The following is a 144,179-nucleotide window of genomic DNA, read 5'->3' on the forward strand; positions in this document are numbered from 1 at the left end:
CACAGCACAATACCACAGATGTCACAAGTTTTGAGGGAATATGCAATTGGCATGTTGACTTCAGGAATGTCCACCAGAGCTTTTGCCTGTGAATTGAATGTTCATTTCTCTGCCATAAGCTATCTCCAAAGCTGTTTCAGAGAATTCATGAAGAAGACTGTGCGAGGAAAATGGTGGTCACACCAAATACTGACTGGTTTTCTGACCCCCCTGGACCACCCAGTACAGTAAAACTGCACATTTTAGAGTGGCCTTTTATTGTGGCCAGCCTAAGTCACACCTGTGCAATAATCCTGCTGTCTAATCAGCATCTTGATATGCCACACCTGTGAGGTGGATGGATTATCTCAGCAAAGGACAAAGAAGTGCTCACTAACACAGATTTAGACAAATTTATGAACAATATTTGAGAGAAATAGGCCTTTTGTGTACATAGAAAAAGTTTTAGATCTTTGAGTTCAGCTCATGAAAAATGGGAGCAAAAACAAAAGTGGTGCGTTTATATTTTTGTTGAGTGTAGATTAACTGATTGCCGTATCAGTGCATGTCTTCAGATGGTGGGAGGAAGTGGGGGTACCCTGAGAGAACTCACGCAGACTCGGGGACAACATGCAAACTCCACACAGAAAGGTCCCTGGTTGGAATCGAACCCAGGACCTTCTTGCTGTGAGGCGACAGTGCTATCCACTGCACCACCATGATGCCCAAGACCAAACTTTCTAACACAGATGTTTGATCAAATGCACTGTTTTACTGCCATTAGCTCATCTATCGTCCTCCTTTTCTCTCCGAGTTTTTCCTCATATATTAGTACAAATATCGCTTTCATCTCCAAAGCCTAATGAGTGGTGTCACGTTACATCTGTCCACTTTCAGTCTGTGATTTAACTCCTCAAAGTTTGTTGTTCCACCATATTCATCTCTAACCCTAACCCTAACCTCTAAGGAGTGCACTTATTTAACAACATAATCTGCTGTACATCACTTTTTCTCATCCGCAGAAGGTTAGATACATATATTTTTTGAGTAGTTCATGAATGATTCACATGTATGCTTGTGTGCTTGAATTAAGTTTGTACTGGAGTCTGTTTTTGAGCTGGGAGTCTTCTGGGAGTCATTTATTGACAAAGGCCAACTCATTGCTAAGCTAACAAACATGTCTGCTGCCTAAATCCATGACAACAGCCACAATACACAGATTTCTACTTGGGTTGTTTTTTCCACAGAAATCCTTATGATCACTCCTGAGTTCATTGCCTCTGTTCTGCTCCTCTGCAGCAGCACCAGAGTACAGAACTAGAAGTCTACTGCTAGCACAGAAATGCAGACAAAACCAACCTAATCCCAGAAACACACAGACTTCAACCCAAAATTCACTCATGCACAAATGCATGTGCAAACCTTGTTAAAGTGACTAAAAAAGGAAGTTAGTTCGGAAGGAAGGAAGTTAGCAAAAATTAGTTTCAAACACTTTAAAATACTGACCATTATTGTTGAGATAAAAAAATACATGCTAAAATTTAAGCAAATCATACAATGAAACTGCAGTTATTTACTATGTACTCAGTATTTTTTAAGTTGAGAAGTTAAACAACCTTACCCCTTTCCTGAGATATATAAACTACTACTACTTTAAGCCTTTTTTCCAGCTTGCCTTAGTCATTACACCACCACAGCCTAAATGCAACAGCTGGATAGGGATTAAATGGTGTGAAATTTTACCACTTGGTATGTAATCAACTACAATACGAGGGTACTCAGCACTGTAGCTCACGTTATTTCACAATATATTTCATATGTTTTTTCTTTTAAACATTTGTAACCCTTTCACCACCAACTTTTGTGTGGAAGACACTTACAATGTTACGAAACAACCTACTATACAACGTTATATGCATGTCTATATGTATAGACTCAGAGCAGCTACTAGTGTTACCTTGTTTAGTAAAAATCTGATCCCGCAGTGCAATGATGGTTTTACAGGCACAGCAGCAATGAATATCCAGGAATTAGACGGGTCCCATTTTGTCGGGCTAAAGTCCATATGCCAAAAACGAGGAGCTGGGGAAAAAAAAAAAAGCACATTAAGCTTCAGTTAGCTTAACTTAACACTTTTCACTGTAAGATAAACTTCATTAGCAAAAAACAAAACTCACACATGTCAGAGAGCACTGACTGAACATTACAAGCTCAACTGAGATTAAACTTTGAAGAAAAGTATATGAAATGTTAAGGATTTTAGCTAGTATAAACTACTGTAGATCACCTCTTATCAATCTTATTTGTTAAATAAATACATGTGAGTGATGGAAAACACACGACGTCTCTTCATAATGTACATTAAACCATAAGCGTGACACTGAGGGGAAATACTTATGGTTTAATGCAGAGTATCTTACTTATGGTTCACCTTTAGATCCCTACAGCGGGCTAGTCTTTTTAAAATACTATTAACGTTATGCATGAGTACATTTTGTGCATATACAGCATGGCCCTTTGGGAAATGAATTGATTACAGGGGTGTCAAACATACAGCCCACGGGATGAATTTGTGAAGTGCAAAAATTACAGTGAAGATATTAACAGTCAAAGGTGGCAAAATCATTTTAGTTCCAAATTTTCACAATATTCTACCTTTTACTACATGTTTTGTGCCTTTGTAGATCCACTGCGATCTGTAATGCACATGCATGAATGATGAGTTGAGGCATAAAATTCTTAAAATTGCACATATTTTTTCTAAAGAAATTTCAGGTTTTTCAGGTTATTCACATTTTTTGTGAAAGGATAGTTTATAAATGTAAACATTTTCATAATTTAATGTTGCTTTTCTTGCACTAAATAAGACAGAAAAATTTGGAGTTCTCATTCTTCATAAGTTATTATGTTTTTATTTTACTGGTCCAACCCATTTGAGATCAAATTGGCTTGTATGTGGCTCCTGAACTAAAATGACTTTGACACTCCTGACCTATTACATCAGTGGTTCCCAACCTTTTTTGGCTCATGACCCCATTTTAACATCATAAATTTCTGGCAACCCCAGACATTCAAAATGGAGACTTTTTTTTTTTTTGGCTAAAATTAATTTGTTTTTGACCATGTAATAGTTTGCTATACTATGTTTCAAATAAACATTAATTTTAGACGACATTTAGTCTATATAATGTATATTATTATGGACGGAGGCAGAAAAGCCAGGTGTAGATTACAGCACAAAGTGAGTATTTTATTTTCCTTGGTCAGGATATGTACAGACAGTCCAGCTTGGATTTACAAGGCTGACAATTAATACTGAACAAACACGAACTCAAACTATGAATTATGAAAGAGCTGCAGCATCTGAAACTGACCACAATGAAAGATAAACAGTACCACAGTGTTTCAGTTTCAGCTTCACAGTTTGTCTTTTATTGGTTGGGATTGTCTCTGTCAACTCACCATATATTTTTTATTAGTACGTTTTTTATTTTTTATCAGTTACTAGAAATTTCAGGTGACCCCATTTGAATTCCAGGCGACCCCATATGGGGTCCAGACCCCAAGGTTGAAAAACACTGTATCACATAGTTTAAGTACTAGCATGTGATGCTGTTTGTACTTTTTTTGAAATTCCTTTTTTTGCAATGTAAGAGGCATTTCTCCACCCTCAGGTTACCAAGGCAACATGCATTCTCAGCCCTCCAGATTATTGCTTATTTGGTATTAAAAAAAAAAAAAAAAAAAAGGAGCCATGCGCATGTTTTTGTTTTTTTCTTTATTAGTCCAGTTTGCAAAGCACAAGGCCAGGATTAATGCCCCCTCTGCAGCATCTGATGATGTGAAGAGGATTCATTTGAACATGATGAGAACATGCCAGGAAAGGCATAGCAATGTTTTAACAAAGCCTGTGCGCCTATGTAGACAAGAGCAGCTAATTAGAGAGATACACAGTGTAAGTGGGCATATGTGCACTGGGGAACCAGTCAGCCAACACGCGACAGGAAAGCGCTGCAGGGGGACGTGGGCAGGCAGGCGACTGACCAGCTTCGGCGCCAACACCGAGCCGCCATGGAGGCATGTTATGGTCTCAGCGCCCCAAGCCCCTGGCACGGCTTCCCGAAGCCCTGTTTGTAGTGGCAGGGAAGGGGTGGAAACTGCAGGCTTTACAGACCCCACCACAACCTGTCCTCTCTCCAAGACTGGATCCACTCAGAGACGTTTGTGTGTGTGCGCTTCGTCTTTAAGCTGCTCTTAAGTGCTTTAATTGGATTATCCTTAATGAGTAAACAAGTACAGCAGCAAAATAATAAGCAAATGAATAAACGTGTCAGGAAGCTCTTTGCTGTCTTCCCTCCTCTTCTGTTTTTTCCACTATCAGCTCGCTGCCTCGCTACCATGTCCTGCCCCCTTCTTCCTCAACCCTTAGCTCATTTAGCTCCTCTCATGAGTAATTATCCTGATTAAGAATGAATCAAAAACAGTGCTGCTGGAGAGGCGTGTATGTGTGTCACTGCCGTTCTTAAGTGGCTGCTTTGAAGTCGGCGATGAGCTTGTGATCAGTCCCGTGATTCATTGACAGTGAAAGAAAAAAGGAGGCGAAAATGACAGAGAGCGCACACCAGCTCCAGGGAGACGCAGAGCAAAAAATAAACAAATGGAGAATTTTGAAATGACATCTGTGAATATTATTAGAACACTAATCTGCGCTGATGACACAGATGCTTAAGCCATTTCCTTCTGTTATTGCAGGAGAGGAGAGGAAAAGGAAGGAAAGTGAGCGTAATGAAGGAGGAAGGAACGAGAGGAGTCATGCTGAAAGTAAAGGAGAAACGGGGGGAAAATGAGGAAAGAGCAAAGGATGACAGAAGAGGGAGGATGAAGGAGAAAGGGAAACAAAAAAATGGAATGAAGAGAGCTGAAAGGGGAGAGAAGGGAAAGTAACAAATGAATGAAAGAAATAAAGGATGGGTGAGCAAAAACCAGAGGGATGAGGAGGGAATGAAGACAGGAACAGAAGCATGAAACCAAAGAAAAAATAGGAATGGATAACAGAGGAAAAGACAGCTGAGATAGAATGTAACGGCCTCCTTAACCATCTAGTGAAGCACGTTCTCGGTCACTTTCTGTTGAACTTAACTGGACGGAGCCATTTCCACTACTGGTTTAAGTTTATTAGGAGTCAAAAAGAGAAGTGTCTCAAATAATTCATCTTTTCATTAGCAACAAAGTAAGTCATGACCTGAGGACACTGGTGGGATTTGAAAGTGAGGACTTCAGTATTACAATTTGCATGTGTCCTTATGTGAAGGTCTGTGGAGCCACTAGCAATTATGGGCCCCATGAAAGCTAAACGTTGTGGGCCCTTCATAAAATTCAGTATCTTGTCAATGTGTCGGTCTATGGACAGGTCTGTCCAGGTGTTATATGGGGATTCGTTCTGTGCTGTACGTTAGTGATGCGCACATCAGTGGGTTACTCTCCAGTCGGGTTGGGGTGGGTCAAAAGAATGTCAGTTTATTTGAGGGGCGGGTCAAATAATTCCACAAAAGCCCTGTGAGTTAAAAAAAAAAAAAAACCCTGACTCGCGCACTACGTTAAAGTGAAACCTATAGACATTTTATAAATTCCTCTAAGCCTCCCACTGTTGTGCAGCAAATGTTCCTTTCCCCTACCTTCGGAAACTTTAATTTGAGGGAGTAGGACATGTGTTTACCCCCGCCCCAGAACCAGGTCCAGATCGGCCCAATTTCGTGACTAAATCCGATCTGCTCTTCTAAAAAATGCCAGATTGGCAGCCGATACCGATTTGTAAATCAGATCGGGACATTCCTATATCTGACTGGTTGCATTTGAAGAGGGCGCGTAATAAATAATAATACCATTCTGTGATGATGCAGTTTTTGTACAAATCTCATCAAGACCGCTATGTCTGAGACCAAGACAAGACCGAGACCAAAATGAGTTGAGTCTGTGACAATACCGAGACTGCAACAAACTGGTCTCGAGACTGGTCTAAAGAACTACATCACTAGTGGGCGGTGCTTGGGCACAATTTTTGGCGCCCCGAGGCTCTCCACTGTGCACGCGCCATTTATAAGAAGAGTCCATGGAGTTCTCAGGTGGCGACCCAAACAGGAAACACATTACTCGGCAGGTCATTAAACGACCAAAAACATTTTTAAACTCCACTTAAATGCAGATTCCACACAGTACTCAATGGCTGGGTCATGTATAGCTTGTTTATTTAAATATTAATGTTTTTGTAAAATTATTTTAGATGATTCCTATCGTCTTCTTCTTCATGTGAGACAGATAGGGCGGTGCCCTAGCGCTCTCTATTGACAAGCCACCACTGCTGAGATGGTAGTTAGATTAAGAATAAAGTTAAATACTTGAAGTATTATATTGATTCATAGTACTGCTACTGAAATAAAAGCATAGATAACTAGATGGTGGTTTCCACTGTGCTGATATGTTTATATTCCTCATAGACATAGAGTGTATCATCAGATCTTTGACAGACAGTAAACGGTCCTGGAAAAGCCCTGAATCTGTTCAGTTTACATAAATCTAAAGTTCAAATGCAGTACATTTTGTGTCAGATCATTTTATTATTCATCCCTGGTGTGTCCCTTTTTAGGATAGAAATGGGTATAAATCTAGAAAAACTAGATTTAGGTCTAATGGCATTTTGCATAATTGTTAATTATTTTATATCTTCAAAATTCTTAACTTCAGACTGTGGGCAAATACAGAAAATCCCCCCCCCCAAAAAAAATTTAATGAAGGTCTGTTCTTTTCCCTGCGATATATTAAATTTTCTGGAAATGATCTGTCGAACAAGAGTTTACTGAATTTAACTAAAGCTAATACTAATACACTCAGGGCAACAGATATATGTTTAGCGTTTATCACCTCAGCCATTTGGTAGAAGACTGTTGAATAAAACTAACATCTGCATAAATGAAACATTATTATAACCTCTGAGGAAGTAAAAGATGCCTTGAAGACATGTCTTAGTGAGGATGAAAGGTCATTATAGGTCAGGTAAGCAATGGAAGAAGGAGTCAAAGAGAAGAGGAAAGACACCAAAGGAGCAAAAACCACAAAAAAAAAAAAAAAAGATAAGAAGCAAAATCATAGCGTGAAGGAGAAAATATGAAGAAATGAGGAAGAAGCAGAGGATGACAGGAAAGGCTGAGACTCGGTCCTCTTTTAATTCCAATTTATGGTGCCATAAAAAGGGTCATTTCCTAAGAAATCTATACAGGAAAATCTAAGCCAAATCATTTTATCACTTTTCTGCCCTAATTGCAGCCATATGCAATTTTAAAGGCTATTCCACCTTCTAATGGTTCCCCAGAGGAACAAGGGGTTAATTGCTGCAGCTGGTGATGGAGCTCCTCTCTACTAAAGAGGAGAGCTTTGTCTCTCTGTCCATCACTGTCTCTTTCTTTCTCCTTAGGGAATACTGTCTAATAAGTGTTAAGGAGACAGGCTCAGACAACTCAAGTCTTCATTTTGTAGTTTTGGGAATATGACTGCAAAAACAAAAAAAAAAGGCCAGATGAGGCAAAAAGAGGCCCACGACCTTAAACCACGATCACCCATGACTTGGTTTTGGAAGACAAATTGAAAAACTATTTTTAAAAAAAATTACATTTTTTAAAAATTTTTTAAAATTATTATTATTTCTCACTTAATGAGTGTCTCTGCAGCATAATGACTCATTTTCACACCGTTACTATTCAGCTACAAGAAGGCGGCTTACATTGAAGCTGTTGCCAAAACATGAGCAACCTGCCCCGGTCTCAGCATTCAGACAGTATTTATGTTTTCCATTCAGGCTTAACTTTAATATATTATAGTATATTATATTATAGTAATGACAGATACTACAATAAAAAATCCACAATTGATTTAGACTAGTGGTTCTTAACCTGGGGTGCGGGTCCCCCTTAGGGGGGCACCAGAGATCCCGGGGGGGGGGGGGGGAGGGGCAAGACTTTGTCATCTTTGAAGATACAAGTTGTGAAAATTCTACTCAGCAAATTCTGGTCTTTGGAATAAACTCCATGGGAGTTAAAATCAACTTGATTTAAGTGTACATGTGACACCATGGAATACACTCTAGAGCAGGGTTAAAGTAACTCTTTTCAGAGAGTTGATATTTTAACTCTTCAGGAGTTCAAATTTAACTCTTCTGGGAGATACAAAAACTAATCTCATGTAGAGTAAAACACAACTCTCACCTGGAATTCATTTAATGTGAACTCTGGCATGGAGTTAATATGTTAACACTTAATGGGGGTTAATACTCAACACTTAATGGAGTTAATATTTCGATTAAATGTTTTTTTTTTGGGGGGGGGGGGTGATTGCAAAAACAAAAAACACCATCTAATGACTAGTTGTTTTGTTTTTGGTTTTTTTGAAAAGTGTGCTCAAACACATGCTGTATAGATGCTTATAAAGTGCTCTTGCATGAAGTGCTTTCTTTTAACAATAAAATAGCCCAGGAGACAATCCATGAATTTGTTTGAGGTGCATGAACAAAAGTAAAACAAAGGAAACAGCTCAACATTGTTGCTGTTTTAGCCAGTTACTGTCACGACTGAGTGAAAGACTGAACTCATACGCACAGTGCTGAAGGGAGAAAATGAGTTTAATAACATAAAACAATACATGAGAACCAGACAAAATCTGGGTTTGAAAACATCAGGGTCCACGGGAAGACAGGATCAGGACGGTGAGAGTCCGGGTTATGGCTCTGAAGTGAAATGGGATGAACGTCTATGGAAGTCTGAAGCAGTGACAGCAGCGGCAATGATCTGGCACCGTACCAGAGCAGAGGAGGTGCTTCTATGGGCTCCTCATGCAGATCTGCTCCAGGTGTGACAGGTGCCAGCAGGTGAAGCTGATAATGAGTCTGAGGGAGGGGTCTGTGGCAACGCAGGACTGCACCATGACATGCACTATTTGTTCAATAGCTTTGCTCTCAACTCTTGTATGAATTGTATGAATTACCTCAGACTACAATGCAAGAAGCCGTCGAGCTAAAATTAGCATGTTCGACGTTCTAATTTTGCAGCAGGAGCTAATTTTAGCAGCTGGTTAGCAAGTTGGTCTGAACAGAAATACACACATTATGATACTGACAGCTGACAGAAAAGTTCCTTCCAGTCTAATAAATAGTCTTGTTTCAGAAGTAAAATGGTACTTATACGACGCCTCATATGACATCCATGAGCACACTGGTCTTCTCTGTTGCTCTGTCCAGAAATCAACACCAATTATGGTGTTCAATCATGCTCTTTCTCACCTGGTAAATGTACCCCGAAAAATGACACCATCAAAGACACAAGCTGGAGTTAAACTTACAGAATGAACTCCAGAAACTCTTTCACTCTTTTTTACCTAACTCCAGATTATTCTACTCCACAAATTTGCTGTGTATTTGTGGATGTTAAAGAAAAAATACTTATCCACCCAATAAGAAAATCAGAAGTCTGTATGAACCCACTCAAAAGAGATTTTGTCTGTATTTAAAAATAACAAGCTATTCAGTAGCCATGCCCTCTTGACCTTTGAAACTTTGTGACCCCCACAGCCAGAGTCTTGTCAGACAGCTAATTCATTTGAGTTTTTTTTTTCCTGTTGTCAGTGTATCATCATCTATAAAACACTGTGTCTGAAAAGTGCAGATGACTCATCAGTATCAAAAAAAAAGAAAGTCGAAAGTTGCCTTAACTTTGGTTTTAGTGACGGACAGGACAGCTTCGATTCGGGGGGGCTGGCTTGGCAGAGGGGGCTCCAAGGAAAAAAGGTTAGGAACCACTGATTTAGACCATGGATGTCAAACTCATTTTAGTTCAGGGGCCACATTCAGCCCAAATTGACCTCAAAGGGGCAAGACCAGTTAAATAATAGCATAATAATGTATCATGACAACTCAAATGTTCCTCTTTGTTTTAGTTTAAAAAAAAAAAAAAAAAAAAAAAAGTACAATTGCAGTAGTAAAATATTTACATTTACAAACTATCCTTTCACAAAAAGTGTGAATAATATGACCAGATATGAACAACTTGAAATGTCTTAAGAGAAGTAAGTGTAATTTTTACACATGTGCATTACAGCTTACAGATCACAATGGCTCTGCAAAGGCACAAAACATTTAGTAACAGGCATCTGGAATGGAAAATATCACATTTAAATATATGACCATGTAAACGTGTAAAGTAAATTTGCATCTTACATAAAATCAAACAATTCAGAACTACTTTTCTCAAACTTAGGGTCAGATGCAATTAGTTAAATTTGATGTAAGAAATATCTGGTTTTTACAAAGCATAAATGTTGTAGTGCCGTTCAATGAAATCTAATCTATTTATCAGATTTATCAGATGTTTTTATCTAATAAGGATTGTTTCACTAAGGCGTTACTCAAATTTCAGCGAACTTAACACAAGAATCTTTCGAATAAATGTGATGAAGTAGTGTTTGTGGTTAACGCTGTCACCTAAGTTTGGCTGGATTGATCCAAACAGGTGGGTAGTGCAGAGGGGGTGGTGGTGAAAACAGAAGAAGCAGAGATACAGGGAGCAGGAGGGGGGGTGGGGAAGGATTGTAGGGTTGGTGAAGGTCAGTGAAAGTCACACAGCGGAGGAGATGAGCGGAGGATGGAAAAGCGTTTTAAGGTGGAGGTCCCGCATGCTACAAGGCCGCGACTGATTACAAGACAAACAGTGACAGATGAAGCCGAGGGGCAGCTGTGGCAAACGGAGACAGCGGTGAAAATAGAGAGAGATTACACATATAGACGCAGCGAGAACAAAGAGCATGAAGGAGCAGGAAGTACAATGTCAGAGAAAAGGAGACAGACCAAGGGTTGAACCCGACTCAGCTGTGAGGGGCACCTGTTCACGGTTGGACCACCTTCTCCCGCCAGCCTTAATCAAATTTACCACAGAGACAGACTGTGCAAAGCCTTGATGACGCCCCCCTCTAACAAGAAACCCACTGTGTGTTACATCCAAATAATCCCTACCTCTAGCCAGGTTCACACTGTGTGCCACTTCCAAAGGTGTCCCACCTCTAACTACACACCCACGCCAGGTTGCACCGAAATAATCCCCTTTATAAACTCTAACTGGCCCCATCACCTTAGGTTTTCTCCGGATACTGGTTAAATAATAATGTGCATTTTCAAATCAGTTCTTGCACCAACTTAGTCAACATGAGAATGGAAAGGTCAGTAAAATGTGTAAATCACTGTTTTATTTTCCAGTAGTTTGTTTTTTTGACCAGTTACAACCTTAAAGACACGTTTGAAGGATCAGTGTGTAAGATTTTAGGAGGGTTTAAGGGGATCTAATTGTAGAATAGAATAGAATAGAATAGAATAGAATAGAATAGAATAGAATAGTTTGTTGTCATTGCTTACATACATACACCAATATTGCTTGTCTCTTGTATAAAAACTTTTTCATACACATCCCTTTACCTTCATATATCATTTCTTATCCTATTGTACTAGTGTTGATAAACATTCTCCCAAATGTTCCTAATGGGAACCCAGAACTCAGTAAAACTCCTTTTCCTGCATGTGCATGGAAAAAGTTGCAAAACTACATGTTTAAAGGTATTTTACAGACCGTTATGTAAGGATCTTGTTGCTGCTTCACATAATCTCTGTAGATGGAGTGAGTTATGTTATAATGTATGGTTTATTTACATCTCTTTTATTCTTATTTTATTGTCTTTTCTAAGTTGCTTGTATGTTCTCTTATGTGTTTTACATATGGACTTATGTTTAATGTTGCTGTCATTTTCGCTAGAACTCTGGAGGAAGACATCTGCTGAGCCAGATCACAATAAATGTGGTGCTGCACAGCTGTAGCAGCGTGTGTTTTATAACATCAGCAAGAAAAAAAGCATCATTCAATTGCTCCGAGTGTGACATTTAAGTCAGACCATCTGACAAAGGGCTCCTGTATGGACCAGTAATGCTGGCTGGTTAGAAATGAGTGTGGGAATTAGTAAAATTAGAGGCAAAAGCAAAAATTTTGAACGTGCAAGCAAAGAGGAATGATTTATAAGCAAAATGATCATATGTCTTTACTTACAAACATCACTTTTGATTAAAGTTGAAGAAAAATGCTCTCAAAACCTTTTTTTGCAATTGCAACCCATTCTGTTTTGCTGTTTTTTGATTGCAAATCTATTCTATTTGATTGGATATTAAAGTGTCAAACCTGTCCCCAGACAATAGTCTGGTTTTGTCTGTCTTATGTTGTCTGTCATTTCCTGTTTTATTTTGTTAAGTTTCCCTCGTGTGTCATGTCTGGTGTCTTTGCTTCCCTTCCCTGATTGTGTCCACCTGCTCTTGATTACCGGACTCCGCCCTAATTTGTTCCACCTGTGTCTCATTGTCTTCCCTCCCTTTTGTGTATTTAAGCCCTGTCTTTCCCCCTTGTCAGTTGCCAGTTCGTATTTTCCTAGTGAAGTACTTACCAGCGTTTTTGAGCCTGCCTGCCCGCCCGCCTGCCTGCCTGCCTGCCTGCCCGCCCGCCCGCCCGCCCGCCCGCCTTCTGACCCGGTTTGCCATCTCGTTTTTGCCTGTCTGCCTTATCCCTGTTGGTTTTGTCTGCCTCATTCTGACCTCCTGGTTTTTGATCTCCTCGCCTGATTTTTTACGGTACGTGAGCTAGCCTGATCCCTATGTCCTGTTGCCTGTCTGACTGCTTTCCTGTGTATGACCTGTTTCCGCCACTGACCTCCCTCTGCTTCTCCCTAGTCGGGGTACCGATGCATACTACCGAACCGGACAGAGGGTTCTCGTCCCCAGTCCGGAGTTCTAACCCGGAGAAGAACTTAGCGTCCATTGTCCTCAAGATTTTGTTCTTTATCATATTAATTGATCTGTCAGTGAGCTGGGTGTTTAATAAACACTGAACTTTTACCTCTGTCTCTGGGTCTTGCATCTGGGTTCAGTTTTCGTACACTGATCATTACATAAAGAAACCGATGTCTCTCCATAGTGTTGTATAAAGTACTAGAAGTCACACGAGTAGAAGTACAGGTACTCTACCAAAAAATTACCAACTGAAATACTAATAAAATTAAAGTTTTTAAGTATCTAGTATTTACTGTACTTATGTATGTCAAGTAATCTACAATTAAATTAAAAAAAATCCTTTAATTTATTTTTTGTAACAAGTAACAATACTGTGCATTAAAAATGTATGCGAGTAGAAGAATGCAATTGCGTTAGGACATGCAGTGAAGTAAAAGTGAAAGTAAACAGAATAAAAAATACCCAGTAAAGTAAAAATTCTCCCAAAACATACTTGACAGTACAGTAGTGAAGTATTATTACTTTGTTACTATACAAAACTGATGTTACGCCCCGGCCTAGGGGTTCACCAGGACGAACATAATATGCTCAATTTTGTCCCCTCCCAGCTCCCAAATACACACGTCAGTCGAAACTGAAATTCACAATATTTATTTTTATATCAACTAAAGAAGGGTTAGGGGAGGGAGCGGCTAAAACAACAAACAAAAATATCTTCTGTAGAGTTTAAACTAAATTACCTACTCAAAATAAACGCAAGAAATAAAATACAACAAACTAACCTAAACTCCCTAACTCAAAACAGGAGAAAAGGTGAAACAAAAAAAGGCCGACCTTCCCTACCAGAAAAGGATCAATTTACAAAAGATACTATTTACAACAATAAACGATCGAATTGTCACAGGAACACACGAAGACTGACGGTCACACACACAGAACACAGGGTTGAGAGCTGGCAGGAAGCAAGAGGCAGAACGAACTGAAGCTCCAGGGCCATTTTTAAAGGGGCCGGGCAATCGTGCTCCACAAATCAGCCTCCTGCAACACAAACAGACACAAAAAGGGCACAGCACACCTACAGGACAGGGGGAGAACATACACACTATACAGAAAACATATACATACACAGATAAATGGACAAATTATGACCCAGGGTCATAACACTGAAAGAAACACACAGAAAAGCAACACGTAGAAATCCAATCTCAGGTCCATATGCTTCAAATCTGACGTGTGGATTTCTTTGCTGTTAAAGGATCCATGTTTTCATCAAATGATACTTGCCTTCAAACCTCATGACTTGATTTGAATAGAGACCATTCTCTCAATACCTTGTGTATCTCAGGTTGGTTTTGATCAGCTTCAAAATCTTAGAAAAGCTCTTCCCTGCAGTAGCATCTGTTAATGGAAGAATGACAGCAATACTTAGGACCACCACACATTTCAGCACATTTCCTACATTTTTTTCTTTTATGTAAAAAAGTCTGGAGTCATGGAGACCACAGGTAACTGCACATACATGCCTCAGAGAGATCATCAAATGTTTTCTGTCCAAAACCTGGGGCATATCTGGACAGTAACTAAGAAAATACTAACCTCCCACTTAAAGCACTTAAGTAAACAAAGGCTATATGACTGATATGCTTTTACATTTTTTACTGTTTCTGTATTTTTATGCATTTAACCATTTTTGTTTCTGTTATTTCACTATGTATTCAACAGCTCTAGTTTTATTGTGACACACCTTTTCCTGTGAGAGGTTCCATATAAGTAAATCTTATTTACTTACGTATGTACCATAGCTTCCATAAACATTTGTCGAAGCCTTACCATTACTGTTAAAGATGACGTCCATTCATGAAATGGCTTTATGAAGTAAACATACATAAAACGACATTTCTCTATATTTGTCTTCCTTTTCCTCTTGGTTCTTTTCGTTATGTCTAAGTTCTGACTCATTTACCACCTTTATGTTCAGTGTCTGTCACATCAACCTACAGGGCAGGAAACTGTGAGGAGACTGATTATAAAAATCCTTGTCTTGCTTATTTTTACACGTTTCTTCTTTAAGCCTGGTTTCCCCCAGAACTGGTAGCAGCCATAGTTCTTTCTGTGTTGTCATAGTAACGCTACACGACGCTTGTAGCATTAAACACATTCTACACCTCCATGTAACCAGAAGAACAACTAAACGCTCAATAAAACCAATTGTCAAACAGAACACAATCCAAACAACAAGCACTTAAACGGACAAATATGCAAACCAGTTGAACAGTCTGAGACCAACGTATGTCATGAATAATTTAATAAAACAACAGACTAAACAGACAAACTTTGCAGCGTTAAGCTAATACTAAGCAGATCCAACAGTACAAGTATTATATCGCTACCAATAAAACTCACTAAATGAGACAAAGACAAGCAAAAATAAAGGTGACATTATGAAGAGATGACGATGAACCTTTGCTTGTTTTCTGATCAGAACTTGGTTTTATTGGAGTGAAACTTCTGCTGTTAGTTACTCCATTGTTTATGTAACAAAAACCCCTGGGTTTTAAAGGTTCCCACCAGCATTTTTTTTAAATTTTTTTTTATTGAGTAACAAATGTGTGGCGCCAACCAGAAGGTGACACTATAGGCAGCTCAAGTTAGAACATGTTAAACATTAAAGGGGTCATATTTTGCTAAACCCACTTTTATTAGTCTTTGGTTCATTTATTTGTGTATTTGGACCCTAATAGTTCAAATACATTGAATTTGAACCCTCCAGATCACAGGTGGCAAACATGCGGCCCAGGGGCCAAAACCGACCCGCCAAAAGTTCCAATCCGGCCCACGGGATGAATTTGCAAAGTGCAGAAGATATTAACAGTCAAGGGTGTCGAACTCGAAAATAATGGCATAATAACCTAGAAATAATGACTCCAAATTCTGTTCTTGGTTTAATGTGAAAAAAATAATACGACATCATGCCTCTAAATAATGTCAACTCCAATTTCTTCTCTTCTCGAACATTAAACTCTGATATCCTTTAATAATTAAACGTCAATAACATGAACAAATATGAACAACCTGAAATGTCTAAAGAAAAATACGTGTAATTTTAACAATGTTCTGCCTGTTTTGTGCCTTGGTAGATCTGATCTGTAATGCACATGTATAAATCATAAGTTGAGGCATAATATTGATCAAATTTTTCTTATTATTTCTTCTTATTTTTCTTCAGAAATTTTAGTTTTTTTCAGGTTATTCACATCTTTTTTGTTTGGATAGTTTGTTAAATGTAAATGATTTCATAATTTGATCTTATTTTTTGCATATTAAAAATTTGGAGTTGTCATTATTTATAGGCTATTATGTTATTATTTGACTGGTCCGGCCCACTGGAGATCAAATTGAGCTGAATGTGGCCCCTGAAAGAAAATGAGTTTGACACCCCTGCTCCAGATACTGCAAAGCTATCTTTATATTCATTTTGGCAAAAACAGAGTGGGTTTCTACAACCTGTTTTAATTCCTGCTTAATTTGTTATGTCTATAACTAGTTATATCATGACATTTGCACATATAAGGTCAAGACTTCCGATGAACATTTCTCTGAGTACAACATAATTGTTTATCCGCAGCAGCGGTTGTAGTCCATACTGAAAATATGTCCAAACTTTGAATTGATTACCTAAAATGTTCAGTTGTTGGTTGAACGGGACAGAGCAGCACAGCCAACAACCTGGAGGGGGTGGGGCCTGAAGTGGCTCATGTGCATTTAAAGGGCCAGCGCTCAAAACGACCTTTCTGATGTCATTACACAGAAATAGGGTTGAAGATGGACCTGTGGAGTTGAATTAATGAAGAATTCAGACCCAAGCATAGCATTTACAGTTTATGTAGACCACAGGGAAACGTTTGAAAATGCATAATTCCTATGCGGTAAAAAGGTCACTATCATTGTTTTTATCCCTCGGCAAACTTTGGGCCAAAGGAATATTGTAATTGTTTTGTCGTCTGTCCATCCATCTGTCTGTCCATTCAACAACGTAATCGCATTATCTGAAGAATGCATTGACATATCTGCAACACATTCATACTGTGGATGCATCTTGGCATGGAGCAGAAGCCTATTGAAAACAGGTGACCTTGACCTACTTTTTCAAGGTCAAATGGCAACATGTCCTTTCAACAATGTAATCGCATTATCTGAAGAATGCACTGAGATTTCCGAACCAAATTTACACAAAGATAATCTACTGTAAATTATAGAGCAGTAACTTTCACAGAATCTTACACTATATTTGGTCAAGAGGTATTAAAAGTGTTCAGCATGTTTTGTTACTAATATATGTGATGGGTTGGATTCATTCATCCATAGCATGTGAATGACTCAAGCTCCATTTAAAATGATGAAGAAGACGCTTTGATTCTGATAATGTTGGTTCAGATCGAGGTTACATTAAAAAGATCAGATATATGGACTACAAAAAATCTGATTCCAGTTGACTGTGCTGTTCACGTTGACAGTAAAATTATACATCTGAGGTGTATATAAGTAAAAACAGATTCATTCACCTGCAATGTTAACAGTGTAAACATATAAGTCATGATCAAAATGAGACACACAGTGAAAGTTTTATCACTTCATTGTTTCATCCTCTCAATGTGTGACAACTAAATGAGGGAGGTTGGACACTGAACTATGTGGCAAATAACTGTCAAGCAAATGAAACATATAGAACATTAGTGGTTGATATGTGTCATTAATATTTCTAAAATGTCCTTGGGTGAGAAGTGAAGAGGCGTCTGAGGACTGTGTTTCTGGTTTCAGTTATTCTAATTTTATTAATGATTCCTAAGTGTTGATAAAAAGTTCATTGCATTTGAAAATGTACAGACTTGTTTTTTCATTTGGCGCTGTTGTTAAAAATTACTTTGACAAGTTTTATTACGCCCTGCGATGAACTGGCGACTTGTCCAAGGTGTACCCCACCTTCGCCCCTATGTAGCTGGGATAGGCTCCAAGCGACCCCCGTGACCCTAGTGAGGACAAAGCAGGTTCAGAAAATGAATGAATGAATGAAGTTTTATTATAGAATATTTGGATGATTCTCCAAAAACATTTAGAAATGACTCGAGTATTACAGTTACAGTTGAAGCTTTACAAGTTTTACATCAAATCACTGAAATGATAGTAACAGACCACTCAGATGTTGCACTGGCTGTTGTTATTACATATCTATGCAGTTATGGTCTTGACAAAATCCCCAAGTCCTTTGAGACAATAATGGATGAACTGTCAAAACAACAGTAACCTTCAACAAGTCTCAAATTTTCAATACCATCAAAAAAATATATATTTTTTGATAAGCAAATTTCATGACTGTTCAGAAATGGACAGTGTGGAGAACTTGCTGCTCTTTCCTGTGAAGGCACATCTTTGATATCTTTATTCTGTCTTGAGTAATCTACATTTATCATCACAAAGTGGCTGTTGACATGAAGAAGGCAGCACTTCATGACAGGCTGCATCACATTATCAAAGCATGTCTTATCTTGTTTCTCTTTTCTTAAAAAAAAAAAAAAAAAAAACATCACCGGCACCTCTGCATTTCCCATTAGCCTTCATTCTCTTTTCTTGTTTCCTACATTCTACAAAACATATTGACACTATTCACTGTAGCCGACAAAATTTATTAATAGCATTTTTCTTGTAGATATGATTCAATCCATCATCTCTCTCCCCCTACACATCTCCTCTGTTATCTCCGTTTCTCATTCAATCTGTCACTGCCTCTCCTCCCACTCTCTCTTAAAAGAGAGAGAGGTGTCAGTTTCAGTGAAACAACTTAATTCTGATGTCAATGAATTAATTAGATGTGTTAATGAGCTAGCGACAGCTAACCCAAATTAAATTAATACCGTAATGGCCTCAGACAGCGAGAATTAGCTCCCATTTCAGTAAACGCTTTCTGGAGTGTACACAGGCGCCAAGGATAGACACACTCACACAGACACACACACACACACACACACACACACACACACACAGCTCAAACAACATCCATCCCCCCGAGCAGATCACCATCCAGATGTAATTAACTGACTAATTACAGGAGCTCTCAGTCACTTCCCCTCCCCTCGTTGAATTTCTCTCCTCTTTCGAACACTTTGACTGCCTCTGTGTCTCTGTGATTTGACCCTTCTGACAGTCAAGTTAGTGCCGCTTCCTCACAGTTTTGTGACTCCTCCATGTTTGTTTTGTTTTTTCATATTCACTTACAGATTTTCAAGAAACAGGCGAGCTGCTTAACGTCTGGTTGTCAGTGGAGCTGTGTTCTTCCTTCCCTTTCTCTCCTCTTGTTATCACACTTAAAGTCTCATTACACAAAGCAGGCCTGACTTAAAGGCTGTTTAGGCTGCCATTAGCTCTAATAGTGACTCCTCCACAGTTGCCACGCTCCAGTGGACCTGCTGATGGGAAGCACTGCCACCAGACTACTAATCTGATCTCTGAGGAACAAAATGGCTGCTGCTATATGCGATTGACTGACCGGATACTAAAATGGTGTCACAAGTCAGAGAAATTCAGCTTTTGGTGCTGATTTAACTTTTTTATTCATTGCCGATTTTGTTTTATGTAAGACTGTAAAATTTACTCACATTTGTATGGAAACTGTTCTTATTTCTTCCAAATTAATCGTGATACATCAGTATGGACGATATGTGCAAAAATATCAACCTGTAAAGTTTGTGTTGAAGTCTGTGTTTGCGCTGGGAGCAAATCATCTGGTGATGTTAGCTAACTATTAATCTATACATTTATGACTGCCTTAGTTTATATTACACCATTAGACATTATTTCAGCATTTACAGTTCGCAACAACAAAAAATCAGATTTTTTTATTTCATACCAAACAGTAAAGAATAATTCCATTAGCTTAGCTTCATTAGCCTAGCTGTTTTTTGGAACATGTATTTAGAAAATAATTTGACCCTTATCAAACTACATATAATTTTTTCACAAATTTAGCTTATCTGAACTAATTTTGCCATAGAAGGTTTTATGCAGAGCTTGCTTATAGGAAATGATTTTAGATTTATCACAATATTCTTGCTGTTTCCGGTTATAGACCATGAGACCTCAAACTGTACCGTGTTCAAAATAAAAATATAAAACAAATGTGTGCTTATGTGAAATTAGTTGGATCTGTTCTGTGCTGACAGCCATATGTTAACTCAATCAGTTTTTATGCTACCTGCCTCCTGTCCCTACATCCATAATAACAACCTATGCACTTTTTCTACAAAGGGAATCTGGTCATGTTTTTTATTTTTTTAACCCACAATTCTTCCACAGCAGCAAATGTGTGCAACACTAAGTTGTGTTGGTTTGAAAATGAATTCCATTATTCAACTCCACAAGCACGCACACAGTTATTTGCATAGTTGTTTACATAGTTAATGCAAACAAAAACTATCACTCGTGACACAGAGGAAAACCAAGTATGGCACCTTTTGAGGGAAATGTGTAACCTGATTTCTCTGCTGAGTTTGTTTGTAAGTAAGGCTCATTATATAATATAGTCTTTATTAAACACCAACATGTTAGGAGAGTGGTCTCTACTCTATAACTCAGAGACTCTGAAACATTCACATCTGACAAATAGGAACCAGAGTTAATTTCAAACAAAGGGGTTGAATTAAAGATTTGGTTTGTGATGTTTTCCTGCCATGATTAGACAAAAAAGTCATAATTAACTTTCAACATTGGCTCTTTTACAGCCCCTAGAGCAGGATTTTAGATAATCATAAGATGTCAGAAAGATATGTGACTGACAGCTTTAATTACTTATCAATGTTAAGATTCGATCAAACACAACTCTACTGGTCCACCATGTGGGTCAACACAGATACAACATGGCTGGGATGTTTTGGCTTCACACAATCTGTCTTTAGATTTAGTCTTTCAGTTTGGACTGAGAGGAGAAAGCTGCTGAAAGAATGGGTATGTTTTTAGATTCTGGTCATTTTCCTACAGATTTTTGACTCCAGCAGCTTTGTAAAGTGTTTTAACCAGTAATGCATAAATGTGTTACAAACTCAGTTCTGTAAAGTAACAGTAATGTAACACAAGTTAATAAGCAAACTGACAGCATGTAAGGGGTGCACCCCGCCTTCGCCTGATGTCAGCTGGGACAGGATCCAACATCAACACAACCCCCCAGAGGATTAAGGGGGTTACAGAGAATGAATGAATGAATTTAATAAGCAACATAAATTAATAAAGCAGACTTGATCATTTAAATAACCCAAATGTAAGTTGTACAGTGACGGCTCACTTAGGTTTGTGTACTCAAAGGTTTGGGTTACCACTGGATCTGGATAAAAGACGACTCAGTGTATTTAGTAAGAGTTAAGTCAAACCATCTTTTTCTAACCCTGGCCAAACCACTTTTATTGTCTAATCCTTAAAGCTTACAGAAGTCAGGATCAAAACTCTGCTCTCCGGTGGAAAGCCTGTCAAGTAAGTCCTGGATTTTGTAAATCCACCGGCCACCCCACCTCCTTCCCTTTTATTGAGGAAGGGCAAAAAAAGTAGTAGATGGTTCAGTGATAAATTTCACTGAGGTTTGCAGAGATGTACAATGGCAGCTTATTCTAGTAGTTTATGATACTAAGGGCAATGCCTTTATTCATGTATTTTTTTTTTTGTTGTTTTCTTTGTTTATGCTGAAAACTTGGAGTGAAAACAATAAGTAAACAGGAAAATCTACAAGAACTCCTTCCAAATTGTTCATTTCCTTGGAATCGTTTGTTTTGGTGCTTAACAATTCCACTTATCGGTTCCACAATGTCATCATGTCTTAAGTGTCATCACTTCATTTCTGTATTTTGGTTCAGAAGCTTCTAAAGTATGATCCTATTTCACCAGCAAAGACGACACTAGGGTCATTTACAGCAGTTCCAGAGCTTCCATTATGACAAATTAAATGAAATTCCTCCAACATGCACAAACATTTAACCACAGCATCCAATTAAACTGCACCAATGTAACGTCTCTGATTGGCTGCTAATAGTGACTCTGGAGGCGGGGCATACAGCAAGGCATCCTCTGTCACAGCTGCTAACATTAAACTCCTCCAGGTTCTATCGATACTGTTAATGTTCGCGTCGTTTCACTGTGTCAACCGGCTTTACTATTGTTTATGTATAATCTCCAAGTTCTAGAATTACATTTAGATGATGACGAGGCTCAGAGGCTGCAGCAGGTAGATTTAACACCCCTTTAACTACACCTTTAGAATCCTTTAGAAGGTTTGTTCCACTCCAATGCAAACTGTTAGTGCATATGTGACATTAACCTGTTTAACTCTGACCATATTTTCATGGGAAAAACGCCTAAAAAGACATACCCAAAGCAAATTAAGAATTACTTATAATACTTATAATAATAAGGTTCATACGGATGTTCTTGGTGTTTATGGACATTTAGAGACCTCACAGAATCTATTCCCATTGTCTAAAATATTGTATCTATTACCATGCCTGAGTAAACTGTAACAAACTAAAAGAGAAATTAGAATTTTTTATCCTCACCTGTTTTTTTTTTTTTGTTGGCTGGATTGACGATGATATGCATAAATTAATTGTTTGTGTCGGAGAGTTTTAATAGCATATATTTCACCCCACAAAGATTAAAAATCATGTTTGAACATTAAAGTTTGCACTAAAATACACTTTTGATGTACTTTTATTAACATTAGGGTCTAAACTTTGAGCAAAAATTGAAAAAAAATCCATTGTCCTGATTTATTATATTTTTATAGTAGATGAATATTAATATAATTTTTTAGCCTTAATATAATTTTTCAGGGGGTTAAAGAGTTAATGCAAACAAAGCCATCTGTACAATTATTTGTTCCGTAATCGAATGAAAATCAATAAGAGAATCAATAGGGTATCAAATCGATAAGTAATATCAATAATGGAACCGGAATCATTAAATTTTTTTATCAGTTCCCATCCCTAGATACAACCCACTCAAAGACCTTGTGACGGTGTGTTACCATTTGGTTCACTGTATGTACAAGTTCAGTGTGTGTGCTTCATTGCATGCTCCGTGTGTGTGTGTGTGTGTGTGTGTGTGTGTGTGTGTGTACAGTAGGCCGGTCTGCGTTCACATGAGCGTTTTCCTGGGGTGAGACTCTGCAGGGAGTGAGCTTCTCTCACAAACACCATCTGTCAACAACAGGCTCACCTGCTAGCAAACATTTAGCTCAGGAACCATCTCACTCTCTCTGTTTCCCTGTCACACACTCACACACATACACACAAACACATTGCAATACAATTCAGCAATGTCAAAGCAGAAGGTAATGTAATTTCCCACTTAGCCAACTTGACAATCTCACCTGCTTTGCAGCCTTCTTGATCTCTGAAGAATACAGTACACATAGATGTATGTTTTTTTTCCCCCCAGGTGTGTAAAAAAAATAGAAAGGATGAATGGATATACTGAGGGGATTAAAAAAAAGAAGAAGAAGCACAAAACAGAACATTTGACACATTGTCTGAACATGAAAATTGTTGGGCTGCAGAATAAAAAGCACTTTGTGGAGTGGGAAGGATTCAGTGAGAGGAAAGGTGAGAAACAGAGAAGAAGACAGGAGGGGGAAGACTATTACCTGAGGTGTCTGACTAAATTAACTTCTCATCATCACTAATTAGCCCCTTGTTCCTTTGTTCCCTGCAGGTGAGTGTTACCTATATTATTGTGTTTGTGCTGTGTGTAATTTCTGTGTGTGTGTGTGTGTGTGTGTGTGTGTGTGTGTGTGTGTGCGTGTGTGCATGTTCATTGTTTGACTTAGAAATAAAAGGTAACTCATCTGGCTCTGATGTATGTGTACTACTGTGTACAGGTAGTAACTGAAAATTAATTTCAATCCATTGTTATTATTGTAATGAATAATGTTTTCCAAGTATACCTCCTTTGTTTCTATACTTAAGTACAGTTTAAAAGTGTATGTGCATGCATGTGATTTATTTTTTCTGACCACTCTTTGCCTTTCCACTTTATTCAAATATCTGCACTCTCCCCTTCTCATATTCTCATAACACGCTTATCGCTTTAGTTTTTGTGCCTCTGAGGAGATTTATCAATTATTTTTTCATTTGCATCATTGTGTACCTTCACACGAACACAGATTTCAACTTAAATGGATGAGACGATAATACCTAGAAAACACACAAAAAGAGCAAGAACAAGACAAAATGTACATATAAAATGGAAAAAGATTACCGATCTAAAGTACATAACAAAAACGAAAATGACGCAAAAGATAAAAAATAATGTAAAATGAGCACCAACAAAAAAAACACAAAAGACAAGGCATCAAACTTGCTAAGAAAAGGCCTCATAATGATTTGAGTTCTTTTGCTAATGCTGAAAATTGATTTGCATGTTGGAGTGAAGTGAATGCTTATTATTTTCAGTATCTTTTTTGATTACATTATAATAGTTTAATAGTCTTTACATTAAATTAATATGACATGTGGTTATAAACTGCAGATACTTCCATAGCCTGTACTTCTTCACTTTACTGCAGTGAAGGAATTCTATTTTTACACAGTACTGTATCTGTACTTCTACTGGTTTTGAGAACAAATATAATGGAAAAATGAAACTACACAGAGCATCACTGCGATATCCTGAGGAGAATTAACATATAATCTGAAGTAAAACAAACATAAAGATATGAGTATATTTCAAATATGCAGTAAAGTCTGACTATATAATTAAAGCAGTATTTGTTTTCTTTAGGATATAATCATTGCTGTTTCTTATATTACATTCGGTGCATAGAAGGCAGACGACAAAAGACATTCACACTATATGTTACTGCTTTCTCACCAGCACATTTGAAGAATGTACAATAATCTGATTATTCAAATAGATGTTAATTAGAGCTGTTTCTTCAAAAGGTGGCATTATTCACTTGGATAAAATTAAGTCATCTCTGCAGATTTCTTTAATGCCACAAAAGAACCTGCGTGGACATAAAAAGAACAGCTCTGTCGTGTTTTTTTTTTGTTTTTGTTGCATTTTCCATTTGCCCAATTTTCCTTATTGTATTCAGTCAGTGTTCTTTTAGTGGGACATAATTTGAAGAGGAACAATGGCGCCGGATGAATAACCTGATATAATACATATTCATAGCATTTGAGAAGCAGTTGAGTTGATCCACTTGTTTGAGACACAACAAAGGTAGCTTCCGCTCCTCTGTTATCCTCTCTGCTCCCAATCCTTCCTTCGTGCCTCCTTCAATAGTTTGTCTGTTCGTTCCCCCTTAATTATCTTTTGCAATCCCCCTTCTGTTTAAACCTTTGTCCTTTTCCCATGTGGAGCCTATAAACAGGCAGCAGCCGCTTTCCAGGGAGAAATAAAAGGAGGCGGGAGGAAGAAGAAAGAGACGTTTCTCAGGTTAATCTTCGTCTTCCTAAAAAACAGTAAGATGCTGTAAATGTGCAATACTGGTGGTGCAATTGTGCAGCTGCTAACAAGGTGAGCATCAGCAATTTTTATACATTTATGTGTCCCTGATGTGGAAAATATTAAACCATGACATGCAGAGAAAACATGCAAACACTAGGCTGTTTGTTAGCCACGCAGTGTAAAATAACAACAGACAAGAATAGCTTCAACAGTCTCATTGCAAGAACAATTGTAATTACAATAACATTGTCTGGTAATCCTTCTAAATAAGAGCCAGGAAATAAATCGGTTTGATGACGGTGGTTCTCAGCTTAGTTGCCTTTCACCGGTTTTACGGTAATCCTCATTAACAAAACACTAATCCCCCCCTGCGTGTTGTCATGTTCCGTCCCCATCCCCCATCAGCCCCGGAGAAAACTTCATCAAACTTCCAACTTTATCACAGACGCTCGATTCAGCCCAGTTGAGTCGAGAAAAAAGCCTGTCAGCTCCTCATAGCACGTTAGACGCACACAGCAAAGTTTCTGAATATTTACTTTTGTTTACAACAGGCTTACATGTGTCAGAATCCGATCAGCGTCGCTCACAAACAGCTGTGCATACGTCTGTACATTCATAGTGAAATATGAGTTATGGCTGTTATTAGGCTGTGAGACATGAGGATCTGTGTCGAACAAAGGATTGAGGAAACTCAGTGTTAGACTTGGCTTCAGCAGTGGACGCAGCTGAGAAACAGCTTGAATTCGATTACATTAGTCAGTCGATGTAGTTGTGTTACATTATTACTGATCACAGGGACATGGGTACATCAGGGTAAGAAGAGAGGCAGATGAAGTGATTACCCATCATGCCTAGCACCTACAGTTCAAGCCTGCGGAGGTAGTGTTTTGATCTGGGGTTGGTTCAGTTGGTCAGCTCTAGATTCACAACGTTATGTGTCCAACCTGAATATTCTGAATGACCACGTCTGAAGATCTGTGGATTTCTTTCTATGCTGATGACACCTTCACATTCCACACACCAGAGTCCAGACCTGAACCACATGGAGAATCTTTGGGATGTGTTGGAGAGAACTTTACAAAGAGGACCAAATCAAGTCAAGGTTTTGGCCAAAAACTAATCCAACTGTGGATGGAAATAAATGCTGAGACATTTATTGTGACATTGCATAATCATAATGCATCCTGTAAACAAAGGTAAAGGTGAGGTCCAACTAAATATTGTGATTTTTTTTTTTTTTTTTTTTTTTACAAAAATATAGTGATACAGGTGAATAAGAATACATCAGAATCAAAGTTGTTGATAATTATTAACTTATTCAAAACTGTGTTGATACAAAACATGTCATTTAATTATTTTTGTTGTTCATTTTCTTTAAAAAAGTGACACGGTGTAAATAAACTGGCATTTAAAGGGTTAAAATTTCTAATAAAAATAAAAAAAATAAAAAAATCAATGCAAATCAATTTTCAATTAGGATTATTACAAGAGCTGGTTAAAAGATTTACCTCTAGAAAATAATAATTTACTAGCATTTTAAGAACGGGATATTTTTGTCCCAAAAGGTACAAATATTAAGTTTGGATTTTTTGAGGTTTTTTTTTTATATTTTCCTAAACTCACAGGGAATCAGCCTCGATATTATTGGTAATTACTCATCAACCCAACACTACAAGTCATAATATTTTTATGATAGAGGAAGGTTTTAGACTCACCCCCATGACTTCATTTTCTGTCTTCTTACAATAGGCAAATGTGTTTTTGACAAAAACAAATCTCCACTAATAAACTTCCAGGCTCCACCTAAAGCTGGAGGCTCCTTGCCCACAATCCTTTGCTCTCTAATTATTCAAATAAGAGACAGGACAGAGAGCTGTGATTCGCCAGCCCTCTTCAATTAGTGTTGTGTTAATTAAAGAGCATCATCAGGTTCTCGTTAGTGATTAAACACCCGAGTGTGATTACTTAACTCAGCAGGACTCCCGACGAATCATCTGCCCCCTGATCCCACCGACGTGTGTGTGTGTGTGTCTGTGTGGCTCCATGTGTTTGTGTATGTGCATTTGAAATTTAGTAATGCTAAGGCGCTAGTAATGGGAACAGATTCTCCTGCTCACACTGCATATCAATGCTGCAATGAACGCTGCATATGCAAAGCTGCGAGAGTGTGTACAGTACATGTGTGTGTTTGTGTGTCCGATTAAAGGGGGATTTTTGTTCACTTGCTGATGAGGTGTCTGAAGTAAGTTAATTGCCTATCAAGAGAGCAAGTCAGCGCTGCCTCTTGTGTGTGTGTACTTGTATTTGTGTATTTGTCAGGGCCTCTGCGTCCGTATGTGTGTGTCATACACAAGCTAATTGCCTATCAGAGGACTGCTCAGGTCCCTGTCCTTTGACTGGATCAGGGCTGGTTTAGTGTGTGTGTGTGTGTGTGTGTGTGTGTGTGTGTTGGCATATGCAGACATGTGTGTGAACATTGTATTGGACATGAAACACTGGGACTCTTATAAATTTAAACTTCTATAATGACCACATACCATCTGAGACATGTTCCCTTATTGCAATCCAAACAAAAAGAAAGGACAAAAGAATTGCCGGATATTGAATATATGTTGGAATTGTCTGGACGTCATGCATTGATTTATACATTCTTAGTTCCAGGAAATTCCACTCAACATGTCACTTGATGAAAATAAAAACTTAACTGTCTGTTCCCAAGTAAAATTGCGTCTTTTAAGAAATGATAGTTTTTTGTTTGATGGTTGTACATTGTGAATCCATTACATTCTACAGTTGCAAACATGCTTATAAGATCTTTTTTTAATTTGCTACATCAACAAAAGGTGAAAAATAAGCCTTAATTAAATAGCAATACTCACGACAGTCAGTTTGTCAGATGGCCTTGGTTCTGTCTGGGTTCTAGTGTCCTAAGTTTTTGAAGACTAATTGGGGTAAGGAAGTTGTTATGCAATGTTTTCAATTTCATTAAGAAATATAGGATTTCATGTATTTTTGCTCATAATTATTAAGATATCTGTTTACAAAAATTCGGAAAAACCAGCGCAGTGTAAAAATATAATTAAGAAAAGCTTAAAATCCAAACTTATTAAAGAAGTCTACTGTGGGCCAACTGCCACTGCTAGATTTGGTCTGATTTTACATTGTTTGGTTTTCATTGCTGACCAAAAGAACTTCTTTTTAATGGTCAGGAAAACAAAAACGAAAAGAAGATGTTTCCAGTATATTCCCAGATCTTCCCATAAAACATGGAAATGAAAATGGCTGTTTGTAGCCACAGGCAGTGTGGACTAACACAGAGACAATATTGTTTCTCATTTTATTATTTAAGTTTTTTACTTTAAAATTCTGATTATATATTCAGAATATAAAACTCTATAAAGTGCATAAGTGCATGATTTACAGCTGCAGTCATTGGTCATTGTTCACATTTCCTCAGATATGATTCTACTGTTCTACTGGAAGTGTTTCCACAGTAGCATCATATCATCTATGCTTATATTTAGTCTTTTGATTTTTACTGAGAAAAGAGAGCTGCACAAAAAAGCTGTTTATTTATTCCCTGCTTTTGGCCCCTGCAGCTTTATATAATTTTAATTTAGGTAAAAATTCCCCTTTGACACAGTTGTCATGAACAGGGTAATTAGCTAATGGGGCCAAAACCATAAAGGTTGTTGATTTAACATGGGAATGTAAAGGAGGTTAACTGATTTTTGGAGCCTCTAATGGACATTCACGGTACTGCAGGTATAGCACTGAACCCCACTGAAGTTTTCTGCTTTGGTTAGAAACAGTGTGGTTTGTGTGAACCTCCGAGAAATGAATGTGTGTCAGTGTAATGTCCCCTAAACACATGGAAATAACATTATGTGTGTGTGTGTGTTCCCAGCAGAGCAGTTTACCTCCAGAGTACCAAGATGCTAATTAAGATGAATCCACCTCCAGTCTCTCCTGGCCCCGCCCCTCTCTCACATTCATCAGTGTTATGCAGATTAGATTGCAAAAAAAAAAAACCTCAGACGGCGGCCGAAACAGATCCACAGACACCAACTCCCACCCTCTGACTCATCGTAATATATAGCATTTAATAACACTCTGTATACTCAGGCCCACTGAAAAAATCAATATCCATGATTTAATAATGCAATGTACTGATCCAACCGGTTTCACAGGCCTTATTGCTGGCCACGAGAGCATCGCCACGACGACAGGCAGCAGAGTAACAGATCTACTGCGAGCGTGCTAATTGAATGCATGCACATGCGTCTGGGTCTGCACATGCAATGAAGAAACCATAGGACATTCTTTATTTCTGAGATGATGAAGTAGAATTTAATAAAGCAGCAAAAACACAAGCGTACACATATATTCACACTCACGTTACACACACATAGATACACACAGATACCCTCAGCAGGTGAGCATAGCTGAGTTGACACTTTGTCAGCACAGTGTAATTTGACATAATGAATGCAAGCATCGTTACTGCTGTTAATTGGCCAGACTAATTATACTCCGAGGACATCATTAGAGAGAACCTGCCGCTCCAACTGTGTGTGTGTGTGTGTGTATATTGTGTATGTGTGAATGACCGTGTTTATGAGTCAGGTTGGGGCAGACGGTGGGAAAAAGTGCAGGAGACTGAAAAAGTGAAGGAGATGGTGGATCGGAATGAGATGGAGAGGAGCAGCGCAGGTGGTCAGGATGGATAGCAGGTGGGGGTAGGGGTGGGGGGTGCACGGGGGTGAGGAGGAGTCCGCTGGAGTCGCTGTAGGAGGGGGGAGTTGAGATTTCAGAAGACCGAGAGGTGTTGGAAGAAACCAGGAGGGTTAAGGAGGAGAGGAGAGCAGAGCAGCTGGAAGGGTTCAGGCCATCAGGATCAGAGGCAAGAAATCCAGAAAAGTTGTTCAAAGTCAGGGTTACATACATAGATATCACATGCACTCATGCTTTATTATTCAGGTTGAAAACTACTTTTGCTATTGGCAGGGCGATATTACAATCCTGTCATATGTGAATTTACTTTCTCAACCCATAAAGACCCAAACAGCCACTGACGACCAAAAATCATCTACTGATCTAAAATATTTAATAACTTCTGAACCACTACTTTTATCAATCCAGGTCAATAATTGGTGTAAAATGCAGTTTGTCATCTTTTCATGGTCATCAGATATGACCCATTTGGACGTTCAGAGGTTCCGTAGTGAAAATGGAATCACTGTCATCTTCTACCACATAACTGTGTTTATGAGATTGTAACTGGTATATTTATTGTTTTTTATCTTTTTTTTTTTTAATATTCTTTCTGAATTTTACAAGATAATAAAAGGCACAAACATACACTTCTGTACTTGATATACACATTTGGCCACCCGTATATACATCCACACATAAAATTGTACATTACCCCTGTTCACAAGACTGAGAAGAGAGAGAAAAAAAAGAAAGAAAAACAGATTTAAAACATTTGTATATACACACACCTAAAAATCTAAAATTTGCATCAACCATATATATCCAATAACAAGGCACACATTGCTTTTTATTCTGTTCTCACCTAATTTCTTCATCTCTTCCTGGTCTAATTTAGCCATTAGACTGTACTAGTGTACTGTTATTGTATACTGTAATTGTACAACATCACTACACAGATGGACACAGGCTAAAAAAATAAACTATTAACATTTAGGATGCAAGATAAAAAGAGAAATGAAGAAAATAGTAAGGTTGATATTTCCCAAACTGGGCTCATCACTGCCTCTAGTGTCCCAGAGCATTTACTGTGTTGGAAATTAGACTTGTGTTTATCTTTTTTTTTTTTAATGCACATTTTGATTTTTGTATTTGCACATTGGGTGACACGGTGGTGCAGTGGTTAGCACTTGTGCCTCACAGCAAGAAGGTCCTGGGTTCGATTCCAACACCAGTCGACGGGGGGTGGGACCTTTCTGTGTGGAGTTTGCATGTTCTCCCCGTGTCTGCGTGGGTTCTTTCCAGCTTCCTCCCACCACCCAAAGACATGCACTGATAGGTTAATTGGTTAATCTAAATTGCCCATAGGTGTGAATGTGAGAGTGATTGTTTGTCTCTATATGTTCAGCCCTGCAATGAACTGGTGACTTGTCCAGGGTGTACCCCGCCTTCACCCCTATGTAGCTGGGATAGGCTCCAAGTGACCCCTGTGACCCTAGTGAGGATAAAGTGGGTTCAGAAAATTAATGAATGAATGAATTTTTGCAATTCATTTTAATGTTTCTGTTTTTCTTCTTGTTTGTGCTCTGTCCTTCAAATTGACTATTATGATCTGTAAAAATGGCACAAAAGCTAAATGATGAGTAATTTTAAAATCAGAATCTAAATCAGTATGGTTTCTATTGCCAAGGACGTTAAAGAGAACTTTTACAGTACAAGGAATTTGTCTTGGTGACTAACACAGTGACAGAAAAGGCACAAGAAAGAAATTAAGCACAATCATATTAAAGGGGTCATATTTAGCTAAGCCCACTTTTATTAGTCTTTGGTACATTTATTTGAGTAATTGGACCCTAATAGTTCATAAAGTTTGAATTTGAACCCTCCAGGTGCTGCAAAGCTAACTTTATATTCATTTCGGCAAAAATCGAGTGGCTTTCCACAACCCATTTTAAATCCTTCTTAATTTGTTACGTCTATAACTAGTCAAGACACGACATTTGCACAAATAAGGTCAAGATTTCTGACAAACATTTCTTCCAGTACAACATAACTGTTTGTCAGCCGCAGCGGCTGTAGTCTATACTAAAAATATGTCCAAACTTCAAGCCAGTTACCTAAAATATTCAGTTGTTGGTTGTATTAATGAACACAAGTGGTTGAACGGGACAGAGCAGCACAGCTAACAACCTGGAGGGGGTGGGGCATGAAGTGGCTCATTTGCATTTAAAGGGCTAGCGCTCAAAACAACCTTTCTCATGTCATTACTCAGAAAAACTGTTAAAGATGGACCTGTGGAGTTGAATTAATGAAGATTTCAGACCCAAGCATAGCATTTACAGTTTATGTAGACCAGTGGCGATTTCTCAGACTGCAAGGGAAGCCCAGCTTCCCCTAAAATTATGAAATTAAATGGTTAAATGTGTACGGTTGTGTTGACATCTTATTGACTACAAATGTGTTAGAACACGTTCATCTCAAAGAAGAGTTCGTTCAGAATCAACTTTATCACAAATCAACGGATGCGATGTTGTTCACTTCTCATACATTCCCGTTGCGCTGTTTTCTCATACATCTCTGCTCAGTGCATTTGTCCGTAGACTGCGGGCGTCTGTGGGCTTCAGTGGGACTGAGTGGAACAGTTTTTTTTTCATTGCCTCAAAACTGGGCGGTAATTGGATAAATGCCACGATGTTGTCCCGCCCCCGGACGCCAGGTGTCTCTGGGGGTGAATGGAGCTGTGGGCGGAGCTCGGCCGGGCTGGACGCCAGAATCCCACGTGCTGATTGGAGGATCAGTCGAAAGGCTGAATCCCATTTGACTGACAGCTATTTTGAGATCTACTCCTTCACTTGACAGAGTTTAGGTTAATACCACCGCGCATTCTGCTGTGAAATCAAGAGAGAAACCACTACAAAATTACTCGTTCATTTTTTGCACTGTAAATAAAACACACTCATTGGACTTCCTTGTTTCAATTTAACATAATTTCAGCATTTTCTTGTTTCAGTTACATAATTTAATCATTTCTTGTTCGAGTTTAATATCGTTTTGTAGATAGCTAAATCAATCAAACTGTCGGCTAGGTCGGAGTGAAAGGAGCATCTCTAGTTTAAAAAGGCTGAAGTCTTACACCCTCAACACAATGGGCCAAGGCAATCTAAGCAGCCCAGCTCTGATGGACATTCAGAGGACACTGGTCCAGTCCCTGGAAAAGACACCTACTTGGTACGATAAGGTCACTGAGCATTTTCTTATAAAGGAACGGAGGGATGAATGTATGTTTAAATAACCTGACAATTTTTTTTAATGTAAGCTGACAATGAGCTTCCCCTGTCTGAAAGACGAGCAGCCGCCACTGATGTAGACCACAGGGAAATGTTTTAAAATGCATAATTCCATTTTAAAAAGCAAAATATCACTCCTTTAAGGACAAAACATACAATCATTAGAATATGTATACATTAAAGAATAAAGTGGCACACATAGAATAAAGAATAATGATTACACTATTGGTTAATCATCAGGAGACCAAAAAAAATTAATAATGCATGACTCTTGTAGAAGTAGATCTGTTTATGTTTAATAAGCCAACACAGCATGTAGAGTTTAGGTAGAATAGAGTTCTTGAATGAAGTCTTTTAAAAAAAAAAAAGAAAAACACACTATGACAAAACCAGAGGCTCAGAGAACACTCTGGTGCCTTCTGGCTCAAACAGCATCAGTGGAGTCTTTACTTAGTCGACCATTACGGCCGAGCAATTTGAGCAAATTCTGAGAAACAATAACAGCTCGCAGTCCGAAGACTGAGCAAAAGAAGGAGGGAGGGAAGGGGGAGGGAGGGAGTGCGAGTCAGCGACGGGGAAAAGCGTGTAATTTCCTAATTCTGATCTTGCAAGACAATCCGTCCTTATCAGTGTCTGATTCCCACATTGGAGGAAAAGTAGACGGAGAAGCTGCAGGCCATCACACATACACACACATAAAAGACAGAGGCATGAAATTACATAAAGGAAAGGGATACAGATAGAAAGACTGGGAGACTAGTGAGAGAACAAACAGGCCTATCAAACGACCACAGACCCTGATAACAAGATAAGACCTAATCAATCAATCCTTGCACACAGAGAGAGATTGCGCTAAGTGGCTCATGAGTCCTCCTGTAAATTAAATCTGCACACTCCTTCAAGTAAGACAGAATGGAGGGTTTGAGAGTTGCAGAGGAAAAGCGAACGAGAGAGGGGGATAATAGAGGGTAATTTCATCAGCGTGGCCCGTGATGAAGCTTTTACACGGTGGTTTGAGAGGCCAAACTAAAAGGCTGGAGGTTTGGTGATATTGAATATGAGTGGTGTGTCATGATTAGATTTGTAAGACGATAGCCAGGAATTAGGTTAGAGGGTCTAATGTGGGGATCTGAAAGGCTGTCAGATCTTAACGCTTCGGTCTATGTATGTGTGTGTCTTACATTTTTCTTCCTGTGTCGAGTGGAAGCCAACAGAGGAGTCTGACACACTGTGATTCACTTTAGTTCATTCACTCCAGCTCCTCATCATCACTGTGTGAGTGTGTTGCCTCAGCAGAGACATCACCGGTGCTCTACAACAAAAAATACTTGGAGAAAAAAAAAAAACAAAAAAACAGCAAGAACCAAAAATACGAGCAAATACAAGTGTCAGTTTTGGTGAGACAGAAGTGCCACTGTTCCTCGGTATGATCAATCATTTTCTTGGTTTTCTGAAAGTGCCAGTGCCAAAGTGTATGTTTCATTTGGCTTGGGATTCATTTCTCAGTTGCTGGAAAAACGTCTTCACAAGGCAATAATTAAGACTACTCAAATGTTTGCTCTGACGTCGACTCTATTTGTGTGAGTGTGCATCAGCCAACTCCAGCACTGAGTGTTTATCCAGGGAAAATGGTGCGTCAGCGTAACGCCATGCTGAACATTAGCGGAGACTAATCGTCCTGATGATGGAGACATCGAGCCAGTGGGTGTCTTAGATGAGTGGCAATATCTCAACTCATATCAAATGACAGAGCCTTGAACCAAAAACACATCTGAAGAACTAATACATGAAAAGATGAACTTGTCAACATTAAAACACACTCGAAAGGTAGATAATATGCACTGTACGGTGCCTAATTTAGGTAGTGACTACTTTAACCCATAAAGACCCAAACAGCCACCAGTAACGAACACTATCTATTGACCTAAACTGTTTAATACCTGCCGACCCATTAATCCTATCAATCTATGCCAATAATCTGTGTAAAATGCAGTTTTTCATCTTTTCATGGTCATCCAGATATGACCCATTTGGATGTTCAGAGGCTCTGTAGTTACCATGGAAACACTGTCATCTTCTACAACATTGATTCACCAGTAAAACCCATGGAGTTGGATCAGTGACAGTGGATGGAGACACTGGGTTTATGTTCAGTTTCTGAGAGACTGGACTGAAAAATACTTTTTTTTTCCCAGTTTTCTCTGGTTCTGATATAATCACCCTCAACTTTAATCTGAGCTTTTATGAACAGCAACATGATCAGTAAATTAAATATAGGAAAATACATTATGTTCACTATAAAAAAAAAAACAACACACAAAACCAAGAGGGTTATGTCATAACAAATTGTAAAAAATAAAGTTAAATATAGAGAGAAAAATATTTTGGAAATGCCACAAAAGTAGCACTGGGTCTTTATGGGTTAATAAATGCAGAAATACGCCTGTTGAGCGCCATCATGGGGTCAGGGTTAGGATGAACAAAGGTCACGCACTTTACATTGATATATTTTTTGTCTCATGGTGTAAAGTTTGGGACTAGAGCTGCACCTTTAAATTATTTTTGGAATCGAGTAATCTATTGATTATTTTCTTCGATTGGATTCAAACGGGAAAAAAATTGTAAAAATGTGAAAAAGACATGTCTGAAAATGACTAACAACTTGTTCTCTATTCCAGGACCAACAACAACAAAATCAAAAAGTATAAAAATAAAAACATATATAAAACAAAACTCTGTAGAGAAACAAGAAAAGCACTCGGAGAGTGCAGACCTAAGCCAAGGCAGATCAGTGGGCCCCCATGGCCCCCTCACCCCTGATCATCACCAAAATTTAATCATTTCTTCCTTGTGCCAGTATCAACATTTCCTGAGAATTTCATGAAAATCTGTCCATAACTTTTTGCGTTATCTTGCTAACAAACAAACAAACACACAAACACGCACACAAACACACAAAGCAAAGTGATCACAATACCTCCTGGCAGAGGTAATAATAACAACAAAAACAACAGTATAAAAGTGTATACACAAAAATAACTATCTCTACTGTGCAAAAGTTGTAGGCTGCCTTTAGATTTGTTGTTTTTGCAGAGTTTAAATGAAGCATATTCACTTCTGTCTCTTCTTCAGATACAACAAGAAATCACAGTGAATATGTGCACAGCCTTAAAAGATACACAAAAAACGGAACTAAACGCACACAAACACACACTTTACGGGACTCTTGTAAAGGTGCACTGTTGCCATTAGTGCTCCCGTATCCCAGAGCAGTTTTTCCAGCGTATTGTTGCAATGACAACAACCAGTAGTGCACGCAAAATCCTCATTTAAATAGGGCAGTTTCCAAGACTTTGCACCTGTTGTCATTTGCGCAAGCAATCTTAGTAAATCACCATTCAAACCACTGTTCAACCCCACATGCAAAATTGTAGATTGTACACGCAAATTAGTACACGCAAATTGGGATCTTAGTAGATTCGACCCATTGTACTTTGTGTCCACTCTACTTTTTGCTCATATGAGATGCATGATGTTCGACATCTGGGTCAGGATTTAGGTCACAACACCTGGTACCGTTCCAGTCCAACTGCTCTATTTACATGCAAGAGGTAGATCTACTTTAATGACATTATCTGGATGTGTTAGTCTAACTTTAAAAACTCCTATTTCAGTCGAGCTAATATGTTTATTTTTGCTTTTAAAATCCATTTTTAGTTGGATCAATGCAATAATTCATGTTTTTTTTAGGCGTCATTTAAACCCACTGACTGTGTGAATGTCCAGGTTTAGATATGAGACAGGAGTAGTTCAGGGACATTTGTACAACAGAGAATCACAAGACACTTATGCAGAACCATATGAGGCTGAGAGGGTTAATTTGTTGTTGCCCTGGTTTTATCACCTGAGAGAATGATTTATTCCCTAGGCCACAACCTAACTTGACAAGTTGAGGTAATCATGGAAGTCTGGGGAGATGTACAGATTAGGACGTGGGCATATGTGGATGTACAGGTGAGGGTTTATTTACACTGTTGGCATGTGGCAGTGGTTCCCAAACTTCATCAGATTTACTCCATATATCTCATTCTGATGTTTCCTCTGGACCTCAGATATGCTTAATTATCATATTGTCTTTGTTGTTACTGACTCTCCCACTGTCAAATCAATGTATCTGAAAGCCTTTCTTTGCTTTTACGTCCTGTTATGTATTATATCTTATATTATTGTCAGTACCTCTTTTACATAATATTCATCTTCTTATGACTTTTATGTGTTTTTTTTAAGTCTGGTTGCATCTATTTACATCATTCCCATGTTTTCACACAATCCTCACATCATTTTCATCTTGTTTCATCTTTTGCGTCTTATCACATCTCATATCGTTCTTCTGCATTTCACAAAGGTCAACATTTATATAATCTTCCAAAGAACTCTCTTTTTTACCGTTTCAGCATGTCTTATATCATATTATTATTTATTTTACTCTGATTATTGAGGCCATTTCTGCAACCCTTTTTGGGTCGTGACCTTACTTTTGGAAAAGGCAGGTATGATACTGAGATGTTTTAGATGATCTTGATTGTTGTTTTATGTTGTATTATGTGTTTTTTACATGTGTCTGCACGTCCTGTTCCGTTCTGTGCCACAAGTTGTGTCTTGATGAACATTAAACTTTTTCTAAATAAGTCTAAGGAGTCTGCGGGGCCTCTGCTCAAGTCCTTATTTTTCACTCCAGACACCTCTTCACAATTGTCAAGTTGTAGCTCCTTAATTCGACTCCCACCAGAGATGTGAGTGGAGGAGTCGAAGTGAAGACCCGCGGAGAGAGGTGGCAAGGAAACAGGAAATGAACTAAAGAAGACATCCTCACCTCAGAGCCGTCACTTTAAATAGACGTCATTTATATGACAAATGGAACAGCTGTCTGTTATTTCATTACAATGTACCGCTGTATTTTAAGGCCTCTGTCATCTAACTTATGATTATCTTTTAATTCCATCATAATGTGACATAATGAGTTATTCAGTGATATAGGGATGCCATTCATTTCTTTAACACATACTTTTTAACGGCACATACTAAAAGGCATGGGTTTTTCATGGGTTTTCCTGAGCATTTTTTTTCTTACCCATATTGGAGGTTTATCATGCTAACTTGTTACCAAATGTTTCTGTTCCGTTGTACGCCAAATATACCTTTCAGCTGTTGATATACAGTCATTTGTTTGTTGTCCTCCTGTTTGCTACAATTGCATTTCACCCAGTTTCACTTGCACTTGATAATGTTTTGCTTATTGTACTTCAGTACCGATGCTTGATTAGATCCTCTCTTTTGTAAGTAGCTTTGGATAAAAGTGTCTGCTAAATGTAATGTGTTAATATGTAATATGTTTGATATTGCCTACGTCTATCATTGATTCACCGGGTGCCAGTGTTCATCTTTTGCTCAAAGTTCCCCGTCATCATAGAGTTTGAAGTAAAAGCACAGAGGCATTGTTAAAAATGAATATATTTTGTTGAAAACTCAAACATAAAAAAATACAAGCATCATATGTCAACACACATCTACGACATTTTGTTACTGTCATTAGCATGGATGTATAATTTGGAATTTGAAGTGATAGTAATGTATGATTTATAATGTACATTATAGCAATTAACATGGTCAGCACTTAATAATTCATCCTGCCCAGAGGCCCCTCCTAACCACCAAAAGTACAAAATCTGAGCAGCGCTGTAATATAGTAAAAAAAAAAAATTTCATAGTTTGCTTTTAACTTCCTAAAAAAAAAGTATCTAATCAACTTGAGCCATGAACAAAAATAACAAATACTCAATAACTGTCATTTTTTTAACCCACTAAATGCCATGTTCGTAATATTAAAAAAAACATATTTTTGAATGCAAAAAACACACACAAAACATTACTACATATAATATAATATAATATAATATAATATAATATAATGTGATTATTTTTGGCACCCTGGCATATGTCAGTGATTAACAGCAATATCAGTTAATATGCATAATTATGGTTTTGTCTGTTAAATATTTAAATGTGTCAATATGCCTTTTTTACTCACTTCAGATAAGGGTGCTAGTGTAGTAATTTTCAATTGTTTACATTGTGCTGATTTTAGTGGCTGGATTAGAATTTTTAAAAATTATCTAAAAATCAACACCTTTTGAATTCTGACCTAATACCAATAGTGAAAAATAATACAACTTTTTATAACATGAAGTGCAAAGCGTGGATAATATGCTCACCTGGATACCAGAAGGTTAAGTCATGAATACGATTGAGGACAACGTTCATTTTTAAAGTCCTGCTGCTGCCGTTGTTTCTGTTATCACATTTGTCATACCTCTTTTACACATCACAGGTTCGATCGCTAAAAGACCTCCACTAGACTTCCTTCACTAGACTTCCTACTCTAGTCAGCCTCCTCACTCCTCCCTCATCGCTGCGCATTTAATGGAACTCGGACATCCTTCAAGATTGGGTCACCATTAAGGATGGAGGAGCTGAGGAGGTGAAATATAAGAGACTGAGAAGAGGCTCTGGATGTTTGATTGAGGCACGGAAATCAATCTCGGTGCATCCTCTTGGTGGATGTCTCAGTTCCCTTAAATGCACATGAAGGATCAAGGACTGAGTTCATCCATCCATTTGGAGCCATTCTCTGTGTATTGTATTATATTATTGTACATACGGCTATTGTTTTGCACTTTGTCTTCTTTTTGTTCTGTGTATGCTGCAAACAATAATTTCCCATCCTGGGATTAATTGAGTATTTCTGATTCTGAGGAGGCTGGCTGGAAGAGCTACGTTTTGTGGAAATCTTACAGAAGTCGTTTTGGCAATTGGACCCCTGATGTGTATTAGATGCATGACGCATATGTGAAGTATCGGAACCACAGCAGGAGCCAGGCTGTATAAAGAAAGTTTTCATCAATATTAAGTTGTATTAGCTATTTAAATGTGTTAATAAAAAATAGATAGATAGATAGATAGATAGATAGATAGATAGATAGATAGATAGATAGATAGATAGATAGATAGATAGATAGATAGATAGATAGATAGATAGATAGATAGATAGATAGATAGATAGATAGATAAAACCACCCATCTGTCAAAGTTCATAAAACACAGTGGTACATTGTGAAAAAAGTAAACATCATATTGTTAAATTCTTAATGTCTCTCTCCTCATGTCATCACCTCCACTTCTACACTCCTGTCTCTAGTGGGAGTGGAGGTGAGGAATCACGACAAGGACCTGAGGAGCTTCAACTTGGCAACCAAGAGGGTGTTTTGTACTGGGAGCCATTATTAACCTATGTGCCTCCATTTATGACAACAGCCACAATGCACTGAATGCTATGCTTTTAATTTTCTGTTAAAAAAAATCCTCCTTTTCATATTCATGTTCTTCAGTGCTCCGGAACAGTGTGAAATATCAAAATTGTTATATTAAAAATGCGATTAGCTAATGTCTGCAAATAACCAGTTCCAATACAAACTTTAATACATGCGTGAGTACATCCCACAAAATGCACACCAACCGTTTTTTTTTAACCCTTTAACCCATGAGACATTATTTCAGGATGGAATAATAGAAAAAGACAAAGAGAAGAATTGAAGTTTCACAGATTTTTTTTCTAAATAAGGTACTCAGAATGTACATCAATAAGAGATTTGGGATGTTGAACAGGAACTGTGAACTGGAACACACTGAACAACAAGTATTTGAATTTTGGCTCAGTAGTTTTTGTTTTGGGGCTCTTTTTTTCTAAATCAGCCCGGTTGCTTTTTGACACCTGGTTGAACTTCAAAAAAGTAAAAACACAGGAAAAAAAAAAAAAAAAATTAAAAATAAAGGAAAAACACAACAGTAAAAAAAAAAAAAAAAAAAACACAAGGAAAACTGTAAAAAAAAAAATAAAATAAATAAAGCCCAAACCTTCTATTTTTTTTATAGTGAGTCAGCCTCTCTCACTGCTCTGTGTTGTACCCCCCTCACACAGGCAGTGGGGGGTGCACTGAGCATGCTCAGATGTCTATGGAAAGAACAAGGTCTATTCTATTAGCACATTTTGACATGTTAACTACTGAGTAAACGTTAAAATTTTTATGAATGTCTAAAATAAATTATCCATTCAGACCGTGTCACCTCAGACATGTCAAGGGTTAAAGGATTAACCAACTATTTTCTTTTTCTGACACGTATAAAGCATCTGAATTGACTTTATACAGACTTCAACTAGAAAATACAAGCACTCACACACATCCAGACTATGTTCAAAAACCCCAGACGACACCAGACAAACCAACAAATCTGAATTATAAAAAGTTAGCGGTGACATAGCAAAGGCCTCATAGCTGAAAATAAATGGTACACACACTCCAGTAAATATGTCTTGAGTGTTGTTTGGGGTGTGGAGGGGAGGGAGATTCATGATTTTTAATATGCAGAGCAACTGAAAAGTGGAAAAGCAGACAATTACACTCGCGCACACCTACACTGAGCCATCACACACACACACACACACACACACACACACACACACACACACAAGTATTGGGTCTGATGTATGAAGATGTTTTTGTATTCATATGGTGACAGACAGCAGCTCACACACAACAGATCACTCCCAGCAGAGAACACACAGCCCTCACATCATTAACACCTCCTGCTGTGTACCGCTGGGCTTCAACCGTCTGGGGACGCAAAGCCAAGACAGAGGGAACACGAGATGAACACTTAGGACACGCACGGAGAAGAAGAAGGTGCAATAAATGTGCGCTTTCGTCTGTGCATGTGTGTGTTTATTTGTGTGCCTGTGTGCTCCCTATTTCCCAGATGCCTCGACTCATCTGCTAATTAGTCAGGAGCAATTAAGTACGCTTAAACTAACCGCACACAGAAGCAGCCCGAACACATTCAGGTAAACAAATAATCACAAGATGAGCAAATGGCTCACGCTGACTGTATCTGCTAATAACACCAAGCAAAGGGGTAAAAATAGAAGAAGGAATAAGACAGGGGAGAGGCGAACACACTGAAGAAAAGAATAATAAGGAGCAAAGAAAAGAGAAGGGGACGGAGATAATCATAAGTCCCAGTGGACAGATTGAAGCAGAGTGGATTCTATCACATGCTATCTCTCATTTATATGCTAATTTACACTATTAACAGATAGTGTGAGAGAGAGACAGTAGGAGAAAGAGAGGAAGGAGGGACTAATAAATACCTAGTGATTGCTGTTTGTTCATTAGAAGCTTTCTGTTTTTGAGGATGTAATGTAGCGAGCGTGCAGCCAGCTGTTACCTTTCAGTTCAGCTAAAGACAAACTGTGCCTCGTATTGTCTTAAAGGAATCTGTAAAGTGCAGTTAAGTCTGAGAGGAGACGTAGGAAATGAAATTTAAAAAAAAAAAAAAAAGAAGAAGAAGACGAAGAAGAAGAAAAACACATATAAAATAAAACCAGAAAGACAGATGTTATCGATGTAATTCAATTTGGATTAACGCTGCAAATCATCTCCTTTCATCCCTCCCTCCCTTTCTCCCTCCTCTCCTTCACTTTTGTTCCTTTATGATACTGATAGCCACTTGAGTGCTTCTCTCATTTTCTGCTTTAAGCTTTCGCTGCTGCTCTCAATCCAGCTCAATTAACAATAAATATGAGGAGAAATGTGTGCACAGTGTCAGTGTACTTCACTGACCTTCAAATGAGCTGCGATGTAATTTATCAAACTGAGGTAAAACACACAGGTAAACAAGTTATTTTTTTTACAGTTATATTTACCATCGAGTCGCACTGGGACCAAAGCAGGCCCTGTTTATGTAGGATTTGGAGATATTTGTGTGTTTAGGGCTATTACAACAATGAAGGAAGGAAGGAAGGAAGGAAGGAAGGAAATAATTAATGTTTTATTTCAGACACATAAAAAGAAAAATACAACCACCAACAAAAGTAAATGACCGAAGCAAATTATCAACATAAGACAAGTGAAATTAAATTGAATTATTTAGATGTTATTATTTAGATTATTCCAATGTTAGTGTCATTTACACAAGGAGTAGGAAGAAGTAAACACTTATTTAATCCCACCTCTATTACAATAACACCCACAAATGATATTCATCTATATTAACACAACATGTATATTTGTCAATCAATATAATTATCATATGTATAATTCTAAATCATAATCCACTACATTTGAGCTAAATAAAATCTGGGGGTGATGAAGGAAATGCACAACTTTAAATAAAGTTTAACTCCAGTTCTTATATATCTGCTTGAAAAGGTGAAGCCATCACTTTTGATTTTTCTTGTGTTTATGATATTTGCCAAATCATAAGATAATTTTACTCACCAAGAAAGTCACAGTTTATGGTTAAGATGATAAAGAAACATCTTTTGTGCCAAACAGTATCTCTCATCTCACATGATGCAGGTCAAGTCTGGTCATGAAGCTGCAGAGACATCTACAACAGCTGTGAACACATCCGTAGGTCATGGAGAGAAACTGTCACATTCACATCATCTCCATTTTTACACATTTTCACAGTCTGATATTTCAGACTCTACTTTTTTTTTTCTTTTTTAAAAATATCATACATGTAAATGATGCAAGATCAAAAAATTCAGGTGTCTTTTATCGTCGACTGCTCTTCAGTGTTTTTCTAAAATAATGTATAATGTTTGGCGAGGTCAGACTGTGTTGTTTGGAACTACAACTCTCTACATCAGTCTTTCTCAAACTGGGGGTATGCATACCCCCAGGGGTACTTGGAAGAAGCCCAGGGGGGACTGGAAATGTTTCTGGAAAAATACATCAAATAAGTCATCATGTACTGAATACAATATAAATAATGAGAATTAATGCTGAAATATAAAATACAATAAATACATTTACATAACAAAAGTGACACTCCTGACCTTATTTTGATTGAATGACTGACTGACTGACTGATTCATTCATTCATTTCGAGCTTGTGCACTCTCTGTACAGTGTTGTTTCAATTTCACAATAAGACAGATATAACATCCACATATATACACATCATTATGTGTACATAAATATACATAAATATATACAATCATTCACTATTAATATACACCCCTAGTAGCCCAAAAGAGAGTGAGAAGATGTAAAACTTATTCACTCCCACCCCCAGTTTCACTTTTACATTGTACACATGCATTAGACAATAGTAAAGACAATATTTTTTATTTTTTATATTATTATTATTATTGTTATTATCATCTATCATCTTGTTTAAGCTTTGGTGATATTTTAAGAACATTTCTATTTAATATAATTCAAGATCAGTTTATTTGAGTAATTAAGTGATTATTTTTGTTGATGAAGGATTCATTTATTCTTTGATGACCATTTAATTCATTTTTCTTATCAATGAAAGAGGGCACGTTTCAGTTTATGTTTTTCACACAAAATTTGCTTATAAAGCTTTGTTCTTTTTAATATATTAAAGTTAAATATATGCTGTTTGTTTACAAAGTTTTGAAAATAAAAACAGACACCTTTGGCACAGGAGGGTACTTCAGTGTAAAAAGTTTGACAACCACTGCTCTATACGATGTAACCGTTCACCTGTTGGTCCCTGTTACATTTAAAACTCACTATGTCAGAAACAGTTTGTGAGAATGTCTTCAGATTTTGTGGAATTGTTCACTTGGAGGTAAAGGATGACCTGAAAATATTTTGCTGACCGAAGGGAGAGGTTGCTGCGACCTCATGTTTGTCCATTGTTTATCATTTGTTTCTATTTATTACAGTTTATTTACAGTTTTCTGGCCAGATTAATGCTGCTGGGTTTTTTTTGTTTGTTTTTTTTTAAAATAAGTCTGTGCACACTTCTTAACCTTTTAACCTTTTACTCAAGCCTTCTAGGGACTATGGTTTGATGTTTTCCTTGTCCTTGTATTCTAATTTAATTTATGTATTTGATATTTTATTTCATTTTATTTTTAGCTGAGTCCAGATATTTGTTATTGTCCTCTGTGTCTCTGTTTTGTTTTGTCTTAATATTATATAACGAACATGCCCTCTCCTGTTACTGCCGAAAAAATCTAATAATGGGTATAAATAAAGTTACCTTGACCTTGAATACAATATCTCAGCAACAATTTGAGGAAATTGTTACAATTTTTCCTGAATTTAAGTGAGTGATTAGACATTGGCCAAAGGTCAAAGGTTTCTGTGACGCCAAGAAACATTTTTGGACCCAACTTACTTGTAAAGGAGAGAACTACAGTGGACGCATGTTATTATTATCTGAAAACTCTATATATTATTTTGGTTGAGGGTAAAGTCAGCAAGAACAAGTGACTGCAAACTGTCAAATACAGGCCAGGGAAAAAGTGACAGTAATTAAACACTCATAGTTGGTCATATAATACATATTTGTACTACTGAAATGTAAGAAATTCACCCATATCATGTTATTACTCATCTAAAGAGTTACTGTCCCATTTCAGTCACTGTAAGTGTGTTTGTGTTAACGTCTCAGCCAAAATGTAGCTGTTACTAAGGTGTAAGTAACATAAGAAGGCTTTCACAATAAAAGTCCTGGTAGAACAGATGGTTTCTATCCACTGAAATGCTAGCAGACTTTTAATTTGAAAGAGTTACAGGAAATATTGCATTAACAGCGCGGCCTAGTCCTTTTCACAGCACAAATCTGCGGAGTGTCAAAATGAGATTTGTTCTAAATATCACCAATTCTATTTCTCAAACAAAGAATTAGAGGAAATGTCAACAAAGGCCTGGTTCTTTCCTCAACAGAGAAAATAAAAGCCCCAACCTCTACAGAGACTGAAGTTCCATCCTTTCCAGTTGTGTCCCATGAGACCTCAGCTAAAGAAGATACTGTATTCAATGGTAATAGACAAGTCATTTTTTTTACTCTGTTTGAATGATGTATCATGTACACATATGATCTTTGTCAATGTGAAGGATAGTTTTTCAAGTCAAGGAAGTTGCAGTTTGTTGTGAAACTGTTGAATTATCAACTAGTGAAGAACCTCTGAAAGTTCTTGTCATTATACACATCTCTTTCCATGATCTGTTTCAGACTCCCTGAAGACGTGTCAGCTTCAACATGACCAGACTGCACTTTCTCATTTTGTTCTTGAAGATTAAGATAAAATGTCCCCAAGCAGCGTCTGTTTTGGTGTCAATGTCATGTATCACATCCAACAAGAGATGCAGTCCACTGAGCTGTTAACACAAAATCAAATGTTACTTTTCCATCTTTGCTGTAAACTGCATCTTTCTTGACTCATAAAGTTATCCTATAAATTGACAAACATCATATCATTAGCCTTAAAGCCAGTGCTTAATTTGTAAAGTGGGAGGTGGTGGAACGCAGAAGGGGGGTGGATCCAGCGACTCAAAACGGGTGTGGAGGTAACAGGAACAGTCTAAAACGCTTAATGTAAAAAAGCTTAACATGACTTAATGTCCGAAAACTGCGATTAATCATGACAAAATGTATTCAATAAATTGTCTCTCTCTCTCTCTCTCTCTCTCGTATTTAAAGTGTTAAGACGAAGTGAATGACTGGACTCAAACACGCGGTGCTGAATGTAAAGTATTTTATTAACAGAAAAGTTAGGCTTGACGCGAACAGCATCTATAATATTGGGGTATTGGGGTCCATAATAGGGATGCACCGATACCAATCCCAGTATCAGGTATCGAGTCCGATACTCAGCGTGTGTACTTGTACTCGTACTCATAAAAGTACTCCAATACAACTGCACCAATACCACTTACAGCTGCGTGACATTCGCAGTTCAGTGCTGAAGGTACACTGCGAAGGAAGAGTAATGTGTGGGGAGTGTGAAGAGTGTGGAGATTTTCAAAATAAATGACGCTGACTGCAAGTAACGTTAAAAACACAGACCGATACGGACGGAGTGTTCTGTCCGTCTGTCGCATACATTCCATCTGTTTTCCAGGTGCTCGCAGATGCGTGCCCAGATGGAGAATACCACCAGGAACCGATAAAGTAGTGGGTCTTTTCAAAGAGCCACTGTTTGAGTTAGTGAAAAACTACTGACATATTTATGACAACTATCCAAGGCTGGGACGGTTTCCATCCTACTTATAATACTATGGGGGTAAGGAGTGGTGCGGACAGTGCCGCCAGCAGAAGAGAATACAAAACTTAATGCTCATTTATCTTTTCCCTACCTCCTGAAGCTTCACTTTTAAACTTTACCAGCGAAAATGCTGCAACATTAGTATCCACATTAGAGTTACCTCTGTCGTCTCCATGTTTATTATTACTGACTTTCTTCTTCTTCTCAAAAAACTTCACTCTTCTTCGTGGTATTCGGCCAGTATGGTTAATTTAGAGCGGCGCCCCCTGGTGGATTGATTGAAAAACACTCATTCCAACGCATTTAATGCCAGTAGCAGCACTTTGTTCCAGTCAGACTAATGACAATGACAATAAAGCACATTTTCAAAAGTAACTATTATGAACTGTTATGGTATTAAGTACTCATATCGGTACTCAGTATTGGTAAGTACTCAAATGTAAGTACTTGGACTTGGACTAAGTCTGGAAAAAAAAGTGGTATCGGTGCATACCTAGTCCATAATAAAGAATACGTCAGTCAATAAATTACAAAAAACAAGAACAAATGATGAAATACCATCATCACATAAAGTACTTAAACTGCATATAAGTTAATATCAAATACAATCACATGAATAATTTGCATCTGAATGTGTTTGTGGATCGTGTAATGTCAGAGTTATTTTGTTTTTCCTATTTTGTTTTTTTTGCATTTCATTAAGATAACAATGAACAAGAAAGCATCCCAGAAGAGTAGTCAAATTATGAAATTGCATGTAATACAAAAAAAATCAAACTAGTAAATGAATAAAGGAAGTAGTTAATGGGGAGATTTAAAAAAAAAAAAAAACCCAACTCATTAAACATTGATTTGTCTTTTCCAATTCCATGGCATGTTTAAGAACAAGCTCCCTTCAAACCCATACATGGGTAAAAAGACAATTCAGGTACTTTTTATGAACCATTTTACATCTTATAATTCGCTTGATGTAATGTTTGATCCGGTATGAAAATATGAGTGGAAATATTTACCCTGATAGATGCTGTTTGTGATCCACTGAGCATATTTTCCTCCTGAACATCCTCTGTGTTTCACATCAGTCATTCACTGTAACACAAGTATCCATCCATGGAGGAGTTTAATCTGTCCGCACACAACACTCTGTGAAACGCTCACACCGATCGCTGCCTTGTCACAGACACTTAGAGAAACACAAAGACAGAGACCTGCTCCAAAATCCTCAAACCATTTCCCTGCCTGTCACCACTGAAGTTGTGTGTCGTGTGTTTGTGCAGCTCAGACCACATGCGAAGGGTTTTCCACGGGCGACAGGAGGAGGCTCTTGAGGGGGTCCCGAGGCCATGATCGTTTTTCCAGCAATATCGTCACAAAGACATACCTATAGTGAAACAGACGCTAAAAATAACAAAAACAAATCCCAATCCTAACCATTTTGTTTCACCTTGTGTTGGAACGTCAGTGCTGTGACACATCACTCAAACACCACAAATCACTTTTCTGTGGATTCATGTGCGTCAGCCTTCCTCCTCCTCCTTCACTCCTGAATCTGTCATCACATTTACACTTTATTCTCACTGTTTTGCCTTATTGTTGTCTGAGACTATCCAAGCACACGCTGAATATCTACAAATGGATTTTTTCCCTCAGTAAATCAGGCTACAAAATGAAATTATGGCACTTTAAACCATCATGTGGTCCGTTTTATGACCTCTTACTGCTTTATAGGAATCTCATGAAATCCATCAAAATACACTGAAGGAAAAGTCACACTGAAAACATATATTCATACTGGAGCTGGGCAAAAAAAATCTGTTTTTTTCAATGGTATGGACAATTTGTGCTTTAAAGCGATTAATCTGTGGCTACATGAACTGAAGACAAAACATTATCCAAAAATAAACTATCATAAATAAAACTCTATGCCATATATGACTGAACAAACACATTGACAAGTAATATATATGAAGACGTAAGCAGGTTGCATTCTGAGTTGAGGAATAATCTTCAATGTTGCAATTTAGGTATTTTTCCCTATTTTCAGAAAGCAAAACCTTCATTAAGTTGTTCCTTCCCAAGCTAATTTGTATTAATTTCCATCTATTTACCAAACCAGTTCCAAAGCTTTCATGCTTTTTCAGCTTTTAATACAATCTGAACTACATCTGGTTAATTTAGCTAAAACAGTTTTTTTTTTTTTTACCCATTTTTAATAGAAACATAATTAAAGATAGAACAGACAAGCAATGTGACCTCATGACACCAAACAGGTAGGAAGTTAACTTCAGTCACCACCCAGGTGATTCTTTTCACTAATTATGTTTTGGTGCTTGGAATAAAGTAAAATACAGTAACTTGGTGACTCACTTATGGAAAATCCAAGCTTTCTAATAAGGTATAGCATGTCTATATTGACAAAACTTTTATTGTAGAAACTTCAGTGCATTTAATATATAATGGTGACTGGACTGCTGGTGATCTGGTGGGAACTGAGGGGTTAATTAAATGAATTCCACATAATGCCCATTCCTAATTCATGCCCTAACAAATGCAAAAACTTAAACTTAACTTAAAAATACAAAACTTATTTTAGAAATAAATTGCATTACAGTCAATGACAAGAGCCAAGTAATGTTTTGATCCCATTGGAATTCTGCCTTTACATGTATGTTTGGTCAAAAAAGGCAAAGTTTGTGGTAAAACTGTTCAACCATCAGACTAAAGAAGTGAAGCTGAAAGTCTTTCTTCATGGTCCACATCTGTATTCTTCTACGATTTTGGACTGAAAGCGGTTGCCAGATTTTCCCCTCTTTTCACTTGATCTGTTCAGAGCTGCTGCAGATGTCTCTGCAGCTTCCTGTGGTCAACATGAATCATTTTTTTGATTCTGTTTGATTTGTGATACCATTTACACGTTTGTCAATTTTAAGGATAATTTTACGAGTCAAGAAAGTCAGTTAATTTAGTAAAATACATCTAGTTTTGTGTTAAACAGCTCAGTAGTCTGTTTCATGTTGTGTGATACATGTCACCAACACCAAAATGCCCCCTGCTTTGACCTCAGCCTTCAAGAATGAGGTGAGAAATATTCAAAGAGCTAAAAATCACCATAAGTCTGATCATGTTGAAGCCATGAAGTGACATTTTCAGTGACTCTGAACAGTTAGTTACAATGACATCACAATCCATGATTTACAGGTGTGTAGCCTTTATATTTATTAATTTTTACAGTCTAATACTTCCCCTGTTTTAACCACAAACTGTAAATTTATTGACATGTAAAATTACCTTTTAAACTGACAAACATTATACGTCTAAATAATGGAATAATTATAAAAATGACTCGCCTCTCACTATTGATTGAAATGTGATTTTACATCTTGCTGTTTCATTCTCATCTTCTTTAACAGGTTTTATTCTCTTCACCTATTTTGTTTTATGGTGTTTTCAATAATTAGTTTTTTTTAGGCAGTAACATTCTTGGTAAATCTTTAAATTAGTTTTATTCTTTGAATTTGTGTGTTTTGTTGTGTCAAACTGGGATTGAGGCCATGACTCACAGACTGCAAACCTGATTTACCTATGGTTACTGGTAAACTAACCCAAACCTAAACCTGCAACTAGGTCCCATGGGGCAAAAGCAGAAGGTTGTGGGGCTTCAGCTCTCTATAGAGACAGTCAGCAACAACGTCACAGCTGGGGGCAGGGAAACCAGAGAAGGAAAACAATCCTTTCCTGTCCACTATAATTTAAAAACGCAGAATTTCAACTTGTTTTGCTCACGCTAACAAGTTGTCATGACATACTTTGAGTTGCTATTCTGACAAGGATTGATATATTAAAAAATTTAATGAACTGGGGTTGGATTGTTGTCCATACGTTTTAAAAGACTGGGCCAATGATCCGACTCAGTGGTCTCAAGTGTCATTTCCAGACATCTTCTGCTACTTAATCAAGTCACATGGTAAAAGACTATATCACTTTTGCTATAGATATGATGAATTAAACTTAGCATAATTTCAGTACCTGACATTAAATAACAAATTAATTTCAATTACTGTTGTTGTTAGTCCAATATGACGTGAGGTTCTTTTAGCTTTGCACAGAAACAGACTATAAAAATGTCCTTCAGAAGGCTATATTTTATTTTATGCTTGGAGTACATTTCAGAGCTAGCATTTTTTTTTTTTTTTTTTTTTTTACATATACCATACTCAGTAAAGAACTTTAATCAGGACTTCTACTTTTACCAGACAAGTATCTGTGCTTCTACTTAGGTACTGAACGTGTACTTTTGTACATGTTTTGAGGAAATCTACACAAATTACAAATGTAGTACAAAGTTCACTAGTGTTTAAACCAGACCTGGGCATTGTAAGGCCCGGGGGCCACATGCGGTCCGACAGCTGACCCTAACTGGCCCACATGAGGTCATTGGCAAATTAAAAGTCAACGCAAACATATATCATCATAATAGACGTAACCAATACAACGCCACTGCTTTTATTTTGAAGGATCTGCTAATTTACCTTTTTTTCCCACACATACTGTCTGTATTTGCATAAGGCTTACGCACTGATTGGCTTGTTGGTCAGTTTCAGCCCGTGAAGATGTCAGCTTATGGCAAAAAATGAACGATTGATTCTGAATTCAGAGTTTTTTACAAGACATAGACTTGAAAGTATTTCTTTACTGAAGTCAGAGGTAAAGAAAAAGAAAAGGAACTGTGATATGCAACAAACAAAGCTGGATGCATTTATAGTTTTTCATGTATAGTTAATGTGGAGCTGGTTTTGCACATTTTCGAAAGTCTTTTTGTGAATATTCATTAAATAGTTGTATTCTGTGCTCCACATTTTCATTTTATTACTGTATAGTTGCATTTACTGTATTTGTATTATAGTAAAGTACAGGGGTTGGACAAAATAATGGAAACACCTTCTATGATGCCACAATGTTAGGTGTTTCCATTATTTTGTCAGGCCCTGTATATATATGTATATATAGAGAGAGATATATATTAAGGAGAGCTGCAAGTGTATGGATCCGGCCCTTAACAACTGTCAAAGTTTCTTATGTGGCCCTATAGGAAACTTAATTGCCCACCCCTGGTTTAAACAATTAATCTAATATTCCTGATACCACTGACATAGTCTACGATTGTTTGGAAGTGGTTAACACAACATTAAACTGACCTGAAATGTAGTGCTGACTGCAGACATATACATGTTTTGTTGTTGGGTCCCATAATCTGCCAAACTTGTCCTCTCTTCTGATAGCTTGAAGCCATTTTATCCTCCTTTATGTTTCTGTTTTATTATTTGGTAAAATGTAAAACGTTAATTGGTGATTTATTTTGTTTATATTTTGTTTATTTGCAGTGCAGAAGGGTATACTTCGACTCTTTAGCATTATGGCTAATGGCAGCGCCCGGTTTATTTTCCCCCTTTGGCTCGAACCGGATGTGATGTTTGTGGGCGTTCCCGTTGTTGCCGACTCAGTCGTCATGACGTCACTTCCTGCTTCCAGGTCCAGACCTGTTCATTCTTCCGTGTTCAGTCTGCTGATAAAAGAAAAAGAAAAAGTCTGCTGTAGTTCTGTATCCCTGACTCCATAAAACACATCCAGTTGTTATTCTACCACTTTATATGTGATAACAAAGAGCAGAGGAAGTGGATGGAGTGGATAAAAATAGTTAAAAGGAGAAAAAAATATGTTTGGAGCTGGATAACGTTAGCATGCTAGCTAACTGTAGTTCCAATTCTATCAGCCAAACCAGATACAGGGGTTGGACAAAATAATGGAAACACCTTAAAAAATCAACAAAATATAATTTAATATGGTGTAGGTCCGCCTTTTGCGGCAATTACAGCCTCAATTCTCCGAGGTATTGATTCATACGACTTGTGAATTGTTTCCAAAGGAATTTTAAGCCATTCTTCAGTTAGAATACCCTCCAACTCTTTTAGAGACGATGGCGGTGGAAATCAACGTCTTACTTGAATCTTTAAAACTGACCATAAATGCTCAATAATGTTGAGGTCTGGGGACTGTGCCGGCCATACGAGATGCTCAACTTCATTAGAATGTTCCTCATGCCATTCTTTAACAATTCTAGCTGTATGGATTGGGGCATTATCATCTTGAGGTGAAGGTGTTTCCATTATTTTGTCCAACCCCTGTATTTATGGATTTTCTTGATACAAAATAAGCCATTATGAGGTGTTTAACATCTTCACATTTACTGTTTCATTTGTCAGCCCTTTATCTGTGCTGTCCAGCTCAGAGGAAAGTAGAATAATTAAAGATATATGTCAATACAGAGTTGAGCACATTGTAATGCAATGCATCGATGTAAATGAACCGAGGAGGTTAAGCAGAATTTAACACCGATCAGCTGCAGCCAAAACCCTAACTACATAGAAAAGTTGGACTAATAACTGCATTTAATTTATATAAATGAATTTAACCCCAATTCTTGCATCATTTAAGAGAAAAGGTATAATAAAGGAGAACGGGCTCCATTGTTATTGACTGCTTGGACCTGGAATTGAGTTTTTCAGCATCGTGACATCAGAATTAACAGCCAGACACTAAATCAGACACAGAAAGAACAGAGACAAAAACAAAGAAAAGAAGACTTGGACAGAAATCCAATCCAACAGAGCCTCCACATACTAATGGCAATGGAAATTGGCAATGAAAGACTGAGATTTTAGCATTTTTTTCTTTCATTATTTAGCATATTTCATACTATTACCAACAGGTATCAGTGAAAAAGAGTAAAAGCAGCCTCTATATTCTCAATGACAAAATGTTAACTGTCTGCTTTACAATGTGAGGCATTGAAATGTATGTCAAACACAGCACTAATCGCAACTACTTGAACGCACCGTCAAATTTTTGCAGTGTGAGGAAGTAAAAGAAAAGTAAATGGATAAAGAGGAAAAGTGAAGTGTGTGTAATTTTATACAGATTCACATTTTGCCTTAAAAGAGTGTGGTGAGGAGCGTAAAAGTGTGTGAGACAACAATACTAACAGCCTGAGCGCTCACTAATGCAGAGTTTGTATTATTTTTACATGAATTAAACAGATATGAGACGTGAATTATGACAAACCAGAGGCAAACCTCACCGAAACTCATCTGTGTGAATAAAATGTGAGGGCCCACTGTGTTATGTAAATGAACCACCTCAAAGGTATATTTACAGTCAGTGCTGAACCCCCCCCCCCCAGCCTGCGACATTATAAATGTACCTTATTGAGTCGACTTAAAGGCACATTTTCAAGCCAAAGATAAACATGTTCCCAAGTTAAGCGGAGACGTGATTGATTCAGACACACAGCGGTTCAGTGATGGAACACTTTATCACGGTTTGAGGAAGAAATCAACAAACGCTTTCACACATAACAACAGGAACAGATGTTGCCTTTAGAAAGAGAAAGATTACACACTCTTATACTTTCACACCAAAAAAAAAAAAACAACAACAAGCTAAAAGTACGTTTCCCAGCTCTTTTCTTCTTTCTTTGTAATGTTTCTAACTTTCCCCTTTGTTTCAGTAAAGGGATATTTTAACCGTAGTCTTTTTGAGCATTAACTGGTTCATCACCCTTAGTACTGTTCTTTAACACGATATTCTACTTTGTTTGACGGGGACGTTGCTCATTATTCACCAAAGTTCGGAGGCAACAATGTACAAATACTGCATTTACTGTGTTGATTTTCAGGTACCTGTACTTGTCTGGCAACTTTTGACTTTTACCTTCATGAATAACTGCATTTTCTACTCCTCACATTATCAGGTTTATAGAACAGGCTCTTTACTTTAGCTTCAGTGCATGTAGGGATTATTATTCCCTTCAAATTTTTTATTTTTATTCTCCATTTTTGTTCACCTTCTCTATAAGACCAAGGGCATTTTGACCCTTTCATGCATAGTGGTCACTCCAGTGGACAGCTATTCTACAGCTGTTCTCTTGCATATTCATGGATTTGTTGTTCTTTTCTTTTTTTCTTTGTTTTTTTTTTACACATATCTTTATTAAAGTTTTAAGACACTACATATCTTTTCTGGCATGAATTGGTAACATTATGTAGATCTCTCCTGAGCATAAACCCCCAGAATCACAAGCCCTCCCTATAGTTTTCACACAATTTATCAGTAAATACATGTTTCTGTGCATCAAAAATTAAACATGTGGTGTCCAGCTGGGTGGACATTTTTGCAACTTAATGAAAAATATGCTCATAAGAATTTTTTTCGTTATTATTATTATTATTATTATTATTATTAGATATTTTTTTAAATTATTTTTATTTTATTTATTTTATTTTTTTATTTATTTTTCAGAAGAAAATTTTCAATTACATTGTTTTTTTCATGCCGAAAGAGGAATAAAAACACTCAGGAAAAACATTTGATTAAGGTTCTAATAATTCGTGCATGAAAGGGTTAATGTAAACAGATGAAACAACAACACATATGTTAAGAGAAATGTGATGTAAAGGCAGTGAATGAGGAAAATAACGAAGAAATCAAAACTGAAAACTGCACATTACAGCACAGTCAATATTCATAATTATCATTATATTGTTTTCTGTTTTATATAAAGTTACAGTGGTTTACTCACGTTCACTGACCAATAAAACGATCCTGATAAAGTTTATGTTGATGAATTTTTTTACTTTTTTTTTTTTTTTATACGAGATATGGATGGATTTAACAGCTTGTCACGTAGAATAAATAAATGCAACATCCACAAAGTGTCACATGTGGTTAGAGTTTCCATTTGTAAGGCAAATCTCAGAAGGCTGTTCAGCACACTGGCAGGTAAATGTTTGATCTTATAGTAAAAAAAAAAAAAAAAAAAAAAGACTCATCTGATCTGAGAGTTTGATTTATGGACCTGATACTTCTGCTCCTGCTGCTATTTGGGATGCATTCACTGCCCCTTGTAAAAACATTGTTTAGAATGGAAAAGTCTATTTTCATTTAAATACATGAGACTCTATCTGTCGTTACAACGAGATGATGAAAAACCATGTATTTTCACATTGTTGTCCAGCTTCACTCATTACTTCACTGGTAAATTATATATCATGATCAATACTGATACTGATCAAAATTGGAAAAAAAAAAAATTCTAATCTCATTTGTTGCTTCATTGTTCAAAGGTGAAATCATGCACAAAAACAGGTAGCGGGCCTACTATCAGAGATGTTACTTTTTTTTTTTTTTTTTTTTTTTTTTTACTGCAGTAAAGAAATCGAATCAGTGCAGTATTTGTACTTCTACTGCAGTAATGAAAGCATGGACTTGTACCTCCTCTGTTAATTGGAAAAATGATGATTTGTAAATGAGCCTGTTGTCAAAGGGACTCAACATACAATTAAATAGCAGTAAAATAGAGAAAAGAGCAGAAAAGAAAATGAAAGGTCTGATTCAAATCATTAGCAAACAATCATTCAGTTCAATCAGTTATTCACAGCCCATCTAATACTTAACATAACAGTAGAAGGACAATGACAGGAGGATAAGCATCAGTGAATCTGAATTTAAAAGGAAAATAAAAGGAAAATGCTAAACTACCACACTTTCATCTGGTTATTTTAGCTCTGGTTCTTTATGTAACTAAGGCTTGAAGAGAAGGAGATGATGTATTTTGTAAAGAATTAAACTAAAAAAACAAGGAGACAAGTTAGAAGTTTGTGTCCCTCTACTGAGATGTCATTTCCTTTACCTGATTAGATAAATCCTTGAATGTATTAACAACAACTAAATGGTTTTATATCATTTTTATGTTTTTGTTTTGTTTTGTTTTGGGGTTTTTTTTTACCATGTGGGATGGAACAAGCAGTGACAGGGTAATTTACCAAATCACATATTGCTGTATATTTTACATTTCCGTCAGACTGAATTGAGTAAAATCAGTGACTTAAATATTAATAACTACAATGCTGTGTGTGAAATGATGAGATGAATGACAAAATAATAATAATAATAATTTAAAAAAAAAATACTTGTGTATCTTGCTTGAATCTGTAGGAAATTAGACAGACGCATATTTCACTCAAGGAACAGAAAATAGACATTTCCATAGAATCAATCTCATTTCACCATTTGTCTAATCTGAAGTTCATCTCATTAAAGTTGTATTCTAGAAGTTGTTTTATTAACCTGTGTTCAGCTCATCAGACAGGTTGTAAAGTTTGGGATTATTGCATTTACATATTTAAGATGTGGTGATGATTATTGAGTTTCTAAGAAAAAAATCAAATTAAATCCATTCATAACTATATGACAATGTGATGGGTTCACTTCAAGTTTTCATTACATTTATTTTAATATATTTATTTATATATATTTATATTTATTTAACATATATTAAACCTATTTACACAGTAAATAGGTTTCACTTACTAAATACATTAATAAGATGTGACGGTTTGTAACAGATTTATGTCACTAATATAGATGTTGCTTAAATATCACTTATATAGTCTAATATAACTGTTTAACATTGGCATGAATTCTGTTTATGAGTTCATTATTAGTTTATTCTTTCATAGAAACAGAAGCTTTGTTTTTGATAGTCCAACTACATTTTGGTGACAATAACATGCAATAAATATCTGCCCTTTTGTGAACTGGAATTAAGTCTTATAAACAGAGGATCATATATTGACATTATGTGACATGATTGTCTTTAGTAGAAATCATAGAGCTGAGGGAAGGTTTGAATGAAAGGACATGAAATCATCTTTTAAAGTCTGAGAAAATACCTGAATGGTTTTCTGCTGAAGTGACATGAAAAGGCTCATGCTGCCTCCTGGTGGTGACTCACTGACAGTGCATATTACCAACTCCAATGTCTTAAGTACAAGGACAATAAATCAGATTTAAATCAGTGATATGATGTCTTCAAGCCCTAATACAAACTCAACAGACATCACATCCACTCCTGAAAAGAGACAAATCACAGTAGTGTCCATATATCTGTTGTTTATCTTTTCTACTTATAAAAAATAAGGAAATTATCAAAATTACAATGCAATGTTGTGATACCTGTAATATAATAGTTGAACATATTTAACATATTTACAGCACTTACTGAAATGTTTGTTGTTGTTTTTTTTAAATCATACTGATATAATTTTTCCTCAAATACATGATGAAACAATATTAGTGTTTATATTATTTACATTTCATTAATCACTGTATTAATGTGTCTTTTACCATAAAAATGAAGCTTGAACTGTTTGTTTGCGAATGTTTTGACATTTATTAGAATGTGCTATTAGCTGTTCAGTAAGATTTCTGTAATTATAATATGTCAAATTCAAGTTTCAACTTATTTTTCACGGATATTTTGACTCAAAATGTGGTCAAACTGTGGAACAGGACAAAAGCTTGAGACTGAAACAGACACTTTATCACTGTCATCTTGAAATATTTGATGTTATAGTTGCACCGAATTCTTAATAAGAAAAGAAACAGTCTTGTGAGGATGCATACGGATGTGTAAATGTCTATACGGTTCATTATCTCCTTTATGATGACATTGATGTAAGCAATAACCTGTTCTTTCCCAACTGATTTGTGCTCATTTTCACCTTCTTACCAAGTTTCAAAGCTTGTAACTGAAGAACCAAAAGGACAAAATGAATCACTGACACCTCATTTGAAAGGTAATAACCTCTAGTTTCAGAACATTTCCTTTTAGTATGTAGGTAAAATACAACCTGAATTACACTAGGCTAAATGTTGACAGAAAAAGTATTTTTTTTTATTATTATTATTATTTTTGAATAGGAATATAATTAATGATGGAATGGACCAGATAGGAGGTCCCATTAGTTTTGATCACTATCCAGGTGATTCTTTCACTAAGTATGTTTTGGTTTTGAGGTATACTGTAAAATAAACACAGTGATCGCAGAGAATCGAAGTATTTTAACAAAGCGTAGTGACAATGTTATTTTGTAGAAACTTTTGATATATTTAAAGGAGTGATATTTTGTTTTTTTTTTAAATGGAATTATGCATTTTCAAACATTTCCCTGTGGTCTACATAAACTGTAAATGCTATGCTTGGGTCTGAATTCATCATTCATTCAACTCCACAGGCCCATCTTAAACACTATTTCTGAGGTGTGACACCAGAAAGGTCATTTTGAGCTCTGGCCCTTTAAATGCACATGACCCCACCCCCTCCAGGTTGTTGACTGTGCTGCTCTGTCCTGTTCAACCAACAACTGAACATTTTAAGTAATCAGCTCAAAGTTTTTACTACAACTGCTGAGTGCTGACAAACAATTATGGCGTACTCGGAGAAATGTTCATTGGAAGTCTTGACCTTATATGTGCAAATGTGATGACGTAACTAATTATAGGCATAACAAATTAAGAAGGAATTAAAAATCTACTTGATTTTTGCCCGAATTAATATAAAGATAGCTTTGCAGCACTTGGAGGATTCAAATTCAAACTATTTATGAACTATTATGGTTCAAATACACGAATAAAAAATGAACCAAAGACTAATAAAAGTGGGTTTAGCAAAATATGACCCCGTTAAAACAAAATGGCGTCTGAATCAACATGATGTGGTGGGGATGGAGAGGTTAACAATGAAAAAACACACCAACGACATCTCCCCAGATAAACTCAAGGCTGTATTAAAACCCACATTAATGGGACAGATATACATCAAAAAATCCAGGTGAGTTTCTCTATTCACCAGATTTATTCAGCACGAATTTTACACAATATACAGTTGAGTTACAAAGCAAAAGGGCTCATTAACAATGACATATGTACAATATCACATTATGATTCCCATAAGCTACAAATGATTAAAATTAATAAGTAAGAAGTGGCTTCAGTGCCTCTGCAGAAATGACACAAAGAAATCCGATCAAAAAAACCCCCAAAAGGTCAGTTCTTTGAAGATTAAACATTCAGATCCAATATGGACCAGTGAACAGTGGCTTTTACCTCAAATATTTAACAAAACATTCAAGTAGTTCATGAGAGGACACCAAAGCATCAAAGCAGACAAGTTGATGCATTATTTTGGGAGGTTGTTAAAATCTATTATTCTGTTTCCGAGTCTTTAAAAGAAATAATTACAGACTGTGTGCAGTGTTTGACAAGTTCATCAACCTCCAATGCAAAGAGGCTTCTGCTGTTTTTCTCCCTTTTTTGATCCTTTGGCTTCTAGAAATGTGATACGTGATCATGAGGAAAATAATTTAGTGAGTAAAAGCTGCCCCAAAGAGCACTTACAGAGAGACCTTTGTGAATTTAAAAAAAAAAACACAAGCAGTTCAACAAGTAATCGACTACGACGGGGTCACGAAGCGACATTAAATTAAGGGATACGGTTCAGTCGGAAGTGATTTGGAATTTAAAGCAGCAAACATCCATGTGACCTCTGCGACGAGACTGCCTCTTTAACCACTATTAGCATCAGTCTCGTTGTTTACAACCAGCGTTTTAACACAAGTACAGAGCTATTAGGTGTGAGTGTGTTGAAGACTTAAGTAGACAGATTAAGACGAGAAGGGGTTTAAACCTAACAAGCCGAGCACGAACCCAGTCGCGTGACGGCTGGTGAATCATTAACCTCTCAACGTCGTATGTGTGTAACGTCAGATGTTGAGTGATGCCGTCGACAGAGGGAGGGCATTTTTCTGAAAGAACTGAGAGTGACAGATCACACACACCAACACACACTGTATCCCATGAATTATAGGCTGAGAGTGGTGACATTAAGACTATAACAGCAGCAGCAAAAAAAAAAAAAAAAAAAAAAAACACATCAAAGTAGAAATCTGCATGTGTTAGCAGGCGAGCCTCATCCTTCCTTCTTGTTTCCCCAGTTGAACAGTTTGGACATGGGTGACTTCTTCTTCGGCTTTGGCTCCTTCTTGATGTCTAAAAATTATAGAAAGAGAAAGACTGTGTTAAAGAAAAAGATAATATTATGGTTTGCTATAACCTACTGTAATAGTAATAGCAGTGGATAGTATGATTGCCTCACAGCAAGAAGGTTCTGGGTTCGATTCCAACACCAGGAACCTTTCTGTGTGGAGTGTGCATGTTCTCTCCAGGTACTCCCCCCACCAGACAAAGACATGTACTGATGGGTTAAATTCAGTTTTTTTCAACCTTGGGATCGCCTGAAATTTCTAGTAACTGATAAAAAAAAAAAAAACTTACTAATAAACAATATATGGTGAGTTGAGAGAGACAACCACAATACATAAAAGACATGACAAACTGTGAAGCTGAAACTGAAGCACTGCGGTACTGTTTATCTGTCAAATGTTCATTGTGGTTGGTTTAAGATTCTGCAGCTCTTTCTTAATTATTATCTCCGCCAAGGAACGGCAGAGGTTATGTTTTCATCGGGGTTTTTCTGTTTGTTTGTCTGTTAGCAAGATAACTCAAAAAGTTATGGACAAATTTTGATGAAATTTTCAGGAAATGTTGATACTGGCACAAGCAACAAATGATTAACCTGTTTACCCAAAAAAACATATTTTCAGGGGAAAAACGCCTAAAAAGACATACCCAAAGTAAATGAAGAATTACTTATAATACTTATAATAATAAGGTTCATATGGATTTTCTTGGTGTCTATGGACATTTAGAGACCTCAAAGAATCTATTCCCATTGTCTAAAATATTGTATCTATTACTGCCTGAGTAAACTGTAACAAACTAAAAGAGAAATTAGAATTTTTTATCCTCGCCTATTTTTTTTCGGCTGGATATGCATAAATTAATTGTGTCGGAGATTTTAATAGCGTATATTTCACCCCACAAAGATTAAAAATCATGTTTGAACATTAAAGTTTGCACTAAAAAACACTTTTGATGTACTTTTATTAACATTAGGGTCTAAACTTTGAGCAAAAGTTGAAAAAAAACATCCATTGTCCTGATTTATTCTATTTTTGTAGTAGATGAATATTAATATAATTTTTTCGGCCCGCGGGTGGGCTGATAGGGCTAAAGGGGTTATATTTTGGTGGTGATCGGGGGCAGGGGGGATCTGCCTTGGCGGAGGTCTGTGCTTTCTGACTGCCTTTCTAGTTCATAGTTTGAGTTCTTGTTTGTTCAGTATTACTTTGCAGCTTTGTAAATCCAAGCTGGACTGGCTGTACATATCCTGAGCAAGGAAAATAAAATTCTGACTTTGTGCAGTAATCTACACCTGGCTTTTCTGCCTCCACCCATAATAATATACATTATATAGACTAAATGTCATCTAAAATTAACATTTATTTGCAACATAGTCTAGCAAACTATTACATGATCAAAAACAAATGAATTTTAGTTAAAAAAAAAAAAAAAAAAAAAGTGCCCGTTTTGAATGTCTGGGGTCGGCAGAAATTTGTGATGTTAAAATGGGGTCATGAGCCAAAAAAGGTTGGGAACCACTGGCTTAATTGTTTAAGATAAACTGCCCATAGGTGAGAATGCGAGACTGATTGGTAGTTTGTCTCTATATGTCGGCTTTGCGATGAACTGGCGACACATCCAGGGTGAACCCCACCTTCGCCCATAGGTAGCTGGGATAGGCTCCAGCACTCCCCACAACCCTCTCGAGGATAAAGCAGTTCAGAAGATGAATGAATGAACAGTAGCCAGAACCAGTCATGTCATACTAGACTGAAATTGATGCCAAGAAAAGGTCCTCACCCGGATTTAACTCAGCAAATATTCAATATCCTTCCATTGGATAATTACTGCGGGGTGTATTATGTTTCAGTTCTTTGTCTGATGCAGCAAGGAGCTTCTCATTTCTGAAAAAACCACCAGTTTGTAGAGAGCATAAACATTGGACTGAGTTGTAATGGAAGAAGGTCATGTGGTCTGATGAGTCCAGATTGACCCTGTTCCAGAGTGATGGGAACATCTAAACTAAAAATATGGAATTATCTGCCAGAGCGTCCTAAAATTCAGTTTAAAAAAGATGTGAAAACTCTGCTCCATAGTGATTGTAATTTTGCACATGGGATACATTTCTAAGTTTGGTATATCACAGAATTTTATTTGTGGAAAATGTACTTTTGTGCAGCTTGCAAATATTTTCCCATATTTTTAACTGCAGTTGTAAATAAACTTTGAAATCTAGAGGTTGCCACTTGTTAACCTCCTTGACGGTTTTTTGGTAACCATCCATCAAAATTTTTTAACCAACATGTATTTATGTGTATGTTTTTTACTATGTGAAAATTGAATAAATAAATAAAAATAAATAAAAAAAAGTAGCCTAAAGTATAGTAAAACCAAAACTAAAAGATCATTTAAACAGATGAAAAGTTGCTAAAACCAATATAAAAGGCAGTAAAACTAAATGAAAAGATGGTTAAAATAGAAAAAAATGGTAAAAAAAAAAAAAAAAAAAAAAAAAAAAGTCTAAAAGATTATAAAAACCAAGCTATTTGATAAATATGATCACACTACCCAACAGTACAGTAAAACCAAACTGAAAGAGCATTAAAACAGACCAAAAAACCACATACATGATAGCAAAACTAAACTAAAAATTGGATCAAATTAAACTAAAACATTATAAAGCCAAACTAAAAGATGGTTACACACAACTAAGGGATGATTAAACTAGACTAAAAAAAAAAGTAAGAGATGGTTTTACCAGACTAGAGGTCATTAAGACTAGTATAAAAGGTGTTAAAGATGGTTAAAATCAGAGAAGACAGGCAGATGAAGTGATTACCCATCATGCTTAGCAACTACAGTCCAAGTCTTTTTTGAACAGGCAATTTCTACTCTTAGTGTTGAAATACACATAAAACACCAGCCGCCATATACAGTATTGATTAAAAACAATAAGAACTAGAAGCACTCGGAGAGCGCAGACCTCCGCCAAGGCTGATCAGTGGCCCCCCCCGTGGGCCCCCCCACGCCAAGGAGGTTATGTTTTTGCCAGGGTTTGTTTGTTTGTTTGTTTGTTTGTCTGTCTGTTTGTTTGTTTGTCTGTCTGTCTGTTTGTTTGTCTGTCCGTTAGTGTGCAACATAACTCAAAAAGTTATGGACAGATTTTGATGAAATTTTCTGGTCTGCGCCCCCCCCGTGGGCCCCCCCACCCCCAATCACCACCAAAATTTAATCATTTCTTCCTTATCCCATTTCCAACAAACCCTGAAAATTTCATCCAAATCTGTCCATAACTTTTTGAGTTATGTTGCACACTAACGGACAGACAAACAAACAAACAAACAAACAAACAGACAAACACACAAACAAACCCTGGCAAAAACATAACCTCCTTGGCGGAAGTAATAAAAATAAAGATGTAATAGAAAATGACAATAAAAGCCGTCTGAAATAATTACTCACTATGTAATCAGAACTAAACCTAACATTTGTTTTTTATCGTGCAGCATCACTGATCAGATACATTAACCCTTTATCAGGCAAGTGACTATTTTCGGTAATTTCCACATTAAAAATGGGGTCAATCCTGTGCCTCAATGAGGTCAAGATTCATGTAGTTTTTTTTTTTTTATAACACTATACAGTGATTCAGAGAGATTTTATTAAAATTTTGAAGCTGTAAATAGTGAATATGAGTGATTTTTGTCAGTTTATGACCCTATAACAGTTGTGTTTACTTTTTAGCAAGTGCTGCTCTAATGTTTTATGGCAAGAGGGAGATGACGATGTCCAATAACATACAAAGGTTGAAAGTTTGAATTTCAGAGTATTTCAATGAGTGCCCTATAAAGGTTTAAAAAGGCATGAGTTACCAATGTGATATTATTTAAAGCAATTTCATTCAACACATGTAATTCAGTGCACTGATTTAAGATCTCAGGCAGAAAATCGACAAATAAAGCTTCATTTTTTTCCCACACAATTACTCATAATGCAACTCAGTCTGAACCATTTCCGTTATCCACTGTTTAAATGACTGTTTATTTTCATATTCAGCTGATTCTGTAAAGTCCTGTGAGGCAACCTGGTTGTGATATAGGGCTCTACAAATAAAGTTGAATTGAATTAACTTTGACCTCTTCGAAAAATGGCAGTTTCATTCCATTATGAATCTACTGACAACAGCAGAGAAAAACAATTAAGTTCACTGTCTTTTTTTCAGTTCTCAGATTTTTCTCAGACAATGACATATGCATCCACACACAAAAATCACACATAAGTTGAATATTAAAACCAAAACAGCGTGTTGTGTGGATTTGTTACTGGTATTATTTGTTATAGGTATTATTTGTGCGAACGTGGTATATGATATTTTGTTCATCCTTTCTTATATTCTTCATTTCATAGGTCTTATGTATTTCATTGTTGTGTTTTGTCTTTTTTTTTTGTAGTTTTGTTCATTTTGGGTTTTTTTTCTCTCTCTTCTGCCCAGTTTACTCAGTTCTGGTTGTAGTTATTGTCACCATTATAATTGTCTCCATGGTTGTTGCTGCTTGTATTGTTGATACTTTCTTGTGAGGGTCTTCGCCACCTTCTTCTCTCTTGTTCTCTCCCCTTCTTCTACCCCCCCACCCCACCCCCACCCCCCATGTCAGGTCCGGCATCGAAATGTGGTTCAAAAAAACTCATAATAAACACAGTAGAATATCAAAAGGCGCTTCATATACTTTATGAAGTTACCCTTGGCAAAGCAAATTTGTTCAGCACCGGGAGGAATCAGACTACAATTCTGCTGTTAGGACGCTGGACAAGACAAGTAGGAAAAAAAAAAAAAAAAAAAGTAGTGTGAGATACTCCCTGGTAAAATGTCCAAATAAAAGAGGATACACAAGCAAAGGTGGCAGAAAAATGGGCTTTGATGACTGGGAGTACAGTTGGTGTCGGCTGCTGCCTTATCGGTACAGACAGCTGCCTGTCAGCCAGCTGAGCCCATAAGAAAAGAGGAAAAGAAAAACAAACAAACAAAACAGCGGACATCCCGCTAGGTTTCAAGTATTGGCCCATGAGGTTCCTTTGATCATCTGGAGAAACCTCATATTGGGGCCATTTCTGATAAATCATTCACAACTGCTTCACTAAAAAGTTACCATTCTGGTAAGTTTTACCAAAAAGTACAATAGTTTTAACTTTTTTAGTGGAGCTTATTTTGTATATTGCCTCTTTAGCTCCTATTAAAAAGATTAATAAATAAAAAATAGTGAGCCCACAGTAGAATATTATAAAAACTTTTCTTTAAGCCTGAGATAATTATGCATATTGATTTTAACTTTTTTTTTTTTTAATGCAGTTATCCTCTTTTTTATGCAACTGAAATGCTAAATTGATTGATCTTTTACGTGGCACTGAATAATTTTCCTACATTCCTTTTTCACACAATATGGACACTTGAATTATTCATGAATGTCATTCCATGTCTGTAACTTGAACATCTATTGAATGAAACTATAAGGTGTTCTGATCCGTTCCCATCGGCCAATCAGAGAGCAGCTTTTTCAGCATCTGTAGCAGGAAGATTCCATGTTTTATGAACTGTACGCGAAACAACATATGTGTAAACTATCCAATGCCTGCACCAACAGTGGGAGTGAACTGTGAAACTTCGGCATTAACTTTATGAATACATTAAAGTGAAATGGCTACTGTTTAGCCCACGGTCGGCATTCACTCGCTGTAACATAATGACCTTTCACTGAAGTTCAATAAATCTCCTCAATTTCAGCCCCGCTTTCCCGGTCATGAATTGCAAATGAAGCTGGCTTTAACTCTGTTCTATCAGAGGGTCAAATTAACAGACTACATTATCCATTTGTCTAATAGGAAATGCCGCTGACAAAAAGAGGGCGAGCATTTTGTTTGATGCTTTTTCCATTAGCAGTCATTAGATCAAATGAGATGAAAACATCGCCCAGTGGCACCCTTAAAAATGCAGCTCAGACTCACACACACACACCACAATGAGAATTCTATCTACTTCAATTAGAGGCGTCCATGATGGAAATCCTCAATTGGATAATTTATAAGCCAACTAAGTTGCAGTGACACCGAGGTTGTGCTAACTAATGAACACAGCGGAGGGGGGTCACATGGCCTGTGGAGGTGGTGAAGACACTCACTAAAATTCATCATCATCTTGTTTAGCTGCTCGTCCTCTTCTTCCTCCCTGAGAAAAATGAAATGAGAATGCACAGATTAAAAACAATTCATCCTGCACATATACATATACTTTATATCTAGCAAAGCATGTCATAAGTGCAATAGGGATACGTTTCTGTAGTTGAAGCTCAGTACATGCCTCTGTTTTTACCATGATCCATTACAGGTTGGTGAAGTTTGTCTGAAAAGAGCTACAACTTCACAGTATACACTCAGTAAGAATTTGGACACCCTATAAACTACATGTTTAGAGGTGTCATTTAAAATTCATACTATCAAAAATGCCTTAACCCTTTCATGCATGAATTATGAGAACCTTAGTTGAGGTTTTTTTTTTTTTGGTTTTTTTTTTGAGTGTTTTTATACCTCCTTAGACATGAAAAAAACAATGAGATTGAGGTTTTTTTTTTCATAGAGTTACAAAAATGTCCACTCAGCCACACCAAGAATTTTATTCTTGAAGCAAAGAAACATGTATTTAAAACCCAATATCATAAAGTGATATGAAAACAATTAAATGAAACCATGTTTAATGCAGCTAATCTGATGTTTTCTCACATTTTAACATATTCTAATACTAGTTATTACTCACTTCATGGAGATAATATGCAAAAAATAAATATTAACAATTGATTCAAAAATCAACTGATAAAGTCACAAAAATGTAATCAATTTTGTGAGAAGATCAAATTTTTCAAAATCAAATTAGCAAAACAACCTGACCTGATTGAGAAAAACAGATGTCATTTTTGGATTTAGTGGTGCAAAATGGTCCTAATTCAGTTGAAAAAACCTAGACAGCTTGCAAAAAACATTTTTTTGTAACCCAGTGTTATTCATTCACTCTCACATTCTCCCTCTGGTGGTGGTAAACTACATCTGTATCCACAGTTGCCCGGGGGCAGGCTGATGGAAGCGTGGCTGCCAATTTGCACCAAACAGCCCCTCTGACCACCACTGAACATTCAAACGCATTCATACACCAATGTGAGTGACACTAGAGGCAAGGTGGGTGAAGTGTCTTGCCCAAGGACACAACGGCACATGACTAGAGCAGGATTCGAACCACCATTGGACAACCCGCTCTACCTCCTGAGCCATGGCCGCCCTGCTACAACTTTGTACAGTACTTTGGGCACTTTGAGTTTTTTTTAAATGTGCTATATAAATAAACCTGACCTTGACCTAACAGCACAACTTTCTGGTAAATTGTCGCTGTTAACGTTGATAACAGGATTCAGTTTTGAATCCTAATCTTACAACTACATTTTTAACCTCATAAATATAAAACATAAAGTGTAACTGCACTGACTGAAACTATCAGCCGTAAACACACCTGAGTCTGTCCTCGTCCAGACCTTCAACAATAGCGTTTCTGTCGTTGATGATCTCCATCAGTTTGGCCATTAGCTGCTCTTCTCTCTTTCGATCCCAGGCTGTTTTTAAATGTTCTGTGAACGCACAAACACATTTTAGTCTCACATCTCTGCTCTGTTTCCTGCTTCCTGCACATTTTCCTTCAAAGGCCTCACCTGGTTTTTCCATCAGTCTCCTGAGCTCCTGCTCCACAGTCGGCTGCTGCTCTTCCAGATCCTGAGTTCTTCCTCTGTACAAAAAAAAAAAAAAAAACACAACAAAGTGTTTCATTTATGAGTTACATTCACCTATCAGGATGTCTGTGTGTGATCTCTCAGACACTGTTAATTCAGGGAAATGCAGTGGAAAACCATGGTAAACTGGTTCATTTTTAGTGAAATTAGCCCCCTCTGGTGACCGTTCAGAAGTCATTTTATATTTTAGCTTTGAAATCCTGAACCGGGTTGGAGGCAAATTTCTTTTCCTCTTGGTCCAACATTTTTATTTATTTTGCTGAACAGTTTTTTTTACATCTACCTTTACATATTTAACCCACGTACTGACCTCAAATCATGTACAAATTACAACAGGATATGTTATACATGACTTGATTTAAGTTTAGCTTTCTATTTCTTCTTTGTGTTTGTTTATTTATATTCCCACTAGCTTTTGCATCACTGCAGAAGATAGTCTTCCTGGGGTCTTTTAACATTACAATTCACATTTAATACTTTACAAGATCATGGAAGTACAATGATATACTCCATTGAGAAATACAAGTACCATGTCTTCACACAACAGATGACACCATCATGAACTAAAACACAGTGACATCACTCCCAGTTACCAGACAATTTCAGACAGACTTCTATTAAATCCTATCATTTGGCTTCATCACCAGGTCCAGAGATGAATGAGTGAGTGAATGAATAAATTAATGATTTATTTCAGATATACAAAAAGTAAAACACAACCAAAAAAAAAAACCAAACTATTATACAAAAGAAATACTTAGCAATTTTAGTGTTATTTACAGATCTGAAAAGAAGTGGGAAGAAGTAAACACCTCCTCTCTACTCCTTTATTACAACACAAAGTATATCAATCTTTATTAATACAATATGTACATGTGTCTATATCAATAAATATAATAATTATCATATAAAAGTCTAAATCATCATCCAATACATATCTGCTTAATATAAACCCATATAAATACAAGTGACAACAATAATTAATTAATAAAATGTCTTACTAAGTAGTATTTTCTGAGGTATTCTTATAATCCTTCATATTACACCTTCACATCTATGTGTTTTTATTTGTCTTGCTATCTTATTATCTTTTGCGTGGGCTTTTCATCCAGCTTTATGATCCATTTATAATGAGCTTGAGTTTTTTTTTATTTTTTATTATGTTTTGGTTATTTTAATATTGCAAAGCTTCATTATTAAACTAAAAACTTGTGCACAGGGTTTTTAGTGTATGTTCTCATTGACATGAACTTCTTTGTGTGCTTTCCTGCTCACCCCGCTTCATACGTCCTGTTCCAGGATGACCCGCTGGGGGACGGAGGAGGGACGACACTGGGAGTTCAAACTGTCAACCTTCTGGCCACAAGTCTGTTTCACTAATCGCTAAATAGTGGCACGGTCCTTTTCTAAGTGTGTGTGGGTGGGTACTCACACGTAGACCAGTTCAGACTCCCGGCGCATGGCCACCTGCTTATTCCTGATCAAGTTGAACCACTCGACCATGAGTTCATCCATGAGAGAGTCGTCTTCTCCCTCTGACACACAAACACACATACCTTTAATACCCTCTGATACAACGGCTTATGTTCTGTTATGTTGTTGTGGGTGTGTTTGTATCACCTTCTTCACTACGGCGAAGTTTCACCTCCAGCTCGACTCCTCTCTTCTCCAACTCATTTAAATTATCTTCGATCTCCTGCAGCTCCTTGATGATGTCCTCTTTAGGGATGTAGTCTGGTTTAGTCTACAGATTTCACAAAGAAGACTGGAAATTAGTGGAACTGAAGCAAAACATCAAGGCAACATTAGATTAGTCACTGAATGATAAGAACTCTCATTAGAGGCTCTGATTCGTGGTGTTGTTTTCTCAAAGGTCAGTCAAAATAATTATATCATCACCCAATGATTTTTTTAAAATAGTCATATTGGTTTATCTGTATAAAAACAGCAAAATGGAGACTGACTATTCGCTTTCTACCATTTCAGATTTTTCAGGCTCTGTTTTAAATACATCTTGCTGCATCGCCTTCATTTCATAGTGATTCACTTCTGTTGATCACCATCGGTATCTGCCATTTCCATGTATTTTATTGTAATAAGCTTTGTATGGTAAAATTATTTACATCTTTCATCTTAAGACTAACACCTGAAATCCCTTTCAACAACAATGGAATTTTTATTTATGCGTTTCGGTGTTCAATGCAAATAAACAGCTCTTCTTCTAAATTAGACATAAAGAAAAAGGGAATAAATCGATTACTAGGTTTATTCTGTAATTCATGATGTAAAATCAACAGACAAAAGCATTAAATCATTCACTGGAGTGCAAAACCAAAAGGCTCTGTAAAACATAATAAACCTTGTGAGAGTCCATTTTGATCCAAATCATGATGTTTTCTAAAAAAAAACAGCCAAAGTGACACAGAAAAATAAAAATAAATATTAAAAAAAAAAAAAAAAATCAAACCCACTGTTTTAATATTAATGATAGCTGAGAAATTTGTCAGCTTAGCGAGTGTAAACTGCTGAATAACTTACATGAGGCTAAAAAAACAGACTATTATATTTGTTCTTATCTCTAATTTGGTTATATGTACATGCTTGTGTGCTGGACTCATGTATTGATATCATCCAACTTCATTTATGAGCTAATGAATCTCATCTCTTGCCCACACCTATGATAACATCTTGTACACAGACTTGTGGACGACTCAGGTAGTGTTGTCCATCATTAATCCTTATGGTTGATTCAGTGCCTCCATTCTGATCCCCTGCATCAGCACCAAGGTTATAATAGTGTTGGATTTTTCATTATAATTTAGTTTTGACTTTTTTTTCTCTAATTCAGTTAGTTTTAATTCATTTTTAGAGCAGGTTTGCTAGTGATTAGTTTTCATTTTTTTGTAAATGCTTAGTTTTAGTATTAATTTTAGTTTTGTCACATCTTTTGTCTTCTTCGTTGTCGTATTCAAATAAATCCCGTATCCTCTGCTTTCTCCCAACTTTAGTCTCTATGTTTCCAGGTAGAGAAGACGGCTCTAAACGACAAGTGACAAGAAGTTAGTGATGTGACGTTCACAAACGAATCAAATCTTTTGAACGGCTCTTTGAAATGAACGATGGGAACCGAGTCTTTGTAAAGAGCCGTTCATTTTTTAATTTTTTTTTTTTATTAACAACAGAGATTAATCACTGTTGTGTTTTGTGCAATTCTTTCCGTATGTTTGCACACATTTATTGTTCTTGTTCTGAGGGAAAATGCACTACAGTTGTTTAAGGTATTTAAGTAATTGCAATAATAAATCACTTTTGTCTTTTGTGCATTTTTTTCTGTATGTTTACCAACACACTGCTCTTGTTCTGAGAAATGCACTATAGTTCAGGTTTTTAAGTAATAGCAGTGATTAATCACTGTTGTGTTTTGTGCAATTTTTTCCGTATGTTTACAGACATTTATTGTTCTTGTTTTGAGGAGAATAAAATGTTATTTCATGAGAAAATGTTTTATTTTCTTCTTAATTTTTAGGCTACAGACTAGTCCACATAATGTACCGTGATGTTTTTGGTCAAATTCCAGCATTTTCCTAATGTCACCTCTCATGTCATGTATTTAGTCCACACATTTGAACTAACTATTCTTTTTTACGGTAAGATACTATTTACTGCCGCGCCAATTAAACACCTTTAAAATGTAATGTCAATCATCAAATGTAGCCTATTTAGTCATTAAAACATTGGTGTTTCAAAATAATGCAACAAACATAAAAGAGCCAGTCTTGAACGGCTCTTTTCAGTGAACGGCTCCTGATTGAACGGCTCCCTTCAAAGAGCCAAAAGTCCCATCACTACAAGAAGTGACGGATTGTGAAGTGTCGTATGGTGCCGCTAGCTAAAACTGCTAGAGCAAAATCAATCAAATTCAAATCAATCCAGCACTGACAAAGACGAAAACGAAGGGAATTTTATCCATAATTTTCATACGTTTAGTTAGTCTTGTAAGCACACAATACAGTTTCAGTTAGTTATCATTTTTTCTTATAATTATACTTTTTATTTCAGTTAACAAAAATGTTTTTTCAATTCTAGTTTTTGTCATTTCGTTAACAATAATTACCTTGATCAGCACTAGTAACCATTAGTTGGAGTTACCAAACACCAACAAACAACCAGCTCAGAGGCCTGTAAACATTGCACTGTGAATGTCAAATGTTGTTCTGTCATACTGTTTTTATTCTAGTTAACTACTATGGCTACAATTCCTCTATTCATTACATTAGTTGCATACTATATGTATTGTCCCTGTCAAATAAAATTAAATAAATCCTGAACCTTTACCCGGTTTCTTCCCTCCTGATGTGTGTTAATTTTCTCCTTTTTACCAAGTTTGAAAGCTCATAACTGAAGAACCACAAGAACAAAATCAATCAATGACACCTCACTTGAAAGGAAACAACCTATAGTTTCAGAGCATTTCCTTGTTTCAGTACATGGATAAAATACAACCAGAACTAGAACTGGTTAAATTTATCTGAAACTGTCTTTTTCCCCTTTACCCATTTTTGAACAGGAGTATAAATAATGATGAAATGGACCAGTCATGTGACCTCATGACACCAAACAGGTAGGAAAGCATTAGCTTTGGTCGCTATTCTCATTTGAAAGGTAATGACCTCTAGTTTCAGAACATTTCCTTTTTAGTATGTGACTAAAATGCAGCCTGAACTACATACGCCAGTCCTGTTAGCCTCAGTTGCTATCCAGGTGATTCGTTCATTAATGGTTTTACCCCGACCCACGCCACTGCCGGATCTCCTTCGTGTGAATGTGATAACTAGGACAGATTTGGTTGGATTTCTTCTTCCTTGATAATCAACACAGTGGACCCCTGGTGGAAGAACCCTATGGATTTCAGCTTCTCTATGAGTACTATGAAGCATCCAAATGGGGGCGCTTTAGTTGAAAATCAGTTTTTTTGGACATAAATCAAGCAATAATAGGCCGACTGAGATAGAATTTGGTTCATATTGATCATCTTCAGAGTTCATATGGTGTCATTTTCATTCACTAGGTGAAATTTTGTGGAGAAAAATTGGTTCTCTGACCATTATTCTGCCACTATCAGATCAATGTAGTTCAAATTGAGTTTATATCGATTGTCTAACAGTTATCGTGGATAGATTTGTATATAGCAAAGGATTAGGGGAATTTCGGGGATATACCCTTTAGGGATGCACCGATACCGATACTCTTATCAGTATCGGTGCATCCCTAATACCCTTGCTGTCAGCCCCCAACAGTGTAAGCCTCGTTATGCCTTGGTGCTCAGGAATACTGTAAAATAAACTTAGAGACTCATTTGTGGCGAATCTAAGCTTTCCAACAAGGTATAACAGGTCTATATTGACAAAGGTTTTATTGTAGAAACTTCAATATATTTAATATAAAATGGTGATTGGATTGCAGGTGATTCAGACAGAATGGAGGTTAAGTGTTGCCTATGAAATGTCAGACTTACTTCACAACATCCAGTTCTAATAAATAATTCATAAAAACATGGACAAAGTATGTGAGGACAACTGCATCATTTACTGAACACATGAGAAGCTGAAATGTAGATAATTTGGGGTTTTATTATAAAAGATGCTGCTGCAAAACAATAACATGATTATTAAAGTATTTAAAAAAAAAAAAAAAAAAAAAAAAGATTTAAGTCAGTAAATGATGCTTCATACCTTTGTAATCTTTGACTGGGTACCATTATCAGTGGAGTTTTTCTGACCATTCACGAATCCTGAGCAAAAAGAAAGACAAAAAATTAAAATAATATTATTAATAAAGAGAAATACCACAAAAATCATGGTTGCCTTTTAAGATGTGGGTTGTTTTGTTTTTATTTTCATTTTTGTCTTCTTTTTTCCTGCTTAGTTTCTTTTTCCTTTTTGTGAATGACTGAAAATATGACAAAATCAATAAAAACTTAAATGACAACAAAAAAAAAAAAAAGAGAGAGAGAGAGACTTTACCTTTGGAAGGTGGTGGACTGACAGCAATACTCGGGTTGGGAAGATGAGGAGAAGGGGAAGGCCTGACAGAAGGATCTGGAGTCTGGGATTTTCCAGCTCCATTAGTCCAGGGTTTGGGAGACGACAGTGAAGAAGCAGCAGGTCTGTGAACACACAAACACACAGACACACATTTATGGTTTGTAGGTAATCTGTCACCGTTCTCTGCTGCTGTGGTCCTTTGTTTTGATTCATACGAGCGAGAGGAAAGGTCATCTGGGGAAAGGATCTCGGTGCACTGAGCATATGTCGCACCGCGGAGGACTCCACTCATTCTTGACACCATTTGGGGATCACACGCATGTGGCGGAAGGGGAGAGTCTGAAAGGTCTGAGTACAAATGATGGCCGGGACATTTGGAGGAGCAGCAGGTATAGGCGTCCTGTGGGATGAGGGTTGGATGGACGGATGGAAGACTGGATCAGAGGACGGATGGACAGTCAGGACAAGGGGGGGAAAGACACTTGGACACTTGTAGAGATGCTGCCTCAGATAATAAGACTAAAACCTAATTGCAAAAACAGAAAAGGCTCCACACAAACAACACAAACAAATCTTACTTGGTGTCTTTGGAGACTGGTTTCAGCCTTGACCTCCAGTCAGCAGGTGATTCGTTCTCTGATGCTGCAAACAATTAACACAAACATTTATTTTCGTCATCACAAAGCAGCTTTCTGATTCCGTCTCTCTTTGTTGCAAAGTGTCAGAAGAGAATCAAGCAATAAAGATTTACACGAACATCAACTTGCTAAGTTTTTAAGATTTAAGATAGAAAATATAAAAGGAAAGAACACTTGTCTAAGCAAAAACATATCAGTGTAGTCTCTGAAATAAATAGAGAGAGCTGAACAAAGATTCACTTCAATACGAGACCTTTTAGATGTGAATTTATATGCATTTGCAGTTTATAATATGACCTATTTGGAAAAAATTCCAAACAAAAAAAAAAATTATGCAAAACATTGCATTGTTTCGATACTAAATACAATGCATTTGTTAGCTTTAGGGTTGTTCACACCAAGAACGACAACTATAACCAGGGCTGGGAATGGTTTAATACTATGACACAATAACAGTTCAAGAATTTGAGATGCACTTATTGTATAAAACACCTGCATGAAGGCCAGAACAACACTTTTTTTGGCTTGTGAACTTCATCAAATACATATCCAGCTGAATTTAGGACACGCATGTCATATCTCTAATGAGCCTCAAAAAGTATAGAAGCAAAGAATTCAAACTCCTGAGCTTTTCTGAAGCAGTTTTCACTTTGCTGATACACACTGATGATAATAAATGAAGATTAGGTTTCACTTCTCATCAATAGAAGTTGCTTGACACTGGATTTGGAGGAAAAAAAGACAAAGAAATGAGAACTGCTTTCAGTCGACAATGGCGGAAAAGTAGCAATGGGTGGAGCCTCCTTTTCATCTACCTGACCCATTTTTGCAGGTATTTCATTGGTCTATTAATGTGTGGACATATACAGTGGTGGAATTACGTTTCTGTTCACCTCATGTATTAGTGATATATTTAGAGGTAGGCCTATACAGGGTGGGGAAGCAAAATTTACAATATTTTGAGGCAGGGGTTGAAAGACAGTGTATGACCAATTAGTTTATTGAAAGTCATGAGAATTTATTTGCCACAAGAAAATGTACATATTAGAAAATGTTTTTATTCTATGTGTCCTCCTTCTTTCTCAATAACTGCCTTCACACGCTTCCTGAAACTTGCGCAAGTGTTCCTCAAATATTCGGGTGACAACCTCTCCCATTCTTCTTTAATAGTATCTTCCAGACTTTCTCCTAATAGTTTTGCTCATAGTCATTCTCTTCTTTCCATTCTAAACAGTCTTTATGGACACTCCAACGATTTTTGAAATCTCCTTTGGTGTGACGAGTGCATTCAGCAAATCACACACTCTTTGACGTTTGCTTTCCTGATTACTCATATGGGCAAAAGTTTCTGAAAAGGTATGGATAATAGTGTTAGGTATGATTATGACATCAATATATGTTTGGTTTCAAAACAATTGATGTAGTGCCTGCTGAGAAAAAACAACTAAATGTTCATTGTAAATTTTGCTTCCCCACCCTGTATATTGATGTTTTTTCAATATCGGCCATCAGCCTTAATTGTTTTCTTGAAAGCCGATATTTGATCAGTAGTAAAAATGGTGATATTTGATCAGGCCCCTGTGTGGGCAGCACTTGAAGTTCAGTAAATCTTAAAAGAGTACTATGTGTATATGTATTAATGATTTCATTTATATTGCTGAATAAAAATTTTCATTATCTGAGTGTTGCATTTTTATTTAATGGTCAATGTGCTTTAAAAAAAATAAATAAATAAATAAATCAGCCTTAAATGTTGGCTTCAAAGACCATCAGCTGACCAAATTTACACCAAAAAAAAAAAAAAAACAGTATTGCATCAGCCTCAGAAAAACCCATATCAGTCAACCTCTAGAAATATTGCTTAAAGAATCACTCTTAAGTCACTGAACTCCTCAAAGTATTGTTCCATTCTCCAAACTCACATGTTCCTCTCTGCACATGCTCAGTTCCATCCAGGTTAAAACTGGATGTTTCAGCAGATAATGAAACACAACCAGGACATGACATGTTAAAAATGTCAACAATTTAGTTATGTTACTTTTGTCTCATTAACAACAAACAATAAAGAACATCATTTGTCTTTGTTTGCGTTTGTCTGATGCAGCCACACCTTTTGAAATACAAAAAAAGGTTTGTCTGCAAATATTTCATAACAGCAGTGGATGATTCCTCAAAAGCCCTGAGACTTTATATCATCTGACTCGATTCTCTCCGACTGCACCAACACCTCTGCTGAGAATTCTCTCATATCCAAAAATAAACTAATGTCTAAATATTGCAATGACATAGGCCCAGTGTGATAAAACGTACAGTTTATTGTCAAAAACAGTACATTTTCTAGCATTAAGACCCCTATCCAGCACATCCTGTATAAACACGCAGCAGACTCATTTCTCTAGCAGCTTTGTTTTCAGTTCTACACAACTGTAAGATTGGTTTATCACAATGTGAAACAAACACTGCAACCTGCTGATATATTGGAAATATGTTTTTGAATATCCTCCTGAGACCTTAGAAAGTTAAAGTTTTTGCTTTGTTACTTTAAATATTTGCCTTGATGGAAACAGCATGCTGCAACAGTTTTTTCAGCTACATTTTTTTTTTAAATGGAAAGTGCTTTTATTTTTTGTTGTTTTTTTTTTTTTTTTTTAAGTAAAGCTATGAAACCCTTGCCCCCTACAGAGGACAAAACTGCACTGTTGGGTCTCAGGAGGTTAAAATAGAAATAAAAAATGTGAATATTTGTGTAGGAACGTGTAACTATGTCTTTATTCAGCAGATATTTTTTTAATTATTATTATTTATTTAACCAGGAAAAAAGATCCCATTGAGATTAAGAATCTCTTTTCCAAGGGAGTCCTGACCAAGATTTGTGCTCTGATACCACTGAGAGGAAAATAAAATCTACAGTTACTTAGAAAATTAAACCAATTAGATCACATCCCTGTCATAAATGAGGAGAAAACCTACATATTTATGGTTAAAGTTATCGTTCATGCTGCGGATACACTTTAACGACTTTGTTTCAAGATCAGACAGTGTTTGAGTTCAACCTGAGGTGTTGGGTGATGAACTTCGGGGTTTTACGCCTCCTCTGTCTGGTGTTCGGACAGTTAACCCGCTCCTGCTGGACGGACTCTGACCAGAGTTCGGTGCGCCGGCCGTGGGCGGAGTCGGCAGGTCAGCAAGGATGGACGGGTCCGCCCTCAGCTTCACCCTCCCCCTGACCCACTCCGGCTCCTTCTGTGGGGTCTCCACTTGGGCTGGTCTGAGAGGAGAAGATAGCATGAAATCAGATACCACCATTCACCAGCAGAGGTCAGTAAAAACCTAAAAAAGGCTGTTGAAATCTAACTGGGGTTGTACAGTCCACATGTAAAGATCTTCATAGGGACCAAAATGTAGGAGGAAGGCTAAAAAATGGGGGAAAGTTTAGGGTAGTCCAGTCATATTTAGGCACATTATATTGTTTAGATAATGTTGTCTTTTATTTTCTGTTTATATTTTTGTTGTACTTTGTACTGTATATTACACTGGTCAACAACAAATTCATTGTTTAAGTTTTTTGAGCTGATGTAGGATAATTTTGGTGTGCTGAATCCAAAAATCACATTAATTTTGCTCAATCAGGTCAACTTTCTGAACTATGCTACATATTGGCTTTTTAACATTTTTGCTTACATTTATGGGCATTTTCACATCATATGATACAAAATTCTTTCATATTTCTTGCAATAAACAAGTTCTGAAGATTTTACTTTTGCCAATTTATGATTAATGGTTTTTTTAATATTACAGGTGAATGAAATGGCTTTGACTAGAAGATATTGCAAAAAATAAGCCTGACGTATTCTGCTACATCTGCGGTGAATACACCATTGTACCTAACAGGAATCAAGTCACAAGTTTCATAAAGTGTGCTTACCAATCTTATTTTGGTATTAATTATTATAATTTGTGAGAAGATCAAATTTTTCAAAATGAAATTACCAAAAAAACCTGACCTGATTGAGAAAAACAGATGTCATTTTTGGATTTAGCGGTGCAAAATGGTCCTAATTCAGTTGAAAAAACCTAGACAACTTGCAAAAAACATTTTTTTGTAACCCAGTGTTATTGTTTTATTCCTATTGTCTTTCTTTAAGCCAGTGCTGTAATGAAGTGAGATTAATTTTAAAGGCCCCATGTGGTTTTCTGATCTCACCTGCACAGTTGGTTTCTTTGCTTGTCTTTATGTTTAATTTGTTGTTGTGCAAAAAAATAAATAAATAATTTATAAAGTTACTGTAAGTCTAGAGATAGGTTTTTTTAAGCTCTTTTCATGAAATAACTGCGACAGTGTGATTTATTCTTGATAAAATGTAAGTGGGACTCAGTATGTAATCACTACACTTGGTCAAAGGTGATTACTGATGTGCATAAATAGGAACAAAAAGAGGAATGTGTCTGAAATCAAAATTATTGCAACTTTATGGGCAACAGCGTCATATTTCCACGAGCTAATGGAAACAATGATGTGTAAAGGTTCAGTACTTTAACAGAAATGTCATGTTAGACTTTGTACATTAATAGAAGTGATAAATTGTGTGTTTGTGTTCAGGTTTCTGTAACAGCTGCAATTGTTCGTGTTGTGTTATTAGTGTTGTTCTCATTGATCCTTTTTTGCGTTAAGATTAGGGATTGGATAAGTCTCTAGAAGGGTTAAAAAATAAATAAATAAATAAATAAATAAATAAATAATAATAATCTATGATATTCTGACAAGTACAATTGTCCAGGAAATTAATGTGTGTATGTAGAGCCAATGTAAGTTATGTTTATGCTTATATTCCTGGTTAGGGTTAATGTAATGTCCCGAGACTAATTTATCTTTAATTAGTCGTCAGATTTTTTATAATATCAGTTCCCCGTTTTTGTGTTTCTGTTGTTGTTCTCCTTGGTTAGTTTCTGTATTTGGGTTACGCAAGTCTCCATGAAGTTAATGGTAGTGAGTACTTGGGGATATGGTTTGAGTAGTCTGTCTCATTAACAGCTCTCTACCAGAATAAGAGTCAATAGGATTGTCATTCTCCCTCCCTCTGCTCATCAGTCCTCTTCAATCAACATCTATGTAGGAGCTATTTGTCTATTTAGTTTCTTGTTAAAAGTTCATTTACTTTTTTGTTTACTAATTTGGTATTTTTTGCTAATTGTTTATTGTTTGTTTGTTTAATACTTGGAATATATTTTTTGATTTTCATGGCTATTGCTTTCATTCTTTAGTATTTAGCACCTTTTTGTTTTGTGTTTTCTTATTGGTTTAGACCGTGGGCACCTGGGCATAAATAGGCAGCACTAAGGGAGACCAGCATGCACCTGGGTGGGCCTGTGGTTTATTACCAGACAATCAGACAATCAGTCAGACAAACAGAATGAGCAGGAGAGACGGCACAAAAGGCCTTGGTTGTTGTTTGCCTGCAAGAATCCTGAAAATAAACCATTTGAAATACATCTGTGGTATGGACATTCTGTTTTTGACTGCATAAACCACAAACCCATGGTGAAGTTATTTGAGTTATATTAAATTCTTAAGTTCTTTGGGTGGAAAAGTATAATGAGATTTTTTATTACCATTATCAAAGAAAAACATCAAGGTGTGGGGGACAATTGTTGGAGGTCATGTGGTTCAACTATAGCCAATCATCACCATGTATTCTGGAGCTGCCCCAATATAATATTTTTTTGGCCAGAAATTCATAAGAGTTTAGAAACTATTTTTCATACCAATGTATCATTTGAATTTTTGACAATGTACTTGGGGGTGGGAATGAATGTTCAAACTGAAGAAGACAAATACCTAATGAGAATATTACTGGTCGGAAGGATGAGGGCCCTGACCAGGAAATGGTTAAAATCAGATGCTCCAACATTGGATGATTGGTATAAAATTATATATGATATTTATTTTATGGAAAGACTAACGTTCTCATTAAAAATGCAAATGGAAAAGTTTTTGAGACTGTGGGCTAAATGGATTAGATACATTAGACCCAGGAGACCAGATTTGCTATAACTTAGTGAAATATGTGGATTGTATTGTGTGTGGATCTTTAAGGATGGATGAATGGAAATGACAGCCATTGTTCAACTGTTCAGTAGTATATAAACTTGTTTAAAATATGGTGGAAAATGTAAGGGAGAGCAGGGGTTGGAAGATCATCACTGTTGAAACATGTCTTGTGTTTTTTTTTCTAGTGTGTATCACAGAGATCTTGTAAAATGCTGGACTATGTATGACCTCCCTGATAAAAATAAAATTATTTAAAAAAAAAAAAAAAAATCTTAAGTTCAGTCACTTTTAAGTTGATTTAATTTTGATGACAAACAGCCGCTACAACAATCTACATTATCCTTCTTTAAAAAGCATGTGAAAAGGACTTGAATTAGAGGAAAATTTCAACTCTCATACATTTTCCTTGTATTGTTTCCCAAACTTTACGCATAAGATCCTATTTAAATAAGCTGCTTCTTTTTCTTATTTTATATTTATGCTCGTACTTGGTTTAGTTTCTGTTATTTTATGACTGCTCAATTTTTATGGGACAGGTATTTGCATAAACTAAACCTCTCTTTTTATGAGCTGTTGGCTTTGTAGGACTTTGCAGAAATGTTAATACCACAGTGCTTTTTCTCATGCGGACATGTTCTACTGAAACTGACGTTTTACAAATGTACTGATGATCCTATGATCAGCGCCGCCCAATGTCTAACTCAAACACCCCAGATAACTTTTACCTTTATTACAGACTGATAGTGCTGTAGGTAGGTGCCACACCCAGAACTAATAAAATGTGGAGAGAGATCTGAATACACAAGGCTTGGGTTCAGGTAATATTCCCACAGGTTTATGAAAGATGTGTTAGGGAAACGTAGGACTGTATTAATATTAGTTAATGGTTTGCGTGTTTAGTTTCTTGTCAGGCTTTTAGATGCATCCGCTGTTGATCTCTGTAAAAACGTGTCATTCCGTCCATTGATCATTTTCTCATCTGGGTCTGCAAAGATAGCAATAATTGGTGGAACTGAGTCGACTAATGTTACTTTCTTTGCAGCTTGGACATTTCCCAGACACATTTAAACAAAATACAGTGAAACAGTTTACGAAAACATAACTTAAGACCTACCATATCAAATTTAATACCTTTTGAAGACTTTAAGGTATTAAATGCAGATTTGTAAATTCAAGACTTTTAAGACTTTTTAAGACCCCGTGGGAACCCTGTCTATCAATTTTTTGTCTTCATGTATAAATAAGTTTATTTAACTCATGATCTTCTCAGCAAATTATTTTTAACTTTCCTTCAGACATTCACAATTATTCCACAAGACACTGTCAGGACTTTCACCTTCTTGTGCTGCTGGACTTCTATTAATCAATATTCACTGAAATATCAAGGACAGTCCTCTTTAATCAGCATCTACAATATTCTTATTTAAAAGCATCCGAAAACAACTCGCATTAACTCTCATACATTTTCCTTGTATCGTTTCCCAACTTTTATACATAAAATCCTATTCATATAAGCTACTTTTTTGTTTCTTATGCTATATTTATGCTTGTTTTTGGTTTAGTTTTTGTTATTTTATGAATGCTCAACATTTATAGGACAGGTATTTGCATAAACTAAACCCCTCTTACACATATAACTTTTTTGTATTTTTATTCATGTGTAACAAAGTGAACTGAAGAAACAGCATGAAACTGATTGAGATTTAAGGATAATGGACACATGTGACTGAGTTTATGCTTTGACGGTGCAGTCATACATGTTGTTTGTGTTATTGTTGCTCTCTCTGGTCAGTTTGTGGGCTAGAATTATGCAAGTCCCAAGGAAGTAGAGCTGCACAATATTGGAAAAAACTGACACTGCAATCTTTTTTAACCTTGCGATATATATTGCGATATGAAAAAATACTCGGGAGGATATAATAGCTGTGTGGTGCCAACGTAAATGGTCAAACATATTAGTTGTGTTACCTTTCATTGTGTCAACACGTGCAAGAAACTGTCTCCACAGAACATGTGTGTCAATATCATCTTTCCTATAGCTGAAATAATTCCAGATAACTGATGTTGCTTTTCTTTTTGGCACCAAGTCTTTGTTTTTGGTGATTTTGTCTTGTTTGTTGCTCATTTTTTAATGTTATCATTTTCATTTCATTTTATTTATTTATTTAGACAGGGACAATGCACAATATACATTAACCATAAAAAGGAGAGATGTAGTGTGCCAGGTTCTAGCACTAGTGCTAATTTCCACCTGTAGTCCCTGGGCAGGCTCATGTTATCATTAAAAAATAGGACCAATGGCCCTGTAGTTTACCGGCCAAATTAAAAGCTTTGGGAAATGTATCCAGATGCCATTTATTATCACCCAGTTCTGTGTATTTATTATATTACAGAAATTGCCCATGTTTTGGTCATATTCCAATCAGATCTGTAAAAAATTCAAATTGCAACTTGATATCATTGATACTTACTGATTTATTGCATCAATCCACTTCCTCTTATAATGGGGAAATTTTTCAAAGTCGCACCAAATCCAGAATCAGATCCGGATCGAAATAATTTCAATACCTTGTGTTGACATCATCATAAAGAAGCTATATACCAAGTTTGAAGTCAATCAGAACTGTAGTTTCGGAGAAAAAGATGATTAAAATTTTTTCCCCGTAACAGCCCATGTTAAATTTTCCGTAAGTTCCCAGATCCAGAAGAAGATCCTGATCAGCATGTGGCCATTATGTTTTGGTCATCTCCCCATCAGGGCTGGACTGTAGAAATTTACACTGGATATCATTTATATTTACTGAGTTATTGCATCGATCCACTTCCTATCTCTTATAATGGGGAAATTTTTCAAAGTGGCACCAAATCCAGAATCAGACCCGGATCCAAAAAATTTCACTAACTTTTGTTGACATCATCATGAAGAAGCTGTATAGCAAGCTGAAGTCAATCGGAATTGTAGTTTCGGAGAAGAAGACGATTGAAATTTTTGTAACGGACAACAGACGACGACAGACGCCGCATGACAACAATAGCTTACAGCCTGTCAGCCAGTAAGCTAAAAACACACATTAATAAAAACTAAAACATTAAAAAAACAGTAAAAAATGCATTTCTATAACTCCATCTGTAAAAAATATTCATTCACATCCAACCATTCACTCCTACTGCACTCATACACTCTGAGCATGTTTACATTACATTATGTCTACAGGTTTGGTTTGACAGTAGCTGTTTTTTCACTATGCGGGAGAATGTGTGATAGTTTGTAATTGTAATCAGCGACTCACTCCACGTGCAGGGGCGTGGTCTGCTTCGGCAAACTGATTAAGAACGATTGTGATTGGTGGATCGCTGTGTGCGGTGTGTGCCAGGTACCCAGGTTGAAATTCGATAAGAACATGTTGAGTTCATTTGCATTTACACTGCAGGACCTGCGATGTGACTACTGCACACGTACATCGCAATGCCAATGCTCAAACGATATATTGTACAGCTCTGCATGAAAGTTAAAATATATACTGACAGTCAATAGAAACTTTGAGCTAGAAATGTCTGCATATTTCTACTTGTAGGGGGGTTGTAATTATTCATTGTGGATTTATTGATGACCTAGTGCTCAGGTAGTTGAGATAATGATGAGTTGACATGTTGTCACGGTTCACTGCACATGGGTTGGTCTCTTTGCAAAAGTGGACCAAATACACATTGAGCAATACTCAGTGGGTATCTGCACAATTTGAGGATTGGTTTTGAAGGCCTATATAAAGGCCCAAAAAAGGCCACCATTGTTAGTCCAGTGAACGGCATCATGCCACGTCTATCACGTGAACAACGTCTCCGGGTACTGGGTATGGTGGAGGCCAGTTTGAGCTCCAGTGATATAGCCAGGCCTATGTATGGGCTGTTCCCAACCCACAATCAGAAACCTGGTTGAACGCCACAACACCACAGGCTCTGCTGACCATAGACCACGTCCAGGGAGAGAGAGAGTGACAACTTCTGACCAGGACCACTACTATTGTGACTTTGTGTTTGGCAGGTACCATTTTCTTTTGTTAAGTTTTTTGTTTTAAAACTATTCTTAAAACTTTAGATTTTTGTTTCTGTATGCCAATATCCTAAATAAATGATTGATATGAAAAAAAAAATTCCAGTTTAGGGTTTCAAAATAAAAGTTATGTCGAAAAATATGGTCTCAAAGTTTTCATTGACTGTGAGTGTATGTACAAGAAACAAAGACTAGTGTTTGTGTTCACTTACTTGTCAGATTTTTTTGCGGCTACAGTCGTCCATGTTGGTTTGTTTGTGTTGTTGTTGTTGTTCTCCTCGGTCAGTTTCTTGGAGATGAATGCTGCCGCTGCTGCTTTTGTCCTGCTGCTGTCATTCACCTTCCCTGAATCTCCACCTACATTGGCCGCTTTACTCGTATTCGTTTCCCTCCCACCGACGTTTACAACCACAGTCACAGCCTGACCCACTGTGGCCTCCTGGTCCTGACGGGCCACGTTCAGCCCTCTGTTCATGTCCAGGTTCTTGGTAGATGTTTTAGTCTCTTCATTACTGACTGGGTTGTCTGACTGGAAGAACTTGAGCTTGGACTGGAGTGTTTTAGCTGCGGTAGTGGATGTCTGAGGGGCAGGAGATGGCACGGTGACAGAAGTGGTTGTAGTGAAAGTGGAAACGGTAGTTTGTGAGGCCGAGGGTTTGGAGACAAAAGCTGTCTGACTGTCTTTAGCGGGTGAGGAGAAGCTTGAGGTGGGCTGGGGAGGAGACAGCGAGCTGGAGAAGGTGGAAGGAGTCTTCGGTTTTTCTTTCAGCCACGTTGGTCCCAGTCTGGGTGCAGGGGTGGGGGTAGGGGTGCTGGTTTTACTCGACTCAGAAGAAGAAGACGTGAATCTGGTAAAAGGTGTGTTTCTGGGTAAATCCTGGAGTGGTGCGTTTGTGTTTGTAGGCGACAGTGACCTGGAAAGTACAAAGTACAAAACACATTAAGTACATGGACAGTTACAGATTTATTCAATGCTTCAGCCAATCATTTCAGAGGTCCTTACTTTGCACAGTTTCTGTGATAGAGCTTCCCGTCCACTAGATATCGCTGCACCAGGTGAACATGCTTGTTACAGGACACACATTTGTTACTCAGAGTGCCCGTTTGTTGAGGTCTTTCATCTGGAATGTCCTACAAGAGAAGAACTTTGAGGTTGAAAAGTATTTGGCCTGTGACGTAACCCAGACCGTAAAAATCTTATGACTGGGAATAATCAGAGAATTTCAATAATTGGATCCGACGCATTTACATGCACTTCAGAAATGCGATAATTGATTAAACCTGGGTTAAATGTTTCAGTCCATTATGGGATTTCTTTCAGTGTATGTACATACCTCGTGACAGTAGAATCAATTTTCCTATTAATTTTTTATGCTCACTTTTGACTTCATCACTTCTGTTTTTTATGATTTCTTTTTTTTTGTTTTTTGGGTTTTTTTTTACACATATGCAGATGTAAAATAACATAATAAATCCAATTAACAGGTATACATGCACGAAAACATTTGAGAACCAGGGATAAATGCAGGCGTGTTAATCTGATTTATCACAGATTCCTGCTGTTATCTGATAAAGTATAAGAGGGAGAGCGGAAAAAGTTCTCAGACAAATTCTACAGCAATTCTACAAGGACGGAATCTACCGAAGGAAACAGATTGCAGAAGTGTTTAGACTCTAATGGAGCTTATGTAGAAAAATTATTTTGTTATTTTGATAAATAAACTTTATTACATTTATCTTTTGACTCTCCCTTGTATGAGATTATGCTGTTTACATGAGCTTTGAGGTTGAAAAGTAAATAATAGGATTACTCCAGAAATAGAATAATAATTGAATTTTCAGTGTGCATGTAAACGGGCCCAGGTGGATTCGCTGCATTTTGCATTTTTGAGTGAAAAATGTAGTACTGTATTTAATTTAGTGACCATGTAGATTTTCATAAAGGCTCAGAGATTTTACAGATTTTACACTTTCTGTAGATAACATTTTCAGCAGCATGACAGGGTGCAGTTTTACCCGTTTTGTGTTTCTGTTTTGTTTTGGGGAAGGGGGAGGCCTGGTAGTTTTGGAGGCTGGAGGGGGGCTGTTCTCTCTGGCCGGCTTGGACGCGGGGAAAACCTTGGCCGACACCGGCTGGTTCTTCTTCCCCGATGGTTGATCTGTTGGACCATCAGCTGGGCGCTTTATACCCCCCATACCTCCAACTGCAAACAGCCCATAAACACAGACAGGTTACAGGAGAAAGGCAGAGTTAAAGACTGAACACTGATCCACACTGATACTCACTGGGCGAGCGTCCATGGAAGTAGTTATAGTACTGCGAGACGTAAGTGAGGATACTGAGGCGATCCGGGACCTTAAGAGCCACCATGTCCTCTGCATCCAACAGCGCTGGAATTCCCAACTCTTCCTCTGCGACCCTGAATGCCTGAAAAGAACATCGAATACAACAGTGGAAGCTCAGGAGCAGGTTTCACCTCGATAGAACCGTCCACGTCTCAGATCTAACAACAAACACAGACCTACAAGATGTTGTTTTAACAGACTTTATGGACAAACACAATGTAAACGTGTTAGTCTGACTTGTAAGACAGAAGACTGTGAGGGGAAATTTACACTTTATTACTGTATTGTCATATTTCCTTCAAGGTTCTTTTAACAATTCTTGTACTTAAAAACCCATTACACTTCTTTTACAACTTCAGAAATGATAAACATCAAACAAAAAAACCTTGTAGCTTACATTTAAGGCAATAAATTATATTGTGATAAGCTCAAGTGGGCTGGACCAGTAAAATTATAACATAATAACGTATAAGTAATGTCAACTCCAAACTTTCCACTTTGGTTTAGAGTGAAAACAGTAAAATTACACTATGAAAGTGTTTATATCTACAAACTGTCCTTTAAAAAAAGAAAAAAAAAAAAAAAAAAAAAAATCAGATTTTTCATATTAATCACATTTTTAAAAGAAGAATAAGTGCAATTTTAACAATATTCTGCCTCAGTTTTATCATTTACACATGTGCATTACAACTGCATATCACAGTGGATGTACAAAGACATAAAACATTTAGTAACGAGCAGAATATTGTTAAAATTGTACATACTTCTCTTAAGCCATGGTTGTTCATGTTATTCCCTTTTTTTGTGAAAGGACGGTTTGCAAATGTATACAGTTTCATGTAATTTTCCTTTTTTTTTTACACCAAAACACAGGGGGAAAAAATGGTGTTATTATTTATAGGTCATCATGATAGTATCTTACTGGTCTGATAAGTAATGAGCAGAATATTGTTAAAATTGTACATACTTCTCTTAAGCCATGGTTGTTCATGTTATTCCCTTTTTTTGTGAAAGGACGGTTTGAAACAGAAAAAAAATGGTGTTGTCATTATTTATAGGTCATCCTGATAGTATTTTACTGGTCTGATCCACTTCTGTTCGAATCAGTGTATGTGTGGCCCCTGAACTAAAAGGATTCGACATCCTTGATTGTTAATATCTTCATTTTTGCATTTCACAAATTCATCTCATGGACCACATTGAACCCTGTGGTGGGCTCGTTTTGGCCTGCGGGTCTTATATTTGACACCCCTGCTTTAACATGATAACAGGGGCCAGGGATTGAGCTGCCAACCCTCTGGTTCGAGGCCAAGTAAACTCAGTCATGACAGAAACCAGAGTTTACTGAGAGCCAAACAAGACCAAGACCAAACACAGGGCAAGACCAGAAGTGAGACAAGACCAAGACCAGATGATCTGTTGCCCTGAAACACTACCCAACACGTTCCCGTCATATGTTTCACAAAAAAAGCCTAAAACGTGACGTTCTTTCCACTGAAGAAAGTGTTGTTTGTAGTAACAACATAGCTTTACTATAAACTGGATTCTGAAACACAATTTTGTTATTTCTTAAGCTGCAACAACATCTACACAGTTCCAGATTCACTCATTCAACATACTGTATGCTACATTCATAAATACTGATATATGCACTGGTGAGTTATCGATGACATTCATCTGCACAAGTAGACAAAGGCTCAAATATTATCCTGCACAGGAAATTTGCCTGAGTAAAATTTACTCAAATTAATTTTTTTTTATTCTACTCAGATGACATTTGGTCCCTCTCTAAAAAGAGTAATAGTTACTCTTTGGGTAGAGCTCTCCAAACTCACTATAGAGTCACATTTACTCAATATAGAGCCAAATTAACTCTTTTTGAGGAAAATACTTTTGACTTTGGAAAAAATGCTCAGTAATTTTTCCTGTGTGTGTTCCTGTGCAAGAACAAGGATGAGTGGTGCCAGACACAACAAACCCCGCCCCTTGCACGTATTGTAGCTTGTTTTGGCATCGATCCAGCTGATGTCATCGTGTCTATGCATGTGCTGATGTCAGCATAGACATAGACAGCATAGACAAATTCCAGCCATTATAAGTAAATGGGGGGAAAAAAAAGATTTAAAAAATTTGTTAAAAAAAATTTGAACTTTGACCTACTGTTCCCAAAATGGAGTCACATTTATTCTGAGTCACTGGCAATCTCTAAACCCAATTTGGTATGAATTCAACCAATAGTTTTGCTGCTAAAGTGTTAACAAACAAACAAACCAAAAACAATACTCCTTGCCTCCCCTTTGGGAAGTGGGGTAAAAAACATTTTCCAATCAGTACTCCTTTTCAAGCACAGTCATCTCCCTGTATTACAATGCACATAGCAATGAAGTTACTACAACATCATTTTTTCCCCCACTATTGCGCAGCCCTTCCCTAGAATTCCTGAACTCCACTCAGTGAGCGATTCTACGGAAACAGAAAAATGAACAAGCAGAGGCACATCAGAAGCTGAGGCATAAATTCACCACAGTTATCAGATCATCAAGGTGATCATAACAGCACTGTTTACTTTTACTTTTCCCCCTTTCCACTATCGTTTTATTCATCAGCCTGTTCCTTCAGCTTTGTTGTAATAAAGGAAACTGTTAGAAAATGTCACCTTTTGTTAAATCTGTAGACTCAAAGTAAGAAAACAGATAATGAAAAGCAAAAATGAAAGTAAAAAATGCAACGCAGCAGCCAAGGTCAAACTCCACAACCTGAACCACTCTGTGCTTGTCAGCTACACTTTCTCATTTATAAAGAACTATTAGCCAACATGAAGAGGCTGTGATGCAACATCCTGAGTGGGAACACATGCAGAGGACATGCAGATCCACAGCTCACAATGCATTCTGATTAATGAGCCTGTGGATTATTTTTGGATGTAAAACTTTAGTCTTTAGAGTGCACGTATTCCATGACCATTACTTCAAAACCCAATAATTGGCTTGGTTTTTATACATCACTGCTTTTTTTTTTTTTTAGAGCAGACCAAAAAGTGTCCATAACATTCAGGAAGTTGGAACAAGTGCTTCATTAAGTGGTTACATAATTGTACTTTTCTTGGCCAGTTTCTTGGGTTCCAGCTTTTTCCTTGTGTATACATCAGTTTCTCTTTCTGTATTTCTGCTCATGTTGAAAAGTTCATTCATTTCAATTTTCGTCTTATAAAAAATATCAGCCTCAGTCTGAAAATATTACAAGCTCTAAACAGAAAATGCAGAATAAATGGGTCTTACCAGTTTGTTGTTCTCATAGACATCTTCCTTCTTCAGGGAATCAAAATTGCTGCAAGAGAAGAGGAAAAACAGGTGTGGAATTTAGTACAGGGTCAAAACACGGTATTCAAAATCTCTCTAACGGGACATTTTACAGACAATTTGACAGATTAGTGTTGCTAAAAAACCCACATTTCTACTTTTAAATTAATTTTTGCTTTAGGCAGATCACATGGGATTATCTAAAACAAGGAGCTACTTTATATTGAAATAAATGTTGGAATGGCAATCAATTAAAGTTCACTCTCTGATGGTACATTACTGTGTTTTGACTCTAAAGTACTTTACCCAACTCCAAAATGAGGTACTTGTGTTTCACTTGAGTATTTATATTTTGTGCACTTTTATATTTCTACTCCACTACATCTCAAAAGACCAATATTCAACATCTGTCTGTCAGGTTACATTGCAGGTAACAGTTGTTTAACAAGATTCACTGTTGAAAATTCACCTTCTCAGACTCAATACAACCTTGAAATGTTAGAGATACAAAGTAGACTGACGCCACAAACATATGATGGTCTTATCAAACATGATGCATTTCCAGATAAAACTTCCAACAGAACTTCAACTTTAAAAATAAAAAAATAAAACACAGCATATGCACGAATGCAGCTGTAAAATTAATCCAAAAAAACCCCCCAACATATATGATAGTAAAACACTGGACAATTTTACATTGACTGGAAATGAATGGGTTGAGCTGAAGAAGAGAGAGGGATGACACTGGAACTCTCTGCAAACACAGACCACATGGACGAGCAGTATAATAATAAACACTATCAAGTAATTTCAGCCATTTAATATATGTGAATACACACAGAGGTGTTGGAATGTCAAAATCACACTCCATGATCCTCTCACATATCGGGTACTGCATCACAAGTCGGTCCCTAACAGGTATAAATATAATCAAAATAACACAATCACTTTGCAAAAAAAATCTTAAAAGTCCCTGATGTAAAACCACTTTCATTCCATCACTGCAACATTTTAGTTAAGTATAATTTTACATTTTTTAAATATGCATGTTTTATTTCCATGGTGCTACATGGACTTTTCCCAGTGATATCAGAATGAGGGTCTCCTCTAGAGGACGCTGTGAGGTCCCAACAAGAAGAATCACTTTAGGACAAAATACACTTTCCATAAATAGAACTTAATACTGGAAGTCAACCACTCATAATAAGAGAAGAGAATGCACCACATATCCCAACTTCAAAACCCAAAAAGTGGCTAAAAGCAAGCCAGTCTTGTGATCATTTTTATCTTTTATCCTTTTAATGTGTTGGATTTTCTTGTGTTGTTCTATTTGTATGTTTAAGTCCAGGCTGAAAAAAGCTCTGTTCAACTGTGCATATAACAAGTGAAAGGGTTCTATCTGCACCCTTCTCTTTTACTTTATTTTAATTCATTATTATTTATGTTTAATTGATTATGTTTTAATTGTAATTGTGTGTTTTTAACCTGTCTTTTTTTCCATTTTTGGAAATCACTGTGAATTGCACTTTGTATGAATTGTGCATACAAATAAATCTGCCTTGCCTCTATGTTTTAATTGTGATGTTTTCTGTTACCTGCTTAGGGACGACGGATGCAAATTAGCATTTTCACTATAATTCGGCATATTTGGCCTACATATGTTCAGTATGTTCAATACAGACATTCAATAATGTGTATGGTCCTTATCAAACAAACTAAAAAATAAATACATTGAATAAAGTTGTAGAATGTAAAAATCCACTAATTATGGCTAGCCTCACTAACTCACACCCTCTATAATTCACTACGTATGAATGCTAACATCAGCTAATGAAGTTAAGTTTCACAGGTTTCTGAAATTGTATACTGGTAAACTTCATGTCAGGTTCCTGTGATAGTCATATTAATTTAACTGGTCAGACACAAATAGCCTACAGCAAAAAAAATAAGTCTAATTCAATAAATAAGAGCTCAGATTGTCTAACTTCACAGCTAAGCTAACGCTAGTGAAGCATAAACAGCATGGCAGACACTGGCCGTTTCTCAATAACAAGAAACGCAGAGTACGGTGTTGCTAACTTGGTGAGTACGGTCTTGGTAAGAACGGTTCCAGAGAACGGACTACTCTCTGTAATTGGAACAGCTGGTACTTGTGAACTTTCCTCCCTGTCTCCGCTGTATTTCTATCATCTGCTCCATAATGTATTTCCCTCAAATCACCACAGTGTCACTGGATTTGATTTCAGTACATTTATACTATTTACATGTCATTTATACATTTTGTATATTTTTCAAAACTGTAATACATTTTGTTGAATCCCATATCATGATAATAAAGATGTGTTTCTCACTATTCTGCGTCTCGCGCATGTTCTAACATTACATCATCTCATTATAGTCATCTAGTCAAAAAACATTCCTGAACTAGAAAAACACCCCCCCTCCCCCATCACCACCAAAATTTTAATCATTTGTTCCTTGTGCCAGTATCAGCATTTCCTGAAAATTTCCTCAAAATCCATCCATAACTTTTTGAGTTATCTTGCTAACAAACAAACAAACAAACAAACAAACAAACAAACAAACAAACAAACAAACAAACAGACAAACCCCAATGAAAACACAACCTCCATTGTCCTTGGTGGAGGTAATTAAGGTATCACAGAAGCCACCCCAGTATTTGAGAATATTACAAAGTGCATCTTGGGATATTTTGCCAGCCAAGTCCACACAAGTCACCAACCAGTGCATCCTTGTTTGAAGCTAGCAGACAAGAACATCCGGGTATTCCAATGTGTTCTTGGTTTATGCGAACTTTCAAATGGAGCAGTATTTGGGCCACGAATGATTACGTTCCACAAAAACGGAAGAACAGACAAGAATGCGAATGGACTCTATGCACAGCCCCACTACTTCCTGAACTTCAGGTGGGTCCTTTATTTCCTATCGTTCATTACACTGGTCAACAACAAATTTATGGTTTAAGTTTTTTGAGCTGATTTAGGATCATTTTGGTGTGCTGAATCCAAAAATCACATTAATTTTACTCAATCAGGTCAACTTTCTGAACTATGCTACATATTGGCTTTTTAACATTTTTGCTTACATTTATGGCATTTTCACATCATATGATACAAAATTCTTTCATATTTCTTGCAATAAACGAGTTCTGAAGATTTTACTTTTGCCAATTTATGATTAATGGTTTTTTTAATATTACAGGTGAATGAAATGGCTTCGACTAGAAGATCTTGCAAAAATAAGCCTGACGTATTCTGCTACATCTGCGGTGAATACACCATTGTACCTAACAGGAATCAAGTGATCAAATGATTTTTTTTTCTCTTAAAACCTATTTTGGGTGAGAACTATATAAAAAAAATCAACTGATAAAGTCACAAAAATGTAATGAATTTTGTGAGAAGATCAAATTTTTCAAAATCAAATTAGCAAAAAAACCTGACCTGATTGAGAAAAACAGATGTCATTTTTGGATTTAGCGGTGCAAAATGGTCCTAATTCAGTTGAAAAAACCTGGACAACTTGCAAAAAACATTTTTTTGTAACCCAGTGTTATTGGACACACTGATTAATCCAGGTGTGTCTGCTGCTTCTTGTTGTTACTACTGATTAATTAGACATATCTGGATTAATCAGTGTGTCCAATAATGAAAGACAGGAAATAAAGGACCCATCTGAAGTTCAGGAAGTAGTGGGGCTGTGCATAGAGTCCATTCAGAAATGGCCACTGACAGCTCTCACCTGTCAATCACAGTGACCACGCCTTTTAATTATGCATAACTTTTTAGCCTAGGCCGATAAAATCCCACCCCCTGTACAGTTATCACAGAGTGGGAAATTAACTCTAGAGACCGAAACCATGTTTGTTCAAGCTGTAACATGTGGGTCAATAAGGAAGGACTTGTTTCTGAATCCAGCCTCAAGTGGACATTTGTGGAACTGCAGTTTTTTCATATTATAGCGCTAAGTTAATTTCTTAGCTCTTGTAGTTGCAGCTTAGAACCCACCCACCACTAGACAGACAAAATTAACAAAGGAAGTCCAATCTGAGCTACTCTACAAACAGAGTCTATGCCACTGGTTCCCAACCTTTTTTTGGCTCATGACCCCATTTTAACATCTCAAATTTCTGGTGACCCCAGACATTCAAAACGGAGACTTTTTTTTTTTTTTTTTGCAAAAATTAATTTGTTTTTGATCATGTAATAGTTTGCTATACTATGTTGCAAATAAACATTCATTTTAGATGACATTTAGTCTATATAATCTATATTATTATGGACAGAGGCAGAAAAGCCAGGTGTAGATGGCTGTGAAAAAGTGAGAATTTTTTTTCCTTGGTCAGGATATGTACAGTCAGTCCAGCTTGGATTTACAAGGCTGACAATTAATACTGAACAAACCATAACTCAAACTATGAACTATGAAAGAGCTGCAGCATCTGAAACCGACCACAATGAACATTTGACAGATAAACAGTACCACAGTGCTTCAGTTTCAGCTTCACAGTTTGTCATGTCTGTTATGTATTGGGATTGTCTCGCTCAACGTACCATATATTTTTTATTATTAGTTTTTTTGTTTTGTTTTGTTTTTATTATCAGTTACTAGAAATTTCAGGCGACCCCATTTGAATTCCAGGTGACCCCACGGTTGAAAAACACTGGTCTATGCAGTCGACCCATTACACTGGTCAACAACAAATTTATTGTTTAAGTTTTTTGAGCTGATTTAGGATAATTTTGGTGTGCTGAATCCAAAAATCACATTAATTTTACTCAATCAGGTCAACTTTCTGAACTATGCTACATATTGGCTTTTTAACATTTTTGTTTACATTTATGGGCATTTTCACATCATATGATACAAAATTCTTTCATATTTCTTGCAATAAATGAGTTCTGAAGATTTTACTTTTGCCAATTTATGATTAATGTTTTTTTTAATATTACAGGTGAATGAAATGGCTTCGACTAGAAGATCTTGCAAAAATAAGCCTGACGTATTCTGCTACATCTGCGGTGAATACACCATTGTACCTAACAGGAATCAAGTCACAAGTTTCATAAAGTGCGCTTACCAATCTTATTTTGGTATTAATTATTATATTTTGTGAGAAGATCAGACTTTTCAAAATCAAATTAGCAAAAAAAACCTGACCTGATTGAGAAAAACAGATGTCATTTTTGGATTTAACGGTGCAAAATGGTCCTAATTCAGTTGAAAAAACCTAGACAACTTGCAAAAAACATTTTTTTGTAACCCGGTGTTATCATTGTGGACATAAATAACTGCAAAATAACAAAAACACAACCTATACTCCATGCTAATTATACACCAATAAAAACATAAACATACCATTAATTCCATATTTGCAATTATATCCCCTATATCTTACACACTGAACTTTAAAGTAATGGATCTGAATTTTTTTTTTTTTTTTACACCACTGGAGAAAAATGAGTAAACAAAAACACTTGTGACCTAACTTCCCTCCCGCATTCATTTGTTTCTAGTCAGATGGAACATGTGTTATTTAGTCATGCACAGGCCCTTTCCTTCTGCATATGTCATGACAGCGACAGCGTGACTGATCACATCATTCCACGGCTGCTGTGGTGAAGTAAGCCAGTGTGTAATTCAACATCAACAGGAAGTTCATTTTGCTGTACATTCAACACAGACATCAAAGCATTATACTAAAGTAGAACTAAGCCTTTAACTCATATTCAGCACTTTAGTCCATGGAAACAGAAGTGTATCACCGTGCCAAGGTGGTTGTGGGTAAAAACTGAAATGAAAGTGAGGGGAGCAGCTACATCCTCTTAAAATGAAACTACTTATATGTCATCTATGGAAAACCAGGCATTTCTATGTGAAACTGACCAAAGTTTCAACAGATGAGGGACTCAGGTTTTTAACGCAACAAAAAAAAATCCACCTAAAAGAGCGGACAGATTTTATTCAGACTACACTGTGCCAAAACACTTTTTCATATCTGTCAGTTGCAGATATAAAGTATTATCCCATGATAGATGAGGAAAAAAAAAAACCTACTGGAAAGAGAGAACAAAGGAGCTGAATGGCAACAGAATTAAATTCCAGTCATTTTATTCAAGCTCAAGTCAGTTGGAATCACTTTAAATAACCGATAGAAATGTTTTAGTTATTTATCACACATGGAGCCCAGACATCATCTACTTTCTGTTTAACATCATTTTAATCCAATACTTGAGGACTAAACAGGCACAAACTTTAGCATTTTAGAGAATTTGAGGACGTGAAACCTCAGATAAATCAATAAGAATGTACTGTACAACATTAAAACTACCCAAAAACCCTCACTTTAACTTGAGATAATACTTCTTTATAACATTTCCAGTCAAAGCTGTGTTTATGCATCTACAAATCTGACAATAAAATTTACATTGATGCTCTAATTCTCCACGTCTGCATCACTTACCGCAGGGATTCTCAAACTTTTTCGCACCAAGGACCACTTTATTACACCTATTTAAGCTATGTATATTTCTTTTAACTATCATATCGATAATATATTGTCTAGTACACGTACAAATTGCTGTTCTTTTCCCGATATTTTTTTTATTATACCTGAATAGAGCAACTGTAACATACAATTTCCCCCTGGAATGAATAAAGTATTCAGATTCTGATAAAGACTGAACATTAGTCCTAAAACTGAATAAGATGTTATGGAAAGCAGAGTTAATGCATCTTAAACACAACCACAGATGTTTGGAAGAGGGGTATAATCAAGTCTAGATAAACAAGATTAGATTAGACCATAAAATGATTCTAATTATTAACGTGACATGATTTGACAGCATGATAATAGCTTTCACTTTGCATGTTTCTTGAGTGTGTTGAGTTTATTTCATTTTCACTATCAGCTGAAACGCTTACAAAATGCTTAAGATTTTTTTTCTTTTTCTTTTTTTAACTTAATTCACCAACAAACACTTCATCTCTGTCATTATATTGGTTTTTAACACTCTATCCCTGAAATGATGCTGTGTTTGTCATGTTTTTGTCATGTTCTGATCTTAAAGAATAATATAAAATCACAAATAAGATTAAAATCAGGATGAAAATCAGCCTATAAAAAGTAAAACTGAAACTGCATAGGCTCAATTTACTTATCTTTTTCAAGTGACTAAATGGTATCTATGTAAGAAATTTAAAGGAGTGATATTTTGCTTTTTTAAATGGAATTATGCATTTTAAAACATTTCCCTGTGGTCTGCATAAACTGTAAATGCTATGCTTGGGTCTGAATTCTTCATTAATTCAACTCCACAGGTCCATCTTCAACCCTATTTCTGAGTAATGACACCAGAAAGGTCGTTTTGAGCGCCAGCCCTTTAATGCACATGAGCAACTTCAGACCCCACCCCCTCCTGGTTCTTAGCCTCTTGTGATCATTAATACAACCAACAACTGAACATGTTAGGTAATCGGCTCGAAGTTTGGACATATTTTCAATATGGACTACAACCACTGCTGCTGATAAACAATTATGTTGTACTCGGAGAAACGTTCATCTGAAGTCTTGACCTTACATGTGCAAATGTTATGACGTAACTAGTTATAGACGCAACAAATTAAGAAGGAATTAAAACAGGTTGTAGAAATCCACTCGATTTATGCCAAAATAACTTTGCAGCACCTGGAGGGTTCAAATTCAAACTTTTTGGACAATTCGAGTCCAAATACACAAATAAATGGACCAACGACTAATAAAAGTGGGTTTAGTAAAATATGACCCCTTTAAGTAAATCTGACCCCTGCTGGTCAGACTTTGGGATATCAATATGACATAGAACCTACATATAGGACTTTTTCACTTTTTCATGGTCACTGAAAAAAATAGCTTGAAAGATTTACCTTAAAAAATATTGGAAACAAATTGCACTCAAAAATATCAAGTATTCTGTACCAATAAATGTCAAGTAAAATAAACATATTTGCATCAAGATGAAAAGTTTACATAACATTCATTAATCACTTTTGCACACTGTAAGCCCAGAATTTGTATTTACTAAAATGCTTTAATTACAATGTACTTAAATGAGCTAAGTTTTATGTTACTATAAAATGTTAAGTATATTCTACTAATTTGTAGACATAGTTGAAAGTACGAAAAAGTTTAAGTTGAATGGAATTAAATCACTAAGTTTTAGTCATGACCACACCTTTTTATCTTCGCATTGCATTGTGGGTATTGGGCATGTTGTTGAAAATGTGTTATTTTTATGTGCAGGGGTTCAGAGGGGTTGTGGTGTTAGTGTTAATTTAGATTTAATGTGTGTATGTCAGTGTTTATTGGCCTTTTTGTGTTTGTTATTGTATTTTGTAGAGCTACACCATGAGTCAGAACCATAGGAACAAAAATGGCTTTCCTGTTCATCTAAACTTGTGTTGGTGTAATGGAAATATAACAGTCACATCACATTAAAAGCACTTCCTATCCTGGCAAAAGACACTATGCTAATTTCTATTTATGTTTCAATATGATAAAATCAATAAATTCATAACTATTTTGACCAGGAATAGGATATTGAATTTATCTCTCTTACAAAAAGTTGTTAAATCAATGATAAATTCATTTGGCTGCACTTGAGAAAGTTAGTCTGTGTAACCTAAAATGTTAAGTTGGATAGTGGGGTTGATTTTACAACAGATTTAAAGTACAAATAACTTGTCTTTTAGTGTTTTCTACTTAATAGTTTAAGTCCAATACTTTTAGCATTAAAGTTGAACCTATTTAAACCAACTGATTAGTCGATCATTACTCAAATCATTTCAGTGCAATCACTTGCCTCAAATTTTTGGAGTAAATTCTACTTATCCGGGCTTACAGTGCAGAACATGACAGTATAACAGAGTTTCCACGTTCACTACGAAGCCTCTGAAAGTCCACATGGTTCATATCTGATGACCATAAGAAACTACATTTTACATGAATTCTTTACATGTTCTGATAGAATAAATGGTTTAGAACTTATTAAACATTTCAGATTGGTAGAGTTTTATGGTTTCCTGCAGCCCCTTAGGGTGAAACTGTGAATCTTGTTGCTTGTACTTCTTATATTTTAGGTCTGTAGTCCTGAAGTCTGCACATTCCCAGTGTTTACAGTCATAGTTGGAGCTCCAGAGGAGGTAAACACATGCAGACTGCTGCTATGGTTAGTGGGTCCAACTGCAGAGCTGTGTGGTGGGCTTATTCTGCAGATCCATCCGTGCGTCCTCACTTTACTGTCTGTCTGTCTGTCTGTCTGTCTGTGTGTCTGTCTGTCTGTGTCTGTCTGTGTGTTCGCGTGTCTGTGGAAATAACCCAGAAACTCCTGCGTTCACTAATCAGAACATGCACAGCTTTACCAAACCGGATGTGAAGCTGTGTGCGTAAAAGCTGGAACCTCCACCGTGCGTGTCCGTGGATCCGTCTGTACTCACATGAGCTCGGGTCTGTGTCTGTGGATGAGTGCGCAGAAGGCCAGGCCGTCTCTGAACGACGTGGTCATGTTGGTGATCGACACGTCCCGGTAACCCTCACACTGGAGCCGGCACCACTGCTGCAGAGCCTTCACGGCCGCCATCCCGGAGCTCGGAGCCGGACTGGCCGATCCGTGCGCGTCGGTCTGTGGTGGAGCTCCCCCTGCGTCAGACGGGACACTTTACGCAACTTTCCACGGAAGCTCGGACGTGCACTGGATCCGGTGGCTGTGTGTACGTGTGTGTGTGTGTGTGTGTGTGTGTGTGTCTGCGTGGAAATCACCTTCTAAAGTGGAACTGACTGGACCTGACACCTGTGATAGGTGATGACGCAGCGGGGGGTGGAGCTCATCCCGCCTCCGTGGTTTTTCCCCCCGTGTCACATATGAGAAAGAAATCATAAGACACATGATGGATCCAGTCCAAAAAAATAAATAAATAAATAAAAAAAATAAAAACACAACTACCTAAGACATTTTTATCAACTATATATAGTACTGATACTGTAAAGTCACTAGAAAGAAAGACAGACAGACAGAAAGAAAGAAAGAAAGACAGACAGAAAGAAATCATTCAGCTGTTTTAATGTTAATCTGACTAAGATTTACTTAAATTTCTTACATACATACCATTCAGCTGCCTCTACATTTCATTCAGTTTTTTTTTTTTTTTTTTTTTTTTTTGTTTAGGTAAAAATGAAATTAGTAAATAAATATGAACAAAATAAACAAAATTAATATTAACCAGTCTGAGTGAAATTTGCTTAATATTTTCAATGTGAACTTTTCAACTAAGTTTTGACTTGATGTAAACATGTATGTTTTCTGTGACATTTATAGGTGAAAAATACATAATATTTTTTAGTGCAGTTTGTTACTAAGATTTTTTTATTAGTAAATCTTGTGAGCCTTTTTTTATTCAGCGTATCTGACCATGAAAAAGTGTGTGTGGGGGAAAGTCTTGCAGGTTCTATGTAATATTGACATGACAGACTGTCACCAGAGGGGGCGGTCTAGTACCCAAACACACTTTCCACACATCTGTACTATGGTATCATCAAGTTTTTTCCCTCAAACTAAAACTCACAGACGCTTATTCTGACAGTCACTCAACATAACACTGTCTTATAATCTTCACATGCTGTATCAGCTGATAGTTTACATTTTACCTCTGTTAGCTTAGCTCTGTTTTTAGACATAGAACAGCCACAGCAAAACCTCTGTTTTCTGTACAGTTTGTGGTGTCAGTAGCTGCATTAAAGATCTGTTTGGAATAAACAAAGTCAGAACTGTCACAGTTTAGTCTGAACCATGGATCAACAAGCAGCAACATAGCAAAAATAATAACATCCCATAATAACTTTAAACCTTCATAAGACTCATAATCAAACTCACCTATGTAGAAGAAATGCTGCCATTTCAGCATCAGACTCCATTCTTTGCATTTACAGTTGTGTCTAGTGGAGAAAACAGCAACAGTACTTCTAGGTTTTATCACCGATTCACTTTAACTGACTCTAAAAGTTGTTTCTTTACAGTTCTCATCCCATCACATCCGTTTCTGATGCGTTGTTCAAAGACCCCAGCTCACTATTCCCTCCAGTGGTCACATAAATTCCAAACAACGCAACTTTCTAAGCGGCTAAAATTTACTTAGGGGGTCAAATGAGTGGCCATTTTTGTCAAAAAAAAAAAAAAGTTGTAAGAAATGCATAGAACTGTGTTGAAATAATGCTAATACATTTGTGCACAGACTACTGATATTATTTGACAGTGGAAGCTCTGTTTTCAGAAATATTGGATTTTGAATATGGTATAATAGGGTTAGGGTTAATATGGTATAATAACCCTAACACCTGGTGGGGGGGGGCATTGAAATTAATAAATTCAGTATAGAACAGAATATAGCATAGAATATAAAATAATAACACAGAATAGAAGACAATAAATTAGAACAGAATTCTTAAAATAACATTAGAAAGAGCATAAATAACTGGTGGACGGACGTGACATTACCCATGATGCTCTGGTCAGTACCAGTACTTTATTAGGAATAAACTTATATACTTACTATTGCTAATTCTCCTCTTATTCATAAATGTTAGTATTATGGATCTAAACCAATAACAGCTGAACAAAAACACAAAATGTGGCAGTGGACGGATGTGACATGGTTGTTACAGATCCCATCATACTGATGCTCGGCAGCCATGTCACCGTTTCCACAAATGATCCCTGTGCAAAAACTAGGATCAGAATTATTTATTGTATAGTTTATCATCCTACTAAAGAGTAAATAACAATATAGAATTGTTATTTCTTTTTAAAAATGCTTATTATTAGAAAACTGTTTATTTAAAAAGTGACATGTGACATTCTTCATGTATATATTGGCGTAACATAAGCAGGATGGATCAGCATCATACTCCATATTGAACCTGTAAAAATAAAACATGTGATATGTAGGATAGAATCTTGTAAGAAAAATGGGGGAATCTAAAAGAATAGAATATTTGTTTTCAGGTAAATTCAGTTAGAATATAACTTGCCCATTTGTGACATGAAAATATCGCATTATTTGTGATGAAATTGGACATTTTTAAGGGAAAACATAGTTCATATGACCATCAACATGTTGCAATATAACAGAAATCCTGTACATTTGCATAACTTGCATTTACCAACACAAAGTTCCTTTGGGGATTCACTTACATTGATTTCTTATGCACAAAGACAGAAATAAGACCTCTAAGCAAATTTTAGCCAGAGGACATTTTGATCAGCAGCCATAAACTGCACCAGTGGTTCCAATCCAGTGCATTTTTACCATGTAGATCCCCCTGCAGGTCATTAAAACTGCACTTTACCACAGCATGCAGACACACCCTCAAAGGTTTACTTCCAAAGCAGGATGACTCTAGTTTCACTTACTATGGTGGTTTTAAGTTACTCAATGACTTTTTATCCCTTGTCTGGAGTGGCCCTAAAGGTCAAAACATCATCATCCATCCATCCATCAAACCAGCTTCTTCCACTTATCCAGTTTCACATTTTCAAAAAGTACAAGACTGTCAGTAAATGCAGACCACTGGGCCTATGATTAAACCAACCATGGTGAATAATCCTTCTATGTTGCAAATTCGCTCAAAGAAACAGAGCCATGCATCAAATATAATTTAAAAGGATGTTTAAAACTAAGGTGTTCAATAAATATAAAATATCTAGATTAACTAAGCCAAATATTAGTATGAATCTAAGATTTTGCTTAGATTATATTATTTGTTTATCTATATTATTGTTTGAAACTGCACCATCTTGTTATCTTGTTTTGTTTCTGCAACTTTCCTTCTTGTACATAGGGTAGACATAAATAAGCTGTTACTTCTGCCTACACCTTTTCGCCCATGTTTAATATAGAAATCCAAACTGTATGTATATATCATGTTTTGTTAAATGGACAAATAAATTACTTATTTACTTAAATACAGTATGGAATTTTCAGAAATGAAAATGAACATATGCTTTCAGTTCTGGACTTTCTTCCAGATCAACAAGAAACTCCTCATGTCATCCAGCATGTGTGCGATTTTGTAAAACCAAAGACTGCCTTCGAAACTGAGAAAATCACAAATATGTCCAAAATTATCTCTAAATGGTGAACAATCATTAATTAAAAAAAAAAAAAAAACTACATTCATCTTGAAGAAACCTATCTTGTGTCAATTTTTGTGTTTCAGCATCAGAAAAACAGACACAACTGCAAAACTCTGGAAGCAACGTTTCTCAAAACACGTCTTAAAAAACACTACTGTGGTGATTTGACCCACAAGGCCACCGTACTCTACATATGGAGATAATTATCTGAAACAGCAAAAGAGCTACTTTTCTGGCATTTTGGACTTAACACATTCCTCAAAAAGAATCATAGTGTGATTTTTTAACCTCAGGTCTCTTAGTCTATACTGTTTTCTTCATTAAAATAATTTATAGTGATAAGAAGTGAAAGATAATTTTGCTGAGGCAACATCAGCATCAGCAGAGCTACACCTCCACCTCAAAGCTGTTATCGAAATTTTACTTACCAGTAGAATCCCCCTATTATATTCACAGAAAAAAAGACTAAAGAACAAAGGAAACAAAAAGACAAAACGCAAAGAAAGAGGCCAAACAAACAAAAAATATGCATATTTACAATAATGACAACAGAAAACTATATCAATATCTACAACCAAACTGAGCATCAATCAAAAGCCTATAGAGTTTGAATGACTTCCCAAACATGTGTAATTTAACCCAAACATCCTTCAGCGACCAAAATATCGACTGATGTAAACTGTTTAATACCTGTTGATCAATTAATCCTATCAATACAAGTAAATAATTGGTGTAAAATACTGTTTCATCTTTTCATGGTCATCAGATATGACCCGTTTGGATGTTCAGAGGCTCTGTGGTTACCATGGAAACCCTGTCATCTTCTACAACATTGATTCACCAGTAAAAACCCGTGGAGTTGGATCAGTGACAGTGGATGGACACACTGGGTTTATGTTCAATTATTGATATATTTTAATGAAAAAGTCACTTTTTCTGTTTTTGATACAATATCCCTCAACTTCAACCCTTTCATGCATAGTGGTCACTCCAGTGGACAGTTATTCTACAGCTGTTCTCTTGTATATTCATGGGTTTAGTTGTTTTAGTTCCATATCAGCCAACGCAGCACCATCCCATACACTGCAATTCATACCATTACTGTAACTTTGCTGTTTTTGGTAAACCTGATCTGCACTAACATGTTTGCTAATTGTTTTTAGACTGTAATTAACAACTTTCTTAAACAAAAAGTTGTTGTTTTTTTTTGTTTGTTTGTTTTTTTGTTTTTTTTGTATATTATCTCCATGAAGTAACAGCTAGTATTAGAGTATGTTAAAATGTAAGAAAACACCAGATTAGCTGCATTAAAAATGTTTTTATTTCATAGTTTTCACACAGTATATCACTTTCTGATATTGCGATTTAAATACACGTTTCTTGGCTTCAAAAATTAAAAACATGGCGTCCAGGTGAGTGGATATTTTTGTAACTCCACAAAAAATAGGTCCATTAAAAGATATTAAATCACATTATTTTTTTCATGTCTAAAGCAATAAAAATACTCAGGAAAAAAATCTTGACTAAGGTTCTTATAATTCATGTATGAAAGGGTTAATCTGAGCTTTTATGAACATCTTCATGATCTGTAAAATAAATACAGGAAAATACCTGATTTATACTGATAAAATGTAAAACAGAGAGGATAATATTATAATAAATGGTGATAAATCACTTAAGAAAGGTTAGATATAGTGAAAATTTCATTTGGGAACTGACACAAAAGTAGCAGTGGGTCTTTTTAGTGACTCATTTTAGGTCAGGTTCCACATACAGAACAATTCAATCTGAAGTGGATCAGACCAGTAAAATACTGTCATAATAACTTATGAATAATGACAACTGCAAATATTTCTCTTTGTTTTAGTGTAAAAAAGAAAAAGTACAATTACATGAAAATGTTTGCATTTACAAACTATCCTTTCATAAAAAATGTCAGTAACTTGAAACTTGAACAACAGTGAAAAGTCCTAAGAGAATTAAGTGCAATTTTAACAATATTCTGTCTGTTACTAAATGTTTTGTGTATTTTGTAGAGCCGCTCTGATTTATAAGTTGTAAAAACTGTTAAAATTGCACTTATTTGTCTTAAGAAATTTCAGGTTGTTCATGTTTGTTCAGGTTACGAGTACTCACATTTTTTAAAGAATAGTTTGTACATGTAAACATTTTCATAATTTAATTGTACTTTTTTTTTTACTGTAAAACATACACTGTAAAAAATGACTGTAGAATTAACACCAAAAATTTGTAAAATTGTATCACAAAAAAAAACTGTGACAATACAATGCAAAGTAGTTTATTTGAAAAGATTTTTGTGTTAATGATTAAATCAAATATAGGTGTAGTTCTTACAGGAAGAGTATGTGAACAAAACCAGATTTCTATGTAGAAATGATGTATTTCTATTGTTTTTAGAAAATAAAACTGTAAATTGAAAAACATTGTGGTGCCATTTAAACTGCAAGACCATAATGTTGAAATAACGACCTATTTGCTTTTTTTTTTTTTTAATAAAAAAGTTATTTAAAAAAGTAAACATTTAACAATGTAGCATTTTAAACTTGTAAATTAATGGGTTGGTAGAGTTGGTAGAGCAGCTCATCCAATAACCAAAGGGTTGGTGGTTCGAATCCTGGCTCCGACTGTCCATATGTTAAAGCGTCCATGGAAGACACTGAACCCTAAATTGCTCCCAGTTGGACCTGGTGGATTTGGAAAGTGCATCATGAGGGTGTATAAAATGTGCTAAATAAGTGCAGTCCATTTACCAGTTAAATCCAATGTTAAATATACATGTTTAAAATGTTAAATCTACATGTTTAAAATGTTAAATATACCTGTTTAAAATGTTAAATATACATGTTTAAAATGTTAAATCTACATGTCACTCCATAAATATGTTTACAGTTGGATGTGTTTTTTACAGTATTGTTCTGGTAACCACGGCTGCCAGTTTTTTTCTGTAAAAACCGCAGAATTTTTTTTACAGTGTAGTGAAAAGTTTGGAGTTGTCATTATTTGTGGGTTATTCTGTTATTATTTTACTGGTCCAGCCCGTTTGAGATCATATTGTGCTGAATGCCACCCCTGGTCTAACCGATAACATGCATATGCAGTCAGTAGTGTGTGTTTTATAAAATATTTAAAATTATTCCTCAGTGTCTGTAACATGTCCATGCTATCCAACACAAACACACTCTGACCCATATTTGGTTTGTTTTGTTGTGGTCACTGTGCTCCACACCTGTGGGAATGACCTGACAGTTCTTTCATCAGTATCTGGGTGTGTGTGAACCTGTCGACCGGGTGTGGTTGTGTGTCGGTTGTGTAAGTCGGCCTGTCTTGTCCTGTTGCCTGGGTGTGTTGTGTGGAAGCGGGCGGGCGTTACCTGACACCTGTGCACATGCTCAGTCTCACACCTGTTTTGCTGAGTCAAAGCCTTTCTCTGGGTTGTATAGCCTTTGTAACTTTGCTCCACCCTTTTCACCACTGTGTTGTGTTTGTTTCTGTCATTTATTACCAGGAAATATGTTGATTTCAGTTTAGTTCATGAGGCCATGGACACAAAACAAGACTTTTTTGTGCATGTCAGTTACACATTTTCACTACTGGAGCCATTTCTTATGAACTTATTGTTTATTTTATCCTCATCAATTTTTCCTTATGTTTACTTTTACTTTGTATTAGCGAAAATGTACTGATTTATCATGTTATACACATAATCATAACAATGGGTAATGATGTCATTACATGTTAAGCATGTGCTCTATTACAGCCAACTACCATAAAAAAGAACAACAATTAAAGAAACTTGTAATGCATCAATACTGTTTGGACACAGTGAACATGTTAGCATCTTCCTGCAGATGCAACATTTATAGAGGACTTAATATTCTCTCACTTTTGTAATAACTCAAAATGAAGTATTTTTAAATGTATTTTTTCATAATAAAGTGTAGGTTACTCCTATTATTACAGAAATAAACTGCATCTCAGTAGCACAAAGAGACATAGCAGCTACTTTTCATCTGTTTTATCATTATTATATGTATAAACCCTTAAAGACCCAAACAGCCACCAATGACCAAAACCATCTACTGATCTAAACTGTCTAATACCTGTTGATCCACTATTCCTATCAATACATGTAAATAATTAGTGTAAAATGCAGTTTGTCGTCATTTCATGGTCATCAGATATGACCCATTTGGACATTCAGATGCTCTGTATGGAACACTGAAACGCCGTCATCTTCTACAACATTGATTCACCAGTAAAACTCATGGAGTTTGATACATGACAAGGGATGGAGATGCTTGTTTTTTTGTTCAGTTCATGACATATTTTACTGAAAAAGTAATTTTCTTCTCTGCTTTGATATAATAACCTTTGAATTTACTTTGAGTTTTCATGAACATCTAAATTAGATATAGGAAAATACATGATTTACAGTGAAACATGCAAAATACAGAGGATAACATAACAATAAATGGTGATAAATCATTTAAGAAAAGTTAAACAGAGAGAAAAATTCATTTGGGAACTGCCAGAAAAGTAGCACTGGGTCTTTATGGGTTACTCATAAGCATAAGCAGACATAAATGAATATACTTTAACAAAACATGTACAAATTATACAGTGGTGTGCAATGACTTCTTTACACGTGATATCTGACAATTTTACAAGAGACTGCTGTGTCCAGTGGTGAAAACAATGGATTCTATTTGTATCGTTTCTTTTCTTTGACTGTAAAAGTTGTTTCTTTGTGGACCTCATCCCCTCTTTTTGCTTTCTAATGCTTTGGTCAAAGGCCCCACGGTGGTAGTTTTGTCAGAGTGACTCACTACTCCTTCTAGTGGTCACATAAATCCAACAGTAAATCAGCATTTTTCAACCTTGGGGTCACAACCCTACATGAGGTTGCCTGGAATTCAAATGGGATCCCCTGAAATTTCTAGTAATGGATAAAAAAAAAAAAAAAAAAAAAAAAACACCAAACTTACTAATAAAAAATATATGGTGAGTTTAATTTTTAATTTTTTAAATTTGAATCTTATCCTGTTTGATTGATGGTTTATATTCTCATACATAATGTTGTTTTATCTCACTCCTTTATTTTTGCATTGATTTGACAGCATCATATTATGTTGTCCCTGCCCTCTTTATTCCGATTCATTTAATTTATTCGAAGTGTCGTGTTTCTGCATTTGTTGTACACATCTCTCCTATTGTGTTGCTTCTGTTTTAGTGTTTTTACTTGTATCTTGTATCCTGCTGTTGTGCCCTCTACTTTGTCTGTCAAAAGCACTTGGCAAACTTTTTTTTTAAAAGGTGCTATATAAATAAAACTATTATTATTATTATTATTATTATTATTATTATTATTATTATTATTATTATTATTATTATTATTATTGACAGAGACAATCACAATACATAAGACATGACAAACTGTGAAGCTGAAACTGAAGCACTGTGGTACTGTTTATCTGTTAAATGTTCATTGTGGTCAGTTTCAGATGCTGCAGCTCTTTCATAATTCATAGTTTGAGTTATTGTTTGTTCAGTATTAATTGTCAGCCTTGTAAATCCACCTGGACTGACTGTACATATCCTGACCAAGGAAAATCAAATTCTCATTTTGTGCAGTAATCTACACCTGGCTTTTCTGCCTCTGTCCATAATAATATACATTATATAGACTAAATGTCATCTAAAATTAACATGTATTTGCGACATAGTATAGCAAAACTATTACATGATTAAAAACAAATTGATTTTAGCAACAAAACAAAAGTCTCTGTTTTGAATGTTTGGGGTCACTGGAAATTTGTGACATTAAAATGGGGTCACAAGCCAAAAAAAGGTTGAGAACTACTACATAAAGCCCTGTAGTTCACACACTGTGCAGGATTGTCCTATGTCAACATGTAAGAACAACAAGCTCAAAATGACAGAGCCAGCATGTTGATATTAATGTGTTCATGTCTGTGGACAGTGAGCCACATTTATAATAATCACTTCTTCCTAAATGACAGAAGTCAAACCAGTTATGCCTATATTTACCCTCAGTTATTCATTGCTAAATTAAAAAGATTAACCAACATGGGTTAAACTGCTGTAACAAATCAAACCCTCATATAATGAAGACGATGGCAGTAGTAGATAGCAGTAGTTTATATTTACTTGGCTTTGACACAGGAGCTGGTTTGTGGTGAGATAATCAGTCATCAGCAGAGGTTTTATTTGGTTGCAGTCACATTCTGTGCATAACATGATGTGGATGCTACAGTGAAAGACACGAACACAAAGAACACAAAAGAAAATCATGATCATCAGGGTAAATATTTGGTTTAAACAGATTCAGACTGCAGGTTTATAATAAACAGTGTTCGTTCTCTACAGATGCTTTCACTTTCTAAGACAAACACTGTAATGTCCTATTGCTTTTTATGTTTTTGTACCAATGTGCTGCTGGTTTTTCCAGTGAAACAGGATATTTATTTAGCGGAAGTTTTCCCTGTTTTGAAAATGAGACTAGCTGATGTTTTATAGCAGCTTGAAGGTGCACTGACGTGTGACATTTTACTTTAATTATTACCTAAACCCACCTTTAATCACAAATCTGAACCCTCACAGAGGCAGTGACAGCATGTGACGTTCAAGTCAAAGTTTATTTGTAGCTCAATATACAGTTAATGGAAAAATTATTACACCACCCTTGTGTTCTTCAATTTCTTGTTCATTTTAATGCCTGGTACAACTAAAGGTACATTTGTTTGGACAAATATAATAATAACAACATAAATAATTCATAGTAGTTTAATTTCAGAGCTGATATCTATCCATTTTCCATGGTTTTCTTGATAATAACCAAAATCACTTCAGTTCTTACATCAATATCTATGGCATTGTACTGACAAAAACAGTGCTTTTAAGTATTTCATGTTTTCTTTTCTGTCTGTTTTAGTCACATGATACACACAGGACTTAGTACTTGATTGCATAGCCATTGTTTTTGATGACTTCTAATGGTCTAATAATTTTTTCCTGTATAAAAGTGCAGTACAAGCAGAGCCAATGTAACTTAAATATCCATACAAATGAGACGTGATATTAAGTAAAACGATGAAAAAAAATTGGGGAGGGCTCCCATCCGTGTAATGTATTTTGATTTTTGAGGGGGCGCTACCGAGTCATTTTGCAATATTTTTTCTTGGCGACTTCAAATAAAAAAAAATTTCGCCGGGCTTGAATTTTTGGTCAAATAAAATTGACTTTTCGTTAACGTTGAGGTGGTCAAATTTGCCTTCAAAGAGGTGAGAGAATAACAATAATAATAATAATAATAATAATAATAATAATAATAATAACAGAACCATGCAATTTTAATAGGCCCTCGCCGACATGTATGTCTGGGCTCGGGCCTAATTACAGATTTCTATGAATTTGGACATAAGTACACAAGTCAGCAAATATTGAATGTATAATATAGTTAACCTTTAAAGACCTAAAGACCAAAACTATGTTTAATAACTTCTGAACCACTAATCATATCAATACATGTAAATAATTCAGGTAAAATGCAGTTTTTCATCTTTTCTCGTCATCAAATTTGATCCATGTGGATGTTCAGAGGCTCCGTAGTGAACATGAAAACACCGGCATCTTCTACAACATTGATTTAACGGTAAAATCCATGTCGTTTGATAAATGACAGTGGATGGAGACACTTGTTTTTGATGTGTTTTGCGGAAAACGTCAATTTTTCTTCAGTTTTCTCTGTTGTGATGTTATAACCTTTTGAGTTTTTATGAACATCTACACTCAAAAAAATGATTCTTGGCTCTAATAAACATGAAGTAATATTTTAAAGTAAAATGTAACTCAAATATATGAAATTTAAAGTTTATTTATCCGAAAAAGTCAAACATAATGTGAATATGCTTAGTATAAAGTGAATCTAAACAAGTAAAGTAAACTTTATTTACTAGATCACATAAAAAGGCTGAGCGTCACAGTCAAACACAGTTTATGTAAAAGTTTGCATTAACTAAAGCAAATCTGACTGAAGGTATTTAATTTATTCATATTGACTCAATATGATAGATAAAACATCGTATTAAATGCAACTCTTTACATTAAACTTATGTAATAAAATTGCATGGAAAATTTACATGTAATTAAAATACATGAAGTCAACATTAATTATTAATTATTTTTTTGAGTGTACATAATCAGTGAATTAAATATTGGAAAAATACCTAATTTTCAAGGAATAAAATGCTAAATTTGGGAGGCAATATAATAAATACTAATAAATCAGTCGGAAAAGCTTAAAAATTGAGAAAATTTCAGTTGAAAGTGACCACAAAAATAGTTGTAGGTCTTTAAGGGTTAATGTGGAAATGTTTATTCCAGCTTTTGAACAGTAAACTGTTGTTTTTAGGAAGGATGTTGTACAGTTTTGATGCAGAAATACTCAAAAATGTCATCTGAGGTCAAAGTATTCAGCATTTTTCAGACCAACACAAAGCTGTAAAAGAAACTGGACATCCTGGACCTGGATCAGGCTCTCTAGTTAGACTGGACTCTGAATGAGCTTTAACAGGATATAAAAGTTGCTTGTTAGTTTGTGCTGTTTTTATCCGTCCCACAACACTAAAAACACTCAGACAAAAAAAGAAAGTAGGAATTAGACAGTGAAGACAAGAGTCCTTTGCACAATAACTATGTGTCAAAATGATCCAGAGCTAATTTATTTTTACTTTCACTTGAGCATATTTCATTTTATGACTCAGGCCTATTTTGTTTAGAAGGACACGCTTGAACTCAGTTATGGATCAGAAAACTGTTGGTACCGAAACTAAATCACATGAGTCAGTACCAACAGTTTCATGCATTAGTTTCCATTTTGCATGAATATACATTAACCCTTCAACCCCCGAGACATTTTTCCAGGTAAATGTGCTACTGTGAATTTGCGTCTGTTTCAGTGTCATAAAAGCTGCTGTGAGTATGTTTCTACAGTGGTTTTGCTTTATTGAGTGTTTTAGGGTCAAAACAGGAGGAATAACAGAAAACGACAAAGAGAGGAATTGAAGTTTTACAGGTTTTTACTAAATAAGACACTCAGAATGTACGTCACTAAGAGATTTAGGATTTTGAACATGAGCTGTGAACTGAAACACACCGAACAACAACAAGGATTTGAATTTAGGCCCAAGTAGTTTTTGTTTTGGGGCACTTTTTTTCTAAATTATCTTGGGACCTGGTTGAACTGTAAAAAGCAGTTACACAGTTAAAACTCGGTCAAAACATGTTAAAAAAATAAAAATAAAAATAAAAAAATAAAAAAATGAAAATCATCCCAACACTGCAAACAACAGTAAAAACAAAAAATGACAAGGAAAATGGTGGTAAAAAACAAACAAACAAACAAACAAACAAAAAAACATCTATTTTTATAGTGGGTCAGTCTCACTCACTGCTCTGTGTTTTGCCCCCCATCCCACAGGTGGTGGGGGGTGCACTGAGCATGCTCAGATGTCAATGGAAAGAACAAGGTCTATTCTATCAGCACATTTTTAAATTTTTCTTGTTGAGCAAACAGTTAAATATTTATGAATATTTAAAATAAATGATACATTCAGAACGCTCGCCACAGACACGTCAGGGGTAAAAGGGTTAAAAAAAAAAAAAAAAAAAAACCCTAATGAACTGAAATGTCAAATTAAAGTTAGAAGACATGAGTCAGTATGTGACATTAAATAAGATAATCCTTTATTAGTCCTGGACCAGGGGAATTTACAGTGTTACAGCAGCAAAGAGAAAGAATAATATTAACAGGAAAACAAAATATATATGAAATAAGAAGCAATGAGAAATAGAGTAGAAAAATAGCAAAAAAATGAGATAAGAGCAAGGTGTGTAAAGGAAGTAAAAACTGTAAAAGTTTCTAAAAAGCTAATTATGATATTTAAAAAAAAAAAGAAAGAAAAAAAAGTACAAATAGAAGATATATACAGCATCAATAAGGAGATTATTACATGTTAAAATTGTTGCATGATGGTAATAAACATGTACTTGTTACCATCACCCATGTATAAATATGCATTACTAGTAACAAGTAGGTAGTTCTTATAGTTGCGATTTTCAGTTTTAGTTGTTGATTTCAGATTTGTTTTTACAAGTGCAGAAGCAGATTCAGTTTCTGTTTAAAACATCAGATGACTTTTGGTTTCATTTTGAGTGCCTGTGTTGGGTTTTCAGCTTTAGAAAGAAACAAAAAGGGAGACAAAAAAAAAACTGCTGCAAAAAGTCAATAATCAATGCTCAGAAAGTAAACAGTGCAAAAATACAACAACCAGAAACAAGAAGTTGGAACCTTGATGTAGATGATGTTGTTGATGGTGTCTCTGTAGGATTTTACGTGACTTATATTTTGGAACCACCCTGACCTTGACCTCATTCATTCATTCATTCATTCATTTATTTATATTTTACACCGATCTACATTATTTTTATTTTTTTAATTATCTGCCTCAGATGAAACGAGCCAAATATTACTTACTTCAATAAGATTAATAGGCAACAAATAACCAAAATACAGGTTATCTGATGTTTTCAATGTACATGATAAAGTGCAATTACACATATATATTGGTTTCTGTCCATTTTTCCAACAGATTTATAAATGTTCCATTATAAAGAACATGTAAAGTGGATGTATTGTAATATACAGACTGTGTTTTTGATGTAGATCTGGTAGCTCTGACACAAACATTCATTTGGACTAAAACTTATTCGATCCTTAACTCTCATATTTTCACATTTTGACCCCGGACTGTATCTGGGAAACTATAGCCAACTAATATTTTTGACTAAATTTTCCTCTTTTAGTGACTCAAAGTTGATTTAGTTTCATTACTTTTATTCTGGAGGCATTTTACTTGTAGTCCAGTATAATTTAATTGCATTTTGTGTTTTTGACTGTTATTTTTTCTTCAGCCAGAACTTCATTGTATAACTCCAGGAATGCACGAAAAGTGCTTCTATTATAGTTTTTGTGTTGTTTAAATGTGCTATGTAAATAAACTTGACCTTTTTCCTTATACAATTATGATGTTTTTGTCATAATTTTTCTGTAAATATGGCTTTATTCTTGTAATATTTTTGACATCATTTTTTATTTTGTGTCTTTATTCTCAAAATAATTCAACTAAATGTTCAAAATCAATCATTATGGCTCCAAAAATCCACTATCTGTCATTTGTACTTTAGTTAATGAAACATTTTCGTCACTGTTGGTTTCAGTTGTAGCTTTCATTTTTGTGGTAGTGAATAAAAATGCAGATTAGTCCCATGTAACATGCACGAGTCCCACAGAGTCCACATACCGACCCCACAAACAGCCCCAACGCACAAATACTTAATCCTCCCAAATCCAGACAGGAAATGCCCTCATCAGTCGAGCAGAATGGTTTTGACAGAGCCCCGCTGCTCGCTCTTTTTTCTCTCTTTCACCCTTCCTCCTCCTCTTCCTCCTCCTCTTCCTCCTCCTCTTTCTGCTGTGTGATATATGTGGCCTTTGCAAACCACCATCTGGAAACAGTTATCCTGTGAACGTTTGTACAGAGCCAATAAAAGCATGTCTACCGTCCACTGTGTTATCAGGAGTGGAGAATAATTCAGCCTCGTTCTCTGAGGGGAACATGGGCCGAGTTATTTGCTTTCACTTTCTGAAGGTGTTTTGTGTTTGTGGAGGACAGTGGACATTTTGTTTCCTGTTATGACTCATGGGATCCAGTCATTCTTTGGCTCAGCTGAAACACTTCTGTCGCAGCTTGTTTATCTGCAAACACAACTTCAAGAACAGAGAACAGGCCAGAAGTTGAAGTTTTCTCATATTTAGCTCTCAGATCAACTGGTTATCTTGCATGAATGAATGAATGCATGATTTTTTTTTTTTTTCAGACATGTAAAAAGTACAAAAAAAAACCAACCAACAAAAGTAAACACCTGAAGCAAATTAACAAGATTAGAAAACCAATAAAGAAATGTACGCTGTTATACAAAAGAAAGGCTTAATGCAGTTTTAGTGTTGTCTGAAATAACATGTACATCTGAAAAGGAGTGCACTGTGAAAAAAGGTTTTGGGGGTTGGTAAATACAAACTATGGAAATCAGTTACATTTTTATGAACAGTAATACAGGATAACACAAAAAAACGGGAACTTTTTAACAATCCAATAAAACCAAGAGTGATGGAAGAAAAATATTTTATTCATAGTAATTGAAACCTTAAAACATGCCATTTAAGAAACAATGATGGAATTTTCATTTTTTTAAAATTACAGGGTGACCCAAAAAAACGGGAATTTTTGAAATGCGTATTGGCAGACATGAGCAAGTGGTAGCACTGTGAGACAGTGACCTTGAGCAAGTAAACACACCCCCATTTTAGTAACCATCGGCGGCTGTGCGAGAATTGTTCGGTAACCGTGTGATCTCAAGATTCGGTAACATTCCCTGGCCCCCTAGATCACCAGATTTGTCCGTTAGTGATTTTTTCTTGTGGGGCTATCTCAAGAGTAAAGTGTACACGACTGGACCAAGAACTCTGGATGAGTTAAAACAGAGAATTCAGGATGAAATTCACAGTATCCCAGCTGAGATGTTGCAGCGGTCAATGAGGAATCTCAACAGCAGATTTCAAGAATGCATTCGTACAGGAGGACGCCATCTACAGGAAGTAATTTTTAAAAAATGAAAATTCCATCATTGTTTCTTAAATGGCATGTTTTAAGGTTTCAATTACTATGAATAAAATATTTTTCTTCCATCACTCTTGGTTTTATTGGATTGTTAAAAAGTTCCTGTTTTTTTGTGTCACCCTATAGTTAGCCAGTGAAATCTGTTCTGACTAGTTAAAGTCTACCTATTTGTTAACAGTAACAATTGCTACTTAAAATAATATAATAAAATCTACCCCATAATATTGTGACGTGAGGAGCAGCTGGGGGGAGTTTCCCAGAATGCATTGGGACAAATTATTTGGGACAGTTTTTATGCATTTTGCAGTGTTCTGAGTTGATAAGAAGTGTTGTTGTTTTTATATATAGCACAGTTATGGTGTGTTTGACTGTTTTTATTAGTTTTTTTGTTAAATGGATATTTCTGTTGAGTTGCATATTGTTGCACCCATGAGCTAAGTTGCTTCTTTGTTTCATTATTCTCTGTAATGGCATGTTAATGACAATGGGCCGAAATATAAAAAAAAAAAAAAAAAAAAAATAAAAAAAATAAATAAATAAATAAATAAATAAATATGTATAGAGAGAGAGAGAGAGAGAAAGAGAGAGAGAGAGAGAAATAAAAAAAAACAAAACAAAAAAACAAAAAAAAAAACAAAACCCCCGAACAACTCATGCTATCATGCTAGTATTGAACCAATACACACATACCTTAGTATCGATACTATCAATATTTAGATTGATACGCCATGCTCTAAATTAAGTAGATGAACATATTCCTATTAACAATTGAGAGTTAATATTACTCACTTTTTAGGAGTAATTTGTTGTGTAATCTGTTGGGATATGTCAGGTGGACATTTCTCATTTCTTGTAGTGTGTTATAGCTGTTACACTTAGTCACATTTTACTCAAAATATAGGGTCAAATCTACTCAACCAAAATGAGTGCAAATTGTTATGTCACTTTTATTGAGTAGATAACCGCAGAGGCATTCTGTACAAGTTTAATAAAAAATAAATAAATAATTGCTTATTTAGTTTTTGTGTCCCCTTAAAAGCTCCCCAGCAGCCCACCCAAACTCTCAGACCCTCCCCACACAAATGCTTCTGTAGAAAACTGTAGAAAACAGCTAATTCAATCTGAACCAACACAAGTGCTAGCTTATTCAGTCATAATAAATTATATCCAAACTAAATCCTCATTAAGCAGCAGAAATCACACAACAAACTAAAGTTTTCACCATACACAATCAAAGCATGCATCACATGTCGCAGTTATCCTGCATGTTTACCTCAGTGATTCCACTACTGCTGTTAAATTTTGTCACATTTTACTCAACATACGGGGTAAAATCTACTCAACCAAAATGAGTGCAAATTGTTACCTCACTTTTATTGAATAGATTCTAAAGGTTTGTTTTTACAGTGCGGGAAGAAATAAACACTTATTTAAAGGTGGGGTAGGAGATGTTTTCCTGGAGCATTTTTTACTATACTGCTTAAAATCCCCTTCACACCCCGATTACAACTACTTAATTAAATGCTCAAACACAAAAATAAAAAAAAAATTGTCACCTGTGGAATGGACAGGACTGAAAAAACACCATCCAATCATTTTGAGCGCCCAATCGAAATGATTGAACGGTGATATGTCTATCAAACTCAACTCCCATTTGTCCCGCCCCCCTCTGCGCGTACCCCTCTTCGTGCATGAATCGTGCGTTCTCAGAGGCTTGGAGCACTTATTCAGGAAATGAAGCCAGAGCCAGAGCTTGGCTATATTAGTTACATTAGGATGGAAAGTTCACCGGCAAACTGTTTTGTCACTAACATAAATCACTAGGAAATGTAACGTTTGTCAGATAGGTATGAGCTGGGGCTGTTCTGTAAGAGCGGAGGTGTTGGAGGAGACTGGATGAGGTATGCATGAACTGGGGCCACCGGAGCCGGAATTGTCACTGTGCAGCGCTTGTGAACCCTCAAGAACAAGCATTGCGCGTGCCTGTACTCTGGAGGCGTGGCTTCGGGGGGACGTCTGAAGAAAGGGGTTTGGACTTTTGAGTTGAGTATTTTCTAAATGTGGCTTGCTCCAATCATTTTTCTAAGATCTCATACCCCACCTTTAACCAGTGGTGGCTCATCAATAGAGGGCGCTAGGGTGCCGCCCCACCAGATGATAGAATTCACCAAAAATAATTTTACAAAAACTTTAATATTTAAATAAACGAGCTATACATGATACAGCCAGTGAGTACTGTGAATAATCTGCACTCAAGTGGAGTTTAAAAATGTTTTCGGTCGTTTAATTAGCAGTCGAGTCTTGTGATTCCTGTTTGGGGCGCCACCTGAGAACTCCATAGAGCTCCATAGAACCTTATTATAAATGGGGCTGTTAGCGTGTTCTTTTGTTGGATGCTCCAAGAAAAAGTCTGGATTCTTTTTGGTCTCATTTTTTATAAATTTAATTACTGACTTGATCTGATCACAAACAAAATATAACTCAGCTGAGGATGCACACCCCAAGCAGGGAAATGGATCCAGACATTCCAATGCACATCACTTTTATCATCCTTGTAAAGTGATCTCCAAACTATGGGCTGACCCCCTTGTGCTAGGTGGGCTGGGTCACAGAAAATGGACTGGTGTCATCTGACTAAAGCCAAGCAGATGTGATACCTCAACTCTATGTAAAACCCCCTATTGACAGTGTTTACCTCTTATCTCTTGTTGTTTATGATCGTCTACGGACATGTATATTTAAAAGTGTGCCTAAAGTAAAACCTAAGTCCTGTGATCATAAATCTGTGGGTTTAGTATGTCAACTGAGACGTGACCTATCCTAAGAAATTTACGACTGACCAGTGAAACAAAGAAAATCTAGTGACACAAAGGAATCCTAACTAATACAGACTAATTTTTTTTAATTTTTTTTTTTTTTATATTCATTACCATTTGCACTACATTCATATCAAACCGTATTTGCACTCTCCTTTTAAACATCTTTTAAATACTTTTTTTATTCAAATTTATATGACTGTTTTGCGTCTATGTGTATGTTTATGTGTATGTTTGCTGCTGACAACACTGTGAATTTCCCCATTGTGGGATCAATAAAGGAATATCTTATCTTATCTTATCTTATCTTATCTTATCTTATCTTATCTTATCTTATCTTATCTTATCTTATCTTATCTTATCTCATCTTATCTCATCTTGTCTTATCTTAATACTAATACTGACTAATATGTGATTAAACATAAGAATTCAACTATCTAGATTAAAATAATATTTCAGCACGTACGCAGTAGACCGCAAGAAATTGCACCCAAGCACCACCCACAAGTGTAAACGTCACATCCTGAAAAGAATCAAGACCTTTGTCAGAAATGGAATCTGCAGATAAGTCCTTAACCCTTCCATGCATAGGTCACTCCAGTGGACAGTTCTTCTCCAGCTGTTCTCTTGTATATTAATGGGTTTTGTTGTTTTAGTTCCATATCAGCCAACACAGTGGACACTGATGCATCATCCCATACACTGACATTCATACCATTAATGTAACTGTGCTGTTCTTGATAAACCTGATCTGCAGTGACATGTTTGAGTGTAAATCAATTGTTATTTGTTAGACAAAAAGGTTTTTTTTTGCATATTATCTCATGAAGTGAGTAATTACTAGCATTAAAATATGTTAAAATTTGAGAAGACATCAGATTAGCATTAAAAATCTTTTTATTTCATTGTTTTCATATCACTTTCTGATATTTGGTTTTAAACACATGTTTCTTTACTTCAAATATTAAATGCATGGATATTTTTGTAACTCCATAGAAAAAAAAACTTGATCACATTGTTTTTTTCATGGCTAAGGAGGAATAAAAACACTCAAAAAATAAATCTTGACTCAGGTTCTCACAATTCATGCATAAAAGGGTTAAATAATACTACTGTGCAATGACTAAGCTGCTGGATAGTTCTGTGGTTAATACATTGGTTTTGATGCAGTAAAGATGGGATTGCTTCCCAGCACAAGTGATATCAGTGACAAATTTTAGCTGTCTGCTTCAGGCCCCGCCCACCTGCCCTCTTACCATATGAGTTTGGTATAGACAAGGTGCAGCATAAGTACCTCCCACATTTTAGACTCTCACCTGTGTGCTGCTAATGAACTTATGCATGTACCAATGGTGTCTGGATTTAGCTAATGAATTCCAATGTGCCTATACTGCTTTGTATCTGTGCAAATGGACAATAAAGTCTATTCTATTCTATTCTATTCTATTCTATTCTATTCTATTCTATTCTATTCCAATGACTTACTGAGCTAAATTAAGACATCATTGACACATGCCTAAGTTCATTAGCAATACAGAGGTGAAAGTTTAAAATGTGGGAGGTACTTATGCAGGTTTTTTTTTATTTATTTATGAATGTGAAACACCTTGGGGGAGAAAAATCTGAACACCTGTGATCTCTTGGATCCTATTGGCTGCACTACTATCATTTCAACACAAGGTGGCAGCATTGTAGAGTAACGAAGAGCAGTTGACACCAGCACATACAGAAGTAATAGTCTGTGTTCAAGGGTAAGTAAAGTTACATTACTGAGGAGTTTATGGAGGGGAAGATTTACACAGACTCAATACTCTGTAAGAATGAAGATCAATGTTATTATTAGAAAAAAACAGATATTTGTATGGTGTCTAAGTATTATCTTGTTTGATGTGTCCTTTAAGTGCATTTATTTTTCAAACACCATTTAGCTGTATGTCATCATTCTATTTATTGAGTCATGTATTTACGTATTATTTGTCTTTTTTTTTTTTTTCCTTTTCTTTGTGCAGCATCGTCGAAATGTGCATGGCCTCCTTTTCAGTTTGCAGTTTTTAGGAAGTTATAAGACCATATTTATTCATTGATTTGTGTATCAAAATGCTACTAAAGTATATAGAAAACATGTAAATACATTTGCAGTTTCCACAGGTCAAAGCGTCTTGCATTTATCGTGGTCTTCCTGTGATTTCATGTGTCTTGAACTCCTTTGTTCAGACATTGTTCTAATCTTCTGGTAATTTACATCAGGTTTTATTCATAACATGTCAGATCCTTTTTATTTCGACTCCTTTTGTGTGTTTTTTCATTACTGTTTACATATTTTTTGTTTTCCAGTTCTATTTGAATCAAGAGATTGAGAAATAATGTATGCTCACCACAGATGTGGACTCGAGTCACATGACTTGGACTGGAGTCAGATTCGAGCCGTTAATTTGATGACTTTAAACTCAACTTGGCAAAACATAACCCTGAATCTAATCTTATCTAAATCACCATTTCCATCAAACACTCAGAGAATGACTCAGATGAATTCCAGTTATTTTTATATTTTTAATTTAATTACATTTCAGCAATTAGACAAATATTAAAACAGTTTTTGTCACTTAACACACGTTACAATCTGCTGTGAATCTGTACATGGATGTGTCATTTGCAGTTCAGCACACACACATGCATACACACTCTATATAACATTATATCCCAAAGTTGCTTTGAAATGTTGCAAAAATAAAGTTCTGGTCATATTTGCACAGCATCATGGTCCAATTTAGGCTGAAGGCGTCTGATCTCAACCACCGTCTTCGATCTATTCACTTTAACCACATTCATCGAGGATGTAAAAATAGTGCAGAGAAAATTCACAGTAAAATGATCACACGACATGGCTTTTTTTGGGATGATGTTGCAGTTAAAGCTGATCTCAGGCAGAGCAGCGTTATAGTCTTTAGGTTTATAATAAAATGTTGAGCTAAGAATCCTCTTTAAAAAACCCAGAGACATTATAAAGCAGAACACTAATTATAACCTTAAGGCACCAGCATTTACTTTACAGCTAAAGTAAATGCTGCAGCTAAATAGTGCAAAAAAGGCCGTCAACAGCATTTTATATATACACATCACGTAATGAACTATATTTGGACTTTTCACTTCTTAAATGTTAATTATATTTCGAGTTTATTGCACATAACTATACTGCTGATAAGAGTAAAGAAACAGATTTGATCAAAATGAACCAAGGCAAAACTGATACTTATGTGTCAATAAGGTCAGAGTAAAGCAGAAATTTTGTATTTATTAAAAGCACAGATATTTAAAGCAGTGTCTAGACTATCCTATGTTTTTGAATGTGTGATGAGGTTTCATTTCTGATTCTGTTGGTTCTGATAAGATGAAAAAGCTTTGCAAAATAAATCAGACCAATGTAAAACTGGACTGGATTTACTTGTCGTGACTGACGAACATTTGTTTTCTCCTGCAGGTTTCATATGAAATGTCAACAACTATTAAAGAATAGATTGGAAGACAGTATGTAAGTGTGTTAACTTTCACAGGAAATGAATAAGCATAAATTCAGGTTGACAGGATGAGATGTGAAATCAAGCGGTAAACAACATTAAAACCACCCAGTGTCAGGATTACACAATCCAAACAATGAAATGATCATAAAACCAATACTGACTGACTGCAGCTTAAGAAAAAAACAAAACAAAAAACAGATAAGATCATGTGATTCACTACATCCAGCTGATGGTGAAGTTCTGACTGAGGTTCAGACCCAGATCTGCGACTGTTAACACCTGCAGAGACACAGTGAAACAAACTCATTTCAGCATCGAGAGTTAATTCACACCAGTACTGAGGTTTATACAAAAACCAGGCAGCCGTAACATTCATGAAAGGACTGATATTTTGCTTTAAAAAAAAAAAAAAAAAAAAAAAAAAAATGGAATTCTGCATTTTAAAACATTTCCCTGTGGTCTACATAAACTGTAAATACTATAGTTGGGTCTGAATTCTTCATTAATTCAACTCCACAGGTCCATCTTCAACCCTATTTCTGACTAATGACTCCAGAAAGGTCATTTTGAGCGCTGGCCCTTTAAATGCAAATGAGCCACTTCAGGCTCCACCCCCTCCAGGCTGTTGACTGTGCTTTCTGTCCAACAGCTGAACATTTTAGGTAATCGGCTCGAAGTTTGGACATATTTTCAGTATGGACTACAACCGCTGCGGCTGACAAACAATTATGGGGTACTCTGAAAAAATGTTGGTCAGAAGTCTTGACCTTATATGTGTAAATGTCATGATGTAACTAGTTATAAAACTGAACAAATTAAGCAGTAATTAATATGGGTTGTAGAAATCCACTCAATTTTTGCCAAAATTAATATAAAGATAGTTTTGCAGCACCTGGAGGGTTCAAATTAAAACTTTATGAACTATTAGGGTCCAAATACACAAATAAATGAACCAAAGACTAATAGAAGTGGGTTTAGCAAAATATGACCCCTTTAAAGGGACAATAGGAGAAGACTGACTCTCTGCCACTAGGCATCTTTTAATGAGTCAATGATTTGTTATTCTCATCCATCATGAGCCACGAAGAACAAAATATAGAGCTCAGTTAAAAAACAATAATGAAGTTAAAACAGTATGAACAGTACAAAATGCAATGGATGTAATATAAATAATACAAATAGAAACATTCCCATCCCTTTAAAAAAAAAAAAAAAAAAAAAAAACACATGATAAATACTAATCATATAATCAATCAACACAAAACTAAAACACATCCAGTTCCATAACTTCTGTGATTACTTTTGACATTATAAACTCACTACATGACTATGGGTCATGTTCACACTGCAAACAAAAGTGCCTCAAATCTGATCATTTCAGTCAAATGCGACTCAGATCTGTTTTTGTCTCATAACAGCGTGAGTAACATGAAATCTATATATTTTCATATTTAAGCTGAGCCACTTCCTTTTGTCGCTCTAAATCGAATAAAATATCAGAGATTTTTGCATTTGACCTTAATCTGAACAGTGCAATCAGGAATCATTGGATTTTAATATCAGCTGACATTATCTTAGATCTGGTAGCTCTGACACAAACATTCCTTTGGAGTAAAACACATTCTATCGTTAATTCTCACCATTTCACATTTTAACCTAAGACCGTATCTTGGAAACTACAGACAACCAGAATTTTTGACTTAATCTTTTAAATAGTGACTCAAAATTGGTAACATTTCACTACTTTCATTCTGGAGGCATTTTACATTAATCCATAAAGGACCCAGTGCTACTTTTGTGGCAGTTTTCAAATAATTTTTTCTTTATATTTAACCATTTTTAATTGATTTTTCACCATTTATAATAATATTATCCTCTATATGTTGCATTTTTCAATGTAAATCATCTATTTTCCTATATTTAATTTACTGATAATGTTGATGTTCATGAAAACTTGGAGTAAATTCAAAGAGTATTATATGAGAAACAAAACAGGGCTTCTGCAGGTATCAGCAAATCTAATTTAATGCTTTTTAATGCCACTTTAAACAGATTTAATGTTTATATATTAAATTAATTTATAATGTAGTTTTATATATACAGTACAGGCCAAAAGTTTGGACACACCTTCTCATTCCTCGCATTTTCTTTATTTTCATGACTATTTACATTGTAGATTCTCACTGAAGGCATCAAAACTATGAATGAACACATGTGGAATTATGTACTTAACAAAAAAGTGTGAAATAACTGAAAACATCTCTTATATTCTAGTTTCTTCAAAGTAGCCACCCTTAGCTCTGATGACTGCCTTGCACACCCTTGGCATTCTCTTGATGAGCATCAAGAGGTAGTCACCTGAAATGGTTTTCACTTCATAGCTGTGCCTTGTCAGGGTTACTTAGTGGAATTTCTTGCCTTATTGATGGGGTTGGGACCATCAGTTGTGTTGTGCAGAAGTCAGGTTGATGCACAGCTGACAGCCCTATTGGACAACTGTTAGAATGCATATTATGGCGAGAACCAATCAGCTAAGTAAAGACAAACGAGTGGCCATCATTACTTTAAGAAATGAAGGTCAGTCAGTCTAGAAAATTTCAAAAACTTTGAATGTGTCCCCAAGTGCAGTCGCAAAAACCATCAAGCGCTCCAACGAAACTGGCTCACATGAGGACCGCCCCAGGAAAGGAAGACCAAGAGTCACCTCTGATGCTGAAGATAAGTTCATCCGAGTCACCAGCCTCAGAAATCGCAAATTAACAGCAGCTCAGATTAGAGACCAGATGAATGCCACACAGAGCTCTAGCAGCAGACACATCTCTACAACAACTGTTAAGAGGAGACTGCGTGAATCAGGCCTTCATGGTCAAATAGCTGCTAGGAAACCACTGCTCAGGAGAGGCAACAAACAGAAGAGATTTATTTGGGCCAAGAAACCCAAGGAATGGACATTAGACCAGTGGAAATCTGTGCTTTGGTCTGATGAGTCCAAATTTGAGATCTTTGGATCCAACCGCCGTGTCTTTGTGCGACGCAGAAAAGGTGAACGGATGGATGCTACATGCCTGGTTCCCACCGTGAAGCATGGAGGGGGAGGTGTGATGGTGTGGGGGTGCTTTGCTGGTGACGCTGTTGGGGATTTATTCAAGATTGAAGGCAACCTGAATCAGCATGGCTATCACAGCATCCTGAAGTGACATGCCATTCCATCCGGTCTGCGTTTAGTTGGACCATCATTTATGTTTCAACAGGACAATGACCCCAAACACACCTCCAGGCTGTGTGAGGGATATTTGACCAAGAAGGAGAGTGATGGAGTGCTGCGCCAGATGACCTGGCCTCCACAGTCACCGGACCTGAACCCAATCGAGATGGTTTGGGGTGAGCTGGACCGCAGAGTGAAGGCAAAAGGACCAACAAGTGCTAAGCATCTCTGGGAACTTCTTCAAGACTGTTAGGAAACCATTTCAGGTGACTACCTCTTGATGCTCATCAAGAGAATGGCAAGAGTGTGCAAAACAGTCATCAGAGCTAAGGGTGGCTACTTTGAAGAAACTAGAATATAAGAGATGTTTTCAGTTATTTCACACTTTTTTGTTAAGTACATAATTCCACATGTGTTCATTCATAGTTTTGATGCCTTCAGTGAGAATCTACAATGTAAATAGTCATGAAAATAAAGAAAATGCAAAGAATGAGAAGGTGTGTCCAAACTTTTGGCCTGTACTGTATACACACATGACAGTTTACTGTCGACAGGCTTTCACCAGGTTCGGAATAGTTCCTCCTCCAATCACTTCTGCTGAAACTTGTATTTTCCCATTTTTCTGACATTTGCTAATATTCCCTCTGCTCTTTTGCCACGGCATGTGCACGCTCACAGCAAGTAGCATTCCAAGCATCCGGTGTTGTGACTGTGTATCGGCCATAAACGGTAGCAAACTAAACGGTTCCGCTGGCCAATCATCACAACATACTTCAGATCAAAATTATTAAATGTTTATATAATCAAAATAAATCATGAATAACTGCTTTTTTTCCATCAAGTGTATTTAATTTTTTAATGCCTCAGGACATAGAATTTAATGCTTTTTAATGCCATTTAAAGCCTTAATTTTCACAAAATCTATTTAATGACTTTTAATGCTTTTTAATGACCCGCAGAAACCCTGTAAAAAAAAAAAGAAAAGAAAAAAAAAGGGACTTTTTCAGTGAAGATATCATTAACTGAATGTAAAAACAAGTGTGTCCATCCACTGTCACTGATCCAACTCCATGGGTTTTACTGGTGAATCAGCATTGTAGAAAATGATAGTGTTTCCATGTTCCCTACAGAGCCTCTGAACGTCCAAATGGGTCATATCTGATTATGATTTAAAGCTGAGAAACTGCACTTTACATCAATTATTTATATGTATAGATAGGATAAGTGGATCAACAGGTATTAAAAAGTTTAGATCAGTAAATGTTTTTGATCACCAGTGGCTGTTTGGGTCTTTATGGGTTAAGACAAGTGTTATTTAAAATCATGCCACGTCCCTAATTCTAACACCATACATGACTGTTTTTCCCATTTCCTGTATCTACGTCCATGACTCCAAAGGTCTTGTTTCCAAAGCTCACCTGGTTTTCTTTGTAGGTGAACAGAGCGTCCTGGGTGTTCACTAGGACCCTGCTGGGCTTCTCCTTCACACCGTAGAAGGAGGCCGACTCCACCGTGATGTATGTGGCCTCCACGTGGTTGTGGAGAACCTGAGACGTCATTACATTCTGCAGTGAACACAAACGGAGCAGGTCAAGTCCACAAATATCTTCTCAACTATACATATAACAAAAGACATCAGAGTATGTGAAGGAAGTAAGCTCAGTGACTCATTATCTTCAGGTATTTTTTGGTAAATCTTTGCTACTTATATCTGGTGATTTATTTACTCTTTGAAGTTTAACAAACCAGTCAAATTCACTTGAATTATTTCAAATGTAACAACACAGACAGAAAAATCTACCAGTACTTTCCACTGGTAAAAAACTCTCTTTTCACATGTAAAAACTACTGTTAAGTTTTACTGAAGATGTGTAGTTCACAGTTTGTGCTCTAAAGGTATGGATAATGACATTATCGCTAATGTAGTTGTAGGAGTTCTAGTTTCAGACTGGGGGAGGAGATGCAAAGTGATTTAATAAGATTTGCAGTTGTTTTGACAGATCATTAATTGTAGCATTAAACACTGGGCCATTCGATTCTGGTTGGAATAATTTCAATGCAACGCAAAACAATGGACTAGCCAACAGGAGAGGTTTCATTCATACAAAACCAAGTTATGATCAGAAAACAGCAAAGGGAACATAATATTCCTAATCATCGCTTCATAATGTAACCTGTATTTCTGCTCTTCTTTGTCTTGTTTGGTGAGTTTTAGTGAGAGAGAAATAATCCTTGTACTGTTGGATCTGCTTAATGTTAACTGGGCGCTGCAAAGTTTGTCACACTGGTCTGTTTTAGTAAAATTATTCATGATGTACGCTGGTCTCAGGCTGTTAGCTTGTTTTAGATATTTATCCATTTAAGTAATTGCTGTTTGAGTTGTGGTCTGTTTTTTGGGCCTTCTCTATATTTACTCTGATGGGGTGTCTTAAAATATCTAACCAATTTTTCCAACAAGAAAATATGAAGATATCTTGTCACCTTTTCCGATAAAAACAAAATGAAAAAAAAAAAAAAAAAAAAGAAAGTGTATATTGTTGCAAGCATAGCATTACCATGGCAACACAGACAGAAATGTGAAAAGTATGTCTTACCTAAATATGTGCTATACATTTTCACCTCACGCCAATTAAACCTGCCTAATGGAAAAGGGTCTTTTTCTCTAAATGGAACAATATCAACAAGTTGGTTTTCACTGTATAAAATGAAGGAGCCAAAAAGGTCACAGTGAGCATCTGCCATGAAGCTTTTAAGATGTTCTGTCGAGAATAATTTCTCTGTTCATCATCAACAATCAGCACATACAGATGAATCAAACAAGTCCAGACATGGTTCGTGTTCAGTTACAAACACAAACAAAGCAGGAACAGGGCAGTAGCATAATTCAAAAAAAAAAAAAAAAAAAAAAAAAAGGTAAGTGCGAGTACCTTTGTCACGTTGAAGACAATGTATGCATACTGGTTAGTCTCAAAAGTGTCAATGGACTCTCCGTCATCCCAGAACAGGTCTCCGGTGGCAGATCCGTCCTCAGTCAGAGCAGAGACCAGATGCAGAGGCTGACCACTGCTGACCCACAGGGTGAGGTTAGGAGTCTAAACGCACACATGAACAAACAGGGGGGGTCATATCAGAGGTACCACAGCTTTGTTTCCCAAAAAAAAAAAAAAAACAAAAAACAAAGCTGCCCATTGCAAAGGCCATTAAAAAAATACTGTTGCATTATGCCGTTTCCAATCAACACAATTGTTTCAAAAAAGGAAAAAAAAGCCAATACTTTTACTTTCCAGGGTCTCAGGGGGATATGAAATTTAAAGAAAGTCTGTATATATTCTGATATGACAAACGAAACTGCCATAGCTAATGCGCTTGCCAGAGGCCTTTGCCAGAGAACTTTGGCCTGTATTTTCACGCTTTATAACCTGATACTAGTTGTTTTCTCGATCTGCAAAATTGAGGGAGTTACGGTCAAAACTTGGGCAATTTCAAAGTCATGATTTTTGAGTTTGACCATTCAAGGTCATTGAAGGTCAACAAAATTGGTACCAAATGAAAGTCCATGTTCGACTTCCTATAAGTTGATAATACAAAGTTAGTCGATATCTGTCTTAGTTTTCAGGATAGAACCTGTTTTGTGAATATGCAAATTCAGCGCTTGAGCCCTGGTCACTTTAGATGCCAATAACTCAAAATCTATACATACACGCATGACAAATGAGATAGGTAATGGATAGAAAATTGAATTTCCAATAATTCGGCATTACTTTGAAATCCCTACAATGAACAGAAGTTATTAAAATTTTGCATACATTACCATAGCAACTGCAAGTCATGCAACCTAGAGTAGTGAAATTTTCAAGTTACAACAGTAGAGGATGCATACATGGCATCAGATGTCAGTTTTTAATATCTATATTTAATTACAGCACCATGTTTTTAGTCTTTACTTTTCATTATTTATGACCTGTTTGCACTTCTAATCTAATAACAGGTAAAGGAGTGCTGTGTGTTGTTTAGTGTCATTGTGTGTTTGTCACAGCAGCAGCCACATCCATGGACATGTGATCCTAACATTAAATGAAGCCTGGAAAGTGTCCAAACGTGCATTTACCTGTGTTGGTGTAATAGAGCCTTCACGCAAATGCAGATTGATCTTGTCTAAAGGTGCATGAAGCTGCAGCTCTTCACCTTTACTGTGCACAGCATCTCCCTGAGAGGCAGAGGAACACATGTGACATTAAATGTACTGTAAAGCGTTACAAGACCACTGTTGAACATTGTAATGACCCCTCGGCCCCTTTCGATCATGAGTCCTGCACTGCATCTATACCCTTGTTGCTCCCTGCTCCCCTACCAGTACCAGTATTCCAACCATGACATCTGTGCTTCTATCTGCCCCCATGACCATCCACTGACCGCCAAACACCTGTAAAATGTAGGTCAACGTTGCTGTCCAAATTTGGTGCATCACCCCCGATTTGACGCTGAAAATTAAAACCAGGGTCGTTGTCCCAAAAACTCATCCAAGAGCTTCACAAGCTGCACCTAAATACTAAACATGATGGTAAGTGCAATCACATTGACATTAAACCCGTTTACATGCATACCAACACAGATCATGGGAGTCATCACATTTATTCAAGCGATCATGTAAACAGCATAATCTGATCTGTTTTTATCAGATAACAGATGTAATCTGATTAAGGGAAATCAGATTAACACACCTGGATTTCTCCCCAGTACTTCATGCATGTATACCCATTACTCAATTTATTTCATTCTTTTACATCTGTACATGTGGAAAAACATTGAAATTGCTGAAAATGGAAGTGATGTAGCCAAACGTGAGGTTAAGACAATGAGCCCGTTTACATGACCATAAAAACTGGATAACTGGGAGTAATCGGAAAATTGTAATAATCAGATCTAGCACATTTACATGCACTTAAAAAATGCGATAATTGATGCTCCAGTCCGTTATCGGAATTCTTTTGTATATACATAGTGATGGTAGACTCAAACGTCCTGTTATTGTCTTCCGCTCATGTTTGACAACATAACTTCCGTTTTCTATGATTTCCAACAACACCCCTGATGGCAGAGGGGTGGAATTCACAGCTAGGTGGTGTCTTTTTGTGGGCGTGGCTCTTACCGTGTAGTAGTCGTACCACAGTGCTTCTGGGAAGTAACCAACCACCGAGTCCACACCAGGATTCAACACTGGTGTCACCAGTAAGCTCTGCCCCCACAGGAACTGTTTATCAATACCATAGGTTTTCACATCTTTCGGGAACCTGTCGAGTAGATTGAGGACATGGACAATTAAATGCAGTCATTTGTATAACACAGTAAAGCTTCATTAAAAGTATCATCATTATTGTGACACAAAATCAACCCTTTACATTCTGCCACATTATATCATTTTACAAAAGTGAGAAAATATGAATGAATATGAGTATCTGAAAAACTTGAATGGGTGAATTCTCCAGTGGTGGAAAAACAGTTTTGTTCACCCCATGCATTTGTGATAGATTTCATTAAGAATCACTCTTAAGTCAGTGAACTCTGCCAAGTATTGTTCTATTCTCCAAACCCATGTGCTCCCCTCTGCACATGCTCTGTTTCATCAGAGTCAAAACTAGATGTTTCAGCAGATAATGAAACACATCCAGGACACGACATGTTGAAATTGTCAAGAATTTATTTTGGTTATTTTTTCATGTTAACAATAAACAAAAAAAAATGCATTTGTTTGTCTGATGCAGCCACACTTTTTGAAACACAAAAAAGATTTTTCTGCAAATATTTCATGTTTGAGATTGTGTAAAATTTTAAGGGTGTCTGAAAACTTTTTTCCACTACTCTAAAGCAATAAAGTCAGAGACATAATTTTAGCACCAGAAATTCATAAAATAAAATTAAACTCATTGAAAAATGTTTTCAATGAGTACATGTTTATGGAAGCAAATCTGTCTGAATTTAAGGAAAAACAACCAAACATCCGACGAGCCCGTTTACATGCACACGAAAACTCTGATCATTATCAGATTTTGTGATCATGCAAACAGGATAATCTGATGATTCGTCAGATAACAGCAGTAATCTGATTATGAGAAATCCAATTAACACACCTGGATTTCTCCCCAGTACTCCTGTTAATACTCCTGTATACCTGTTAATCTGATTTATTTCATTATTTTCCATCTGTGCATGTAGTAGAAGTAAAGAAAACAGAAGCAGAAGAAATCATATAAAATGGAAGTGATGGAAGAAATTTACACGAAGTTTGACTACCATCACTATGTACATACGTACTCCAAAAGAAGTCCAATGATTTCAGGAAACATGTAAGCCAAGGTTTTTCGATTACCAAATTTCTGAAATGCATGTAAATGCATCAGATCCAATTATTACAATTATCTGATTACTCTCAGTTATCAGATGTTTATGGTCACGTAAACAGGCTCAATGAGAGAATTTTGACATATCCCACAGTTCTGGCTGAAAGTGTAAGAAACAGCTGGAAAAAAAGGGCGAGCCCATGTACTCACTCAAACATTAGTGGTCGTGCAACGGTGTGTCCATGTACGTGGGCGTGATGGAACAGCGTGTAGAGCAGAGGGAAGAGGGAATAACGCAGCAGCAGAGCCTGTTTCATGGCGGTTCGGGCCAAAGGGCTGAACGCTGTTGGGTCCTGAGGCTATAAAGAAATTTGAACAAGGTTAGAAAATATAACTTTGAATACATCACATAGTCTGTCTTTGAGTCTTTCCAGTGTCTGACAGGGTTTAATAGATTATCTGTAGAGTCTGTGATATCACCTTCATGTCGAGGGCATTGTGGTTTCGTGTGAAGGGATAGAAAGCGCCCAACTGTGTCCAGCGAACACACATCTCCTCCTGTGGCTCCTCGCTGAAGCCGCATACATCTGCTCCCACCAGGGGGATGCCCAGGAGGTTAAAGGTCAAGATACCTGCGGTGAACAAAACAGACATGAGCGTTTCAGCAGAACAGGGGGAAAAAAGGAGGTGGGAGAAAACAGTAAGACACAAAAATGGAAAAAGATAGATATGGAGGAACTCAGGTGTGGCAGGAATGATGAGCCATATTTAAATAATTTGTCAATTATAGTTTCCTACAGTAAAATATAAGACGGTGTGAAAACAGAAGCACAATCAGTTTTTTTTTTTATGTTCAATATCACCAAACTCACTTCTCGGATGGAAAGGCAAAACCTACTGCCTTTCCTTTATTTAACAAGGACAAATCCAACAGGCACTATTTCATGTAAAATACAAAACAGATGTCATGCATATGTGTTTCTAGCCAAGGCTGATTTGTAACCACAGTCATAATGCATTGTGGGAAGCAGAGCCCTATGCAGCCGCATTATTGCCGCAGCGGCAACAGACACCAAAACAGCTTCATTGCCTCTTGATACTGCAGCCGCTTCCCACAATCCACGTCACAAAAAATGTCTGAAAATGCCTGAGTGACCTACTGGCTCTGTTTGTAAACAAATGGATTGTTTATGGTGGAGTACACTTGGAAATTGTTCACCGTGAAGGAAGAGATTCAGGTGTGTAATCACAGAAAGACTTACGGATTCTTGATACTTAGGCTATGACTTGGGTTTTACAGATTTAATGAAAAATTGGTGACGAAAGTCATACGCAGCTGATTGATTGAGCATCTAAAATTCTAAACGCTTAAAAATTTTAACTCATCTACATGATCTATCTAAATGTCATAAATTTTTACTTCAGAAACTTTATTGGCTCTTAACTGAAAAGCACATCAACACTGTCTTTTTATAATTCAAAGTCAAATGATCATTTTGAACCCACTGTGGCGCACCTTAAATATAAAGCAGAAGTCATTTTACTAAACAACGGCAGAAACTAAAGGCTGTTAACACAGGCTAAGGAAAAAGAAGGCTAAATAAACCCCTGGAGTCTGCTGTTTAATGTGCCTGGTTAAGCACTTCTGCTACTTTCAACACTTCAGCACTTAGTCATACAACCAAAAAGCAGCACTGGCCAAAGAAAAAAATCATGACAACCATCAGCATTAGACTGACTCCTTTGTCTAACACCTACATTATAAAATAACTGAATGTTTTGCATTTTACTTCACTTTACACACACGTATTTTGATGCTGAACTAATATTTCATCATTTTTGTCTTTTCCCCTATTGTTGAAGTGTTTTTTTAAACGTTCATCATGTTCTGACAATAAATAAAAACCACAGATAATCAATTGGCTTCTTTAACTTTCACTCAGGACCAAAGGTCAGCCTTCAAACTGGAGGCAGTAATGATATTTGTTGACATACAGTACACTGTGATAATTATCGATTCTGACGAATACAAACAGATACAAATTTTTCATGACCTTTGGCTCACATTGCCAAGTGGTCATATACGGCAGTGGAAAAGAGTTTTTGGCCACCCTTAAAATTTTACATCATCTCAAGTATTATCATGAAGTATTTATGGAAAAATGTTTTTTGTTTTTCCAAAGGAGTGGTTGCATCAGACAGACGCAAACAAATGGAAATGATTTTCGTTTGGTATATTGTTGACAACAAAAAGTAACCAAACTCAACTGTTGTCACTGTCAGCATGTCATGTCCTGGATGTGTTTCATTTTCTGCTCAAACATCTAGTTTTGACCTCTATGTAACAGAGCATGTGCAGAAGGATGCATGTGGGTTTGGAGAATGATACACTACTTGGCAGAGTTCAATGAATTTAAAGTGATTCTTGATGCGATGTCCAAAAATTTTTTTCCACCACTGTACATAAACATCCGTTGTTTTAAGCTCACTCAAAACAGACGAGTATTGCATATTTTTCTGATGAGGTTAAACTGGCCTCATTGTACTTCTAGAGGTTCACTTCTAAGAGGTAAATTATGAATAAAGGACAAATACAAAAACACAAAGTTAAATTTTAGACCTGAGCTTCATAAAGGCCCCAGTCTCTTTGTAGTCTCTAAAAACCGAAAACTTGCCAGTGTGTTTATGTGGCTCTGTATGATCTAACCTGCTATTGAAGTGTACAGGTCCTTCCACTGGCTCCTGTTGTCTCCCAGCCAGTGTCCAGAATACATGCCCTGACTGGGGAAGGTGGAGCGAGAGATCACAAAGGGCCTCTTTGCTGTGATCCTCTTCAGTGCACTGGACAAAATAATGAGAGAAGGAAAAACAGAGAACATAGAGAAGGTTTAAAGGAAATTATAACTATTGTCCATGTTTACATAAAAAGGCTAGCAGTCTTCTTGTCATTATTGGCCCTGACCTTGCAGAGGCCTTCGCTTCCATAAGTCCATAAAGGCTGTGCAGGTTATAGTGCAAGGACAGCTTCTGCTGTGCAGAGGCGCACACTGTTTTGGCTCTCAGCAAGTCTCCCAGCACACCTGGAAGTTAAACTGCATATTTAGATGACTGTATGAATGTATTTGAGAGAGTAGTGCTCAGATCTGTGTCACTCACTTGGTGTATATGGAGGGTATTCCCAGTGGTTTGACGGACAGTCATGAGTAGACCCATCCAGGAAATTTGACGGCTCATTCATGTCCTTAAAACCGAAAAGGACACAAGTTAGGAGGCTGAGAGATGAGTATTTAAAGATTTTTAACACTGTCTCCCAGTCCAATACTTACAATCCATAATCCATCAAAAGGCACCTTCTGATGGAACTTCTGAAGGTTGTCGTACCACCATTCGTGTGTCACTTCATCGGAGAAATCAGGATATGCCGTCAGACCAGGCCACACCTGCAAGAACGGATCGACCATTTCTATTTTGATGATTCCTTTTGGAAGTGTTTAACAAGGGAAAAAAGATGTCATTTTTATGCCACACCTTCCCTATAAGTGTTCTATTTTCATCATCCTTCATGAAAACTCCTCTCTTCAGCCCTTCATCATAAGGCCAGTAGGAGCCCTCGGGCTGAGTGCTGCTGATTCCTGGATCCTGCAGAGAAAGAAAAAAAAAACAAAAAAAAAAAAAAAAAAAAACAGTCTGACACACAATCACAGATATAATATGTATGAATCAACACAAGTACAAACTCTTGTGTACCAGGATAATGACATAGCGCTGGTCATGAGCGTGTAGATCTTTGACCAGGTCGGGCAGCGTGCCGAAATTTGTAGGGTCGTAAGTAAAGTCCATGAATTTATCCATGTAGTCGATGTCATTCCACTGAACATCCTGTAAAAACAATGAGTTACAAACTAAAACTATGACATTGTGGTTGTATTCTGCCACAAACAGCTGCAGTTTCTATCTTTTAGTCCATACTCATAATATACTGTATGTAGTGAAGAGTATTTCTGAGCAGTGTAATATGTTTTTTGCTGTAGCTGAAGTTCTCAATATCAACCAGCAACTATTTTGATGACTGGTGAATTGGTTCAAGTCTTTTTCTTCAATGCAATATTTACCCCCTCTAGTATCAGAAATATTTTAGGACGTCATCTTGGGCTTTGGGAAACACAGATCAACACTTTTTCCCATTGTCTGACATTATACAGAGGAATCAACACATCAATTTACCATGAAAACAATAAACAAATTCAGTAGCAATGAAAAAAGGTTGTTCACTACAGTATTATTGATAGGGTCCTAGTGAATTATTTGTCATAGATACATGCGGTTTTTACTATGTCTACATCCACACTGCTCACAATAAAGTACTCTCTATTCTATTCTGTTCTATTCTATGTTCATCTTGGCATTGAATTCAGATTTCCTGCTCAGATACAACTTTTAAATGTGTCCGATAACATTATATTTTAACCTATAAAGACCCAGTGTGAATTTTTGTCTATATTTGCCCTTTCTTAAGTGGCTTACCGCCATTTACAGTAAAACTTTGCTATGCATTTATTCTGTAAAAATCAGGCATTTTTCTCCATTTAATTTACTGATCATGTAGATGTTCATAAAATTTCAGAGTAAATTCAAAGGTTGTTATATCAGAAACAGAAAAAAACGGAAGATTAAGTGATTTTTTTCAGCAACATCTATCATGAACTGAACAAAAACCAGGTCTCTCCATCCACTGTCCTTTATCAAATTCCATGGATTTTACTGGTGAATCAAATGTTGTAGATGACGACGGTGTTTCAATGGTAACTACGGAGCCTCTGAACGTCCAAATGGGTCATATCTGATGACCATGAAAAGATGAATAACTGTATTTTAAACCAGTTATTTACATGTATTGATAGGATTAGTGGATCAAAAGGTATTAAACATTTTAGATCAGTACATATTTCTGGACGATCATGGATGTTTGGGTCTTTATGGGTTAAGTGGTGACACAACAGAGGAATGGCACCTCTATAAACCAAGACAGCTGCCACTTATACGGAAAAGTGTTTAGGAACCACTATCACTGAAACATTCCCTTCATTTATATCAAATCTGCAGAAATTCCCTCATGACAGGTAATTGGAAAACACACTGACAAAAGTCTCATAAGAATAAAGGAATCAAACAGTTTCAGGCACATAATCTGTTGAGTCTATTTTACCTGGGGTATCCCATAATTCCTCAGGCTCCTGACAACATCCCAAGTTGAATTGCTAGTTTTGTAACCCCAGCGGCACAGATGGTAGCCCATTGCCCAGTAGATCGGCATCGCTGGGTATCCTGTGACAAAGGTAAAACAATACGAAGGAAACCTTTAGGAAAAAAAAACAATAACAGGAGGCCAACAACACTAAAGTATACAAAGAAATAGCTTAAAGCAAATATTGTGTACAAAAAAAAAAAAAAATCTTCAAACCAACACTTTGACATTTTCAGTGCTTGTTGCATCATCTGTGAAATAAACTGCAATACATGACGACGGCAGCAGGATTTAAGTACTTTCTCATCAGTCTGAGGTCAAAATCCAGCAGTAATTGTGCACATGTCCATTGAACATTATCTATGACCCTGTGCTCCATTTTCACATTACAATGAAAATAAAAGCAAAAACTTAAATGGAGTCAAACAGCAGTAGCAAAGACTATTAGCACTACGGCCATATGAGCTCTTACTTATTCATTTATTTATTTATTTTAAGTGAACACTGGACAATGTAAACAAAAACAATGTTTCTGTTTTGCTTTTAAGCTTTGGAAACAAAAGACGCACATACAGATAATAGGGAGGCAGACAGATAAGGTCGTTACATAGAGCCCCAGTCAAATCTTAAATGTCAAAAATAATTCAATATGACATTAGCTAAATTAGTACAGTAGCTAAAAAGAGATGATTTACACCACTGTACAAAATGAGTGCCTCAAATAGTAGAGTTAAGTGATTATGTAGTAACTGTGCCCTAAAGGGAATAGGCGTATGGATCCTTTGGCCCCAAAATAAAACCTCATTTTGTGTACAGTGAGCAGAACTTCAGCTCTGCAATGAACTTCTCCTGATGGTAGCTGAAACAGGCTCATGCACCCCCATGACCCAATAGACCAGGGGTGTCAAACTCATTTTATTTCAGGGGACGCATGGAACCCAATTTGATTTGAAGTGGGCCAGAGCAGTAAAATAATAGCACAAAAACCTACAAATAATGAAAACTCCAAATTATTCTCTGTTTTAACCTCCTGAGACCCAGTAAGCAAAAGTTTTAGCTTTTTTACATTAAATAATTGCCTTGAATGGAAATAGCATGATGCAACAGTTTTTTCTGACACATATTTTGGTTTGCAGTAGACAGCATTTTGTTTTTTTTGAAAGTAGTGCTGTGAAAATCTTTTCCCCTACAAAGGACAAAAAATATATTTTTAAAGAAATTTCACATTCTGTTTATTCACATTCTTTGTGAAAGGAAAGTTTGTAAATATGAACATTTTCATAATGGCATTTTACATTTTGCCCAAAAAACAGACAATGTAGAGTTGTCATTATTTATAGGTTTTTGTGTTTGTGATCAAATTGGGCTGTATGTGACCCCTGCATTGACTGTTAATAGTATTTAGTATATATTTATTTAGTTACAGGACAGTGTGTATTGCCATTAGTTACAAAAAAAAACAAGAAGTGTGCACCAGATTTAGCAGAGGAGCCACTTTCCATCTGTTGTCCTGGATATCTTCATCCTGATGGTCCAATTGGACCCTTTGGTAGACTGCTTTTGGCCTGTGGGCCATATGTTTGACACCTCTGCTCTAGAGGATTAACCCTGTCTTTTTGGCCTATTCTTTTGCACCTTTGTTGTTTTGAAGAACTTCACTTTCAATAACTGGCCATTAACTATCATTACTATAAATAATAAATGCTTAAAACAGTGTGTTTTAGCAGAACAGAAAAATACGACTAAGTTTTTAGCATTATTTATTATCAAAAACAACTGTAAATGTCCATAACAAAACTTTGACATTGCAGAAATAAACTTTTAACTATTTTACATCTGCTCAGACACACTTTTTGATTTTGAGCATTCAGTATCCATATTATGGCTTCATCTTTTTTGTTACTTCCAGGCGTTTTTTAGCCTGTGTGGAAGTCTCTGAAATATTTCCTTTCTACTTGTAACAGTCTCACACTGCTGTCACAAAGCGTTATATAGTGTCGGAAAGCTCAGGATCTCAGCTTTGTGATGTTGTTTGAATTCTGTGGATAGCGTAAACAGTTCAGGAGTTACAGTAATTTGAATGCTGTAAAGTGCAAAACGCAGCGCTGGAGAGATTGCTGCTGTTGAAGGGTTAAGCGCTTGAGAAAAGAATTAATTAACTAAACGGTCTTTGATCATGCACTGAACAAGCTCAGTCCATGACCTTTACTGTCAGGTGTTGTATGAGTCTTGATGCCAAGTCAGATAAGAACAGAAGAACTCACACTGACCTATAACCTCCATATACTGTTGAATCACTGATCCAGGCTCTGGTCCAAGGAAAATGTAAAAGTCAAGGATTCCGCCAATGGTTCTCCAAGTGAGCGCTGGAGCAGGCTGCAGGGCCACGTCTGAGGACACAGGAAACCAAAAGCTGTAATTGTTCACAAGCTCAGTGACTTCAGGGATAAAACTTGTCCTCTGGATGAAAACCTCAGTCAATATTAAACTCTATGCACAGTTCAGTCCCATCTGTGAGAGTGTAGAAATTAATGACAGCTCCACTTCAAACTTCAGGTACAACTTTACAATAACATAACCATAAAATGACTTCTATCTGGTTATAAGGTTGTAAACAATAAGCCGTTAGTAAACAGTATTCAAGAGTTAGTTCATGCTCAGGAGTCAGCAAGATCAAGTTACTATTGTGCTTTATACCCAACGTTGCAGAATTTCATAGTTGGTTTACTTCATATTGTCTCAGTATATTAAACCATATTCTACATTTATACCAGGGGTTCTCTACTTTTTGTAACTACAGGTTCACTTCCAAATATGAAAAACATTCTGAAATAAATAAGGAAAAAATATGAAAAAAACAACTGGAAATCAAGTGGAACCTCAATATATGTTATATGTTGGACAAAATGAATCACTGACTGTCAGCGTGAATCTAAGTCATTTCAAATCCATTCACTCACATTTCTTTGGTCTTCAACATCACATTTCAGTCTCAGTGAAGGCAAAATTATCGAACTAAAAGTGGCAATTGTCTGTATCTGATGATGTGTCATGACAGAAACATCAATTACAGTCTCACTAAATTCAAGATCATCTTTCAAAAGGTACAAAAATGTGAAAGCTTAGAGCATGACCTTATGTTTACCTCAATGTGTAATTGTCTAGTTTTTCTTCTGACTAATCTTGAAGTGTAACGTAAAATCTATAACCTGCATGACTTTTGTAGAAATATTGCAATAATACACTGTTGCCCATAAAGTTGGAATAATATTGTTTTGAGACACATTTCTCCTTTTAATCCTATTTCCACACATCAGACCACTGACCTTTGACCAGTTGTAATGATTACAAACTAAGCCCCAGTTACACTTTATCTATCTATAATAAATTGCACTGTCACAATCATTTCATGAGAAAAGGTAAAAATATTGTATTTCAACTTGGGCCAAAGGGCAGTTAAATAATCTGTGAAACTGCAATTTTTTAGTCAAATAACAAACCCCACGATGACATAACTGCTTCACCTCAGCCCCAGAAACGTAAGGAAAACCCACTTTAGTGTAACAATATTAAGATTTCTTAATTGTGGTTCACAAGTATCTTACTAATAAATATCACATGAAAGTGACACATGTAAATGCTGACACAAGAAGTTCAGAAACCCATGAGAGCTGAGGAAATAAGGGAAAACATAGGCTCACTATTAAGCAGTAAATGTTGCTATTTTTCTTAAGCATTACAGCAGCTTATTAATGAGCCATTTAGTTGTTTATAACCTAATTATGAACTGTTTTATATAATTTAAAACAGTGTTTCCCCAACTACTGTGCCGCAGCACATAAGTGTGCCATGGGAAATCATCAGATGTGCCACAGAAGATGATCCAATTTCACCTGATTGGTACTCTAAGCAAGTGGTGTGATATAGATATGTACGACTGCACGCACCAATGATCCACTCTACACCAAGAGTCTCCAGTTTCCCTTTGCAAAGTGAAAAAAAAGTGAACGTGAACCGGCTCCAATGCAGTGCGTTCAGTTGATAAAGCCCCCCTCACTAGTGATGCGTGGATCAGCAGGTTATCCGCAGGACCCACGGATCAGGTCGGGACGGGGGGGATATGCTTTAATTATACTTCGACGGACCTCAATCCGTAAGACAAGACGTCCGTCTGAGGGGTCGCTGATGCACCCCTCTCAGCTTTCTCGTTCCGAGACTATATTTGCATTATATTTCAATATACTTTTTGTGACATTTTAGTTTGGTGGTGAGCCTTGTGATGTTTCTAATGTAAAATATGTGCCATGGCTCAAACAGGTTGGGAAACACTGATTTCAAAGAGTAATACTGCTAAACAGTAACTTCTGTTTTTAGTCAGAGTTGCTTAATGCTGTCCGTCACTGCTGAAATTATCTGCAGAAACTTCATTTTCATAAGTGGCATCATCTGGCTTAATCATTATTATGTGTTATCACAAGTATCCAAAAGTGGAAGTATGAGGCGACCTGCAGACTGACCCATTGCATTACTGTTCAGCATGAAGAAGCCATGACTATTTCCACCCTCTTCCATTGCCAGGTAAAAGGGATGAGCTCCATATAGATTCGTCTTTTCCTATTTTACAAATGGGGAAAGAAATGCAATTTAAAATGAGGTTAAAAAGAAGACATTAAAATTACCAGGACGCTGCATGATGCCATTTAAAACAGCTCAAATATAGTGCGTAAACTCTAGACAGAGGTGGGTGTCCTTACTGTAGGAGGGACATCTCTGGCCCACATGGTCAGTGTGTTCCAGTGGACGTCATGCAGAAAAGTAGAGCGGTGCTCCCCCAGACCATAAATGAACGGAGTGGGCAGAACAGTGGAGAACTGCAGGAACTGGTTGGCATAGAACAGAGGAGCCACCGTCGTGTTCACACTAAAACAAAAGTAAGCAAGTAAAAAAACCTTCAGTCTTTTAAGATAGTTATGGCACAGTTTTGTCCCATTTGTTAATTTTTGGGCATATAAAAGTGTCTTGTTTCCATTCTGCCTTGAAATTGGCCCCAGTAAGAAATACAAATTTAGGAATTAATTTTTTTTTTTTATACACAGGATATCTGCAGGTTTAAGGAAGCTGAACTCTTGACTTTTTAAATACATTTTTCAAGGGTTCTTTGGTCAAATATCAGACCATACAGTTACATAAATAACAGCACAATGGGCCTCATGGTTATACACCAACATGCACAAAAAATACACTAAAATACCCAAATACTACACTAAAATATACAAAAAATATGCTAAAACACACTAAAATACAGTAACATTACAATTTACAGATCACAGTGAATTTACAAAGGCATAAGACATTTAGTAACAGGAATAATATTGCTAAAATATAGCTTATTTTTCTTAAGATATTTAAAGCTGTTCATGAATGATCGGGTTAGTTTGTAAATGTAAATATTTT

The 144,179-nt window shown here is 36.4% G+C and overlaps 2 protein-coding genes across 3 annotated transcripts in view; both read right to left on the reverse strand.

Annotated features, from left to right (window-relative positions):
• Positions 1–60,675: 60,675 nt before the first annotated feature.
• Positions 60,676–101,433, reverse strand: LOC115413292 (MICAL-like protein 2). The gene is made up of 16 exons (XM_030126075.1): positions 101,133–101,433; positions 91,617–91,665; positions 88,279–88,420; positions 88,009–88,196; positions 86,996–87,123; positions 86,205–86,906; positions 78,946–79,160; positions 75,833–75,896; positions 75,234–75,376; positions 74,943–75,001; positions 70,831–70,954; positions 70,643–70,745; positions 69,133–69,206; positions 68,937–69,051; positions 67,561–67,607; positions 60,676–61,414 (listed from the first exon to the last, which is right to left on the reverse strand). Exons 1-16 carry the CDS (start codon positions 101,273–101,275, stop codon positions 61,335–61,337), a joined length of 2,376 nt encoding a protein of 791 aa, XP_029981935.1. The 5' UTR covers positions 101,276–101,433; the 3' UTR covers positions 60,676–61,334.
• A 21,522-nt stretch (positions 101,434–122,955) lies between these two features.
• The window catches only part of gaa2 (alpha glucosidase 2), a 30,034-nt gene continuing 8,810 nt past the window's right edge, over positions 122,956–144,179 (reverse strand). For both annotated transcript variants that reach the window (XM_030125551.1, XM_030125479.1), the window contains exons 5-21: positions 143,480–143,645; positions 143,243–143,339; positions 140,996–141,115; positions 138,687–138,805; positions 137,228–137,359; positions 137,009–137,119; positions 136,807–136,920; positions 136,637–136,721; positions 136,443–136,560; positions 136,188–136,321; positions 133,961–134,112; positions 133,691–133,839; positions 132,292–132,433; positions 131,251–131,349; positions 130,070–130,234; positions 128,561–128,707; positions 122,956–124,216 (exon numbers count right to left, since the gene is read on the reverse strand). In XM_030125551.1, the coding sequence (XP_029981411.1) occupies positions 124,154–124,216; positions 128,561–128,707; positions 130,070–130,234; positions 131,251–131,349; positions 132,292–132,433; positions 133,691–133,839; positions 133,961–134,112; positions 136,188–136,321; positions 136,443–136,560; positions 136,637–136,721; positions 136,807–136,920; positions 137,009–137,119; positions 137,228–137,359; positions 138,687–138,805; positions 140,996–141,115; positions 143,243–143,339; positions 143,480–143,645 (2,113 nt within the window). In that variant the 3' untranslated portion in view covers positions 122,956–124,153. The remainder of the gene's footprint in view (positions 124,217–128,560; positions 128,708–130,069; positions 130,235–131,250; positions 131,350–132,291; positions 132,434–133,690; positions 133,840–133,960; positions 134,113–136,187; positions 136,322–136,442; positions 136,561–136,636; positions 136,722–136,806; positions 136,921–137,008; positions 137,120–137,227; positions 137,360–138,686; positions 138,806–140,995; positions 141,116–143,242; positions 143,340–143,479; positions 143,646–144,179) is intronic.

The sequence above is a fragment of the Sphaeramia orbicularis genome, chromosome 1 (assembly GCF_902148855.1).
Source record: "Sphaeramia orbicularis chromosome 1, fSphaOr1.1, whole genome shotgun sequence".
Classification (NCBI taxonomy): domain Eukaryota; kingdom Metazoa; phylum Chordata; class Actinopteri; order Kurtiformes; family Apogonidae; genus Sphaeramia; species Sphaeramia orbicularis.

Coding starts and splice junctions, on each gene's coding strand:
- LOC115413292 (XM_030126075.1), bottom strand. CDS start 101,275: ATGGCGGCCGTGAAGGCTCTGCAGCAGTGGTGCCGGCTCCAGTGTGAG. Junction 70,746..70,830: donor ACTTCGCCGTAGTGAAGAAG/GTGATACAAACA, acceptor TTTGTGTGTCAG/AGGGAGAAGACGACTCTCTC. Junction 69,052..69,132: donor GAGACTGATGGAAAAACCAG/GTGAGGCCTTTG, acceptor GTGCGTTCACAG/AACATTTAAAAACAGCCTGG.